The 143,018-nt window shown below is 47.4% G+C and overlaps 3 protein-coding genes and 1 pseudogene across 6 annotated transcripts; 1 reads left to right on the plus strand and 3 right to left on the minus strand.

Annotated features, from left to right (window-relative positions):
• Positions 1 to 1,009: 1,009 nt before the first annotated feature.
• On the minus strand, positions 1,010 to 4,772 carry LOC307063026 (UPF0764 protein C16orf89 homolog; the record flags this gene model as incomplete). Its single annotated transcript, XM_079718992.1, has 6 exons — positions 1,010 to 1,140; positions 1,893 to 1,979; positions 3,442 to 3,546; positions 4,219 to 4,354; positions 4,705 to 4,720; positions 4,768 to 4,772. The coding sequence occupies 6 exons, from the start codon at positions 4,770 to 4,772 to the stop codon at positions 1,010 to 1,012; spliced, it is 480 nt and encodes a 159-aa protein (XP_079575118.1).
• Positions 4,773 to 6,158: 1,386 nt separating this feature from the next.
• ALG1 (ALG1 chitobiosyldiphosphodolichol beta-mannosyltransferase) lies at positions 6,159 to 17,669 on the plus strand (the record flags this gene model as incomplete). The annotated part of the gene is made up of 13 exons (XM_079718513.1): positions 6,159 to 6,375; positions 7,311 to 7,388; positions 7,524 to 7,627; positions 9,258 to 9,406; positions 10,892 to 10,981; positions 11,318 to 11,428; positions 12,179 to 12,300; positions 12,480 to 12,518; positions 12,840 to 12,899; positions 13,650 to 13,760; positions 14,891 to 15,005; positions 16,348 to 16,423; positions 17,538 to 17,669. The coding sequence occupies 13 exons, from the start codon at positions 6,159 to 6,161 to the stop codon at positions 17,667 to 17,669; spliced, it is 1,404 nt and encodes a 467-aa protein (XP_079574639.1).
• Positions 17,670 to 18,326: 657 nt separating this feature from the next.
• EEF2KMT (eukaryotic elongation factor 2 lysine methyltransferase) lies at positions 18,327 to 31,509 on the minus strand (the record flags this gene model as incomplete). 3 transcript variants are annotated; one of them, XM_079719265.1, is made up of 8 exons in its annotated part: positions 18,327 to 18,614; positions 20,325 to 20,474; positions 21,665 to 21,960; positions 22,044 to 22,177; positions 26,816 to 26,917; positions 27,515 to 27,595; positions 29,490 to 29,552; positions 31,414 to 31,509. In XM_079719265.1, the coding sequence occupies 8 exons, from the start codon at positions 31,507 to 31,509 to the stop codon at positions 18,514 to 18,516; spliced, it is 1,023 nt and encodes a 340-aa protein (XP_079575391.1). In that variant the 3' UTR covers positions 18,327 to 18,513. The 3 variants fall into 3 exon arrangements, with proteins under 3 accessions (XP_079575391.1, XP_079575392.1, XP_079575393.1); XM_079719266.1 differs by lacking the exon at positions 26,816 to 26,917; XM_079719267.1 differs by lacking the exons at positions 26,816 to 26,917; positions 27,515 to 27,595.
• Positions 31,510 to 37,778: 6,269 nt separating this feature from the next.
• LOC307063027 (ectonucleotide pyrophosphatase/phosphodiesterase family member 7-like) lies at positions 37,779 to 67,389 on the minus strand (annotated as a pseudogene). The gene is made up of 4 exons: positions 67,143 to 67,389; positions 49,564 to 49,710; positions 40,727 to 41,357; positions 37,779 to 37,992 (listed from the first exon to the last, which is right to left on the minus strand). The product of its transcript is annotated as an ectonucleotide pyrophosphatase/phosphodiesterase family member 7-like (transcript).
• Positions 67,390 to 143,018: the final 75,629 nt, after the last annotated feature.

Below are 143,018 nucleotides of genomic sequence, written 5' to 3' on the forward strand. Positions count from 1 at the left end.
TGGAAGAAATCCCCGAAGAATACAAAGTGCCGAGTGGGTATTAAATTCTGGCTCCTGGTTTCCCAAGAAAACTCAAAAGCAAGTCACACTTGCCAACAAAATCCAGGAATGTTCCTGTGGGCCTGACAGTTTAAGAGCACTTTCGGGAAGGCATCCGGGGCAGCAGCAAAGAGGAATAGATAGAGGAGACCAACTCCCAAAGGACAGATTTAGAACTATTCCTCCCACTGGATTATTCAGTTGGGCACAGAAAGAGCAAAGGGTATTTTAATTCAGATTCTCAAATATGTTTAAATTGTCACATAAATATGATCATCAGCCACTAAGAGCCTTCCAGTCCGAAGACTGGGTTTTTAGCTTTTTTTTTTTTAACGCCCATGTGCACGTAGCCTGAAATCAGCACCACAGACACACCTGGACCTATAATGAATTTCCAGGTCTTTTCCCAGACATGAGATTAGTGGCAGGGCTCCACCTGACACATTTAAATAGGTTCACACTGAAGCAGAACAGGAGGGAAGAGAAGCAAGCTGGGAATGAGAGAAACGTTGATGAGCCAGCGCCACCCCCCACCCCCGGCCCCCGTCAACTGCCTCGGGACAAGCTCCCATGGAATGCGACATCATCACTGTGCGGGAACAGGTAACATTTACCTAGCAGCTACTACATTACAGGCACCGTTCTCAGTACTCTACAGACATAACTGTCACAGCTGTGGAGGTAATACTGGGATAGGTGCTATAATTACCCCAAGTGAAGTTGTCTGAAAGGCTGAGGAACAAGACCCAACTCCCCACTCAACTGCACTCTAAATTTATTCATCTGCTCCGAGCCTGGGTCCGTCCCAACCCCACCCCCCAAGCCCTGCTCCCCGAGGGGACGACACTGGATTGCTTTGCTTCGGCTGCCTCCTTCTCAGGGTGTGACCCAGGCCCCAGGACTAAGGAAGGAAGGACGAAAGGCGTGCGTTTCACCTTTCTGGAGGGTGGCAGGCGTGGAACCATCCTTGTCAGTGGCTGCTGGGTAGTGTCGGTGTGGGTGGCCGCAGCTCTCTGTCTGTTGGCGGGAGTTCTGCCAGGACGTAGATGAAGCCACCCAGGGCCGCGACAGCCATGGCCGTGTTGTGGGAAGAGCAGCCATCTGGGGAGGCAGAGGCCCTGCTGTGAGTGCTGGGGGGGTGGCCACCGTTCCATTGGGAGTACTTTTCAGATGTTCCCTCGGCCAGCCTGGGTATGTGCGGCCACCAGAACTGTGTTCATCACTTGTCCCCTGGCTCAAAGATCCCCTCTCTGCCCTTTGCTCCAAACCCCAGTGCACCAACCCCTCCAAACTACATTTCCCAGACTGCCTTGCCCACCACAGGTGGGATGAGGGGAGAAGCCAGGGTATTTCTCCCCTTGCCCCTCTCTGTCTCCTCTGCGTCCAGCCTCTGCAGGCTCCGCTCACCCCATCTCCTCTCACGGTCCCTCCTGCTCTGCCTCCAGGGAGGACGGGGGCGTCCTGCAGTGGTTAATGTCTGTGTTTTCTCACCTTTTCTGTTTTCAGCTCTTGCAGCACCTCTGAGTTCCCTATATTCAGTTCCCTCTGCTGAAGTTCCTGATGCAGGTTCTGTTTTCCTGACTAGACTTTGACTGAGAGGGGTTATCTCTGTGACTTTCAGTGTGTAATACACTGAAACTTCTCTTTTATGTTCCCTTCACTGGAGACAGCATCTCTGGACTCCCCACTTTCAAAGGGGAGGGCATCAGAGACTCCTACCCTTCCCTCTAGCTCCCAAACACAAAGGCCTCCCACCCTGGCTCCTGGGTGATGCTGGGAGCCTGTTTTCCTTGAGGGCAAGCCGTGTGTATCCTTTCTAGGTTTTGGTTTCATGTCTTGGGTATTTTCATTACCTGTAAATTGTTTTTCTCGCCTCTTCACTCTTCTCAAAATATGCCGTTGGTACTGAATGGTTTTGGGTAATTCTTCATCTTCAGCACCTGAGAGAAGAATGAAAGGTGAACTTCTCAAGATGGATTTTTAAATATTACTGGCTAAGCCCCCTACTCTTCACAACACCTCAAGCAACTCAAGTATTTTCTTGAATCTGGAGGCTCTTCCGGAAGTTTCCTTGTGCCTCTGGGTAGAGATACTTCCACACCACCTCAATCTGCATCTACTGATGTTTCCCACATTGTGGTCCCCCAATCACCCATATGAGAATGGCCAGAGGAGCTCATTGAAAATGGGGGTCTGCAGCCCCTTCACCTGCTGAATCTATAGGTCTGGAGGCCTGAGAATCTTCATTTTATAAACGCCTCTGTTTTAAAACAGACTATCTTATTTCAAAAGCTTTGGTCTTTGAGCATCCTAAGCTTCTCATTTGGGAAGCCAGCATTTACTGGGAGACTTGTCTGTACCTGGCAAAAGATAGGTGGTTTCGTATGTATTATGTCTACTCCTCACAGCTCAGGAAGGTGGAGATTATTTTGCTTATTTATTTATAGACAGGAAAATTGAGGCTCAGAGAGGTGAAGTGACTTACTCCAAAGAGGACCAGCTGTCTGGTGTCACATGGCTGGAAAGGGGCTGCATCCTCTGCCTTTCCACCCTCTGCTTCTTCTTCTTTCTCTATTTCTTCTTTTTATTCTTTATTTTTAAAAATTTTTGGCCATGACTTGCGGCATGTGGGAATCTTAGTTCCCCGACCTGGGATCAAACCCTGAACCTGCGACCCCTGAAGTGGAAGCATGGAGTCTTAACCACTGGACCGGTGGGGAAGTCCCAGCTTCTTTTAAAAAAAAATTTATTGAAGTACAGTTTACAATGTTGTATTTAATTTCTGCTGTACAGCAAAGTGACTCAGTTATACATATACATATTCTTTTTCATATTCTTTTCCATTATGGTCTATCATAGGATATTGAATATAGTTCCCTCCACCCCTGCTTCTATGTCATCACCTCTCAGACATCTCCCCTGACTACTCTGCCTAAAGAAGCTTCTCCAATGTTCTTTTCTCTCTCAGCCTGATGTATCCTTCACAACCATTATCAGAACTCTCATTTCACTTACTGGTTTGTGTAGGTGGTTTCTGTCCCTTTCCCTCTTTCCTCTTTCCTCTTTTCCCTGCCTAGTTTCTCCAGAGCCTAGAACTGTGTCTGGCATATAGTAGGTGCTCAGGGAATACTTGATGAAGAAATGAATTTGTTAACACAGGTGCAGGGGTCCGATATCTTCCAACAAGACCGCCCCTCATCCTGCAAAGTTTTGGCTTCCAAAACTCTGAGCCTATTTCCACGTGTGTGTGTGTGCATGCATGTGTGTGCATGGACATGCATGTTGCACATCTCTCTCTGAACCCCCCACCCCAACACCAGTGCATCCTTTCCCCAACTGGCATAGAAGCCCAGTGCCTCCACCCCCACCCCTGCTCCCAGCCAGGGAGGAAGTACAGCTCACCTGGCTTCCCAAAGCATCCGTCCTGCGGCTTCTGCCAGCTGAGAATGGCCTCCAGCCACCGGAGTTTGTAGAAGTCGGAGAAGCCACCGATTCCACAGAACATGACTGGAAGCAAAGACAGGGGACCCTCTGCAGGCCTACCCCCCAGGCCCAGCTCTTCCCCCTCCCCAAGGCCACCATGGTGCCACCTGCTAGAGAGAGGCGGCACCAGGACGTGGGCACTCAGCACAGTGGCTGCAAGGAGGCAGCCCTGAGGGTCTGCCTTAGTAAGCAGGGGCCCCCAAACCTGGGTCCTGCCTTGTTCGGTCTGTCCAGAGCTCCGTCACTGGGTCAGATTTTGGGGGCAGGAAGCAGTCAAAACAGTGGCAGATAAAATACAGGATGCCCACTTAAATTTATTTCCAATAAATGATGAATAAAAAATTGTTAAGTAGGATTTCCCTGGTGGTCCAGTGGTTAAGCCTAAGTGCTTCCGCTCTTCCACTGCAGGGGACGCAGGTTCGATCCCTGATTGGGGAACTAAGATCCAGTATGCCACAAGGTGTGGCAAAAAATTTTTAAAAAGGAAAAAAATTGTTAAGTATAGCCCATGCAGTGTTTGGGATACACTTATACTAAAAATGTATTCGCTATTTATCTGAAGTTCAAATTTGCCTGGGCCTCTTATATTTTCATTTGCTAAACCTGGCAGCCCTAGTGTGTGTGTGTGTTTGTGTGTGTGGCCGGAATCAGGGACACCCTGCTGCTTTGTTCCTAGAGCAGAATGCGGGGGCCCACTGTTTTCCATGAAGAGGTCCCGGGTTGGGTAGGCATATCCGATGGCCTCAGCTCTCCGGTTCAGGTCCATCATGCTGGCACAGAAGAGGTTCATGTAGCGCTGGCTCTGGCGGAACAGCCCCTTCGTGCATTCCGTCTGGGGGAACAAACACCCAGAGACAAGGAAGTTGGTGGTCTGAGCGATTCATGCGCGCTGTTACAGGAAAAGACCTGCTGTTCTGAAACGGTTTTTTAAGTGGCTGCCTTTGGGGCAGGTCCTTTCCCTTTTCCCAAAATTTCTTCCCTATCCACACTCCCAGCCTGGTGGGGCTTAGTCACTGGGGGACAGAGAGAGCTGAGTTCGAGCCCCGGCTCTGCAGCTTAGGAGCTGTGCGACTTCCACCCCCTAAGTTAACCTTTGTGAGCCTCAAGGGTTTTCACTGGGAAAGGGCGATGCCGATGGGAGCTGCACCCGAGGGACGCTTGTTGGGGGCGGGGGGGTGGTACCATAACCTGGAAGTGCCTGACACGACGCCCGACACTAGGGGGCGCTCTAAAGCGCTCTGTCACCGCATTCTGATTCCAGCCTAACCCCGCAAGCAGGCAGCTAGAGTGCAGCTCAAAGCCTGGGCCGCGGAGCGTTTGCACGGAGACAAGGACAGGGGATGAGAACAGGCTTTGGAAACTTCTATAGCAATATGTCAGAGCAACTTTCTATCTGATGAATCTAGTAATCACAATAACTTTCCTTGTAACTTGGCTTTTATTGTATTTACAAAAACACTGGGCTGTGACAGCTTACAAATAAATAATAATAAAAACATCTATTAAACAAAATCAGCAAGTCCTTTCTTGGCTAACAATTTCTGGACATTGAGTAACATTTTTGAATAGAGATAGCAAGCCCTACTTTGTATATAAATAAATATGTTTAAAATGAGTATTTAGCGGGAGTTCCCTGGTGGTCTAGTGGTTAGGATTCGGTGCTTTCACTGCCATGGCCCGGGTTCATTCCCTGGTTGGAGAACTGAGATCCCACAAGCCCCACGGTGAGGCCAAAATAAAATAAAATAAAATGTGTATCTAGCAAATCTTGTGCTTGGAAGAGTGTTTGGGCACAGAAGTGATGGTGGGGCTGTTTTGGACTTGGTTTGGTTTTCTGCAAGCAGCTAGGTATTGACTTTGTTCTAAGACTTTTTCCATCTGTTGTTTACGGAGTTCTTTCTGCTGCTTCCCTCTCTCTTTTTCTAATGCCCTATGATCCAGTTCAGCATGCAAAGTTCTCTGTGCAACAGAATCTCCCCCCCTCCCCATTGTGGTTGGATTTCATGGCCGAACAATGACAGGCTACTCACTTCCGCCTCCTGAGGTCTGAAGCAGGGGTTTAAAACCTGCTTATTGGGCTTCCCTGGTGGCGCCGTGGTTGAGAGTCCGCCTGCCGATGCAGGGGATGAGGGTTCGTGCCCTGGTCCGGGAAGATTCCACATGCCGCGGAGCGGCTGGGCCCGTGGGCCATGGCCGTTGAGCCTGCGCGTCCGGAGCCTGTGCTCCGCAACGGGAGAGGTCACAACAGTGAGAGGCCCGCGTCTCGCAAAAAAAAAAAAAAAAAAGGCGTAGTTTTGATTTTATATAATGGAACCAGCTAGTATGCACTCTGGCTGGTCTCTTTTCTCAAAATTATGCTTATGCGTTTCATCCAAATTGTTATCTCACTATATTTTAAATTATCTTAGAACTTTGAAGAAAAAAATGTTCCTAGACCCCTACATAGTAACAACTTTACCTTAATACCATTAAACCTCCGCTCCCAGGTTGGAGGTTCGCGGGCCCCGGCTTAGGGAACTGGGAACCACGTCCCCGCCTACCTTCTCTCCGCCCACCTAGGAGGCTCGGTCTGCGGCTGCGGACAGCTGGCCCAGCCGGCGGGAGCGCGGTCACGTGATGGTTGCCGGCCCGCCAAGATGGCGGCTTCCTGCGCGGCGCTGCTGGCGCTTTCCCTGCTGCTGCTGCTGCTGCTGCTGCTGCTGCTGGTGGCGTGGAAGCGCTGGCGGTGGGGGCGCGCGGCCCGCCACGTGATTGTCGTGGTGCTGGGCGACGTGGGCCGCAGTCCCCGCATGCAGTATCACGCACTGTCGTTGGCCAAACGCGGCTTCTCCGTGACCTTCTTGGGGTTCTGCAGTGAGTGCCCGGGGGCCTGGGAGGGAGGCTGCTCTCTCAGACTTTGACCCTCGGCTTTGACCGCCCCATGGGGGCCGAGGCGGGGACGCCCCTTTTCCCTCTCCTCCGTCGGGCAGCTCTCCGAGATTGGACGAGCCGGGTTGTGGCCTGGACAGCGGTTGCCAGGTTTCTGCCCAGCCTCTGCTGGGTGGGTCTCTAGGAACAGTCAGCATTAATCGAGCGCCTGCCATATGCCAGGACTGTGCTAAGCTAAATGAACTCAGTGCATAGTCTCACTTATTCCTAGTAAATGGAAAGATGGACTGGAACCCGGGTGGGTGTGACCCCAGGGCAAGTGCTGGTAAGCACATCTCTGAGGCTTCTTTTCTCAGGCAGTGTCTGAGCCGACAGGCAACTTGTCTCCTCTCCGTTCCTCACCCTCAGCGCAGAACTCTGCAGGCAGGAGATGTTTTATTTTCGCAGGATGTCCAGCGTTTTTCCCTCAGTGTGCGGGGTCAGGGGTGTCTGCTCCTCCATCTTCCCCCACTTTGACATCTTTAGAAGGTAGCTCTATCCCATATCAGGGGAAAAAAGGAATAGCACTGGTTGCCTCTGGTCCCTGTTTAGAGTCTGCTACCCCAGGGTGAGGGGCTGGAGTGAGACTTCCTAGGGGTCTCCCTATGGTGTGATAATTCCACCATCCAGGGAATCTAGGTCAGCTTGAGTGCCTACTATGTGCCAGGCATTGTGCTAAGTAAAAATGGGTAAGATTCCAGCGCTCCCTCTGTGGGTGGTCTAGTGGAATCTGGACAAGAACTGGCCTCATTCTCTGTTCTGGCTACTGAGGAACAGAGAGGTTCCAAAACACTCTCCCCTATTCAGCCTGTGGGGCGGGGATCATCTGACTTTAACTTAGATTATCTTCTCCAGCACATTAAAAGGGACGTTCTTTTCAGCCTCCAAACCCCACGATGAGCTCTTGCAGAGCGACAGAATTCGGATTGTGAGTCTGACAGAACTTCAGAGACTTGCAGGTAGGAAGCAGTCAACTCCCGATATCTCTGAATCTGTGTGTGTGTGTGGGGGGGAGGGCGGGGAGCGCGGGGTGGGGGGGATCTGCAAATTGCCAAGAACTCCTTTACTAGTGATGGCTGTTTTCTGACTTGCAGTTGGGCCCCACATTCTCCAGTATGGAGTCAAAGTTGTGTTTCAGGCAGTGCACTTGCTGTGGAAGTTGATGTGCGGGAAGCCAGCAGCTTACATCTTTCTCCAGGTACGTGTCCTGGAGGTTCTCCAGCTCCACCTCCCGCTGTGAGAACCACTGTTTTAACAGTTTTCTTTACTTTCCAGTTTAAAAAAATGTACAGATTGGTAAATGCATATTCACATGTGTGTGTTTAAACTTTTAAAAACATGAGTAGGAGCCTATGGTATGTGTCCATTCTATTTATGGTACTCATCCCTTCTGTTTTTCAGTGTTTTACAGATAGTCTTATTTTGTACTTGTTACATATCTAAGTGTTTTACATGCATTATCTTGTTTAATTCTTCACAACAATCCTGAGAAGTAGGTTCTTGTGTTACCTACACTTAGAGATGAGGGAACCTAGACCCAGAGAGGTTCTGTAAGTAACCCATTGTCACACAGCTAGGAAGAGCTGGAGTCAGGATTTGAACCAGGTTGTCACTCTAGTTCTGCAGTTCCACTCTTAGCCTCTTACCTTCACTGCTTTTTAACGTAGAGAGGCTCCTTTTTTTTTTCTTTTTTTTTTTTTTTTGTGGTACGCGGTCCTCTCACTTTTGCGGCCTCTCCTGTTGCGGAGCACAGGCTCCGGACGCGCAGGCTCAGCGGCCATGGCTCACGGGCCTAGCCGCTCCGCGGCATGTGGGATCTTCCCAGACCGGGGCACGAACCCGTGTCCCCTGCATCGGCAGGCGGACTCTCAACCACTGCGCCACCAGGGAAGCCCTCCTTCTTTTAATTGACTGTATTGTATCCTGATATGAGATGTATCCTAATGTAGTCATTCAGTCTCATCTTAATGAGCACTCAGATTCTTCCTGATATTTTTACTTAAAAATTAAAAAAAATTAATTTATTTATATTTATTTATTTATTTTTGGCTGCATTGGGTCTTCATTGCTGCTCGTAGGCTTTCCCTAGTTGCGGCGAGCGGGGGCTACTCTTCGTTGCAGTGTGTGGGCTTCTCTTCGCAGTGGCTTCTCTTGTTGTGGAGCATGGGCTCTATGGGCTCTAGAGCGCAGGCTCAGTAGTTGTGGCGCACGGGCTTAGTTGCTCCGTGGCATGTGGGATCTTCCCGGACCAGGGCTTGAAACCGTGTCCCCTCCATTGGCAGATGGATTCTCAACCACTGCACCACCAGGGAAGCCCTTTACTTTTAAAATTGTATGGTGAAGAGTATCAGTGAACATATGTCTTTTGCATGGGTTCAGTTTCTTCCTTGGGGTAAATTCCTAGGACGGGAAGTGCTTGGTCAGAGTCCATGCACTTTTAAAATGTTGTGATGTGTTACTGGATAGTCCTAGAGTAAGGTTGGGTCAATTTATCCCCCACTTAACAGGGAAGCCTCTTCCCCCCGTCCTCAGCACCACCAGATATCATTAGGTGTTTTAGAGTTTCCATTCTGATAGGTGAAAAATGGTACTTCCTTGTTCCATTTTTTGTTTCCTTGAGTATCAGTGATCTTGGACTTCTCAGGTTGGTCAATTTTCTTTTATGACTGTTTATACCTCTTGGTGAGGAAGAGGGTCTTTCTTCTGCTTATCGATTATCAAGAGCTCTGTAAAGATAATTGACTCTTTGCCACGTACGTTATTTTTACTTGGTTTATTCTCGACTGTGGTCTGGTTTCCTTCTCTTCCTTCAAGTCTCTCTTTCCCAGAACCCTCCGGGCCTGCCCGCCATTGCCGTGTGCTGGTTTGCAGGCTGCCTCTGTGGGAGCAAGCTCGTCATTGACTGGCACAACTACGGCTACTCCATTATGGGTCTGGTGCACGGCCCCGGCCACCCCCTTGTTCTGCTGGCCAAGTGGTGAGAGTCTGGGATGAGGGTGCCGACACCGTCCCCAAACTGTGGTGGGAAGAAGGGCCAGTGCGGAGACCCGGGGAAGCTGATTCCCGTGTGCCCTGTGGGGGTGAGGGCAAGGCTGGGGAGTTGGGCTGACGCTGGTGACAAGTGATAGAAACAGGCCTGAGCAAAGGAGGGCATTTGTTGGCCCATGAAACGGAAAAGTCCTGAGAAATGGCTGACTTTGAGCTCAAAAAAGGTGTCATCAGGACCCCTCTCACGTCTCTCCACACTTCCTCCTAGAGGTGTTTCTCAGGCTCCGGAAGCCCCGCGCTCTCATCCCCACCCCACCAGGCTCAGTGGAGAGAGCAGGCCTGTGGTTGGTTCCTGCTCACCTGGCGTCCTCTGACCCCCTCTGAGCCTGGGGGGCTTCAGTATCCCGTTGTCTCAGGCTTGGGACAAGTGCTCCACTGGAGAGCTGGGGTCCCAGGTGCACCCATACCAGATACCCAAATGGAAACTGGGGACTACTGCTGGCAGACGGGGACGTGGGTCACAGTCTGCTGCAGCTGATGAGACAGGGAGAGGGAAGAAGGGCCTTGGGAGCAGGCTGGACCTGGAGGAGGAAGCAATGTTGTTGTCTTCTAAGGCCGAGTTATACCATCTGCCTCGGTGTGGACTTGCAGCCTCAAGCCATTGCCGGCTGTGGCGTTTCCCCTGATGGGTCATTTGTGGGTGGTGGTCACAGCAGCAATCAGTGAGCGCTTGCTGCATGCCAGGCCTCAGGCCAAGCCTTTATCCCATTCAGACTCCAGTGCTGCCCAGCAAGGGTGTTCTGTGATCGCTGTCTTTTTACAAACCAGGAAACCGAGGCTGAGAGCCCTCATGTCACTTGCCACGCAGCTAATACATGTGAGCTCCAAAATTCCATCCCAGGCAGTCCAGCTCCAGAGCTTTCTCTGCATCCTGAGTGAGGAACAGGCCGTGGTACCTACACACGTGAAATAACCCTGTTCATTTCCAGTTCTTTTTCAGTCCTGCCCTGTCACCAGGGCTCAAGTCTCCGTTTGGAGCTAATCTGTTGATAACGCCTTTCTAGCATTTGCTAAACTCCCTTTGTAACACATTGGGAGCGAGCCTCAGCCCCACAGCCTTTGCAGGGAATAGTGCAGTGTGGCTGAGATTTAATAACAAGATTTTATTGTATTTCTCCTTCATTTTATGGCAAGAGAGACTGGATTTTCCATTCTGTAGTGGTACATGGTTTCTCTTGAAAGTAATTGTATTTAAGCTGAAAAGCAATCTGATTTAAAGAAAGGTGTGAGGGAAGTAATAGTACAGGTGGTAGAACTCAGTGCAAACACGGGGAAGGTGCCTTGCCAGTGACCTGATTTGGGAGATCCCAGCTCTGCAGCCTCTTCTGTATCAGAAGGTGTCAAGTCCCATGGGGTTGGGGTGGTGGTTCCTGGCCCAGAGAGCTCTGGGCTGACCACTGATACGTCTTTTCAGGTATGAGAAGCTCTGCGGACGCCTGTCCCACCTGAACCTGTGTGTGAGCAATGCGATGCGGGAAGACCTGGCAGAGAACTGGGGCATCAAGTAGGGGCCTCGGGAGGCGAGGGGTCCCTCCTAGCACCGCTGACTCCCAGCTGCTGTGTCATGTTGCAAGGCATTGGGAGCTCCCAGGGTTCCGGGAGGTGGTTACTGGTTTGGGGAGACTGAGGGAGGAGGAAGCTAGAGTTTCTTTCCCAGCCAGCCAGATGGTCCAGGAAGTGTTCATGTTAGAAATTCTCTCTGTGCTTCTCCAAGTAATTCTAAAGCTTATTGTTGAGACTTGGATACCTAAGCACCCTTCTTCTTCTGGATACTTCTGGGTCTCATGTTCCTTAGGCCTTTCTTTGCCCCTCCGTAGAGCCCCCAATGATCTCATTGCAGAGCTGTGACTGTCTACGACAAGCCAGCATCTTTCTTTAAAGAGACGCCTTTGGACCTGCAACACCAGCTCTTTATGAAGCTGAGCCTCGCCTACTCTGCATTCAGGGCCTGGTAAGTCTGCTGTCTTCAGCTTTCAGCTGCCTTGTTTTATGCTCGCTGCTGACCTGGAGACCTAATCCAGGGGATGGCAAACTATGGCTGTAGGCCTGCTGCCTGTTTCTATAAATAAAATTTTATTGGAACACAACATGTTCATTCATTTACATGTTGTCTGTGGCTGGTTCCACACTATAAGAGCAGAGCTGGGCTTTGCAATGGAGACCGTATGGCTCCCCAAAGCCTACAGTGTTTACTCTTTGGCCCTTTAAGGAAGTGTTTGCCCTGTACTAGGCTGTGGGTGTCCTTACCCTCCTGCCAGTGGTTCCTGACCGCATGGCGGGGTCTGTGCACCTGTGTGTTCTCTGGGCGTCTCCCTTCTGAGAGCCGCTCCCTTCTGAGCCGCTCTCCATACAGCTGGTCTTTGTTCCTCTCAGTAATGTGCGGGCAGTTGGAGGGGTCACAGCGTCCTCATCTTAAGTCTAGGGGATGATTAGAACAGTAAGCCCCGTGAAGGCAGGGGCTGAGTCGGCCTTGTCTGCCTTGCGACCTCAGCACCTAGCAACACATAAATACAGATAAGAGAGAAGCCAAGGCGCAGGTCTGTGCCCAAGGCCTTGGGTGGTAGGGCCACCTGGTGGCTCTGACGTGGCTGCACCCCAACAACTGGGAGCCTGCGGGCCTCACTCTGGTGGGAGAGTGGCCGTTCTCGGGCCCAAGGGCCTGCTCTGTGGCAGCTCACGGGCTCTCTCTCTGCTCCTTCAGTTCAGAACCCTCGGACCCGGGCATGGAGAGGTCGGCCTTTACAGAGCGGGACGCCCAGAGTGCAACAGTGACCTACCTTCCCGGGCGGCCGGCCCTTTTGGTCAGCAGCACGAGCTGGACAGGTCTCAGGACCCGCCTGGGCACTTGGGGCTCGTATGGTCACCTGGCTGAGCCTGTGTTCTCGCCGCTGCCAGGCGTGCACACCACACGTATTCGGGGCCTTGAGAAAGGGGAGCACACTGAGCTGGGTGGGGAGGCATCTAGAAACTGGCCTGTGACACTCGGTTCTCTTTTCCCGTAGAGGATGAAGACTTCTCCATCTTGTTGGCAGCATTAGAAAGTAGGTGTATGGCTGTGATCAGGAGCTGGGCTTGTTGGGGGCTGCTGAGCTGCAGGATGCTCACCTGGCCTTGTGTGATGTCCTCGGCAGAGTGTTCCTGACCCCAGGGCCAGGGCCACTGGGTGGAGGTGGCAGGCGTGAGTCCCCGTTTGGGTCAGTGAGTGACCAGCCTAGCTCTGAATTGCCACCTCCAGGAGAAGGGATCGCATGGTTGGGAGCAGTGCTCCCTCCTCCTCTCCCTTCCCCCACCCCCTCGCATCAGCCCCTCACTTTCCCGACTACATGATCTTGGTTATCATATATTTATTTTCCTAAACACAGAGTTCGAACAGCTGATCGACGATGGAGAAAGCCTCCCTCCTCTGGTCTGTGTTATAACAGGTACCCACCTGGGACCATCCCTGTTCTTGTATTAAACGGGGCAGTGGAGGCATGTCAGGCCTGTGATGTTTGTTGTCTCGTTAATTCTCACCCCAACTCTGTGATGTATGGTTTTCTACACCAGCTTGACAGGGGGAGGCTGAGGCTCAGAAGGGCCTCATGGCAGGGCATGGAGTCTAGATTTCAATCTCAGATAGCGTGACCTCAGAGATACTGAGCTTTCTACTTCACAGTGGTTTCCAAGTATCTTTTTTTTTTTAAATGAGAGCCTGCTGTCCAATGTCAAACTGTTTCCAAAGGAGCCCAGTGAAGAGAGAGAGGCGGAGGAGATTTGGTTGGAGGAGGAGGGTCCTCAGCCAGCTGCCCCACCTTGGACACTCCTCTCCTCCAGGCCCTTGGACGCCCAGGGGCGGCAGGAGCCCACTGCTCATGCTGTGCCACCTGGGGATCTGGGCAGGGCACAGGGGCAGTCTGTGTGAGAAGCTGTATTGGTGGGCACTCTGGTGCCCGGCCAGAGTTTGTCCTGGCTGTGTTCCCAGCCCAAGGCCTGCGGGGGGAACGGCCATGGCCTCAGCAGTCAAGGTGCACACCCCTTGGGGGTCGTTTCTGGAAGGGGCCTGGACGGGGGCCTGATTGGAGCTGCTGCCTGTGGGCCTTCTGCTCACGCCCTTGCAGGGGCGTCTCAGGCCTGGGGCTGGGGGACAGGGCCAGACATGGGCCCAGTGCAGTGACTCCGGTTTTCTCTGTAAGGCAAAGGGCCTCTGAAGGAGTATTACAGCCGCCTCATCTGCCAGAAGCATTTCCAGCACATCCAGGTCTGTACCCCATGGCTGGAGGCCGAGGACTACCCCTTGCTTCTAGGTAAGAGGCCTGCAGGGGGAGGGCTGGGGTTTATAAGGGAATACCTGAGGGCAGGGGACAGAGTTTTTCTGAAGAGGGCCAGATAGTGAGTGTTTTACCAGGTTCTTTTGTGTATTCTTTGTTTTTTTAACCCTTTAATGATTTCAAGCCATTGTCTGCTCAGGGGCCCTACACATGTAGGTCTCAGGCTGGGATGGGCCCTGGCTGGACTCCTGGAGAACTAGGCTGTTTCCTGGTGTGCCACCTCCTCCCTGCCTGTTTGCCAAGGTTACGTCCGAGTGCTCTTGGCCTCCACGCCCTCCACTCATCCTGCTCTTACAATGGGCAGAAGGGCTGGGCGGGGCTTGGGTTGGGGCCAATTCCCAAGTCTGGGAGGTACAGAGACCACGAGGTAAACAGTGTGGACTCTCCCAGTGAGAAGGGGCTGCCCTCCCTTCTCTTGGCGTTGTTGATCCCTCGGGGAGGGCTTATTGGCTCGGTGCCTATAGGTCTCAGCAGCCACTAAGCTGTCTCCGGAGTGGGAGGCGGGGAGCCTTTGTAGGCAGGAGCTCCAGCGGCACTGAGTGATGTGAGGTTGCTTCCTTGGCTTTATCTTCACAGCGACAGCTGGTTTTCTGTTGGGTCTGCTTTGGGTTCTTTTTCTAATTATTGTGATAAAATACACATAACAAAATTTGCCATTTTAACCATTTTTCCATTTTTAAGTGTATGCAATTCAGTGGCGTTAATTACACTCACAGTGTTTTGCAGTCACCGCCACTGCCTCTTGCCAAAACATTTTCATCACCCCAAGCAGAAACTCAGAACCCATTAAGCAATCATTGCTGCGGCTTCTTTTAAAATACAGCGTGGTTAAGGAGAAAAAGGGGGTCAGTTTAAAGAAAAACACTGGTGACGGGCAGGTCGTTTTCAGAAAGGGCCGAGAGGCCAGGAGCGGCAGGTGGGAAGCACCTCCGTGTCCCCGCCTCCTGCCAGGCTGCTTGGCCAACCCCAGGCAGTCGTGTGCGGGGTTGGGGCCTTTATCACCCCCTCTCCACTCCTCCCCGCAGGCCTCGGTCCGCAGCCCTGCAGGACGTGTGGTCACCGGGCGCACAGCCGGAGCTGATGGCCCCCTCCCCCTCGCCCTGCAGGGTCTGCGGACCTGGGCGTCTGCCTGCACCGGTCCTCCAGCGGCCTGGACCTGCCCATGAAGGTGGTAGACATGTTCGGGTGCTGCCTGCCTGTGTGCGCCGTGAACTTCCAGTGGTAGGAGCGGAAACCCAGTCCTCCCAGGGTTAGGTTCTCAAACCAGCAGCTGGGGGGGAACCAGCAGAATTGCGCGGGAAGGCTCCCTGGAGGGCTCCACCTACCCATCTGTGCGGCTCTGCCACCCAGAGGGAGCAGGAGCCCTCCGGTCCCTGTGGGCGGGCTGTGCCCCACCAGACAGGGTGGCTTCCAGTTAGAGCTTGTGTTGACTAAAAATTGGAGTCTTGGGCTTCCCTGGTGGCGCAGTGCTTGGGAGTCCGCCTGCCGATGCAGGGGAGGCGGGTTCGTGCCCCAGTCTGGGAAGATCCCCCATTGGGCCCGTGAGCCATGGCCGCTGAGCCTGCGCATCCGGAGCCTGTGCTCCGCAACGGGAGAGGCCACAACAGTGAGAGGCCCGTGTACCGCAAAAACAAAAAAACAAAAAAACAAAAAACGGGAATCTTAAGTACTCTACTTGGGGGCTTGTGCTCACAGGATGCAATGGTGGCTGGAATTGCCCACACAGCTCACATGGACTTATTTCTCTCTCTGTCCCTTTAGTCTGAGTTCATGTAGTTGGGTTCGAATCAGTTGAATGAGTGTATTTCTGTCTCCGCTCTTCCTGGCAAAGATGGGCAGGAGAGGACATTTGGAGACGGTAGTGTTAGAAAAGGTTGTAGAAACAGTGGCCTCACTATGAGCTGAGGAGCCAGCTTCTGAATGGGAAATCCAGGATGTTGGAGCCCGGGTTCAGATCGTGTTGGGATCAACCTCCTGATCACCTCTGAGCCTGCCTCCAGCAGGGTTGCCTTTTACCTGGTTTCTCTGCTGTGGAATTAAGAAAAAAAAGGCAGAACTTACTAAGAACGTTCTCACTGGAGACGGCATGTAGCACAAAAAGTCCACATACCCCTTTACGGTCCCTCCTTCCCCAAATTGGTTTGGATTTTTTTTTTTTTTTTTTTTTGCGGTACGCGGGCCTCTCACTGTCGTGGCCTCTCCCGTTGCGGAGCACAGGCTCCGGACGCGCGGGCTCAGCGGCCATGGCTCACGGGCCCAGCCGCTCCGCGGCATGTGGGATCTTCCCGGACCGGGGCACGAACCCACGTCCCCTGCATTGGCAGGTGGACTCTCAACCACTGCGCCACCAGGGAAGCCCAGTTTGGATTTTTAATGTGTATCCTGCCAGGTCTTTTTTCTATTCAGGCGCCAAATCTAAGAACAGGCTTCCTGAAACCACACTGACTGTTCCTGCCTCCAGCTTAGCCTGCGGGTGGGGTGGAGTTGGGGGGGAGCCGGTGGGCACCTTGGGTTCTGTATCTCCTCCAGGCAGCTCTCAGACCCCCCCCGATTCTCTCTGCAGCTTACACGAGCTTGTGAAACACGAGGAAAACGGCCTGGTCTTCGAGGACTCAGAGGAGCTGGCAGCTCAGCTGCAGGTAGCGTGTCTGCTCCACACTGCGGCTTGCAGGGTTTTGGAGATTCCTTGTTCCTGCAGCTGGGTGGGTGGCCCTGGGCTGTGTCTGGGTGAGCGAGCAGCGGTCTCAGAGGCTGGGCCCCATTGGGCCCCGGAGGGATCAGGGTTCGCCCCACCTGCTGTCAGGGTTTATGGAGCTCACACCACACAGTGATGCTAGAGCCAGGTGGACTGTGTGCCATTTAGGGGGTGATTGGATCTGAGAAGGGAGAGTGAGGAGCGAGGGAGCTTCCTGGACCAGCCTTATGAGATGGGTGGGCATCTTCAAAGGATACCTCTTTCTTACTACAAATTACAAAAAGTAACACGTCATCATTCTTGATCACTGAGACCAAGGGCAACAGACTTTGGAAAGGCCCAGAAAAAAACCATTTTAGACTTTGCCATAGTCTCTGTCAGAACTACTCAACTCTGTTGTAACATGAAAGCATCCACAGTCTGTGGATGAAGGGGTGTGGCTGTGTTCCAATAAAACTTTATTTACAAAGACAGGCGGAGGGCTGCATGTAGCCCACAGGCTGGCGTCTGCAGACACCTTAGTTTAGCAGAGCTGGAAAGAACGCAGGCATCACCTAGTTCTTAGCACGTGGGCAGGACAGTGCTGGGTAGAGGCCAGCTTTTGGTGGAAGGAACAGCAGACCATTGCAGAGGCAGAGGCGGGGGGCTGCCGGCAGAGCATGGGGTGTGGATGGTGAACACTGCAGCTTGGCTGTGCTGTCAGGTCGGAGCAGAGCAGGAGATAGAGCGTAGCTGGGCCATGAAGGCTCCCCTGCGCCTGGTGAGGGAGGGGGCTTGCTGGGTCAGGGACATTGGGGTCGGGGCTGTTGAGAAGGGTTAGTTAGCCAGGCCTGGTGTGGAAGCTGGGCCAGAGCGGGAGTCCCGCTGGAGACCCCAGGACACCGGTGGTGCTTCTGGAAGTGCGGTGAAGGAGGGAGGGTTTTGGCAGAATGACTGGCCTGGCAGCTGGGCTTGGGGTGCAGCGGGAGCCTGGGCTGCTGGGAAGGAGGAGGGGAAGCTTGGGGTGGAACCTGGGGTGGGGGCAGGAAGCAGTGATGAGGTAAGTTCTGGTCTTCTAGATGCTTTTCTCAAAGTTTCCTGATCCTGCTGGCAAACTGAACCAGTTCTGCAAGAACCTCCGGGAGTCAGAGCAGCTTCGATGGGATGAGAGCTGGAAGCGGACAGTGCTCCCTTTGATTACGGACACGTGACCCCTCGGGCCAACGACTGAAACTCCTGAGGTGTCCTGTGCTGGTCATCATGGAGAGACCCTCACGCTGACACCCCTCCTTACCTTTCATCTTCCTCCCCAGGAGCTGGCCCACACTCCCCTCCTCACAGCCGCCACTGCTGGCCAGTCCCTGGGCAAACTCTGTAGATCAGCGCCTCCTGGTGGATGGAAGCTGAAAGGCTGACAGTGGGCACTGCCTGGGGAATGAAGTTACTTTGAATAATCAGGAGTTTTTGTTGCCCAGGAAGCTGGCTCAGCCTGCTTTCATCTTTGGAGGCTCTGAATCCCTTCTCTCTTTTCTGTTCGTGTCTTATGAGTCTTTCTTTCCCCCAGTTTATGACTTTTCTGTTATTTGTGTCTTGAACATCTCTGCATCCTTGTCCTGTCTCCTGGTGTCTGCCTTTCCCAGCATTGCTTGGTTGTGTCCCTAATATTTTGATTCCTGCTTTGAAAACAGACTTTGCAGCCCACCGCCCTGCAAGGGCAGTCAGATGTGCCACGTGTGCAGCGGGCTTGGCTCCGCGAGGGATATGTGTTCAGGTTGGGGGGAACATATTTGGTATGTGTTTTTATTTGCGCAAATGAAATGCTTATCTCTGAGCCAAAAATTTCACTTCTGATTTATGGTGATTTTCTTAAGAACTAAGCCAGCTGGCAGAGAGGGGTCTACATGCTTGAACAGTTTATGTTTTATTCGAACAGTTTGTGGTTCCTGATTCAGAATTTAACATTCTTCAGACATTCAAGTCCAGTGGAAGTTTTATCAGATTCTTTCCAGGACAGTGATTTAATTTTCACATTGTTCTTTAAAACCATTTATAAATCTACAGCATTAGTTTCAGAATTGCCATCTCCGAGTGCTCTTCGTAGGGAAACAGTTTCTGGTCGTGAGAAGGCACTTCTTCCCACGGGATTCCAGCCCGGCCTGGAGACAGAACATATGCGTCTCAGCATGTGGGGTTTGGGGATGGGACACCACCCTATCAGTGTGGGGCTTTGGGACAGGCCTGGGGGTGTGGGGTACAGACTACAGATTTCCAGGCCCCATCCAAACACCTGGAATCAGCCTCCAGGGGTGGGACCAGGAATCCCATTTGTAAGCAGCTCACAGCAGCCAGGTTTGCTGCGTCTGCCCACTGGGCCGTGTGCATCCCTGGAAAGTCACGGTCCCATCTGGGTCCTCCATCCCGTTACCGGGCACAGCTCAGTAGGAGCTGAGGTTTGAACCCACGTCTGCCTGACAGCTCAGCCTGGTGCCTTCAGAGGCTGGACCTGCATCAGAGGGGCTCACGGCCTCTGTGTACGCACAGATGTCTGACGAGCCCCTGGCAAGAATTTTGTCATCAGTTTTTTAGGAATGAAAAATTAGTATTTATAAGAATGAAATACTAGACATACAGTGTATAAGTGTCATGATACTGCCGTCCGGGTATAACATGTTAATAATGTTAATTGGTGTGTGTGGAGTTTCCCCATATGTGTATTAACATGACAATTTTTTTTTTTAAATAAAAATGAGCTTAAAAATGAGTTTATACTGTATATGCTGTTTAGCACTCAGCTTTCTTAAAATACAGCGTGGATATTTTTTCACATAAGCATCTGAAGGACTTGGTTCTTTCTCGAGGCCAAACACCCCGTCAGTGGGACACGCTGTACAGGGGTGGGCGCTGGTCCTCTCTGTCAGCAGAGGCAGCTGTGGGAGAGCTTTGCTTGGGGGGTGGGGGATTGGGGCAAGCACAGGGCTCTGCACTGCTGCCCGGTCATGTGTGGGAAACCTTGATCAGGCCTGGCTTGTGGTGGGGACTGCAGGGTGGGGGTCATGGGGTGGTGGGGTGGAGAGTGGGAGCCGGCTGCCTGGCTTCAGTCCATGGGTGCCTGGGTGATTACTCAGCTGCCCTGCACCCCGGTGTCTTCATGGGTGGGACAGAGGATGGCAGCACCCCGCCCCCCCAACCCCAGGTGCTAGAGGGGCTGACGCGGGTCAGGTCTGAGAACAGTGCCCGCCTGCAGCAGTGCCAACTCAGGCAGACCCCACCCCCTTCTCTAAAGCATCCCTCATTCTTCCATTTCCTGTGCGCTTGATCTAGTAACAGCAGCTGCCGTTTTCCCGAGCACACCCTTCGTGCCAGCCCTGTTCCAACTCTGAGGTGGATGTTTCTGCTGTACAATGAATGAAGACCTGGAGAGGGGTGGCCCAGTTCCACCGGGGACCTACCTCCAGAGCCTGCACCTGACTGCTGTGTGGCCAGAACTCATCTACCCTGATACCAGCTGGCATCCACCATCCTTTCTGTTTTACAGGCAAGAAAACAGGCTGGAAGCCTCTCAAAACCTTCCCTAAACACACAGTAGGACTGCTGGTCTCAAACTTCCGAGATCACCGCGTCAGCCGTCTCCTCCCCAGAGCACCAACTCCCTGGCCCTGGCTCCTCTGCTGACCTCCTGGGCGGAGGGTCGGGGGTCGTTGGCCCAGCACATTGTGGTCTGGGGCTTCCTGGCTAGTCTCCAGGGCCCCATTCTTTTAATTTCCTGATTTCTGCCTCCCTGGAGTCCTGTGGCCAGTGCAGTGGCCCTGCAGGCCTGGGTGGCATCCCCTCAGAGTCAGCAGCCCGGCCAGGGGCCCGGGGCTCACCCAGCTCCGTGGTGAACAGCTGACACGTCTCTGGGTTGCGGATGGTGAAGGCAATGTAGGCATCAGGAGCCCGCTGGTCCTTCTGGCAGGCAGAGAGCTTCTGCAGGACCCCGACCAGGGAGAGGACAGTTTCTGGGCAATACAGCACATCTGTGATGAAAACCCCAGGTTACTGGAAGGGGCTCCTCCAGGACCCCAGGATGGGGGCCTCTGGGTTGTGCTGACATGGGCAGCAGGGTGAAGGCCTACAAAGCAGCAGTTCTATTAGGTTCGTGCTGTTGGATGGTAAGAAAATTACAGGGGTAAAAAGAAAAACCCTTAGCAGAGAAAAAACTGTTGAAAGACACTGCAACACGTGAAACATATCCAGGACTTACTGGTGTTCCTTTAAAAGAAAAAATCAATTCTCTGCCTATGGCCTGTTTAGAAGGTGCTTAATGAAGCAAACCCTGACTGCCTCAGACTTCTCGTTTCCTTCCTGTGGGGGACAAGCCCCCTCCCGCCCACCAGCCGGGCCTGCAGGGTGAGCTGCTTAGCCTCTGTGCTCCAGCCGCTCTGGGCCTGGGTCTTAGGGCCATGGCCAGGCCAGAGCACAGTAACATCAGCCAGATGGGGCTGGGTGAGCGCCGTGGAGGGCAACAGTCCCGTTGGTGCCCACACCATATGCCCCTTCCCTCAAGGGTCCCATCCTTGCACCAGAGTGGGTGGTCCCTCCTTGTGGGACTCGTTTTGAGGACCTAGGACAGAGATATACAGGCAGAGCCCTCGGCCTCAGGGACACACAAGTGTGCACGGAGAAGGAAGCAGGTGCTGACAGAGGTGGGGGCACCCAGAGCTCCTTCCCTGACCCTCGGCCTGGCCCAGGGCATGCAGAGGAATCAGGATCATGCCGTTCTTTGTGGTCCTGAAAGGACAAGGCTGCTGTGGCCACTTCTGCCCCCATCTGAAGACAGAGGGTGTAGGTGGGGCCAGCTCGGCTCCCTTGCTTTGTGGGGCTGCTCTGGCATATTCATTTAGGTTCTGGATGGCAACTGAGAGGCCTCCCTCAGGCTGCTGGAGAGGGACATGAAGTCTGTCCCAGCCTTGCTGGGAAGAACTGGTTCCTTTATAGGATGGACCATTAGTGTGGCAGTAGGCGTGGCCACTGTCTCAAATGGGAGGGCTGTGGCTTTAGGGCACCCAAGAAGCACGCTCTGTGCTTTGATGTCACCCTGGAGGCCCACACGACCCAAATCCCATCATTCTTCCCACCAGGCAGCGCTCACCGTCCCCTTCCCAGCACTGAAAGCCAGGTGGAGCTTCAGGGAGGCCACACTCCAGTGGCCTGAGCTGGGCGGTACCTGCGGCAATGACGATGTCCGGCTGGAAGGCAGCAAGCTGAGGGACCGTCACAACGTCCCAGTCCACCCGGGCCACCGTCACCCTGGGGCTCTCTGCATCGGCGGTGTCGTGTCCTAGGTGCTGGGCCACGGCGGCGACATTTGGCTCCAGTGAGAGGCCATTGAGAAGGATGTTCCCTTGGAGCTGCTCAAGGACATGGCTGTGACAGTCGCTGAAGACGTATGCTCTGGGCCGGCACATCTTGCAAATGGCCAGGCCCGTGAGGCCGGCTCCACTGCCAAGCTCTAAGACAGTCCTGCATGACGGGGAGAAGCGGCCGTGTCTGTGATCCCCCTGTGGCAAACCTCCCTGGTGCCCAGCCCTGCACCCCCAGGTCACCTGTGAGCAAAGCCCGCTGGGTTCTCCATGGCCCACTCCGCCAGGTAAAGTGCGGCGTTCCACGTGACCAGGCCCGTGGTGCCATGGGAAATGATGGCCGTGCTCTCGGAGAGTGTGACAGAGTCCCCGGAGGGCTAGGCAGAAACAGGGAGAGAGGATTAATCTGGCAACCAGGGCAGGTGTGGATCACATAAGGAATTAGAATTTGAGTCTAAATGTGATGGGGAGCCACTGGCGGGTTCTGAGCAGGTGACACAACCCTCGTGAGCTCAACGTGTCAGTGGAGACAGAAGAGGGAAGCAACAGGGCACATGGTAGACCCAAGGACAGTGACCCCAGAGCCCACCTAGGAGGGAACCGGCCTGCTCCGGTAGTGGGGTTGTGAGGGCCCCGAGGCAAGGCCTGAATGGCTACTAGAAACACTTAGAAATGTGTGACAATAACAGAAAACATCATTTCAGAAATAAAGGCTACTCAAAAAAGCATGAGCATAACAACAAACCAAAACATAAAAACAGATAAACCTTAAAGAGAAACAGGAAGTGAAAAGGAGCGAAATTTTAAAAATCAAAAAGAAATTAAGGGCTTCCCTGGTGGTGCAGTGGTTGAGAGTCCGCCTGCCGATGCAGGGGACACGGGTTCGTGCCCCGGTCCGGGAGGATCCCACATGCTGCGGAGTGGCTGGGCCCGTGAGCCATGGCCGCTGAGCCTGCACGTCCGGAGCCTGTGCTCCGCAACGGGAGGGGCCACAACAGTGAGAGGCCCGCGTATCGCAAAAAAAAAAAAAAAAAAAAAAAGAAATTAAGAGATTGTCATGGGTTCAATTGTTTCCCCCCAAAATTCATATGCTGAAGTCCTAAGCCCCAGCAACTCAAAATGTGACCTTTTTTGGAGATGAGGTCTTTTTTTCCTCCTTTTTTGGCTGCACCGTGCAGCTTGGGGGATCTTAGTTCCCCGATCAGAGATTGAACCCCTGCCTTTGGCAGTGAAAGAACGGAGTCCTAACCATTGGACCGCCAAGGAATTCCTGAGGATGGGATCTTTATAGAGAGAAACAAGTTAAAATAAGGACATAAGGGGACCCTAATCCAATCTGACCATGTCCTTATAAGAAGAGGACATTAGGACACACACACAGGGAGAAGATGGCCATCTGCAGGCTGAGGAGAGAGGCCCAGAGCACATCATTTCCTCACAGCCTCAGAAAGAAACAACTCTGTCGACATCTTGATTTTGCACTTATAGCTTCCAGAACTGTGAGATGATAAATTTCTGTTGTTTAAGCCACAAATTTTTAGGTACTTTTAATGAAACGAAAGCAAAGAACAAATACTAAAAATTATATTTCAAGAAAGCATTCCTGAGAAAACAGATTTGAAATGAATATTGAAAGAGTATACACTGCACCCGAGGTCACTGACTCAGAACGATCACAACCTCGAGACGTAGTCTAATAGAATTACTGGACTTTAAAGAAAAAAAATGCTTTGGCTATCTAAGAGAAAAGGGCATGTGACATAAAAGGGAAAGAAAATTAAATTATCATCAGGTTTTTGCACAATGATGCTTTATGCCAAAGAAAGTGGAGAAATATATTTAAGAGACTCAGGGAGAGAAGGTGTGAGTCAAGATTCAAGTAAAAATGGCTCAATCTGTTATCAACATGCAAGAAGTCCGGGAAGGTCCATCCAACAAGCCCTTCTTCAAGAACCTCCTAGAAAATGAACTTGAGACAACCAAAATGGCTACAGAGACATCAATATACGGACCAATACAGAGACTGAAAAGAGACTACGGTATGTGCCTGAGGTCGGTAATGTTTCTGCCCGTATCCCTGGACCCTGTGATTGTGCTGTGCTTCTTGGCAAATGGACTCTGAAGATGCATTTAAGGTTACAGAACATGACATGGGGAAATGATCCTGGATTATCCAGCTGGGCCCGATTTAATCATCAGGGCTGATGTTTGGGAGATGCAGAAGAAAAAGAGGCAGGGGGGATTTGAAGTGGTTGCTGGCTTTGGAATCAAGGGGCTATGAGTCAGGGGGACAGGGCAGCTCCTAGAAGCTGAGAACCACCCCAGGCCAAGAGCCAGGAAGGAAATGGAATCTCATTCCTGCAGCTGCAGAAATCGCAATTGTGCCAATGACCTGAAGGGCCTGGAATGGTCCTCCCCCCGGGCCCAGTCCTACAGACACCCTGATTTTAGCTCTGTGAGACTCAAAGAGGAGTAAGCAGCTGAGCCCAGCAGACTTCTGACCTACAGAACTGGAAGATAGCACATTTATGTTGCTTTGAGCTGCTAAGTTTGTGGTAATACTATGTAACGGCTCTATGATGACTATGTAGGGAGAATGAGGGTGGCACATATAAAAATTTACGCTGCTTTCAGTAACCACAGTTGGTGTGAGGGATTAGTGCTGTTGTTCTGAGATCGCTGCACGCACGAACAATACGGGATAAGCCAAAGGCAGCTGGGGGATATCCTGACCCCCATGCTCTTGAGAACCAAAATTTCCAGAGCAGAGCAGAAGAAAGGAGATAGGGATCCAATGCAGAAGAGGCTGAGTGAAAACCCTTCTGATCCTGAATCAGAAACATCAATATGGACTCATGAGGTATTTTCTCTTAAAAAGTATGGATATGTATCTCCACCCATATCCTAGCTCTGTCCACAGAAAGGCCTAGACAGCAACAATGATCATCCCTAATGCCCAGACTGTGGTCTATCTAAATATCATTTCCCACTAAAAGAAACTAGGGCTTCTTGAAGACATGGCTGATTCCAGGTCTGGGGCAGGAAACATACAAGATGAGTCTGGAAAAGCTTGACATAAACTAAAGTAAGAAAACTATGAGGTGATGTCAAAGGACTCAGAAGCCTATTTGAGGGGACTTCCCTGGTGGCGCAATGGTTAAGAATCTGCCTGCCAGTGCAGGGGATACTGGTTTGAGCCGTGGTCCGGGAAGATCCCACATGCCGTGGAGCAACTAAGCGCATGTGCCACAACTACTGAGCCTGTGCTCTAAAGCCCACAGGCCACAGCTACTGAGCCCGCGTGCCACAACTACTGAAGCCTGTGCACCTAGAGCCCGTGATCCACAAGAGAAGCCACTGCAATGAGAAGCCTGTGCACCGCAATGAAGAGTAGCCCCCGCTCGCCGCAACTACAGAAAGCCCATGCGCAGCAGTGAAGACCCAATGAAGCCAAAAATAAATAAAATAAAATTACTTAAAAAAAAAAAGAAGCCTACTTGAAGTGACTCAAAATAGCACATTTTGAGCTTCAGTAATGACACGATTTGCAATGGTTTGAACCCCTACTGGGAATGATAGGAAACCAATTCACTATCTTGAAAAGGAAAGAAGTCTGTATTCTGCCTTTCCTCTACTAGCTGTACCAGTAGGTAACCAAATACGGATGAAAGGAGGCATTTCCTTATAAAATTTCTCCAGCTAATGAATGAAAACAAAATGATAGAAAAATTACTGGGACTTCCCTGATTGAGCAGTGGTTAGGAATCTGCCTGCCAATGCAGGGGACATGGTTCAAGCCCTGGTCCGGGAAGATCCCACATGCCATGGATCAACTGAGACTGTGTGCCACAACTACTGAGCCCACGTGCCACAACTACTGAAGCCCATGTGCCTAGAGCCTGTGCTCCGTAACAAGAGAAGCCACCGCAATGAGAAGACCGCGCACTGCAACGAAGAGTAGCCCCTGCTCGCTGCGACTAGAGAAAAGCCCGTGAGCAGCAACAAAGACCCAACACAGCCATAAACAAACAAACAAACAAACAAATAAATAAGAAAAATCACCTTTTTGCATCCTTCAGTGAATTAATGAGTCTAAGCTTTAAGCACCCACAAGTGCTACCATGAAGAGGATAAAAAATAGATGCTGTGCCTTCTAGGACCCAGGTTGTTTTCTTGCCAAAGGGGTCAAACAGACAAGAGTCCGAGTGGGCCTGTGAATCCAGCCGCCGATTTTCGGGGAACAGAGGACAGAGGAACAAGCTGAACAGCACCACGTGTGTGCGACCAAAAGTCAGCCTGTGGAAAGCTGTCCAGGCCAAACTGCCAGGAAGAGAAGGAGCTGGGGGGACCTGCGGATGAAGGGAAATTTTGAGCCAGACCTAGTTAATGGGCAAGACTATGTCCAGAGGTGCACATGGCAGTGGTACGACCTCAGAGTGCTTACTCTGAAAGAGAGGGAGGGCTGGGATGGGTCAAATAAGGGCTTTGTGGGCTGGCTGCCAAAGTTCTTGGCTAGATTGGCAGTTACCATGGTGGCCGCCCTGTGACAATTCGATAATCTAATTCTTTTGCATGGTTTTCTGTATCTTTGTTTTAAAATAAAAGGTTAAAGGAGAAAGAAAACAAAAACTGTTGTGTGTAGAATGGACTTCTGTGGGGTAAGAAGCCAGGTGACCAGTGAGAAGGCCAAGCACCTGGTCAGCCTGGTGATGGTGGCAGTGGACAGCGGGGAGAGACTGCTGTCCTGTAACATCCATCCATCAAATATTTATTGAGGTCTGAGCGCCAGGTCGCTGCTGTGCAATTCATGTGTGTTACCTAATTTAACGCCAGTCACCCCGTAAGACAGGTGTTATTTGTTGAAGTGCTTGGTTTACAGGTGGGGAAACCGAGGCTCAGGAAGGTTAACTGACCTCGTCTAAGACTACAGAGCTGAGGAGTCAGGATTGAAGCCACGTGAGGCTGACTGGAGCCTGAATCAACTGTGTGTGTGGAGGAGGGCGCATGTCTCCTACCAGCAGGTAGCTCCGGTGGCACCGGGTGGGCTCCTCGGCTGTCAGGATCTCCGCCAACGCCTCGTACAGCTCGTCCAAAGGCTCCATGTGGGTAGCCTCGTGCTGGGGGCGGGCAGGGCGAGAGCTTCAGCAAGAGGATTAAGTTGACCCTCGTGAATCAAACCAAGGTTCCACCTGCTTGCTTTTACTATGATTTGTAAAAATGGCTGGAGGATTTTCACCAAATTTGGAGGGGAGACTTGGGATGTGATTGACTTAATACAGATCACTTGGTGGGGGGACCTGGAGGGCCTCAAAGAGAGGTGTAGAGAGGGTGAAGGTGAGGTATAGTGTAGGGCAGGAGAAATGGGATATGTGAGAGCTGGCAGGACAGAGGGAGAAGGTGGCATTTCCCACACTCAGGGGCTCCTGGTAGGAGTGGGAAGGTTCCATGGGGGACCAGGACAACAGAGGAGATGCAGCCACTCCTGGAGACCCCTCAAAGCACAGCCCCTCCTTTTCTCCCCCCCTCCATGGCTTCTCATTGGTGGAACCCAGCTGGGAGCAGTTGCCCAGGGAGCTCCCTGCTATATGGGGATCTGTAGAGCAGGCAAAGAGTATGGGATGGATCTGAGCTCCAACAGGCAAAGCCCACGTTTGGAGAGCCAGCCAAGTCCTAGATGCTGCCTGGTTACCAGATGGACAGTGCCCATCACTGACCTTTCTGATGAGCTCTGAGAGAAAGCTCCAGGCATACTTCACTGACGGTGGATGCTTCCTGCACAGAGGATGCTTCACGGTCTGTGACGAGGAACACAGTGTGGGTTGCTGGAGAGACTCCGCCTTAAGTCTCCCATGAGCTTCAAGTGAATACAGGGCAAACCCCAGTTATCAGATTCCTGGAATTCTGGCCCTGGGTGACCCTTATGCATCTGAAAGAGTTTAAGATATAAGCCCTTTCCTAAAAACATTTCTCAACTACAGTGGCACAGACCATGGCAGTGTTTCTAATGCCCTTTCTGGGCAGGAACATAGGGCATACGGACTCAAGCTAACACCCTGCTGTAGACTGAATATTTGTGTCCACCCCACATTCACATGTTGACTCTAACACCCACTGAGATGATATCAGGAGGTGGGGCCTTTGGGGTGTGATTAGGTTATGAGGGTAAAGCCCCCATAAATGGGATTAGTGTCCTTATGAAAGAGACCCCAGAGAGCTCCCTTGCCCCTTCTGTCATCTGAGGACACAGCCAAGAAGACAGCGTCTTTGGACCAGGAAGTGGGCCCACACAAGACACTGAATCTCCTGGCACCTTGATCTTGGACTTCACAGCCTCCAGAACTGTGAGAAATAAATTCCTGTTGTTCACAAGACACCCAGTCTGTGGGGTTCTGTTATAGCAGGACTAAGACATGCTCCTTCCCAGAGCAGCCAGCAGGAACTCGAGTTTGTAGTGAGGACAAATGTGGGACTGTCTGGCTCCATGGAAGGGGTGAGAGCTCCAAATGGTATATGACAAGGCAGATTCAGCACCTGCCCTCCTGGAGCTCACACCTCCGGGTGGAGTGCTGCGCTGGCCAGGACAGAGGAAGGTGGGGGCTCTGCCTGGGATGTAGTGGAGAGGGAAGGGGGCTCTGAGGGCAACACTTCGGCTGAAGCTGAGAGAAGCAGAGAGCAGGGGAACGAGTTCCAGGAAGCTGAGTAGCTTGTGCAGGCCCCCACCTGGCATTTTGGGAGGGAGGGCAGGGGACGGGAACAGTGAGAGTAGGGCCTGTGTCACATGGGACCTGCTGGCTGGAGGGACGTGATTTTACTCAAGGGCAACAAAATGCCCACACAACTCTTCAGGGGCTTGGCGGGTATTAGGTTTTAACCTTGGGGTGAAAAATCAGAGCAGACTGCATGACAACGGCCTCAGAGAGGTCTGAGCTCGCAGTCCTGAACTGCTGGATCTCCTGGGAATCTTCCCTAGCTTGGCTGCATCTTCTCGACACGGTGGTCAGATGGATACTCTTGGTTCACCCTCCAGACAGGAATTCTGACCTTGGGCTCTTTGGACAGGACCAGTGGTTGGAGGGGTGTGTATGATTCCCATGCATTTGTACACAAAATGTACTCTTCCGGAGCGTTGTTTCCTTGGGGTAGTGTCCACAACTTTGGGTTTTCAGGATTCATGATCCTTAAGAGGGTAGAGAGCCCGGATGCAGTGTGATATACACCTGACCCACATGGCCAGGGGCAGGCAGCGTGGGACAGGCCAGGCAGAGTGGTGGTCCCTCCTCTACCCGCACCCAGATGCACCCTGGAGTCCAAACCCCACCTACAAAAAGCAGGGGCCCATCCACAACTACAAAAGACACACGGGTGGGCAAGACTTGCCTGCTTCTTTTCCCCTTAAACGTAAAGAAAAAAAGTCTCTGAGCAGCTAGCAAATGCTAGAAGATGTTCCTACAGCTGTCATCTCCACTTTCTCTGCGGATGGTTTAGAAAAACATGCCCCAGGTTCCCTCCTCTCATGCAGCTTGTTGTATATTCTGATGTCTTTATCTAAGAAAACAAAAGAGCTGGAGCTGTCTGAGGTGCTCACACCCAGATGCAGCATCTTTCTTTTTAAAGGATACGTGTGCACCTGTTACGTCTTCGTGGGCAAATCAGGCCACTGATGCGTTCCAGTGATTCTGTGATTCTTACCTTCTGCAAAATATCCAGCAGCAGCTCGGAGCCTGACGAGTCCCTTAATTTCTCTTCTAGGCTCTATTCAAAGAGAGAGGGGGAAGAGAAAGAAATCTCAAGGGCATTATCACAGGAACATTAAACATGCAATGGGACATGCTGGCAAAGTGCTAAGTGATTTCTCCCCAGGGACCTGGGGCCAAATGATGTGGAAGGCACAGGCAGCTGAAAGCCTGACCTTGAGAAGTTCCGGGTTACACCTGGATGAGTCAGAGAAAGAACATCAGAAGACAGACTCTTGGTTTGCATTAGCTCTGGCAGCTTAGCCTTGCCTGGGTCACAGACCAGCTCTGTGGCTGAATTGGAATTACAGGGGGAGCCACAGCATTAATACCTGGTGGGCAACCTGAAACCTTTCCACGGCAGGTTGGCTGCTTCACTGTTCAGGTCCCGGCTCCTATGTCACCTCTTTGGAAGGCCTTCCCGACTCTCCTAAATTGATTACATTTCCCTGTTTTATTGACTTTCCAGCCACCATCATCTCCCCGTGTTTTCTTGCTTATTCATTTACTTTTATTATTTTATTCTCTGGCTCTTCCATCTATCAGGGCTTTGTCTGTATTCTGCTGATTCTGGTGCCTGGCTTGTGGAAGGCATTCTGTAAACATTTGTTGACAGAATAAAAAATACTAGCTGACACATATTCATGTAATCCTGACAACAGCCCTATGAGGTTAAGCATCATTATACTCCCATTTTACTAATAAGAATATGAAGGAACAGAGAGACGAAGTCACTTGCCCAAGGTCACACAGCTTGTGTGGGGTGGGGCAGGGCCAGAATTCAAAGCAGGTTGTCTGTCTCCCAGGTCTGAGTGCTCCAATGCTGCTCTCAACTTCTTTTCTAGTCAAACCAATGATAAGAATAGTTCTCACCACATGGGTGCTGTGGGTGAGCCTAAGTGAGCACTTAGCATGGGACTGGTGCAGAGTAAGCACTCACTCATGAACAATTATAGTCGATATGAATTGGGCCCACTGGATGCTGTCATGAAGGTTTAAATTTGGGGTTAAAAAATGTACACATTCCTTTCTGACGGGAAATGATCTCCCAGAATGCTAAATGGTTTATGTCAATGAAACACAAATGACTAACCTCCACTCTTAAGATGGGGCAGACCTGGGGAGGAATATATGTCCAAACTGAGTCATCCCAGTGAGTTCACCGCACTTGAATTATGGATTATAAAGGACGCAGTGTCATTAGAGCCCTGGCCTTGGCAGAAAGAAGCTGCTGCCTCGGCCATGCGCCTCTGTGTGAATGGCAGGTCCCCAGGGCAGGGAAGTGAGCTCTTTCGTCTCTTTCCTGGACAGTTTTGTACCTCCCTGTCTCTTCCATCAGCTGCCTCTGAGAGGGCTTTGTCCAATGCTGCTGACACAGATGAGAACACCCAGGCCCGAGGGGTCTGCGATCTGGTCGCTGAGTTCAACGCAGCGTGGTCTCCCGCTGCCCCGAGGACGTGGGCTGTTTAAATGAGCAGCAGCAGCTGTTACCCAATGGCCAGGATAATAACTGGCTAAAAAAAGGCACAAACTGTCCATGACCCTAAAAACCCAGCGGAAAAAGGAGTTGGGAGGAAACCCCGCATTCCTTCAATTCGTGGGACTCGGTCTGCAGAGACAGTGCAGGGCGGGAAGGGCCCAGGGGAGGAGGGAGCTGGGGGCTGAGCGCAGGGTGGGCCCAAGGGTGCTTAGGTGGACCTCCTGCTCCCCGCCGCCAGCCCGCGCGGGCCCCAGCGATGCCCGGGGAACCGGACGTGATGCCGGGGCCCGCGAGGGAGCAGAGACCGCCGCGTGGCGGGGCGAGCAGGGGTGAGGCCGGAGCCCCGCCCCACCGCGCCCCCACCGCCCCCCACCCGCCTTCCGCGCTCCCCACCGCCCACCTGCCAGGGGAAAGAGCTCAGGGCGCGCGCCGCCAAGAAGCGGCGCTCGAAACTTCGCAGCAGGGGCGCAGCCTCAGCGCTCTCCTCAGGCGCCATGGCGGGGCGGGGCCGGGCCGCCGCGTTGCCCGAGAGACGGGGGGAGCGGGGCTACGCCGGGAGGTGGCCCGAGGCAACGCGCGGAGCCGGGGTGGGGCTTGGGGCAGGGCCAGGCGCTGCTCGGATCCTGGGAGGCGGGGCTTAGGGAGGGAGCCAGGGTTCAGGAGGCGGTGCCAGCCGGAGGTGCGTGTGGAGGTGGGCGGGGGTGGGGTGGGTGGGGGTGGGTCGAGGCGTTGCAGGGGTCCTGGGAGGCGGGACTTGGGAAAATTGGAGGCGGGCCCTGAAGGCGGGCTCTGGGGCAGATTTGGGGCCTGGGAGGCGGGGCCAGGGTCGGAGGGGCGTGGCCAGGGTTTCGGTGGGGTGGAGTCAGGGTTTGGCGCCAGGTTCCGCTGGGCGAGGCAGCGAGAGCTTCCAGTCAGGCCAAGGGCCAGGTAACCATTCTCGCTGTTCCAGCGCCTTCTCGAGGGTCTTTTTTGGCAGGAGCCCTCTGGGCAGACACGTCGTCCCTTGGGCTTACTCCTAGCCCTCCCCCGACCCCTCTGGGACTGCGCCCTCAAGCTCAGCCTCGTGTGCGGGCGTCTCCTCAGGTCTGTGGGCCGGTGGGCTCAGGCTTTCGCAGACTTTTCTCGCCTTGGTAAAAGGCACTGAGGCAAAGGTGTTGGTTGGCAAACTGCCGCGTACACGGGGGCAAGGAGAGACCGAAGAAAGCAGCAGGCCCCTCCAGGTTGGTAGGTGGCAGTTTTAATAAGTGAGGGAACTTACGAGGCATGTCGTGGGCACCGCAAGGAGAATAGGTCGGTGGGTCGGTGGTCCTAACCAGTCTTAACCAGCTTGAACTAGAGACAGCTGATTCCAAGTTCCTGGAAAACAACTTGGGCAAACATCTTATTGTTTAGGCTACATCTTATTGTTTAGGCTTAGAGGACCTGCCAGTCTTTTATAGCAAAAACTAAAGCGAGCTTGAGCGGTGAAGGCAGGCTACAGGTGTGATGGATTTAACAATGATTACCCTCGATTTCATTGACCTCTCAATGACGTCCTGCCTCTCCACACCCTCCTGCCAGAATCTTAACAGTTTATAGCGAGGCCTTAACGGAGTCCAGTCAGTACACAGTCCAGTATCTCCACAGAACATTGCTCTCTCAAGGATGCATTTTTGTTTTCTTTCTTTCTTTTTGGCCGAGCTGTGCGGCATGCAGGATCTTAGTTCCCCCGCCAGGGATTGAACCCAGGGCCCAGCAGTGAAAGAGCCAAGCCCTAACCACTGGACTGCCAGGGAATTCCCCAGGCTGCATTCTTTTTTTTTTTTTTTTTTTTTTTTTTGCTGTACGCGGGCCTCTCACTGCTGTGGCCTCTCCCGTTGCGGAGCACGGGCTCTGGACGTGCAGGCTCAGCGGCCATGGCTCACGGGCCCAGCCGCTCCATGGTGTGTGGGATCCTCCCGGACCGGGGCACGAACCCGTGTCCTCTGCATCGGCAGGCGGACTCTCAACCACTGCGCCACCAGGGAAGCCCCAGGCTGCATTCTTGAAACAACTTCTGTTGTGGGAACAGGGGGCAGAATGTACTTCTGAGGGCGTGGTGGGGTGAGGAGACCTTGGTTGACCGGGACCAGCTCGGAGGGTCAACCGGTCACTTTGTTACCCAACAGGTTCGTTTGCCAGAGGCGCAGCAAGCCAAACGCTGAGGCGCCGACGTTTGCAGCAGAGAAAGGGTTTATTCACAAGGCAGCCAGGTGAGGAGACGAGAAAACAAATCTCAAACCTGCTTCCCTGTGGGTGAGGGGCTGGGGTATTTATGGGCTGAAGAAGCAGGGTCGTCTAGGACGTGGAGGGCGTGCGGTAAGGCGATTGGAAATAGGAAAAATGTGAGGTAACGGTCGTTTCACGCAGGTGCAAATGAGCTACAGGCATCTTCATGGGACGCTTGTCCAGAAAATGGTTAGCAGGTTCTGAGGGTGGGGTTTTTGGCCCTCTGACGTCAAAGGTCAACGAACGGACACTCCCGCATGCCCAGTTGGAGGGTCGGTGGTCCTAACCAATCTTAACCAGCTTGAACTAGAGACAGCTGATTCCAAGTTCCTGGAAAACAACTCTGGCAACATCTTATTGTTTAGGCTACATCTTATTGTTTAGGCTTAGAGGACCTGCCAGTCTTTTATAGCAAAAACTAAAGCGAGCTTGAGCGGTAAAGGCAGGCTACAGGTGTGATGGATTTAACAATGATTACCCTCGATTTCATTGACCTCTCAATGATGTCCTCCAGCACAAGGTAGGAGCCCCTGATCCCCCAACCCCAGACCCCAGTTAGGGTCTGTTTCTAACCCATAGAGTCTTTCGTTCACCAAATACTTATTAAGCGCCAACTATGTGCCTGGCACTATCAGGCATTGAGGATGCAACAGTGAGAAGAACCAGGAGTGGTTCCTGCTCTCCAGGGGCCCAGGGTCTCGTGCGGGAAGTAGCTATTGAACTAATTAGCACACAAACAAGTACAATGGCAATATGTACTGCGCCGGTGAGCACATGGAACTATGAGGGCTTAGAGTAGTAGCTTTGACTTTGCAGGGAAAGGAATCCGGAAGAAGAGTAAGAGTGGTACAGAGGTGGGGATGGGGAAGAAAAGAAAAAAATTTACTTTCATTTGACCTTATTATGTCTTGAGTGAAAAGCAGAACAGTGAAAGGCACTGGTGCTGCCTCTGGAGTTTGAACTGTGTTCAAAGTCTAATACATTTACCTTCACAAATCTCTCATAAAACTCCATTTGGAAGTGTCTTGGGAGCTAATTTGTTAAATGTGCTTGCACAAGGTAGATGAGGGGGACAGATGAAGTCTTATTACCCCTTTCAGATGAGAAACACTTGAGCCCTGCTCAGCTATGAGAACGAGAGAGGAGAATTAATTCTAATTGAATGCATTTATTCTCTTATATCTGTTCTTCCACCAGAACCACGTGAGCACAGCATCTGACACAAAAATTGTTTGCCTTATTCTGTCAACACTTGATTTATAAAGAGGGTGAACTGTGGTTATTGCTGTGTTTTTACACGGAATTAAAGGTTTCTGGGTCTGAGATGTTGCATAAATCCTTTGAGTCACAGCGTCTTGGGGTAGAAACACCTGACATATGATATGGTTGCATCTTGTCCTGAAGGAACGATGTCAGAGCTTGGTCAGGCGTACTGGTTCACCTGTGCTGTTTTGATCAGCTTTCTGCCTGCAGTAGACAGTGAACACCAAGAGGAGTGGGTCAGTTAAACTCATAAATACCACACTTTCTATTAACACACATAATAGCTATTAATTACCTTCCCTCTGAGGAGCAAAAGGGCATGTACAGTTAACAGCAGAGTAAGTGATACTGCATGATGTTATACTAAGATATTAATAAATCTAGCCTAGTCCAGCCTTCCTGATGCCATAGATGGCTAGCAGATTGGGGAAGAACCCTGAGTGGGCCACACCACTGACCTGCACACAGAAGATACCTTTATCTTTGTGTGCGGGCTCTTGGTGTGGGGACAAAGATCATAAGGTAATACATCTCAGATCTGAACTTGGAAGGATCAAGGCACTGAAGGGATTTGTAATGTCCCATGGACCTCACAGGTGTGGTGTGTTCAGGTGTAAGTGAAGGTTAGGACTGCTGTTTAACATAAAATGAAAATTGCAGGTGGTGTTGATGTTTCAAGAAGCATTAGGGTATATCCAATCAGTCCTGTCAGTGGCAGAGGATATGTGTATGTGCGCATGTTATAGTAAAGATTCAGCCTCTGGATTTGAGGCTTTCTTTAATGATGATGATAAAAAGCTAATGCATTTTAACTGTATGGAATGGTTGCCTTTTAGAAATTATGCTGTGGGACTGGCCATTCACTCAGTACCTTGAGGTTTTTCCTTTATCCCTCCTATGGCTAATGGTTTCTGTAGAAAAGGACCAACTGATTTCTTTCTAAAATGTTGCTTCAGGGTGTAGAGACCTTTATAGGTCATGTTTCAACTTATAGGAAAATTTTATAGTTCAAATATAAATTACGTTAAATGTGGGCTTTGTGATGGAGTTAAGGTTAAGTAAAGTTCTGACTTTCCTTAGGCTGTTTACAGTGTTCAGGACGCCCCCTTGCTGTTGAGTCAGGGGCTCTTTGAACGTAGAGGAATGGTCAGGATTGGGTGTGATAAGGGTTGCGGGAGGCTCAATCTCCTTATATAACTTTGGAAACGTAGAAAAAGGTGCAACAGGTCCATAGAATGCTTTGGTTGGTGGCAGGACCAGTGTTATGGGTTGAACTGTGTTCCCCCAAAAGGATATGTTGGAAGTCCTGACCCCGGGTACATAGGAGTGTGACCTTATTTGGAAATAAGGTCTCTGCAAGTATTATTAAGATGGGAGGAGGTCATACTGGAATACAGGGGGCCGTAAATCCCATGACTGGTGTCCTTATAAGAGGAGAGAACACCATGTGAAGACACAGACACAGGGAGAAGTTGGCCATGTGACGGTGGAGGCAGAGATTGTGTCTACAAGCCAAGGAATGCTGAGGATCGCTGGCAACCACCAGAAGCTAGGAGAAGCAAGGAAGGATTCTCTCCTACAGATTTCAGAGGGATCATGTGGATACATTGATCTCAGACTTCTAGCCGCCAGTTCTGTGAAACAACAAATTTCTGTTGTTATAAGCCACCCAGTGTGTGGTATTTTGTTACAGCAGCCCTGGGAAACGCATGCAACCGGAACATAATTTTTGGGGCCCAGTGCAAAATGAAAATGGGGCCTTTGTTAAAAAAATCAAGATTTTTGAGATCAGACCAAGCTGGGGGCTGTTCTGAGTCCTGGGCCCTGTACGACTGTCCAGGATGCAAGCCCACGAGGATATCCCTGGTTACTGGGTTGTCAAAGTGCTGGACCCCTAGGCACTCAGGAAGTGGTTGAAATGGATTATTACCATGTGCACTGATCAACCACAGAAAACCCGCAGAGACTCCTCACTTTCTTTCCAACCAAAGGCCGTGAATGTCACACCAGCAACAAACAGAACCATAAGAACTCCTGCGACAATCCCGAGACCGATAGCTGTGTTTTGGAGAGCAGATGCCCTCTTCATGTCTGCTCCTTTTAATAAAAAATCAGATGGTTTTAAATGATCTGATTAAGAGGCTGCTCCTGGGTCCCTGGGAAGTTTCCCATCGAGGTGCTAGTGAATATTAATTATGGAAACAAAATGTACATTTAACCCAAGAAAGTACTCACTGTAGAGAAATCTCTTAAGGCAAGTCGTTGAAAGCCTATTTACTAAACAACCTATTCGCCAAATGACCCATTTGCCTAGTGACCACTTTGCCAAAAGCCAATTCGCTGAAAATCAGCTGGTGGGATGTCCTGCTTATCATAACTGGAGGTCAAACACACCTTGCCTCAGGCTCCCAGGACTATGGGGCAGGCGGTAGGGGCCAAAGAGTTGTAGCAAAACTCTAAAACGTAAAAAAAAATTCTCAATAACTTAGAGAATTGCCATCCATTCACTTAGTTTTCTGCAAAACAACCTGCTTCCAGTAAATTCACAAGAAGATTGTGGGCAGTGGCTTGGAAGAAAAGGAAAAGGGTGCAGGAAGCTGTTCTTTGTACTCCATTTCAATTAAGTGTGGTTGCTCTAAGCATCTGATAAATCATCCGGCCGTGTTCTAAGTCTCTCCCCGCAAAAGAAAAGCTGGCCAGTGTTTGTAAACAAATGAATTCCCAGAGATGCTTCCTTTCTTCCTTTATATCACCCAGATTTAGGATTTTGAAGTCTTCAGAATTCGCAACCTCATTTACAGGAACGCCTGCCCCTCTTTTTAGCCATGAGTAGAGTGCTAAGGCTTCGTTCCTCCCCTGTGAGCAGCTTTCTTTCCTCCAGGCACCCGCATGCACAGAGTTGCTGAAGGAAGGCTGCTATTCAGAATCTACAAGGGGTATCTGGGGGGCAGACTACGCATGCTTGCTGAGGCTCAGAAGGATTATCACCTGACTTCCTCTATGGAGAGCCTTCCTTTTTGCCCCAAAGGCACTATATAAAATGTCACCAACACAGCGAAGGATTTCCTACTTCTTCTGCTACCTGTTCAGAGCTGCTGATGATAATCTTGTGCTGGGGGCACTGAAGCTGCCAGGAAACAGGATTATTCTGCTTGACTTTCCCCCCATTCAGGAAACCCCCTTTTGAATCTTTTCTGTCTCAGGACACACTACCAGTCTCTTAGTGGTGGCTTTTTTATCTAACCTGGCTACTGGTCATATAAGCATTTCCTGGGTGACTGCCAGGGAGCCGTTGTCGGGCACAGGGGTAACCCCCAGGAGCTTCCACATGAAGGGGTACATGTGGATGCTGTCAAAAGGCTCAGCCAGGTGATTCTTCTTGAGATCTGGCCCAAAAGCTCTGAATATGATCTTCCTGTCCATGTAGACATTATCAAAGCCATGATCTCCTTTGTTGAAATATAATTTGCTAAAAAATAATAATAACAAAAGAGCCATTTTAGATTCCAGTCCCCTGAAAGAAAACTGCCCTTTAGTTAATGTCATGCTTGTTGGATCCAGGAAATCTTTGAAAACTTAAATGACAAGGAAGGACACTGCTGTTTGCAGTGGCAGAGAGAGGAAGGAATGGAAGATCTTTAAGGAAGAGAATAAAGAAAAACATATCCATTAGAAACAGCATTAAGATAGTAATACTGACAGTTATAATAGGCTTAAACATAGAGGGCTTACTGTATACTGTGAATTGTTCTGAATGCTTTATAAAGTGAGGGCACTATCATTATCATCCCCATTTTACAGCTGAGGAAACTGCCCTGAGTCATGTAGTAGCCAGTGTTGGAGCAGGTACCTGAACCCAGACTGGTTCTAGAGCCAGGTATGTTTCTTAAGGCACAGAAGTGCATCTATCTATCTACATCATTTTGGGGTCAGGGAGAGGATTAGAGAGGAGGGAGTAAGGACTGTAGGTAATTGTTTAATGAATGCTGGGTAGGTTTTTGTCTGTCCTCCTTTGACTAGGTAACATCAGTCACAGCATAGCACTGTTTATATTTTCTTAGGACCAACATATATTCTGGCATGTAAGACATGTGATGCTCTGTATATTGAAAAGTTGGTCTCCTATTTGGTTTGTTCAGTATAGAAAGCGCTTGTCTATTCAGCTTAAGCTCCCTCACCTGTCTAAAGAAAGTGGTCCAATGGCCTTTGAGGCCATGGAGCAGCCTGTTAAGAACTGTTAAGTGCCCCCCAGTGATGGCCTCATGTTCTTTGCAAGTTCCTCAGTCCTGAAGTGAGAAGAGTCACGCCCATCAAGGCAGGCAGGTGGGTGGGAATCTGAGAAGTGGGTTCAACGAGAGCATTGAGGCCCAAAGGATTTTCTGTCTAATGGTCAGTTTTCTGGAAGATTAAACTGATCACAGCATCCTGTCCCTCAGACTGTCTGGTTGGTCACTCTGGGAATATGACTGTTTGATTAAATGTCTTAACATCCCTCTCAACCTGTTACATCATGAACCAGGTTTAAAAAGAGGCCAGTGACTATGGAATCTTTTCTTGGCAAGGCCTCATTAGCTCCAGGCCACTTGAAGGATTACACAATACCAATAAAGTGTTGCATTTTACTGTGAATGTTTCCTCTAACAATAAACAATAAGCTTATGAGTTTTCCCATACCTGTTATACTCTGGACTTGTAGCAAGCTGAGTATACAGATTGCAAACATAATGTTTGACTCCTGTTCATAGCCTTAGACAAGGATTCTTCAAGCTGTACCTGGGATGGTCTTCTGTCATGTGATGTTTAAACATCACCTGAACTTTGTTCTGCCATGAATTATTGGTTAGTAGTTAAAAAAAAAAAAAAGACCTCACTTATGTCTCACAATTAGCATTGATTTTGGTACTTTCTTCTTTAGGCTTCCTTATTTTTTTCATAATGGCTTTGTTGAGATATAATTCATAAATGATGCAATATACCCATTTAAAGTATACAATTCAATGATGTCTGGTGTATTCACAGAGTTGTGAAACTATCATCACAACCAATTTTAGAACACTTACATCCCCCCAAAAGAAAGCCTGTACCCTTCAGCTGTTACTCCCCATTCACTCCAACTTCCCCCGGCCCTAGACAAACACAAGTCTATGCCCTGTGTCTATAGATTTGTGTATTCTGGACATTTCATTTAAATGGAATCATACAATATGTGGTCTTTTGCATCTGACTTCTTTCACGGAGCATAATGTTCTCAAGGTTCATTCAAATTATAACATGTATTGTACTTCGTTACATAATATTCCACTGTATGGATAGACCCTAATTTGTTTACACATTCATCAGTTGATGGGCATTTGGGTTGTTTCCACCTTTTGTTTATTATGAATAATGCTGCTGTGGGCATCTGTGTATAAATTTTTAAGGATTGCCTTTTTCTGGATATATGCAAATGGGAACCAGAAGGTGTTTTTTTGGGTCAATCTCCTGGTGATCTGTGCATAATGGTCAAACACATAGGCTTGGGTTCAGACATCAGCCTTACACTTATAATCCCAAATCACTTCTCTATAGCTTTAGTTTCTTCCTCATTAAAATGGGGAGATAAGAGTACCTATCTTGGGCTTCCCTGGTGTCTCAGTGGTTAAGAATCCGCCTGCCAATGCAAGGGACATAGGTTCGAGCCCTGGTCCAGGAAGATCCTACATGCCGCGGAGCAACTAAGCCCGTGCGCCACAACTACTGAAGCCCGTGCGCCTAGAGCCCGTGCTCTCCAACAAGAGAAGCCACCGCAATGAGAAGCCTGCGCGCCACAACTAAGAGTCGCTCGACGCAACTAGAGAAAGTCCGCGGGCAGCAACAAAGACCTAACGCAGCCAAAATAAATAAAATAAAATAAATTAAAAAAAAAAAAGAGTACCTATCTTTAGGGTTGTTGGGAAGACAAAAATGAAATAACTCATGTTAAATTTTTAACATAGCCCTGGACACTTAACCTTGGTCAGGGATGTGTGTCATTATCATTGCATAATGGTAACGTGGGACAGGATGGGTTGTCTGGGATGTGGGGTGGGGGGTGGGGAACACTTGGAAAACAGTGGGTTGCAACTCATCATGCATGCACTTATGTGTTAAATTTTTTCAGAACGGTCCTTTCCTAGTGACTGCCTTCCAAATTCAAGATGGAATTTATTCATTTTAGAATCTACTCACCCCATTGATGTTATAACCAGAGTCAGCATACATCACGATTGGCAAGACCTGCTCGTGTTTGGCAAAATGGAAGCGTTCTGGAAATTCCTCCCTCTTGTAGACATTGAGGTGAAGGTGTGCATTTTTCAGTGCTTGGTAAACGGCTTCCTCTTGCCCTGGTTTGGGCAGGAGCATTCCAAAGCTGCCATAGTCTACAATATCAAACTTGACCAAGTCCCTGAAGCTGATGTAGTTTGTCAGGAGGATCTTGGTGACTTTGGGCTTCTTTTTCACAGTGGTCATGCCGTGGTCAGATGTGATGATGACATTGAGGTGCTCAGTCAAGCTGTGCCTCTCAGTGGCTTCCAACAGGTACCCGATGGTTCTGTCGATTTGCTGAGTCATCACCCTCCTGTTCTCTGTCTCGGGCCCAAAGCGGTGTCCCACATTATCTGGCTCTCCGTAGTACAGAGTCACGAAGTCAAAGTCTTCCTTACTGAACCAGTTCATGACGGTATCGATGTTCTCCCTCCACTCCGTCTCGTTGCTGTCTGGGTCGGTGTACGGCTCCACCAGGGACCGCTGGACGGCCTCCCCTTTGTACTTGGCGCCTCCCTCGGGATAGTGGAATGACGCTGTTTTCCTCCCCTGCAAGTGCAAGAAGAAAAGTCTATCAGGGCCATTTCTCCTATCTTTCTCATAATGTGCAAAGTCCAACGTGTCAGCATCCCTGCCCCAGTCCAAAGGTATGGAAAACATGTGGCTTCAGAGTCAGACAGGATTGGGCTTCGTTCCTGGCATCACCAGGATCTCATGGAATCTAAAACACCGTTAACTGTGAGAACTGCCGTTATGTTATGTGCTCCTACGAAGAAAAATGCTGCCTATGAAACCATGACACTCCAGTGACTGGCATATGCGTTCCAATTTGGGACTGCAAAATGAAAAAAACAGTTCCTTAGAATGGAAGAAAAATGGCACTTTCTAAGCTGGTGATGGTGAGTAAGTTTAATCTCTTAGTGCTTCAATGTTCCTACCTGTAAAATGCCAAAAAATTGATGGGATTTTTGTGAGGGTTAATCCAGGTAACTTTAAGATAAAGTATTGGGCATTGTGTTTTGGCCATAGTAGGCACTCTTTTCTTTGTCTCTAGACCTAAGAAGCCACCATAAGCCTTCCCCGGTGTGTGCAGTGGACAGCTATTATGATTGCCTGCCCAGCACCCCCTCCCCTGTCTGCTGGTTTGGAGCATCTGACATCCCCTGGTGGCTCTCCTCCTTACTCTTGCTCCGTGCAAGTTGTGTTGGGTCCACATCAGGCTCCAGAGGTGGGATGTGGCTCTGGCCTGGCCAGTCAGAGGACGCTGCATCCCCTGGCCACAGCAATTGGTTCAGCCTTGGGCCCAGGTCTCAGTCAGAGCCCATGAGATAAGATCTGTGGATTTCCTCTGGGGCTGTTGGAAAGGGGAGAATCTGCCTAATTGGTTCCCATGTATAATGTTTATAAAATTTGAGGGTGTTTGTGTGAAGGGGAGACTGTCATCTTGTTCCCTGTGCAGATGTCTGCTCAGCCACTGGGCTTGACGCCCAACCCAGAGGCAGACAATAAGGCAGTTAAAGGTGTGCTTGATGCTGGATTGCCTGGGTTTATCTTTTCTCTCCCACTTGGATGCATGTCACTCAGATGCTCTCCACCTCTGTTTCCTCATCTGTAAAACAGGGATGTTAATGCCACCTCGTGGGGTGGTTGTGAGGACTAAATGCATGTGGAGCATGTTAGTTAGTGTTCAATGAGCTCAGCTTTTAGTTTCCTGGAGAGGAACAAAGAGCAATGGGCCAGACTGCATGGTCAGATGAAGAGGGGGCAATGATTATCTCCTCCAGTTTCTGTCTCCTGAGGGGTCCTGAAGGTGGATCTGAAATGTGCCTGTAGACCCCAAGGTTGGGGTCTGCAGAAGGAAGATGAGATTGGAGCCTCCAGTCATGGCAGAAATGGCTGCAGCATGGGGCATGGGATTCCTTACGTCAGAGGAATGGGGTGGGTCAGCCATGAAATGCAGCTGAGTCTTATAAGGCCTGGGCAGGGCCTGGGGTTGCTGCTTGACCCTGAAGCCCTTGTCATTGGGACCCAGTGACCTTTACCTCCTATGTCAGGCCATGGGCAACTACACAGGGCAGTAGATAACAGCCAACAGGAAAAGGGCCCTGGCCTACCACCAAGCCATCACGGAGGAGCTGCCATCTCTTCCCTCTCCTTGTCACCAGTGGGTAAGCCAGGGAAAGGTATGGGGGGCCTGAGAGGAGTAGACCATACTCCTTCTACCCCAGGCTGCTGGGGCCACCAGAGGGTTTACGGTGAGGGTAGGGAGCATGCGGGGGAGCAGAGCTTTGTCTTGGTTACAAGATGAAGGATTTATTCTGAGCCAAACTGAGTCTTCAGACCGAAAATGAGGCTGTGTTAACAACACAAGTGATTTCAAAGTCATGAAAATATTAAGTGATTTGCTCCCCAGCAGAAAGCTAGATTTTGACATAGCTTGGTAAAATTGTTAGGAAAATAAAATAATTTTATATACACTCACCAACAAGTTAACAATGAGATGGACCCATCTCACTAAATAGTTTCTGTTTTAAAGCAGCTCCTCAACCAGGACTGGCACATAGTATGAGCTTGATAGATTTCTGGTTCCATGAAAGACTGACCTGCTTATTTGGGGAGCAAGTATTTTCCTTCATCTTGGCTATTAACTTGAGGGCTGTTCTGGGACACTTCTGGATCACCCAAGATTTGGATGTTCTGAAAAACACTGTAAAGTTCATTGGCTTTAAAAAACCAAGAGAAGGCGCTGGTGCAACGGTGTCAATTTGGTATGGAGAACAAATTACAGGGAAGAATTGTGGGATAGTGGCACCTGGGTTGTGGCTATCTGGTCTACAAATGGGCAGAAAATTATAACTAAGCATAATGCCAAAACTTCCCATGTACCATTTGAGAGAGAGAAGCAGGAAACGAATTTGGAAGTTGTAGGGGATGCTGTTGGTACCCCACCCAGATCCCCCTACTGGGCCTGCACCCACACCCATTTCCGTGAGGGTGGCTGCTAATGTCTCTCAGTTCCCCCATGTTCTGGAAAATTCCCTTGCCAAGTGGCCAAGTCCTGCCTCACCTGGGCAGGTAGGTATCCTGTACTGCTCCTCTATCCCCAGCAGCTCATGGCCAGTGACTGACATCAGGACATAAAGCCAGCTCCCTGGCTTCAGGGTGGGATGACTTGGGGGTGCAATTCATGTTCCAGTGCTCCCTGTGAGATCAGGCTGAAGCTGGTCTCCAGCTGAGGCCACATCTCACTTAGGTCCTCCTCCTGCCCTGTCAGTTTTCCTCACTCCCATCTCCTGAGAACTCTCCCTCAATACATTATGAGCACCACATCCCTGCCTCAGGCTCTGCTTTTAGGAAGCTTGACTTAAGACAGAAGTCTTAATACTAAGTACTTTGCAAGGTTCCAGAAGCTCTGCTATCCATAGCTGTAGGTGAAATATTGTCCCCTCTGCCCTCCAGATTCATTACTTATTTTGAGATCCAGTTTTATTTTCTCTAAAGCACTTTCCCCAACCTGAAATTACCTTAATTTGCTTACTTTTTTACTATCTAGTTCCCTCCTCTAGAATGTGAGCTCTGGGAAATCAGGGGCTGTGCTGATCTTGTTGAACATACTTTTCCTGGGACCTAGAACAGGCCTGGCTTGGAGTAAGTGCTGACTGCTGATTAAATGTGTGTTGAATGAATGCATGAATCATGTCTCCTTTTAGGGGTGGAAAACCCATCCTGTTCTCACTCTTGATTAACTTATGGAAATAGTTACAGAAATGTTTTCGCTTTTGGGTTCTAGCATCTTATTTGTAACCTCTACAGGTAACACATTTTCCTTTCTGATAATAGAATTTTTATGGTTGCTTTAACTTGCAAATCCTCTAATATTTATGGCATTTCTGATTGGCATTAGACATAATTCTCAGTTTTTAGCGGCGGTACTTTAACATCCATGTAAATTGACTTTGCTGTCAAGTATGGAATTGACTGGAAGGATGAAGCTTCTAACGTTTTGTAGAACATAGTTTGACTGGCTGTTTTATTATTTAGAGTAAGCTGACATTGACATTGTGAGGGTCTTAGGCAGCCCTGCATATCCAGTTAAGTATTTGCATGTTAAATCTCAGATGTTCCCAACTTGAAATTGTTTTCTTGTGCTGTGTTCTCAACACATATTGTTTCTTTCTTTCTTTTATTTTTATTTTATTTATTTATTTATTTATTTATTTATTTTGTGGTACACGGGCCTCTCACTGTTGTGGCTTCTCCCGTTGCGGAGCACAGGCCCCAGACGCGCAGGCTCAGCGGCCATGGCTCACGGGCCCAGCCGCTCCGCGGCATGTGGGATCTTCCTGGACTCGGGCACGAACCCGCATCCCCTGCATCAGCAGGTGGACTCTCCACCACTGCGCCACCAGGGAAGCCCTCTTTTTTTTTTTTTAATTTATTTATTTGGCTGAGTTGGGTCTCCGCTGCTGCATGTGGGCTTTCTCTAGTTGCAGCGAGCGGGGCCTGCTCTTCGCTGAGGTGTGCGGGCTTCTCATTGCGGTGGCTTCTCATTTCGGGGCATGGGCTCTAGGCACATGGGCTTCAGTAGTTGTGGCACGTGCGCTCAGTAGTTGTGGCTTGCGGGCTCTAGAGCACAGGCTCAGTAGTTGTGGCGCATGGACCCAGTTGTTCCGTGGCATGTGGGATCTTCCCGGACCAGGGGTTGAACCAGTGTCCCCTGCATTGGCAGGTGGATTCTTAACCACTGCGCCACCAGGGAAGTCCTTCAACACGTACTCTTTCTGTAAAGATATCCCAAGCTGTAGTCTTAGGAAACTATGATTTTTCTCACTTGGTCCCATAGGAATTTGAGGATGTATGCTGCTTTGTGAAATGAGCTTCAGAGAGAAATGTGTGTGTGAGCATGTGTACACACAGACACAGACAGACACACACACACACACTTGACTCTGTTTATTTGGGACCTGTGATAAGCAAAAGTGCTATTTTCTACAGATGCTTCTGAGAAACAATCTCAGCACTTAATTGGATGCAAAAGAGTGGGTATTTACTATTCTACCCTTTAATTAGCATAATCAGTGTTTCCAGTAGCAATAGCAGTTGGAAAATCGCTAGTTTTACTGGGTGCATTATCCTTCCTTAGTGTAATGTTGCACCAGTGTGGCTATTACTCTTAAGTTGCTTGTTTAAAACAAGAGTTGGGGGCTTCCCTGGTGGCGCAGTGGTTGAGAGTCCACCTGTGGATGCAGGGGACACGGGTTCGTGCCCATGTCTGGGAAGACCCCACATGCCGCGGAGCGGCTGGGCCCGTGAGCCATGGCCGCTGAGCCTGCGCGTCCAGAGCCTGTGCTCCACAACGGGAGAGGCCACAACAGTGAGAGGCCCGCGTACTGCAAAAAAAAAATCAAAAAAACCCCCCAAAAGTTGGTACTTCTTATGGCAAAGCCTGACTGTTGGGTTTTGTACAGAATCTACCAAAACTCTTCAGAACCAATCATTAAGGAAGGAGTTTTAGTTTGGTTTTTTCTGTCTTGTCTCCTAGTTTGGGTTTTTCTGTCTTGTCTCCTTTTTTAGGGGACTGAATTAATGTCAAAAAGCGCACGGGTTTTAGGAAGGCCTGTGAAGTGTTCATCACAGTTGTGCTTTGGTGGAGAGTATGTTTAGTGGTTTAGGGAAAGGAGTTGGTTACTTGTTCTAGGGAATGGCTGAGAGGAAAGAGATGGACTCCATGTTTTTGAAATTCAGAAGTTGAGGTTGGTTCTGAGTGTTTTCATTGCTTTTCTGTATTCTGGAGGCGTCACTGAACAGAAGGAAGCTAGATGGCCAAGATTCTGTGTTTTCTCCCCCTCCCACACGTTTTTGGAGGTCGGATTATTATTCTCAGAATCTTTATGATGTGTGATAGACACGGCTTGAGCCAATACTGGGATGCATTATGTTTCTATTAATACTTTTCTAAGCAGAAGCTGACAGCACCCTCTTTCTCACACCTCTTCCAAGTTTGGAAGCTATTGTCTGGAGACCTGGCTGACACCGAGAACCGTAGCTGCCCTCCCCACCCTCTCTCCAAATCCCCTCCTGGTGGTAGCCTACCATGGTCCTGTCTTGGAAGACATGAGAATCTCACCCACATCATCCCCTCTGCCATTTCACATCTTAATATGCTCTGTGGCTCTTCCATAGAGAGGAGAAACATGCCCCTACGTTTTTATGGTTTTCCTGGGTCTCACAGTCATGGCTGTCCGCCTTTCTCTGAGAATTAGGGCTTACTGAACTTGGTGAAACATCTCAGCCACTGATCAGGTTCAGTTATCCCAGGAGCTCATTTAAAATCCCAGCCTGCTCTCATTGGAGCCTCTCTGTTCATAGCCTGACCATTAGGGAAGTCCTGATGGAGTGGATACACTCGTGGACCGTGGATGGTGGAGACAAAGGTGGTTGGGAATCCCGTCTCTTAGGCATCGTCTGCCAAGGGACGCCGATTCTCATGAATCATGATGGACTCTGGCAGTATTAATGTCACTGATGGAAAACATTTTAGTCCTATTAAAGGTTAACGCATCAGTCTCCACAAAGCCTGCCTGGAAGAGACTCAGAAGAAGGAAGGAATTTTCCAATGATGGGTACAGGGCAGGCCGCCCTCCTGCAGCCCTGCCCGACAATGCAGATGTGCCCCCGAATGGCATTTGGCATTTGTCCCCCTGTTTCCGGGACGGGAAGGGTTGACCTGGGGCCGCAGGTTTGCTCTGATTACAGGAGCTTTTGCACCACCTCCTCAGGGAGCTGGCTGATGGCCCTGTCCCAGGCAGGAGCTGCTAATGGCAGAACGTGATGCACCAACTTGACATTTGCTTGCCAAACAAGTGATGTGTTGTCAGTCGCCTGGCCCTGCACCAGACCCTCTTTTTGCACAACTGCTTATGAATTCAGCAAAGAAGAAAAGCACTGATTATGAATTGAGCAGGAGGAAACAAAGTCCTGCAAATAAATGACAAGGAGACGAGAACCATGTATAAGAAAACACCAGGAAGGGAGAATGCCACCAGAAGCCTCATGCCAGTGAACAAATTCCTTAGCAAGAGAGGCCCTGGGTTTTGAATAGTGAATTAAGGAAGACTATCCAGACCTTCTTAGCAGCTAGGCAGATACAAGATTCACTCTGAAATCAATGACTAAATGCTTTGGCCACTGAAGTAATATTATGTCATGGTTAAAAGTTAAGAGCTGAACTCAGAGTGAGTTCAAATCCCGGCTCTGCCTCTCACTAACTCTGTGACTGTGAGAAGTTATGGTATCACCTGGTGCCTCAGTTTACTCATCTGTTAAAGGGGCATAACCTTACACCCACCTCAGGGTTGTGATAAATTAATATACGTAAAGCACTTAAATCAGGGTCTGGTGCATAGTGAGTGTTATGGTTGTTATTTTTCTTGTATGGACAGAGTTTATTTGCATGGTCTATGCCTCAAAGTTTAAAAATGTGACAGAAGAGGAAGCACTCTAGAGCCCAACACTTAGGGGGAGAAAATGAACCTGAGGTAGAGTAGGGTCATTGACAGCCCCCTGTGATTCTTCTAGAGCTGTGTTGTCCAATATGGTAGCCCCTCGCCTGTGTAGTATTTAGATTTAAATTGAAATTAATTAAAATGACATACAATTAAACATTCACTTCCTCAGTCTTACCAGTCACATTTCAAGGGCTCAGTTACCACCTGTGGCTTGTGTCTTCCACATTGGATCATGCAGAATAGAACATGTCCATTATCACAGAATGTTCCATTGGATAGTTCTGGCCTAGAGCTATAGTGACCTGTAGCTGAAGTCCTGCTAAAATGGTTTAGCCTCCATTCATAGGAATGACTGATCATTTCGAGCATTTAGTGCCAAACAACTTACATGCGTTATCACAGTTAATCCTCCCAACAAGCCTATGAAGCAGGGATTCTGGCCATCCTCATTCTACAGGTGGGGCAAATCAAGCACAGAGTGGAGGTCATTGCTGAAGGTCACATAGCTGGAGAAGGGTGGAGCTGGTTGGACCCTGCTCTGGGAGTATAAGTCCACAGACTGTTGTGAGCTGCTGCAATTACACCCCCTTTCAATGTAATGTGCACGGCATGGGCTGGGAGCACAGAGATGAAGTGTCAGGGCCCGAGGAAGCTTTGGAGCCAAGGCTGGTGTCTTGGAGGAAGAGGAGGAGGATCTGTTCTGAAGTGATGACTCTGGAAGCTCATTGAGAAAATGCAAAAGCTGGCAACAGGTTTGGGGCTGGAAGTTCAACGCACAAATCTGATTTCTGCCTTTTCAAAGCAATAATGAATGGCTGCTGGGATACTTTCAAGCAAATGTTCTCATCAGAGCTTTTGAGTGGTCAACTTTGTTCCTAAGGGCCTTTATGCCTAAGTCAGAGGCAAGTGTATGAAGAGATATTTATTAAAGAGCTGCTGGGTCCAGACCCTATGATGAGCCCTGGAGGTACAATCATGATTAAGCCAACTCTGCCCTCATGGAGCCTCATCCATCCATAACAGCTAAAACTTACTGAGATATGCATTAAGTGCACATCTTATTTAATCCTTACATGAACTCTATTAAATAAGAGCATCATCATGATCCCTATACCACATTTAGGGAAACAGATGCTTAGAGAGGTTAAGTCATTTGCCCAAGGCCACACAACGTCTAACCCCCCACCCACATGCCTAGGAATAAGAGATGATGTCCCAGGAAGTCAGCCCAGGGTTTCTGGTGGTACCTGTCTCTGGGCTGTGATCCAGAGGGGGAGAATGCCATTGTCCCACCACTCAGTCTTGTTCTGTGTGGTCTTGAAGGAATACTTCCAGAGTGTCTCTTTGTTAAACATCATGTTGTGAATGACTCCGTGATCTTCGATCCAGCGACCTTGGGAATAAAGGAGAGAAGGTACTGGTAAGTTCTGTGAACGGATGCTGCCAGGGGTGTCCATGTGTTCTTAAGACCACCTCCCCCAGCATCCTTCCGGTTGGCCTACTTAATCCTGGGGCTGTCCCTCTGGGCTTCAGACTTGTTTCTCTGGGATGCAAACATTGGCAGCCACAAAGGAAGGGTCATCACATCTCACAGCTGTCAGATTGGATCTGCTCCCTGGAACAGACCTGTCAGCCCTGGGAGAAGTTGGTGTTGGCTGTGGAAGCTGATGAGGGAGGGGGGAAGGCAGGGGGTGGGGAGGCCAAGTTCCTCGGGTTATTCTGTGTCCAGAAGCTGAGGACCTGGGATTTGGACACTTCCTGTGGGATGAGTTTCCTCATTTGCTCGTGACGATATAATTCTATATGGAACATCCAGTGGGCCTGATTCTCAGCAAACATCCCAGGGTTTCTCCTAGGACTCCCACGGGCTGCGCTGTTTGAGGGAATGAGGAAGGATTTCCTTCTTTGTTTCTTTTTTTTTTTGCCACGTGGCATGTGGGATCCTCATTCCCTGACAAGGGATCAAACCTGCCCCCCCTGCCCCCGCCTCACGTTGGAAGTGTGGAGTCTTAACCACTGCACCACCAGGGAAGTCCCAGGAAGGATTTCTAGACATAGATGGGTGCAGACTTATTTCTTTCTGCTTAGGGAAAGAAGACAGATACTGGGGGAATGTAAGCTAGATTGTTCTTGAGAACATAGCAATTGAACCAGATATGGAAAAAACCCCTGTGATCTTACATTGCACCAGGGAAAGGGGACTGCACGTGGAGGCCAGTCTAAAGAGGGAGCTGAAAGATCCAAGGAGAGAGCTGAGTGTCCACTCCCTAGCCTCCTGGGAGATGAAGTCTCTGGGTGACCCTACTGACTGTAATAAGATAGTGATGATGTCTCCAATGTCCATGGTAAGAGGGACATTCTGTGACTAGAACTTGATGGTCATGGGCACAGAGAAGGGAAAAGCTCTCCATTGGGTCAGAGTTGCTGCCAGACTGCTGGTGGGTAAAGTCCCCCCTAGGGTGGCCAAAGCTTTCAATGGGGAAGAAGCAAGCACAGTTGTGGTTTTATTGTTTCTGCCTTGCCGGCAGGCCTGACAGCCAACCACGAGTGGGGTCACCAGAAAGAAGTTGTGCTGCTGCCAGGGATTGGGACCTCGAGGTGTCAAGATTTGGTCAGGGATCAAGTCAGACGGTTGACAGGGGAAGAGCATGGACTTCGAGTCCATGAGAGCTGGGTGCCAACCCTGACTTGGCTTCTGAACTTGCTGTGTGAACTTGAACAAGCCTTGGTTTGCATGTGTAATGGGGGGTAGGGTCTGTGTGATGGAGTCATGGTACACATTTACCATCATGCCATACGCCAGCACCTTTTTCCGAGTTACTTTGGGAACATTAACTCATCTAAAGCTCCCAACAGCCCTGTAAGGTGGGAACTATTATAGCCCCCTTAGAGCTTTCCCTCTATGCAGGAAACGGAGGCACAGAGTTTACTCAAAGGTCATGAGGCAGAGTTGGGTGTGGAACCTGGGAAATTTGATTACAGCCCTTGCTCCTCCCCACCCCAGGTAAAATTAACATAAAATTAACCATTACCTTTGTTTTTTTTGGGCCGCATGGCGCGGCATGTGGGATCTTAGTCCCCGACCAGGGATCGAACCTGCACCCCCTACAGTGGAATTAAGGAGTCTTAACCACTGGACCTCCAGGGAAGTCCCAACCATTAACATTTTATTTTTAAAAAATTTTATTTATTTAGTTTTTGGGCTGCGTTGGGTCTTTGTTGCTGCGCGTGGGCTTTTCTCTGGTTGCGGCGAGTGGGAGCTACTCTTCGTTGTGCTGCGCGGGCTTCTCATTGCGGTGGCTTCTCTTGTTGCAGAGCATGGACTCTAGGTGTGTGGTCTTCAGTAGTTGTGGCACGTGGTCTCAGTAGTTGTGGCTCGTGGGCTCTTGAGCGCAGACTCAGTAGTTGTGGTGCACAAACTTAGTTGCTTTGCAGCACGTGGGATCTTCCCAGACCAGGGCTCGAACCCATGTCCCCTGCATTGGCAGGTGGATTCTTAACCACTGTGCCACCAGGGAAGCCCCATTAACATTTTAAAGTGAACAATTCTGTGACATTTAGTACATTCACAATGTTGTGCAACCTCTTTCTCGTTCTAGTACATTTTCATCACCCCCAAAAGAGACTCTACCTGCTAGCAGTCACTCCATAGCCTTCCGTTCCCATGGCCGCTGGCAGCCACTAATCTGCTTTCTGTCTCTATGGATTTACTTATTCTGGACATTTCATAGAAATGGACTCATACAATATGTGGCCTTTTGTGTCTGGCTTCTTTCACTGAGAATCATGTTTCCTAGCTTCATCCCCATCATAGCATGAATCTATACTTCATTCCTTTTTATGGCTGCATAATATTCCATTGTCTGGATAGACCAGAATTTGTTTATCCATCCATCAATTGATAGACATTTGGGTTGTTTCCATTTCTTGGCTGCTATGGATAATGCTGCTATGAACATTCATGTGCAAGTAACTGTTTGAGTCCCTGCTTTCAATTCTCTTGGGTCTAAACCTAGGAGTAGAATTGCTGGGTCATATGGTAACTCTTTAACTTTTTGAGGAACTACCAAACTACTTTCCACGGTGGCTGCGTCATTTTACATTCCCACTACCAATGTTCAAGGGTTCCAGTTTCCCCACATCCTTGCCAGCACTTGCTATTTTCCTTTTTTTGATTATGGGCAACTTAGCAGGTGTCAGTATCTCATTGTGGTTTTTAGTTGCATTTCCCGAATGCCTGATGATGTTGAGCATTGCACCCTGTGAATACCATGAGTGAGAGTACTCTGTTAGGGGTAGGTAGGAGCCAAATGGGCAAGAATATTTGGAGCCTCACAAATGAATAATGGAAGGCTCTTGAAATCTACAAGAAACCCTCTTGTTGTTACAGCTTCCTGATGGCTGAGCCATGCCATCGCAGCAGACAACATGGAAGCACAGAGATAATTCACCCAGGGAGCGCTCCTTTGCCTTTTTATTTATTTATTTATTTATTTTTTAAACCTGTAGTATCCTGAATCCAGGTCTGTGTGACTCTCCACCCAGTAAAGAGAAAAATCCCTCCAGAATTATGAACACCTGCCATTTCACCTGTTCTAGTGTTTCTCCATGGTATTTTCTACCACCAACATTACAATCAATTGCGTAGCTTGTTAAAAACACAGATTCCCGGGTCCCCACTGTAGCCCTTGCTGAATTTACAGTCATGGGGTGGGGTCCAGGAGTCTGCATTTTAACAACCTCTCCAGGTGGTTTTAGTGCCCACTGACATGTCAGAACCACTGGTTCAGGGGCTGTTTGTCATTCACACTTGCATGTGGATTAGTTCCAGCAGACTGCCCCTTGCTCCAAAATCTGGGTTGACAGTAGCCCACTGCCCCCCTCCTTAAGGGACCAGGGGGAGGGCAGGCAGCCATCAGAACCTGGGTCACTCTGGTATCTGGCGAAATATGGGGGTCCAGAGCCACTGGGAGGACGTGGCAGGAGGGATTGGAGGAAGCCACGGGCAAAGAAACTTCCTCTTCCTGCAACCTATGGATTCTGGCTTCCATGCCCTGGGACCCAGAGGTCAATTATAACATCAGTTAAGTAGGCTACCCTGGGAACCAATCATAGAATCCATTTTCCCCTCAAAGCGATATTACACAAGTTTCAAACAACTAACCTAAAATGAGCTCAGGGAGCATGACCCTTCCATTCTGTGGCATGGCTCGTCCCAGAAATTGTACAAAGGGAATTGTCTCCATGGTGTTTGGGTTATTTCCACCCTGACACTTAAAGGCATGTTCTAAATCCAACTGGTGGCTGGGGACCACTCATGAGACCCAGCAGAGCTTCCACTGCCCTGTCGGTTTCTCCTTCCCGCCTCTCAGGCCTCTTTATCCTGGTCAAGGGCCAGTTATGGAACGTGGGCAAAACAAGACAGAGGAGAGGGGAAGCTAAGAAACAAGCAGCTGCAGGGAGCAGCTATCATGGTTTTACTTGAATTGCATTTTCTATTCTGGAGACCATGGGGGGACCTGGCTGGAAAAACTACGTGAAGGCGATAGTGTTGGCTGTGCCTGGAGTTCCAGAGACTGCAGAGGAGCTGGTTTCACTTGGGTCACGTGATGCTGCACAAGTGGGGCTGGGCTTGGAGGCAGGACACCTGGCCTTGGCTCTTGTAAGCCCTTGCTCTCTCTCTGGGCCTCAGTTTCCCCGTATGTAGAATGAGTGTGGTTAATGGTTTCCAAGGGCCTTTCTGGCTGTATCATTCTGAGAGTCTGTCATTACTGTCATTTCAGTGTCTGGCGACATGGGTAATTGTGCAAGTGAAACAGGAAGTAGGATGAGCTCTCCTAGTGAATGGGATTCCTGCTGCTTGCTAATTATGCTTTAATCAGGGTACAATGCATACTCCCACACTGTATCAGTTATGGCAAGGTACAGGTATTTCACCCAGCCGAGCATTTCAGGTCTGGGAAAGAACCCAGCTAGATTCAGCTCCTGATATTTATTTATTTCCAAATACTTGCACAGTGAATTTAGGAAACCAGCAAGTCTAGAGTTTGATCCAACCCCTTCCATTCTCCCTCCCTTTCTCAAATACTTTGAGCCAAGTACTGTCGTAAACTGTCTCATGGTATTTACACTCTAGGGGGCGGGAGAGAGTTAAAAAATAGAGTGTGTTGGTGCCTGCAGTACTCACAGGTATTTTCTTTTCTCTTGGAATTCCCCTACTCATAGGCCCTGCTGAAAGGCAGGTTTAGGCACCGTATTTGTACCAAGTCTCTTCCCTATGTTCAGTTGGTTGGCCGGAAACCCAATTCTGTCTTTCTCAACACTTGAACCAAGAGACACAGTAACTAACCAGCTGGTGGTGGGCTCTGCTGTCTCCCATGAGGAACCAGTAGCGAAAGGAGAAAGGTGGTCACAAACGAGGGAAGCAGAGACAAGAAAGCCCATGGGGCTGATAAGAAAGACCACAGGGCTTCTGAGAGACAAAGGAGGAAGTTTGGTTTCTATAATTGCAGTTTCTATTCCCTGATTCCCTCTAATTTGGTTCCCATGCTCATGAGTTTGCCTGTTAGAGCCTTGCCTTCTGTTTCTTACAACTGTTGCTCCCTGATGTGGCTGAGAGTAGGGCTGTGCCTTATTTATTTTGGTGTCTCCCTGGCACAAAGCAGAGATCTTTGCCCTTAGTAGGTATTCAACAAATGTTTGTTGGATTTAATTGAACAAATTCCATCCCATCCTCTGCCCCATATGTAGGCGGCCAGGTACAAACTGAACAAGTAGGAAGCAGACCTTGATTTAGTCCAAAGTCAACTTGGGAAAAAAATACTGTAGTGGGATGAAAATAAACCTATACATAATAGTTAAATCATTAAATAAACCTATAAAATAAAACTTTAGTGGAATTAAAATAAAATGCATAACCTAATATACTCAATAAGAGCATCTCCCTTCCCCCCCCAAACATTTGCTCAATTCCTACCTACTAATTTTCAGGTGGAACAGTAACTGTTTGCCAATAGACCATTTGGGCATAGACACACTTTATCATGCATTCAGTTGTTTAACAATATTTTAAGGACCTACTTGTTTCATTCAGTATTTCCTTTGAACCAACCTACCATATTAAACTGTAAACACGTCTTCATTTTCCTCCCAATTTGTGGGGTCCAGTGCTTCATTAAGTTCACATTCCCCAAACCAAAGAAGAAAGGTCTTATTAACCAGCTAGTATGAAATCAGTGAGGAAGAACAGCTGCTAAATCAAGTCAACCAACCATCTTAAATCAACCCAGTGCTCCAATCTCAAGCAGACAAGCTCATTCAGACCTACAACCAAGACACTGGTGGAAAAACAGCACCCACTGGGGCTCAAAACCACACTTACCCAAGTCTACACATCCAGAGTCCTACCCACTGATGATCCCCTAGACCTGTAATAAAAGTGCTGAGGATGAGAACAGGTGGCTCAGTGCACCAGTTGAAATTTAAAACCTTATCAACTTCTGCTGCAGACATGAGGCTTGACCCCAACACGACACCCCACGATGGGAGCCCTTTTCTGGACGGGGAAATAAGACCCTAGTGCCCATTTTACCAAACCGCTCTTGCTCATGTGTAAGTGCAGATGTAAAGTACTGACTGCTTCTTTTTTGGCATTGCTTTTTAATTATGGCCATCAATAAATCATTCTATCCTTGAACAAGACTTGAGAATGGCCCGAAGGCAGAGGCACGATTCCTCAGGAACTAGGCCAACAGAGAATGGCTTCCTCACTCCTCACCTCTTCCTTTAATCCGCTGTCAGAAACAGAAACGTTCTCTCTTCAAGAAGCCTTGGAAGCAGACGGAAGGAGACAGCTGCACTTGCGTTCCATCTGGGAAGTCTGTTAACACACAGTTCTACCCTTGGCCTGCCTTACTGGCCACTGTCACAGAAACGGGATCTCCCCTCTCTTCTGCATTTTTTCTCACTTCATTTCCCCCTCTTACTGGTGTAGTGGGCTGAATGGTGCCCCCCACCCCTCCCCAAGGATATGTCCATATTCTTATTCTCAGAACCTGAGAGTGTTGCCTTATTTGGAAACCAGGTCTTTGCAGTTGTAATTCAGTTAAGGATTTTGAGGTGAGGAGATTATCCTAGATTATCTGTGTGGGCTCTAAGTGCAAAGATAAGTGTCCTTACAAGGGGCAGAAGAGGAGAAGGCACAGACAGAGAAGGCAACGTGACCACAGAAGCAGAGATTGGAGTGATGTGGCCACAAGCCCAGGAATGCTGGCAGCCATCAGAATTGGACGAGGCAAGGAAGGCTTCTTCCCTGGAGCCTCCGGAGGGAACACAGCCCACTGACACCTTGATTTTGAACTACTGGCCTCCAGACTTTTTGTTGCTTTAAGCCACCCAGTTTATGGTACTTTGTTACAGCAGCCACAAGAAACGAATACACCTGAGCCCTCAGTCTCCAGTGGTTCGAGTTTCTCCTCTCATTCAAGGCCTTGGAATCCTGAGCAGTCATGATTTTTTGCTCCACTGCTCTGGTGTTTTGGGCCAACCCTTCCTCTGTGTGACGCATGGACCTGCAGCACTGGTATCACCTGGGAGCTTGTTGGAAATGCAGACTCTCAGGCCCCACCCCAGACCCACTGAACCAGAGTCTGCATTTTACCCAGATACCCGGGTGATTCATATACACGTTCAAATTTGAAAAGCACTAGTAGGAGAAACTCTAAGGTGTCAATCAGATCTTTTCTCCAAGTATCCTAGTTTCTTCATGTCAAATCTGTTAAATACGACATGGAGGTTTTGTAAAAACAGACCAAACTCTTAGGTTAGAACTGCATGCTGATGTGTTATGCATAATATGACATGATGTCTGAAATTTGCTGTAAAAGATTCAAGGGAGGAAGGAAGGAAAGGAAGGAGGAAAGACAGGGCCTTGGGTGAGGACAGTGGAACAAGACTGGCAAAATGTGGACACATTTTTGCAGCTCAGTGCTAGGTACATGCGGCTTCATTGTGCAATTTTCTCTGCTTTTTTTCTGCAAGGTGGAAATTTCCGTAGTGAAAAGTTAGGGAATATCCTGGTTTCCCAGCCTTCCTTATTTTCAGTTTTTTTCCATGAATCCATTTTTATCCCTTCGTGGAAATGGCTGGTGTTGGAGGGACATCTTTTCTATCTCAGTCTGTGGTTTTCTTTGCTCTGTTTGTTCATGTTTATGGTTTTGCTGGCTTTCAGGACTTGTTCAGCAGAAAGTTGTTTCTGGGGGAGCAGGTTGGGAGCTGATTAAGGTTTATGGCATCTTCTAACTGGGTTTCCAACAACATCTGCTGGGCTTGTGTTGTTACCGGCAGCAGGAATTTAATTTCCTTTCTCTTTCCCTACCTCTCTTACCTCTTTCAGATTTTTTGTTCACTGGCTAGAGTATTATGTATGTGACCTTTGGCTCTCTGATTTACATGTGATTTGCATATTACACATCTAGTCCAGAGGTTCTCAATTAGGGGGTGATTTTTACCTCCCAAGGAACATGGGGCAGCGTCTGCAGACATTTTTTTTTTTTTTTTTTTTTTTTGCACGGTACGCGGGCCTCTCACTGTTGTGGCCTCTCCCGTTGCGGAGCACAGCCTCCAGACGCGCAGGCTCAGCGGCCATGGCTCACGGGCCTAGCCGCTCCGCGGCATGTGGGATCTTCCTGGACCGGGGCACGAACCCGTGTCCCCTGCATCGGCAGGCGGACTCTCAACCACTGCACCACCAGGGAAGCCCTGGAGACATTTTTTTTTTTTTGCGGTATGCGGGCCTCTCCCGTTGCGGAGCACAGGCTCCGGACGCGCAGGCTCAGCGGCCATGGCTCACGGGCCCAGCCGCTCCGCGGCATGTGGGATCCTCCCGGACCGGGGCACGAACCTGCGTCCCCTGCATCGGCAGGCGGACTCTCAACCACTGCACCACCAGGGAAGCCCTGGAGACATTTTTGATAGGCACAGCTAGGAGAGGGATGCTGCTGGAACCTAGTGAGTAGAGGCCAGGGATGCTGCTAAACACTCCACAACACACAGGGCAGCCCCCCCAGGCAAAGAAGGATCTGGCCCCAAATATCAATAGCGGGATGTTGAGAAATCGTGATCTAGTCTTTAAGATCATCCAGGCGTATTTCGCCACACTTCCTTTGCTCTGTCCCCTGAAGGAGAGGTGGACTCATGACTGATTACAACATCTTTGAGGAATTTTTACTTCTTGTAAGTTGATTTTGGGATAGAATATAAGTGACTGCTCATTTGTGCAAGTTGTGCCCTGCACACCTTCAGGGGACACCATCCACATAGTATTCATGAAAACAACCCTTTCAGAATTGCGCAGCACATGGTCTACACAGCTATAAGTGGTTGCTCCAATTTTGGGGTTGCCCTGGGGGTTCTGGAACTGGGAGAGACTTTATTTCTGGCCACCATGAGCCCTGAGCACGTCAGCGAGTGTCCTTTCAAGAAAAGAGGAAATGTGGAACTGTGAGGACGTCACTTGCATTATTCTAGGCCATCACCTCGTCATGGAACGCCTCCTCTTCACCCCGGGCCATATCCATTTGACTAGGTCTAAAATTGTCAGATTATAATATCATGGCTTTTGTTTGAAACGTGGTGGTGATGGCTTCTTATTTTCAATCAGTTCCTTGGGGGAGGAAATACAAGCTGCTGCCATAAGACTTCCTATCCACCCACTATTGGCTTGGCGGGATTTCCATAGTTTCAGCAGCATAACTTATTCTTGCTGGTCTTCAATCACTTTGCAATAAAAACTGTGATTGCAAAAATGTTCATTGTCATTACCAGTGATGGAGCAGTAAGTACAGGCTTCTGGAGAGGGAGAGGGAACTGCGTGACTTAAACTAGCAGAATGAGCTGCTCACCCCCAGAGAATGGCTTTTCGTTTCTGCAAGGTCTGAGGGAAATTATGACAGAGTTCAGGGACACAGAGGGACAGTGCTGGGAGGTGTGGTCGCTGAATCCACTGGGAGCCCGTGCCCTGTGGGCAGCCTCATGGATGGAGTTGGGGTTTCCTGGGACTCAGTAGTACTCTGGGTCGTCGACTGCAACTCACCCCATCCCCACGCTGTTGGGCTCAGGCTGGGTGGTAGACCACTGTGCTTTCTGCCAGTCCTTCTCCCATTGTTCCTCCCTCTGATAACAGTCCCTGACTTTCCACTTGGGACCCACTACCATCCCCCCACAATGGGTGACGTGGTTTGTGTGGGACTTGCCATTCCCCACCCTGACCTGTGGGTGGGCATGTGGTCCCAGCTTGGGTGGTCAGCATCATTCCACCCCCCACAGAGATTTGTTCTGAGAAGCAAATTGGTCCAATGAGAGTCAATCTTGGGAATTTTGTGGTCATTCTTAGGAAAGAGAAATAGAGAGAAGGAGAGGGAGAAGTAAAGAGAGAGCTCGATCGTTCTGATGATATAATTTGAGGATCTGGATGGAGCCATGCCTGTAACTATCAATTAATTACATGTTATGGTTCGAACTGTGCTCCTCAAAAAAGATATGTTGGAGTCCTAAACCCCAGAGCCTCAGAATGTGACCTTATTTGGAAACAGGGTCACTGTAGAGGTGAGGTCCTACTAGAGTAGGGTGGGCCCCTAATCTGAGTGACTGGTGTTCTTATAATAAGATGGTCATGTGAAGACAGAGACACAGGAAGAACCCCATGGTTTGGATGGAGGGTTGGAGGGATGCATCTACAAGCCAAGGAATGCCAAAGATCACCAGCGAACCACAAGAAGCTAGGAAGAGACAAAAGATTCCCTACAGCTTTCAGAGGGAGTATTGCTCTATCAACACCTTGATTTCAAACTTCTGGCCTCTAGACTGTGAGACAATAAATTTCTGTTGTTTTAAGCCACATAGTTTGTGGCACTTTGTTATGGCAGCCCTAGGAGATTAGTATAAGTACTTTCAAATTAATAATCTTCCTCTTCCTCCTCCTTCTTCAAAATCATCATCATTATCATTGCCTTTGTCTAAGCAATAGAGAGGGTCTCCTATGGATGTGGAGACTGTGATGTGGGGTGTCCAGCCTCCATGGTCAGTCAGTGCCCCTCTTGCATCGGCCCCTAGGCCTCCAGGGTTAGACCATAATTCTGGGGCTTTCTGGAGCTCCATGCTGGGGCATCATCCTGTTACCTGTTGCCTTTACACAAAGACTGATGCTCACCCCCTGGTTGTCTGAGCCCCATCCAAGACCTATTCATGGTAGGCAGAATTAAGATGGCCCCAAGATTCCTGCCTCGGATATATACGCCTTGTATAATTCCCTCCCCTTGCACATGGGTGGACCTGTGGCTGGCTTCTAACCAGTAGACATGGAAAAGTTGAAGGGATTTTGCAGATGTAACTAAGGGCCCTAAACAGTTCACTTTGAGTTAATCCAAAGGGAGATTATCCCAGGTGGGCCTGACCTCCTCAGGTGTGCTCTTAGCAGAGGGTCTGGACCCAAGCTGCCATGGGTTCTACAGCTGCAAGGAAATGAAGTCTTCCAACAATTGCGTGAGCTTGGGAGAGGACCCCGAGCCTCAGATGAGACACCACCTCAGCCGGCACCTTGACTGCAGCCTTGTGAGACCCTGAGCAGAGGACTAAATTCAGCTATGCTCGGACTCCTGATGACAGAGAGATAATAAATGGGTGTTGTTCTAAGTTGTGAAGTTTGTGGTTAATTTTTATGCAGCCGTAGAAAATGAATACGGCATTCCATTTTAAGGAACTACCAGGTGCTGTGGCCAAGACCCCTGTGTGTGTGTGTTTCTGTGTGTGTGTGTGTGTGTGTGTGTACATGGAGGTGGGGGATGATGAAGGGTGGGGGATGGAGCCAGGTGGGAAGAAGAAAACTACCTTGGAGGAAGTAATTGCCCTTCTTATGAGAGAGAAGAGCAGTTTGAGCAACATGCAGACCTGCCCAGTGCCCAGCCCTGGAAGCTAGAGGGAGAACATCGCCCCCAGTGTCAGGTCTTGGGAGCCTCCACCCTAGACAGAGGCCCCACTTCCACTGTCTTGCAGGTGGTGCTGGGGACCAAATACTTGGAGGAAAACACACCCTTTATAAAGATGCAAAGATTTTCTCACGTGAAGAGATGATGAGGTGGGATATTTTGAATTAATAGTCAGCTTTATTTTTAAAATTCTCTCTCCTGTATTCTTTCCTTCATTCAAACAGTCAGGATTTTTGTTTTTCATGCTCCGAGGAAAGGATGCCATGGGAGAAAGTGGAGAAAGCAGAGACTCCTTCTGGCTTTGGGGTGTCACATGCTCAGCACATTGTGGGAGCCATGGAGGAGTTCGGGTGTAGAGGAAGGTTTGGGGGGGACCCAGGGGAGTAAGAGCAAATCTCCCCTGTCTGATTCCCTGAGAGAGGAAGCAAAGAGGTGGAAGGATCCCCAAGAAAGGGGCTGTTTGTCCTTTACTCTGGTGGAACTCCAGAGAGAAGGAAACAACCCCCCCAAAAGATCTGTGGGATTTGGGAGCAGAAAGGGCGGGAGCCCGAGCTGTGTGTCAAGCCCTAGAAAGATGACCAGACCCTGGAGACATGTAAGTGTGTAGCTGGCCACGGTCTACACTGCTTGGCCCAACAGAGATGCTCAAACAGTATTCGTCAACTGAAAGGATGAATACACTGTAAGCCCTCTACAAATTCTCCGGGAAGACTTTCTTCACCAGCATCAGGAAAGCCGATGAGGGTCCATGTGATTCTAGCTCTGGGGTGAGGGCTCAGCTATTCACACACCTGACAGCCCCCAGACATGGAGAGGCCCTGCTGCCCAGATGTGGACCCAGGGGGCCCAGAGTTCTGACCCAACGAGCCAAGTCAGCTAAGTCTTATGCCCAGGGCATGGCCTCTCCCTGCCGTGCTCCCTGCCTGGGACCACCTGGTCCCTGGCCCCTTGGACTCTGTCTAGGAAGCTTGGAGGGGTGGTTACGTGGCTTCTCAGACCTGAGCCCTTATGGGAGCTGCCTCCTTGTGCAGCTGAGCTGAGAATCAGGGAAGCAGCATCATTTCCTCACCTCTCTTCTGAGTTAACTTGCCCTGAGGTGTTCGTAAGAACTCCATTTAATTAGTCGTTGGGCCCAGAGAGCCCCTTTTATCATACTTTGTGTCAGGCCTACCCCTGGAATCTGAAGAGGCCTTTGGGTGCTGGCAGCACCAATTTTTATCCATTATTTTTTCTATTACGGATGATGCTTTTCCACACTGGAGTCAGACAGAGGTCAGCTTGAGCCCAGCTCATGAAGACAAGTGCTGGTGCTTTTGCTGGTTCTAGGGTGGCATCTGTGTCATTAATACAACATATTCAGTGTGTCTACCCGCTGCCTGAGAGCTCTGAGGATGTGCAACATTTAAAGGTATTTGGAATATCTTTGGACTACTTAATTAGAAGGGAGGACACTGGAGGGCTGTAGGCATGCTAGAGGCAAGGATTGAGGACCACTGTCTGGAACCGTCCAGGGCTGAGTTCAAATCCTGCTTCTGACCCTCAGCTGCTGTGGGACCTCGGGAGAGATTTGTACATTCATGGACCTTGGATATCTCAACTGTTCTGACTTCTTATCACTATTACGAGAATCGAAGGATATGATGATCATGGTACTTGCTGAGCATTTTTGTAAGCCAGGTAGTGGTTCAACCACTCAAGACAGGGGTTTTCAGGACTTCCCTGATGGTGCAGTGGTTAAGAATCTGCCTGCCAATGCAGGAGACACAGGTTCAAGCCCTGGTCTGGAAAGATCCCACATGCTGCAGAGCAACTAAGCTTGTGCACCACAACTACTGAGTCTGTGCTCAAGAGCCCGCGAGCCACGACTACTGAGCCCTCATGCCACAACTACTGAAGCCCACGCTCCTAGAGCCCGTGCTCTGCAACAAGAGAAGCCACCGCAATGAGAAGCACGCTCATCGCAATGAAGAGTAGCCCCCGCTTTCCTCAACTAGAGAAAGCCTGAGTGCAGCAACGAAGACCCAATGCAGCCAATAAAAAATATATATATATATATTAACAAAAGACGGGTTTTCATCTGGGGGCCAATTTGTCTCCCAGGCGGCTTTGGGCAATATCTGGGGACATTCTTGGTTGTCACCGTGGGAGGAGGGTGCACTCCTGGCACCTAGAGGATAGAGACCAGGGATGCTGTCCAACATCCCACAGTGCACAGGATGGCCCCCACCACAGAGAACCACCTGGTCCCAAATGTCAGTAGTGCTGAGGCTGCAAAACCCGTTTTAAAGCAGTGACTCTTCACCAAATCAATAAATGGCAGGTCGGTTATAAATAAGAGGGACAGAGGAACATGTTTTTTCTATAAGGGGTGAATTAAAAAGAGTACCTTATGTATATAAATTTTGTTATTTATAGGCAATACATCCACATGGTCCAAGATCTAAAAGGTACACAGGATGTACAATCCAAAGTTTCCCTTCTACCTTGTCCTCTTCCTGGAGGAATCAGTGTTACCAATTTCTTCTTTATTTCTTTAGAGGTCCTCTGTGCATCTATAAGCAATTGTATGCACATATATACACACATGTTATACACACACACATATGCATGCTACACATATTCTTTGCATCTTGCTTTTGTCACTTAATCCATCTTGGAGATAACTTCCTACTGGACACAAAGAGCTTCCTCAGTTTTTCTTTTAAAGGTGACAGAGTATGCCATTCTATGCATGTCCAGTATTTTACTTAACCACTCCCCTCTGGATGGATAGTCATGTTTCTATTTTCTTTTGCTCTTACAAACACTAATGTAATGAGTATCTTTGTATGTACATCATTTTCCACCAAGCAAGTATGTAATGGTAGGATAGAGTCCTACAAGTGGAATTGCCAAATAAGAAAGTTTGTGCCTTTGTAATTGTATGGGATGTTGCCAAATTACGCTCCACTGAAGCTGTACCTGTTTCCATTCCCTGCTGGCAGTGAATGTAGGAGAGGTGTTGGGGGGATTTTGTAATTAAAAAAATTTGCTCTCCCTGTTTGTATCTTCTCATCAGAAGCCTTCTGGGAATAAATAAAAGGTGAGTGCGCCTTACCTTACAATATTTTGTGCCCATTGTATTTTCAGCATTCAGGGACCCAGAGTCTGCCCATGGGAGATCCTTTAAGTGTTATGAAGTTAATGCCGCTGGGAAGTGGCGTTCGCTTTCTCCAGAAAAGGGCTCTTTAGTTCCTGCTTCCTGGTGCTAATAGTTCCCGAATGACTTGCCTCTCGAAGAGTTTACATGTAGGAAAATCTCTCTCAGCAAATCTCTCTCTGAGCGGTTGCTCAGCTTTATTTTTTGAGTTTCTGATTCAAATGCACCTTTGAGAGTCAGGTGGAAGTGATGAAAACCTCTTCCAGCAAAAAGGCACCAGCAGTTTGCCCATGATGTCAGAGGTTCCCAGAGCTGCCCTCGGACCCCAGTTAGTGGCTCTCTGGGTGGGGGTGAGGTTCATGCTACCAGCACCCCTCCTTGCCCTGCGAGAGGGGTCTGCAGATTCCCAGCTCAGAACTGGGCAGAGCCAGTTCTGTGTGGCCAGGGGCACCCTTGTTCCTAGCCTGGGTTCTCCTTTCCCACTTTCTGACTGAGTGACTGGTCAGTTACTCATCCTTGCTGAGTCATCGTTTTCTCACCCGTGGACCGGGGACAATGCTTGCTTTGCAGTATCGTACTGGTAATAATGGAGGCAAAGCACCTGGCACAGAGCCCTGCATCAGGCTCACATTTGAGAAATGGAAGCTAACGTTAGTCTTATTATAGTAGAATCCTTTGCATCCTGACTGCCTCCTTTTCTTATTTCTTTTTCCTTTTCTTCCCCCATCCTCAAAGATTTTTATTTAATTGTTATGTGGTAGGGCCAAGTATTTTTTTTTTTTTTTTTTTTTTTTGCGGTACGCGGGCCTCTCACTGCTGTGGCCTCTCCCGCTGCGGAGCACAGGCTCTGGACGCGCAGGCTCAGCGGCCATGGCTCACGGGCCCAGCTGCTCCGTGGCATGTGGGATCTTCCCAGACCGGGGCACGAACCCGTGTCCCCTGCATCGGCAGGCGGACTCTCAACCACTGCGCCACCAGGGAAGCCCAGGCCAAGTATTTTTATTTAAGAAAAATTAATTTGTTTTTTGGCTGCGTTGGGTCTTTTTTGCTGTGCACAGGTTTTCTCTAGTTGCAACGAGCCGCGGCTACTCTTCCTTGAAGTGCGTGGGCTTCTCATTGTGGTGGCTTCTTTTGTTGCAGAACACGGGGTCCAGGTGCGCGGGCTCAGCAGTTGTGGCTCGAGGGCTCTAGAGCGCGGGCTCAGTAGTTGTGACGCACGGGCTTAGTTGCTCTGAGGTATGTTGGATCTTCCCGGGCCAGGGCTTGAACCCATGTCCCCTGCATTGGCAGGCGGATTCTTAACCACTGCACCACCAGGGAAGTCCCTATTCTCAAATTTTTATTGGAGTGTAGTTGATTTGCAATGTTGTGTTAGTTTCAGGTGTAGAGCAAAGTGAATCAATTATACATATACATGTATCCACTCTTTTTTTTTTTTTTTGCGGTACGCGGGCCTCTCCCTTTGCGGAGCACAGGCTCCGGACGTGCAGGCTCAGCGGCCATGGCTCACGGGCCCAGCCACTCCACGGCATGTGGGATCTTCCCAGGCCGGGGCACGAACCCGTGTCCCCTGCATCGACAGGCAGACTCCCAACCACTGCGCCACCAGGGAAGCCCTTTTTTTTTTTTTTTAAAGATTCTTTTCCCATATAGGCCATTATAGAGTACTGAGTAGAGTTCCCTGTGCTATACAGCAGGTTCTTATTAGTTATCTGTTTTATGTATAATAACGTGTAAATGTCTTTCTGCCTCTCTTTTAGATTGGAATATCTTTATTTGCTTAGTGGCAACTGAGATTCTGGAACAATCACGTTCCTTCCTGTCACAAAGACCTCGTACATGCTGTTCCCTCTGCCTGGAATGCTTTTCCTTCCTCTGGACTCCTGAGGTCTCTTTCACTCGCAGCTCAACTGCCCCTTCCTCAGAGAACCCTTCCCTGCCCCTCCGAGTTCAAGTGAATTTGCCCTTGCTGTCTTCTCCTGGAGGAGCTCTTCTCTTCCTTCTTGGTGCCTCTCTGACTTGTAATGACATCTGTTGGTGTGTTTACGTGTCTAATGTCTGTCTCCCCTGTTGGACCACATGCTCTAGGTGAGCCGGAGGGACCAGCTTAGGCAAAGGCCCTGAGGCCGGTGGGAGCTGGTTGGAGACCCAGGCAGGGAACCTTTGTGATCTGGAGGGAAGCTTGTGAGGGGAAGAGAGATGAGAGAGGTCAGGAGAGAGAAGGTCGGGGGCTGGGCCATGGGGACCTTCTGGATCACTGAAAGACAAAATTTGAATTCTCTTCAAAGATCATACATGTCCCTCCAATGCACCAGTATTAAGCAGGGGAGTAACCTGATCTAACTGATTACTTTAAACTTTAACGTTTTATTTTTTTAATAAAATTCTTTTAATGATTTACTTTTTAAAAAGATCACTGGCCACGATGTGAAAGGCGGGGTGGAGGGTAGGGTGGGCCCGGGCATTGAGGAGATCCCTTAGGAGGCTGCAGCCGTGGTCCCCATTCTGCCTGCAGGCCATGGGTTCTAGAAACGGCCCTGTGCATCCCGTAGTATTCTAAGCTAGTGCTTCTTCCAGGGGGTGACCCCAAGTGGCATTGGTTGCCTCAGTCTCCCCAGAGATGACTGAGAATCAGCTCTGTTTCAGGAACTATGGATGCGGGGTTTCCGCCCACATCATGGCCTGGCTGCAGGGCGGAGCTTACCTGGGTGGTGGTGAAGTGAGACGGGGAAGTCATTGTCACGAAGGGAGGTGTGAGGTACTTGGCCTTCACGCCCTCCCGGCCAGGTGGTCCATGTTGGGGGTGTCCACGTCCTGGTCGTAGTCCTAGTGGAACCCATCAAAGGAGATCAGCAGCAGCTTGTGGAAGCTCTTCCTCCTGGGACGGGGTGGCTGCTGGCCCAGCCCAACAGGATGGGCAGCAGCAGCGCGAGGGCCCTGGGCCCCGTCATGTCCCCAGTGCCTCACACACTTACATCGCTGAGTTCATGGCCCGCTTCCATTTTCTCCCTTTTTTAAAATCTGCAGTTGATCAAAGTCCACATTGATAATTCTGCCCCAGCTCTGCTGTGGATCAGAGCACCTGGAGCCTAACAAGTTGGCGCGTTCGACGTGATGGAAAAGTTCTGGAGGTGGATGGTGGTGGCGGCTGCACAGCACTGTGAAAGCACTTAATGCTGCTGCACTGTGCACTTTAAAACGGTAAAAAATGCTAAATATTATGTGTATTTTACCACGATAAAAGAAGACAAACATTATGAAATATTTTGGACTCTTACATGAATTCCACTGTTGTGAACATTTGGAGAACAAATTAGATTGGAGCTTTCCTTTACTCAATACAGCTTGTTTTTATAGGGAGAACAAATTACTGTTCATTATGACTATGGAAACAGCCACTGTGGATTGAGTGCCCAGAGGGCTGGGAACTGTATATACATCATCTATTCTATCCCATTTAATTTTTTTGAAATCCTAGAAAGGTTATTAGTTGAAAATTCCCTATAAGAATTACAAAAAATCATTGTGGTCCAATAACAATAAAATTTACCATTTTTTATAGGTCAGAAACTTGATTCTGTATAAAGAAAGGAAGAACATCAAAGAAGGAATAAGTAAAGGTAAATGTAAAATTAAAATGTTTGTTTTCCTTCTTTTTAGTTGATCTAACAGGTAATAGTTTGTTCACACTAGTAATAACAACAATGTATTTAATTATGTATATATCATATATATGTGTGTATATGTAAGTAGAGAAATACTTAACCTAAATCTAACAAAATATGTATGAGATCTATATGAGGAAAACTAGAAAACTCTGTTGAATGCAATCAAAGCACTAAGTAAATGGAGAGATGTTTCATGTTCAAGGATGGGTAGGCTTAGTATCATCAGAATGTCAGTTCTTCCCAACTTAATCTATAGATTCAATGCAGTCCCAATCAAAATTCCAACAAGTTATTTCATGGCTATTAACAAACTGATTCTAAAGTTTATATGGGGAGGCAAAAGACCATTCTACTCTTGTTTGTATGAGTTCAACTTGCCATTTCTTTTTTCAGGTTCCACATATAACTGATATCATGCAGTATTTGTCTTTCTCTGGTTTATTTCATTTAGCATAATGCCCTCCATGTTCATTTATGTTGTTGCAAGTGACAAGATTTCCTTCTTTTTTAAGGCTGAATCATATTTCAGTGGTGTGTGTGTGTGTGTGTGAGAGAGAGAGAGAGAGAAAGAGAGAGTATCACATTTTCTTTATCTGTTCATCCATTGACAGGCCCTTAGGTTGTTTCCATACCTTAGCTATTGTGAATAATGCTGCAATAAACATGGGAGTTCAGATCTCTCTTTGAGATTAAAAAAAAATTACCATTTTAATCATTTGCAAGTGGACAAATTTAGTGACATTTAGTACATTCACAGTGCTGTGCAACCATTACCAGTATCTAGTTTCAGACTGTTTTCATCACCCAAAAGGAAACTTCATACCCATTAGCAGTCACTTCTCATTCCTCCCTCCCCCAGCCCCTAGCAACCACTAATCTGCTTTCTGTCTGTTTGGATTTACCTATTCTGGACATTTCATATAAATGGAATCATATAATATTTGGCCTTTTGTGTCTGGCTTCTTATACTGAGCACCATGTTTTCAGGGTTCATTCATGTTGTAGCCTGTGTCAGCACTTCATTCCATTTCATGGCCGAATAATATTTTTATATATCCATTCACCGGCTGATGGACATTTGGGTTGTTTCCACCTTTTGGCTATTGTGAATAATCTGGCTGTGAACATTTGTGTATGAGCTTTTGTTTCAATACCCTCTGCTTTCCACTTAAGTTTTTCAACATATTTATGAGGTGGTTTTTACTTTGTAGCTGAATAAACAGCTCAGAGAGGCTATAGAACCTCTCCAAGGCCACACAGAAGAATTGAGGCTGGGACTGTAAGTTTAATACTTGGCTACACATTTGCTGCACACAGGGGTTTAAATTCCCCAAGGGAACAGGCTTAAGCATCCACCCATCCACCCCACATTTATTGAGCACATACTATGTGTCAGGTGCCAGAGGCACAGAAGTATAGATGCCGATGTTGCCTGTGGGTGGCTCAGAGTCCAGGGGACTGGCAGACAAATAAGGGGGGTCCTGCCAGAGGTGTGAATGGGAGGTGACACGGGAGAACAGGAAGAGGGTCCTAACTCGGAGAAGCCAGGAAGAGGAGGGCTCCCTGGAGGAGGTAGTGCTAGAATTGAGTTTTGCAGGCTGGGAAGAATTAGCCTGTTGGAAGCATCTTCACTCAGCCGCTCATCCAGATATGACAACAGTCTCCTAACAGATTTGCCTGTGGCTGCTTTCTACAGGTACATGGATGACATTTACCTTTGCAGCTTTGGAAAGATCTGTGAATTGTATAAAGATGTCACCAGTGGGTTTTCTAGTGACAGGAGGTGACAGTCTGCCTAGGTTTTCAGGTGAAGTTTTCAGAAGGTTTTTATCTTGATGTGGGTGGACTGTGGGCTGGATATCAGACCCAGATGAGATGACCCATTTCCCTCTTCCTGAAATTGCCTGAGAATTCTGTTCCAAGTATTTGCTTAGGTTGAATTTTTGGGGTGAGGAGGTGGTGTGTCAGGGGTGCTCCATTTTGTATTTGCATAACTTGGCCTCTCTTATTAATTAGCATGGTGTTTTGCTATACAAGGGAATTTTGTAGAATTTTGTGATGAGTATGCAGCAAAGCAGTTGAGGGTATTTTGCAGCTTGCAGGCCTGGGCTCACATCTCTGCTCTGGGCTTACATTTTACACTTGGGGCAAATCTCATAACCTCTCTGTGCCTCTGTTTCTTTCTCTGTAAAAAGGAATAATGGTATATTTCCTGAGGTTGTGAGGCTCCAATGATATGATGCCTGTTAACAGGAATGCTTACTGCTCATGGGATATCCACATGCACCCCCTAACTTCCCAGTCCCCTTGTAATCGTGGGCCATGTGTTTTGAGTGGAAGCCACATCTATGACTTCCAGCCTGAAGCTTTCAAGGGCTGGTGCATAACCATCTCACCCTCTCATCCCCTGCCACAGTAAGTGTGGAAGCCTTGCATTGAGATAGTAGAGTCTCCATCATTCTGGGTCTCTGAGTGACCAAATAGAGCATAGTCCCCAGCTAACCTGTGGTGGACGTGGAATGTGAGAAGTCCGCCTCTGTTGCCAAGCCACTAAGATTTTGGGGTTAATTTGTTATTGTGGCATAACCTAGTCTATCCTGGCTAATGCAGCAGGTAAGCACTTACATGGGTCCTTAGTACTGGTAAGTGCTCAACAAATGTTAGTTACTTTCAGTACAATAATAAATTGCTACCGATAGTTTCTTTATCTGATCTAATGATGCCAATACGCTATTTTGTGCTTGGATGAATTGGACTTGGCACTCCTTTGGACACGTGGAAAGGATAGATGATTGAGGGCCAGTAAAGCATCATTATCTTTAGTTTGCGTCCCTGGATACCCTTGGTGGCAAAGAACAACGTATGCTACTCTGGGGAAACCAGGCCTGGAAGGGAGCTGTTGTTACCAGGATCAGGACTGTCTGAGGCCAGGCGTTCTTTGGTCAGGAGAGAACTCTGAGTCCCTGGTATGTAGATTCTCCAAGGGAATGTGAATACTGGTACTAAGTAGTTTGGCTCTTTGCGAATTGTATATTAATCACTTAGGCCCTTTTAGGGACAACACATATATATCTCAATGTTCTGGAAAAACATAAAAACACATGAAACATAAAAAACAGCCAGCAGTCATGCAGCAATCCACCATGTCCACTGAAACTTCCCCAAAGTGCAACATTTTGTGTAATCAGCAGAGCTTAGTGGAGGTGGCTGGCTAGAGAGAATTCTAATTGTAGTCACTATGATGCTTATGGTTACAGCATTGCAGTGTATCTTGGTTTCTCTTTGGTGAGCTCTGGTTTGGAAGGTATAAATCCACATCTGTTTTAGCAAATATTTATTGAGCACTTTGGATGTGGTGGAAGATGAAATATGGAGGAGAGAGTAAATCTCTTCCTGGCCACTATGTTTTCAAGCTGTCCTAGTACTCAGCTGTGGGTCATGCAAGCTTGAGGGTCCCACAGTTCCAGAAGCATCTCCCACCCATGCCATTCTGGACTAGATTCTTCTTTGCCAGCCCAGTAGAGCCATCTCTGACTCTTACTTTCTTTTGCATGGCAGTTATATCAGTCACTGGGAATTGTTACAGAAGTGCAGTGCATTTTGTGAAACTTACGGTTGATCAAGAATCCCATTAAACTTTGTTAAGAACTCTACATATTTATGACATAGTTACTGGAGTGGAGATGGAGAAATTTCCAAACACATTATAGGAATCATCCCAACAGAAGGTAATAGTCAGAACTCTTGGTTGCAAGTGACAGAAACCCACATCTTACTAGTGTAGGTAACAAAGGGACTATGCTTTAGTCTGGTTTTCCCTCAAAGCAGACCTGAGGGACTTCCCTGGTGGCACAGTGGTTAAGAATCCGCCTGCCAATGCAGGGGACACAGGTTCGATGCCTGGTCTGGGAAGATCCCACATGCCATGGAGCAACTAAGCCCGTGCGCCACAACTACTCAGCCTGCACTCTAGAGCCTGCGAGCCACAACTACTGAAGCCCACATGCCTAGAGCCCGTGCTCCGCAACAAGAGAAGCCACCGCAATGAGAAGCCCGCGCACTGCAACGAAGAGTAGCCCCCGCTCACCACAGCTAGAGAAAGCCCGCGTGCAGCAATGACGATCCAACACAGCCAAAAATAAATGAATAAAACATAAATTTATATATATTAAAAAAGCAGACCCTGAAACAAGGATGGGAGTGCAAGTGGTTTATTTGAGAGGTGACTCCAGGGAGCACCCATAAGGGAGCGGGGAAGTGATTCAAGGAAGGGAAGAAGGCCAACATGGCGAGTTTTAGTCTGGGGTGCATGCAGTACTAGAATGGTGAGTACCAATGGGCTATGGGCATGGCATCTGCAAGAGGCCTTTTGAGGCATGATTTCCCATGTCACTGAAGTCATTCTGCAGAAAGGCAGGGGTGCAGCTGGGCTGTAGGAACCAGGGACTCACACATTACCAGATCTCTCTCTCCATCTCTGTGTCTGCCTTTGTCTGCATATCACCTCAGTTTTCTCTCACTGGGGACTGGCTTCCTCCATAAGGTGAGGAGTGTGGCCACAAACGCTCCTCTTTGTCTCACTCCAAAGTTCCTGTCATCACAGAGCATGTCTATATTTTCCCAGTTCCAGTAGGGAAAACAAACCTGAGGGAAGAACTCTGATTGGCCTGTTTGGGTTAGATGCCCATCCCTGAACCAATCAACTGTGGACAGGGGGGCAGAGTCATGTAAGAACATGGCAGCCCCCACCAGAGCCATGTGACTGGGGTAGGAAAAGGAGCAAGTTTCAACAGAAGGGAGGGGCCCATAGGCTTAAAAAAAAAGAAGAGATGTCTGTGATGAAAGGAAAGGATTAGGAGATGCATCCTGTTAAACCTGTTACTGATTGGGGCTTTGAACATTTTTTTGAATATAAAGTTTCACTGTGGTTCCTTCAGCATGATTTAGCAGAAAGGGAAAATCCTAGCATGAGCTGAACATTTCCTATGGGCAGGCTGTTGCTGTGGATTCAAATACTTATTGATTGATCCACAGATCAATTACAATGCCTCTCAAGGGATGTAAACTCTGATAGGGTCTGCTTATGATGGGGCTGAAGTCAAGCAAGAGGGGAACTGGCATGTAGGACAGTCTAATTTCTTTCTTCCATTGAGTACTGTTAAGTTTAGGTTCTTGCTGGCAGTGGATACACCTGGAGGGATGGTTGCATATAAAGGGTTGTGTGTGTGTTTATGTGTATGTATGTTAGGTATTTTCCAAAGATGAGAGCAGCATCCCACAAATGCCCTTTTGCAGTGTGATTGCAAACTCTTCGTTAAGAGGTGGAGTTTATTTCCCTCCTCTTGAACCTGGGCTGGCCTACGACTTGCTTGGACCAATAGAATGTGGCTGAAGTGAGGGTGTCTGATGTTTGGTCCTAGGCCTTGAGAGCCCTTGTAGCTTCTCTTATTTTTGCTTTCTTGGAAGCCAGCACCAAGTAAGCCCTGGATCTTCTGCTCAAGGGGCCATGTGGAGAAGGGCTCTGGAGGACGAGAGGGCACATGAAGAAAAACCAAGCTCCCAGCCACCAGCAGCACCATCTGCCAAGCATGTGCGTGAGGCCATGTTGACCTTCCAGCCCAGCTGAGCCTCCAGCTGCATGTAGACACACAAGTGAGACCAGCAGAGGAAATGCCCAGCCATCGCACAGAATCATGAGAAATAACAAATTATTGTGGTTCAAAGCTACTAAGTTTTGAGTGTAATAGAAATAGCCCACGAGGGTGTGAGCATGTGGGGTACACAATTCCCATCTGCTGAAGATCCATGAGTTCCTAGGATCCAACCCAGAGCCAACTTATGTCCTCAATGTCCTTCTTGTTTGAAACTTTTATGAAAATTTTCTTTAAAGACAATATTTTTAGAGCAGTTTTAGGTTCACAGCAAAATCAAAAGAAGGTACAGAGATTTCCCATATATCCTCTGCCCTGCACATGCACAGCCTCCCCCATTATCAACATCCCCACCAGAGTGGGACATTTGTTACAACTGATGGACCTAACACTGGCACATCATAGTCACCCAAAGTCCATAGTTTTACAGTTCACTCTTAGGGTTGTACATTTTATGGGTTTGGAGAATTCCTATGAAATTTTCACAGATTTGGACCATCCTCAGGGAAATCCCAAAGCTCAGAAATTATTTTGCCTCCTGGAATCTTCCACATGTGGTTGAGCCTTAGCAATTCTTAAGAAGGATCTGAAATGAAAGAAAAATTTTAAAAATGTATTCCTGTGGCTTCACTTTGGCAGGATTCGTGTTGAGTGTTCAGCTAAGTGCTCATGTTAATAAGCCATATAATGTTTTCAAAGACTGCTATGGCCTCAGGGTTGGCAGGATTCGAATGGCCTCCCAGCATCTCTGACATACCTATAAGGGTTGGATTCAGCTGGAATGGACCCAGGTCTCTCTCTTTGGGCTAATATGCTATTTCCTTAAGGCAATGCCACATCACATCCCCTCTTAGAAATCTCCACAAATACAACCCCAGAAGCATTGACAGAGTATTGCTTTAACTGAAGATTTCAGGAGAACATAGAAGAGGTAATGTCACACATCACATGGTTAAACCTCCGTCTTTTGTAAAGTTCCTCACTATATGGCCACGTCACTCTGTCCTTCCTCCCCATAATTTCTCCTCTCTGCTCTCTTTAGCCACAGCCCTTTCTCCAACCACACCGTGCCTTTCAAAACCTCTTCAACTTGCATGCTTCCTTTAGCAAAATCTTTAGCAAACCTGCATGTCTCTGGGGGACCTCAGTCCACTTGACACATGTGGACATCCAGCGTCATCATCTTCACGGCTCCAGGCAGCCCTTCTGGTGCGGATTCCATGCCTGCTGGAGAGCTCATCCTATCTTCAGCTGAGCTCTTGTCTTGTAACTTCACATCTGTTGCTCCTTGTTTGATATCTTGGGCCATGCTAAACAAATCGAATTCCTCTTTCTTACAATAGATATTTGGAATACAGCCATATTTCCTCTCTTCTCCTCTTTCCCTCCCTTCCTCCCTCCCTCATTCCCTTTTCTTTCCAGAGCAGGGGTTGGCAGACCTTTTCTATCATGAGCCAGATAGACCTTGTGTCCCTGACTGTCTCTGTCACAACTACTCAGCTCTGCCACTATAGCATGATAAGCAGCCATAGACAATATGTAAACAAATGGACATGGCTGAGTTCCAATAAAACTTTATTTGCAAAAACACACTGCAGGTCTCGTTTTTCCTGACCCCTTGCGCTGGCATATTCTCTCTAGACTGACTATCTCTAACTCTTTTGACCATTGCTTATTTGTTGTGGCTTTCATTTTCTTCTCCATTGTGGCAACCATTTTCTGAATGCCTGTTAGTTTGTCTATCTCTTTTTTTTTTTTTTTTTTTTGTGGTACAACGGGCTTCTCACTGTTGTGGCCTCTCCCGTTGCGGAGCACAGGCTCCGGACGCGCAGGCCCAGCGGCCATGGCTCACGGGCCCAGCCGCTCCGCGGCATGTGGGATCCTCCCGGACCGGGGCACGAACCCGTGTCCCCTGCATCGGCAGGCGGACTCCCAACCACTGCGCCACCAGGGAAGCCCTATCTCTCTTAAAGTGTGGCCCTGAGAACAAGATGCATACTCTGCAAATGTGATAATGTAACACTCTCTCCTGCTGCATTTTGAGCAGGAGAAAGAGAGCAGGAGTGACTGTCACACTTGGAAACTCCAGCTTCGTGAAAATTTGGTGGGACATCTCTGTGAAGGATGTAAACCTATTCATCCACAGGCTGGCAGGAATGAAACCAGAAGCGTGATCTGTCGAGCATGAATTTAATATTTGATGTACAGAGATCTCTGGCTTGTCTGATTGAGATTAGAAGGGGAGGTCTTGTCCCCAGAAAATAATTTCTATCCCCAGGTGAGGAACCAGCAGATAATTGTGTGAGCAGAGCTTCCTGAGAACAAAGATGAGGGGAAACAGTGGTGTTAGAAGAGTGAAAAGGTCAATAATTAAGGCTACGACTGTGCTGGGAGAGGAGAAAGAAGAAAATTAGACTGCCAGGTGTGAATAACGAGAAATCTGATGGAATTAGCAGTACAGGACAGACACTGAAGGCTTCTTTATTCCTCTCATAGTCAAAAGTTTTTGCTTAGACTGGGTGGGGGAGGAAAAGGCACGTATGTTGAGAATCCTGTTTCACTAAGTATGGAAGGAGGATTTTGGAAAAGGTCTCAGAAGAAAGAGAGACACATGGGAGTTCATTGGAAGTCCCCAGAGGCTGAGCCCCCTCTTGGCATGATGCAGGGTTGGGAGGGAGGGGGATGGCATTCAATCAGGTCTTTGCTTGTCCAACACAATCACCTCTTAAACGTTGGCTGTTTTCACAGCCTAGTCCAGACACTGTCCTCTGCTGTCTCTGGACTTGCTCCTAGGTTGGCCCTTCCATTTCCATAGCTTTAGCTGCCGCTCCTTGGCTGATGACCCTCAAAGGTCCATCTCTGTCTGCTTTGAACACCAGCTTACACATCCAATGTTTTTCTTTCTTTTTTCCGCTTGTCAGCAACGTCAACATCTCACGCTTAACACGTCCAAAGCCAGCAAAGGCAAACTCTTTCTTTTTGTCCTCCTCCCTCTCTGTGCCCCAGCCATGCCTTCCCCATTCCTTAAGTAGCACACTGGCTACCCAGCTGTTCAAGGCAGTAAACCAGACATTGTCCTCTTTTCCGCTCTCCCATCAGCAAGTCCTATGGTTCCGAACTTTATCTCAACTTGTCTGTTTTCTCCATCTTTGCTGCCAGGACGGGACATCATATCTCAGCCGGGCTACGGCAGTGGTCTCCTAACCAGTTTTCCTGCGTCTGCTCTCAACCCTTAGCAACCTGTTTCCCGCCTGGAAGCTAAAGGGATCTTAGGATCCCTGCTTTGGCTTCCCACTGCACGGAGAAAAAAATCCAGACCTTGGGTCTCCTTCAGGCTCCTGCCCACCTCTCCACCTCCTTCCTGCTTCCTCTTCTTTGCCTACTCTGCTTCAGTCACCCTGGCCTCCTTTTGGGTCCTTGGACTCAGCAATCTTTTTCCCACCCCAGAACCTGTTATTCTAGCCTGGAATGATTTTCCTCTGCTCCTCCCCAAACTAGCCTCTGATCATCCTTTAAGTGTTAGCTTAAATGTCCACTCCACAGAGAGGTCTTTCCTGACCCCTTTTATAAAGAGGACTCTTTGTTATTCTCCACTTCAGCCTCTTGCTACTTTCTTCATGGACTTTATTATTTTTTCTTTGTCTCCCCCAATAGCAATAAGCTCCTTAAGGGCCAAGGCACACCTACCTTGTTCATTGTTGTGTCACCAGCACCCAGCCCAGTGCCTGACACATTTCTGGATAAGTAAGTCCAGAGTGAAGGGGTAAAAAAATGGAGAGTTACTTCTCTGAACTATAGATGATGACATTAAACACCTTGTGTTTTCCTTAGTCAGAAATTACGTGCAATTAGGCATACAATAAATGATGATGATGACAACATCTGTGTCTTGCCTGATGTTCATCGCCAATCACTACATTAGTCAGTTGTGCCTCTTTTGACAGTTCTGCTTTAATATAATGATTTGTTTCTTTTAACTTATGTCTGTTGGCTTTGTTTGGGCTCGTTAGCCTAACAAAGTGGCAGATTGTGTTGATATTTGCTCTATTATTTACAATGTCATTAACTTTAAAAATGCCTTTGCTTTGGGGAAGAAGCCCTAGTTAGGACAGTGTATTAGTCAGGATGGTTTGGGTTAGCTGTTGTAACAACAATCCCCAAATCATAGTGGCTCAATACAGCAAGGTTTATTCTTGGTCATGTTATGTGTCTAGTGTATGTCTGGGCATTTTGGGGGTAGTGTGTCCATTCTTAGTCACTCAGGAGTCCAGGCTTTTGAAAGTTCCATCTGCATGTGTCTCCTTGATAACCAGCACAGGGGAATCTCACAGTCTCTTAAATGTTCTACCTGGAAATGACATGAGTTACCTCTGCTCATGTTTCATTGGACAAAATAGATCACATGGTCACGCCTAACTTCCATGTGCCTGGAAGGAGAGCCAAAATATTTGTGAGCAGCCTCATTGGCTGCTCCCATCAGTTACACAGAAGAACTCACTTAAATACAGTTACTTATTTGTGATTCCTCCCAAGTTCTGAAGCGAATTCTAATCCATTAGCCTTCAGAAGATATGTTCATTTCCAAGCTCTTATTGGGCACTGTTTTGTTTCAGAATGTCAGACTTAAGACTGTTCTTGGAGGACAGTATGGTGTAATGGTTAAAAGCAGGGATCTGATGTTAGTTTGCTTGGGTTCAAGTGCTATTTCTACTGCTTGTTGGTTGTGTGATCTTTGGAAAGTTTCTTTACCTTTTTATGCTTCATCAGTAAAATGGAGACAACAACAACAATAATATGATCATCTATCCCTATGTGGATAGCCCAGTGATTGAAACATATGGGTTCAAAGTACTATTTATTATTATTATTGGTTTGGGGGGTTAGTTACTAAATTTTGCCAAAATTAAGAGTTCAACAACTTTGAACACTTGGTTGGGATTTATCAAAGGAACAGGTTTCTGAAGAGTAAGGATTAGGGAGAGGGGCAAAACTTAGTTGGTGTTTTAAAGATTGTGGATTTTATTTGTACAGACTTGGGGCTGAGTTCTATCTCAAGTGCCAGATAGTGAGGCAGCCTTTGCTAAATTCCATTGCTTTCCTGGGCTTCATCCTCATCTATAACAAATGGAGTTAAGAGCATCCATTTTTCAGAGTGGAGATAAAGATGATTAAGTCAGAGGGAATGGAAGTAACTTCCATCGATGATCAAAAGTGTTAGTTTACTTCCATATTAAACTTCTATTACTGGGTAACAAATTACCACAAACTTAACTGCTTAAAATAGCACCCGTTTATTATCTCACTGTTTCCATGGGTCAAGAGTCTGGGCAGAGCTTAGCTGGGTCTCATAGACTGTAATCAAGGTGTCAGTCAGGGCTGGGGTCTCATATGAGGCTTGGGGTATTCCTCCAAGCTTATTCAGTTTGTTGGCCAAATTCAGTTTCTTGTGGTTGTGGGGCTGAGGCTCTCAACTCCTAGAGGCTGCCCCTCTCCACAGGCGGCTCACGGCATCACCCTCTGTTTCTCCTTGGAGGCCAAGGGGTGAATCTCTCTGAAACTTCACTTTCTTTAAAGGACTCCCCTGATTAGGTCAGGCCCACCCTGGATGATCTGTCTTTTAACTCCTGGTAGACTGATTAGGGACCTTAATTGCATCAGAAAATCCCTTCCCCTTTGCCACATAACCTAATCACAGATTCTGACCACACTCAAGGAGAGATTATAGAGGACATGGACAACAGAGGGTGGGAATCTTGGGGGTCATCTTAGAATTCTGCCTACTGAAACTTCCTTCCTCCCAGATGAGCAGATATTGGTGGGGGAGGAGGGGTTATCACAGATGAGCACGTCCCAGAGGTTGAGAGAGCCTGGTGTTGGCCTAGGATGGAGGAGGCTGAGAGGTAAGTGTGAAAAACTTTGTCCAATTTGTGCTTTGTTGGGGCCATGCTTTCCTAACCAGCCACATCCAAGGTAAGACCCGGTTGTTTAGATTCCTTTTCTCTCTTCCTCTCGAGGCAGTGTCTGCAGTCCCCTAGCCCTCCCCCTCCCAACCTAAGACCCACGAGCCATGAGCTGGAATCACGAGGTGCCGTGATCAGAGATGCAGGTGAGCAACAGGTGGGACCACAGGAACAGAGCAACACCCTTGATACTTCTTCCCAATGGCTCCGGAGACTACCAGCCAAGGAAAACAAGTCTCGGATGAAATAAAATCCAGAGAGAAGACGAATTTTAAGTGGTGATTTTTTTTGGAATCTACCAGATGTCAGAGGCTCTTTGAAACAACACAAATGCTGTCTCAGTTCCGCAGAAGGAGGCCCAGAGAAGCTGGTGTGAGGTTCCGAGAACCAAATTACCAACCACCTGTGCAGAAAAACAGTCTCTTCGTGCTCACGGGGCCATGGGGTACACTTGATAACAAGTGATATAGAAGTCAAGGTCGGCTAGACGTAAAAAGCCACTAACCCTGAGGTCTCTAGGTTCTTCTCAGCCAAAGCTTGAGTGTAACGAGGTCATTGCCAGGGAGCAAGCTGAGAGGGTCACTTCGAGACCGCTTTGGGCTGGCCTGTGACAGATGCCCACAGCTCCCCTAATGGAACTGCAGGGAAGGAAACACCTGGTGACATCTTGATCAGCCCCAGAGCCCCCTTCCCTCACTCTGCAAATGCAGCTCCTTCTGGGCTTTGAAACACACTCAGTACTTGTCAATAGCTGCCCCACAGAAGGGATGGAAATTACTTGCTTGTACATCACTGCCAGGCAGGATGGGGAAGGACCCTCCTCTCTCAACAAAAAGGGTGGCATGATAGAGTAAGGTGGAAGGTCAGTTTGGATTATGAAGTATTCTTAGAATTGATGCAGCTCCAAAGGAGGAGGCAGGGCTCCAGCCGGCCTGGGTTGGGAATGACATTGATAAAGCCGCTGTCACCCATGGGATACAGATTAGAAGAAGCCTTTGTCCTCACCCGATGCTAAATGGGCTGCCTGTGTGATGAACTAGTATTCAGAGTGGGGAAACAATTGCAAAAGCCCACGTATCATCAAGCTTGTTGATAAATGTTAACGAGACAGGAGCAAGCACTGAGATGGGGCAGTATTGATTAAGAAAGGAAATAAAAAGTGCCGAGCAGTTCCTGACATTTTGTTTAAAGTGTCTTTTGCCACAGCATACAATCCTTGTAAACCTTTGCTGCGATACATGTTATTGTCTCCCCCTCTTCTTCCCCGTTCTCTGCCTTCCATTCATTCTGTTGCTCATTCATTCATTCATTTAACAAATATCTGAGTTCCTACATACATATCCACATATCCACATAGTGCTACATACTAGAGTTAAAATAGTGGACAAACTCCCTCTGGGAGTTTATGGACAGTGATAGGAGAGATACTCTAAAAGGCAACTTCAAGGCATGGCATATAGCTTGGGAAAAGACAAGGGCCCCTTAATGGGGGACTTGGAGTGAGAAGGCTTCCCAGGGGAAGTGATGGCTGGGCTGAGACTGAGAAGGGGGCCTGGAGGAAGAATGCTGAAAAGCATCCCTGCAAAGGGTCAGGGGACAGAGCTTCCCAAGGTTATGGTGGGCAGCTGGGATGGGCAGGGAGAAGGGCAAGAAATGAGGCAGAGGGAAGCGTGGTTAATGGTGTGCATAGTGGGTTAAATTGTGTCCTCTGAAAAGATATGTCCGAGTCCTAACATCCGGCACCCCTGAACTTGGCCTTATTTGGAAATGGGGTCTTTGCAGATGCAATGAAGTTAAGGTGAGATCATACTGGATTGGGAGCAGGGAGTTCTAATTCAATGACTAGAGTCTTCACAAGACAAAGAAGAGGGAGATGTAGATCTAGAGACACAAAGATACAGGGAGAAGGGAATGTGTGATAAAGGCAGAGACTGGAGTGATGCAGCTACAAGCCAAGGATGTCAAGGCTCGCCAGGAGCCACCAGCAGCTGGAAGAGGGAGGAAGGAGTCTTTCCTAGCGTCTTCAGAGGGAGCACAGCCCTGTTGGCACCTTGATTTTGGACTTCTGCATCCAGAACTGTGATAAAATTAATTTCTGTTGTCTTAAGCCAACTTGTTTTCTATAGCAGCCACGGGAAACCAACACAGAGGGGTGGAACGTGTGTGGGGAACATAACTGTTACTCCAGTTTCTACGAGGAGAAAAGCCGTGTAAACACCAGAAATATGATATCGGGAGTTGCCGACTCCATTGCCCACAGGGCTGGATGGGGCTGGGGGCAAACAGAGGCCCCACCAGGAGGTACAGCCACCCCTCTACTCCGGTTGACTGTGCCGTGTGGTATGATTTTTTAGTAGAAGTTAGAAATCAGATTTTTAAAAATATGTGGAAATCCTCGTTTAAAAATATTGGCAGCTAGTTAACAAAATAAAAACAGTGTGCAGGCAAAACCAAACAGGTGTGCAGCTCTGATTTGGACTGTGGTCTAACCATCTGAGACCTCATGAGAGAAGTTTAAAAGTAAGTGAAATTATCTATGTAAATTGCCAAACACAATTCTGTTTGTTTCGGGACAGTATAAAATTGACCAATTTCCCATTAATATGGAAAAAAACATATACTGGAGAAGAGCTGGGTGCTATCTCCAGGGAGACCTGAAATGAGCCTCACAGAGACAGCAGAGGTCTATTATCCCCCCACCCCCAAACTTTCTGAGGCAGGGTCCCTCCATATGAAGAGAATTCCAGGCCCTATTCTGAGGACAGTGGGACCTCAGACTTTAATGTGTACATACAAATCACATAAGGATCTTACTAAAATGCAGATTCCGATTCAGTGGGTCTGTGGGGGCGGGGGAGGGGGGGCTGAGGTTCTGCATTTCTGACGAGATCCTGAGTAGGTGCTGATGACTGTGCTGCTGGCCAGAGGACCTCGCTTTGAGCAATAAAGTTTTCAAGGCACCGTGCACATCAGAGGAGAAATTCCTCAGCTCTGGCATGCATTGAATGTAGCCTGTCTGCCCACTGTCTGGAGACAGATGGGGGGATAAGCAGATAAGGTGGGAACTACCTTCACTTTCAGATGCAGCGGGTAGGGAGAGTCGCTCAAGGTGACAGAAAGGTTTGGGAGAGGTTCTTCTTGCTGCCTTTGGCTCAGGAGATGGAGCAGGAAAAGAGTGAGTCTGATAGAGAGGAAGCAAAGGCATCTGGGGAACCAGCTGCCCTCCCCGGACCAAATTCTGAGTTCGTCCTGGTGGAACACTGCCCTCTCTCTTTCTCACCCAGGCCTGTGGCGTCTGGCCTCTCTTCTCGTGCAAACATTTTTCTTTGCATTCCTGGAAAAATTGGACCCACACACTGAATCCACCTTCGGGCAGTTTAACTTGCATGACCAGCACTTACTCAGCAGATAATCACCAGCCTCATTAACCTTGGCTCATTCTCAAGAGGTTTTTTTTTTTTTTTTATCGGGTCGGGGGAGAGTTGGTGGTAGTTGTGGTGGTGGTGGAACTTATGAATTATTCTTTGATAATTTCTGGAGTATGTCGGGAGCAGGGTCATTAATTTTGTTGAGTCAACACAGCTGGTGTTCCAAGACCTGTTTGTTGGTGGTGTTGATGTGTGCATGTATGTGTCTCATGTGAGGTCACATGTACACATTTGTTTTAAAAGCTGACTAGTGACCTCTCCCTGGAGGCATCTCTTACCCACCTGGTGTTGCCAGGAGATAAGAAAACTAATGCCTTGGGTTTTATTAGCATTGTGTTTCTCAAAACAGGGTCCTTTGTCCACCTGCATCAAATCACCTGGAGAGTGTGCTAAGGTGAAGATTCCTGGGCACCACGAGGGACCTGCTATATTAGAATCTCTGGTGCTGGAGCCCAGGAATCTGCATTTTCCCCAACCCTCCCTGGTGACTCTGATGTACAGAATCTGGAGAATCACTGCTGTAGGTGAGACTCACAGGGTTCTTTCTGCATGTCTGCTGGGCCATCCCACCTACCTTTGGGTGGTTGTCTTGATTATACTTGTACTTTATATTACAAAGCACTTGTGTTTCTCCCGGATCACTGGGTTGATGTTCTAAATGAACACTGTGGCCCAGTGGAGTGACCTTTGCTGCTCACATTCATATCCTCATGTTCTGTCGACAGCCCTGGTTATCAGCTGGGTGGGTACTCCCTCAAGGCGCCACAGCTTGTAGGTGGTGGAGTCAGGATTCCACCCCTGGCAGCCTGGCTTCGAAGTCTGCTCTCTTGTCCACTATAGCATGTGGCTGTTGCAGATACTCCTGTGTACACAGAGCTGCTTCTTGCACCCATGACCACCTGCTTGCATAGCTGTATGGGGGGTAGACCAGATGTACCAGGAAGTTACAACACCGGGAACATCCTCAGCCAACCACAACACGGGGAACATCCTCAGCCAACCATAAGCAGCTTCCTTCCAGAACCCATCTTCCTTCCACTTCAGGAGACAAGGTTCTGAGACTCGCTCCAGGTTGTTTCCCTGAGTTTCCCCGTGTGACTGAACCCCAGTTGCCCATAGTAGGGACCTTCTCATCACACCTCCTGTATTGGCTTCCTCACTGTCTCACGTCCCTACTCCCCAGTCGTGCTTCTTAGGGTCACCTCCCAGATCAACTACTTGTACCCAAACCCTTATCTCAAGGGGTTTGCTTCTGGGACATTGTCTGCTTAAACTGCCTTAAACATATCATCTCATTTAATCTTCACATCAGCCTTGCCCATTAGGAACCATCATGCCCCACTTTATAGATGAAGAAATGGGGGCTTAGTGAATTGAAGCCACTTGGCCAAGCCAGGACTGGAACCCAGGTCTGTTGGCACCAATGCCCAAACTCTCAGCCTGTACTTTGTACGGTGTTTTTAGGTAAGTGGTGGGTGGTATGTGGCGTGTGTTGGGTTGGGCGAGTTCTGATCTTCTCTTGCCACACCTGCCCCCCTCCGAGCCAAGAGGGCATTCATGGTGCACCTCTTTAAACTTACAGTATGGATAGAGGAGGCAAGAATCCTGACATCAGGCACCACACCCCGTGTTGAGCCAGTGTGCCTACCTTGGGCCCAGCTTACTTGTGTCCAAGCCTTTTGATAACTATGTGGGCTGAACTTGGCAGAGCGAACCCCAGGCAAGATAGACTCTTTCTGGTGGAGCCCCCCGCTCCCCACTGCCCTTGGCCTAACCACTGCCGCCAACCCCCAACCCCTGTGAGCAGACCTCTGGGTCCCAGCAAAATCCTTCTGTCAAAACCGACTTTTCCTGGTTGGAAGGCTTGCAGGGTTTTTGTGTTGATCGATTTCAAGTCTGTGATCTTGTTTGTGGCTGCCTAGGTGCTTCCCAAGGTCTGCCTTCATGTTATAATTTTGCTCTCGAGCCCACAGGCTATTCTGCCAAGAGCAGAATTTCTATTTTAAAAGAAGTAAATAGTAAACTGCTCTGGACTGGTAATAAACTTCCAGAGTCTCCTGGGGTCCAGTCTCTCACTTGCTCATTTGTTGAATTCAGCAAGTTCTCGGGCACCAGAGGTATGAGGCAGTGAAGTCACACAATCACTGGGCAAATATCTATGGAGTACTAATATTTGTGGGCTTGTGAATGTGTAATCACATTGGCGAGAAGTGCTATTGTGGAAAAGAATTGGTGATTAGAGAGAGAATAAGAGTGGGCCAAATTTTATCACTGTTACTGGGTTTGTTGTATAGATTATTACAGAATTTATAGATTTCATAAATCATTATAGATCTTATAATTATTATGCATAATAATAAGTATAGATGGTTCTCCATGCTTAGTAATATAAAGCACACATACACATACAAATAAGTGGGATTATACTGTATATATTATTCTTCAATTTGCTGCTTCTTTTAATATAGAATATATCATGAACATCTTTCCAAGACAGTGCAGAAAGACTGCCTCATTAAAAAAAACTCCTTGTAACAGAAACTTTCAAACATAACCAAAGGAGAATAGTAAGATGAATCCCCCTTTACCCAGCTCAACAGTGATCAACTCTTGACCAAACATGTTTCATCTAGATGCCCCCTCCATCCGCTTCCCCCCTTCCCACATTATTTTAAAGAAAATCCCAAATGTTGTATCACTGAATTTATAAATATCTCAGTATACCTTATTCCTCTTTAACTATTATTTAATATTCACTGATAAACATACCATAACTTATTTATCCTGTCTCCTCTCGATGGGCATTTCAGCTGTGTTTAATCTAGGTAAAGACACATTTTCTAGTTGCAAAGTGAATTAAATGGAAGTATTTTTTTCCTCCTCTGAAGGGGACTTTACACTGAGGACGCAGACTGCCTAGACTTGTAAAACGACAGCTCACTTCGTTGTTGCCTCTTGCCATCCCAGACCCAGTGGAGAGGAAGGAACAGATCTCTGAGCCAGGAAGGAAGGGAGGAGGTGTGCTGGCCATGGTGTGGGGGTGAGGTGGTCATCCCCACAGCCTGGTCAGGGAGGCACAGCAGTTTCACCAGTGGGTCCCAGCAAGTGTTAGGGCCATGGAATAGACTTGAGTGTTGTAGATTCCTGGGGCTGCTGCAACAAATCACCATAACTGGGTGGCTTAAAACAACAGAAATCTATTCTATCACAGTTCTGAAGTCCAGAAGTACGGAATTAAGGTATTGGCATGGTCATGCTCCCTTGGAAGGCTCTGGGGAGAATCCCTTCTTGCCTCTTCCAGATTCTGATGGCTCCTGGCAATCCATGGCTTGTGGCTGCATCACCTCAATTCCTGCCTCTGTCTTCATATGGCCTTCCTCCCTACATATCTCTATGTCCTTTTCTTATAAGGACACTGTCATTGGACTTAGGGCCCACCCTAATAATCTCATCTCAATTCTTAATTATATCTGCAAAGACCCTATTTCCAAATAAGGCCATATTCTGAGGTTGGGGGTAAATGTGATTATTTTGGGAGGATACTCTTCAACCTACTACAGGAATTGTTCTGGTATTTCCAAGTGCCCAGGCAAAAGGCCAAGACTTTTCTGAGGCTGAATGGGTGCTACAGGCCAGGCCACAGAGCAGTTAGGGCGCATTCACCTGCACGCAACCAAGAACCCACCTCTTGGCACATGATTGGGAAGATCCACAAGAAGCCTAGAGGTTGGTGTTTCTGGGGATGGTTCAGAAGCTTCATGATGTCAGGGCTCTGGGATGGGGATTTGGCCATTCTCTTGGCTTTTCCCCCATGTTTATAAGATGGCTGCTGTGGCTCAAGCAGGAAATCTTTATAGAGCTCCATGCAAAGGTCTGGAGAGAGAGGGAGGGAGGAAGGGAGGGAAGAAGGAGGAGGAGGGGGAAGAGGAGGAGGAGGGGGAGGAGGAGAGAAGAAGAAGAAATGAGATTAGTCTTTCTATGAAGGAGTAGACATCTTCCCAGGAGACATCCCTTTGCATCCCATTGGTCAAGACTGGGTCACGTGGCTGTCCCTAGCTGCAAGGGAGGCTGGGAAAGCAAGCATCTCTTGTTCAACCTCTATAGATGGAGCTAAGAGAGAAAGAAAGAGCGGAGGAGGGACCTCTACCCATGGATGGACAACTCCCCCCCAACTCTTCCAAATAAATTTCCAACTAATGCATTGTGCTCTTCTATTTCACTACATTCAGTCTCCCCACTGCAAAAAGTCCTATCATCTTGTTATCTCTCAAGATCTACGTGCATGAAATCATTCGATGTGATACACCATATTAACAAATTGAAGGATAAAAAACATATGATAATCTCAATAGATGCAGAAAAAGCTTTTGACAAAATTCAACACCCATTTATGATAAAAACTCTCCAGAAAGTGGGCATAGAGGGAACCTATCTCAACATAATAAAAACCATATATGACAAACCCACAGCCAGCGTCATTCCCAATGGTGAAAAACTGAAAGCATTTCCTCTAAGATCAGGAACAAGACAAGGGTGTCCACTCTCACCACTATTATTCAACATAGTTTTGGAAGTTTTAGCCACAGCAATCAGAGAAGAAAAAGGAATAAAAGGAATCCAAATTGGAAAAGAAGAAGTAAAATTGTCACTGTTTGCAAAGACATGATACTATACATAGAAAATCCTAAAGATGTCACCAGAAAACTACTAGAGCTAATCAATGAATTTGGTAGAGTAGCAGGATACAAAATTAATGCACAGGAATCTCTTGCATTCCTATACACTAATGATGAAAAATCTGAAAGAGAAATTGAGGAAACATTCCCATTTACCATTGCAACAAAGAGAATAAAATACCTAGGAATAAACCTACCTAAGGAGACAAAAGACCTGTACTCAGAAAACTATAAGACACTGATGAAGGAAATCAAAGATGATACAAACAGATGGAAAGATATACTATGTTCTTGGATTGAAAGAATCAACATTGTGAAAATGACTATACTACCCAAAGCAATCTACAGATTCAATGCAATCCCTATCAAATTACCAGTGGCATTTTTTCACAGAACTAGAACAGAAAATTTCACAGTTTGTGTGGAAACACAAAAGACCCTGAATAGCCAAAGCAATCTTGAGAAAAAAAAAAAAGGAGCTGGAGGAATCAGGTTCCCTGACTTCAGATTACACTACAAAGCTACAGTGATCAAGACAGTACGGTACTGGCACAAAAACAGAAATATAGATCAATGGAACAGGATAGAAAGCCCAGAGATAAACCCACACACACATGGTCACCTTATCTTTGACAAAGGAGGCAGGAATATACAATGGAGAAAAGACAGCCTCTTCAATAAGCTGTGCTGGGAAAACTGGACAGCTACACGTAAAAGAATGAAATTAGAATACTTCCTAACACCATACACAAAAATAAACTCAAAATGGATTAAAGACATAAATGTAAAGCGAGACACTATCAAACTCAGAGGAAAACATAGGCAGAACACTCTATGACATAAATCACAGCAAGATATTTTTTGACCCACCTCCTACAGTAATGGAAATAAAAACAAAAATAAACAAATGAAACAACGAAAACTAATGAAACTTAAAAGTTTTGCACAGCAAAAGAAACCATAAACAGAATGAAAAGACAATGCTCAGAATGGGAGAAAATATTTGCAAATGAAGCAACTGACAAAGGATTAATCTCCAAAATATACAAGTAGCTCATGCAGCTCAATATCAAAAAAACAACCCAATCCAAAAATGGGAAGAAGACCTAAATAGACATTTCTCCAAAGTAGACATACAGATTGCCAGCAAACACATGAAAAGTTGCTCAACATCACTAATCATTAGAGAAATGCAAATCAAAACCACAATGAGGTATCACCTCACACCAGTCAGAATGGCCATCATCAAAAAATCTACAAACAGTAAATGCTGGAGAGGCTGTGGAGAAAAGGGAACCCTCCTGCACTGTTGGTGGGAGTGTAAATTGATACAGCCACTATGGGGAACAGTATGGCAGTTCCTTAAAAATCTAAAAATAGAACTACCATACGACCCAGCAATCCCACTACTGGGCATATACCCTGAGAAAACCATAATTCAAAGAGTCATGTACCACAATGTTCATTGCTGCACTATTTACAATAGCCAGGAGATGGAAGCAACCTAAAATGTCCATCGACAGATGAATGGATAAAGAAGATGTGGCATATATACACAATGGAATATTACTCAGCCATAAAAAGAAACGAAATTGAGTTATTTGTAGTGAGGTGGATGGACCTAGAGTCTGTCATACCGAGTGATTAAGTCAGAAAGAGAAAAACAAATACTGTTTGCTAATGCACATATATGGAATCTAATAAAAAGGTTCTGATGAACCTAGTGGCAGGGCAGGAATAAAGATGCAGATGTAGAGAACAGACTTGAGGACACAGAGTGGGAAGGGGAAGCTGGGATGAAGTGAGAGAGTTGCCTTGACATATATACACTACCAAATGTAAAATGGATGGCTAGTGGGAAGCTGCAGCATAGCACAGGGAGATCAGCTCCATGCTTTGTGATGACCTAGAGGGGTGGGATACGGAGAGTGGAGGGAGGCTCAAGAGGGAGGGGATATGGCGATATATGTATACATATAGCTGATTCACTTTGTTGTACAGCAGAAACTAATTGAACATTGTAAAGCAATTATACTCCAATAAAGATATTAAAAAAAAAAGATCTACATGCATCAACACATGTCAGGGATTGTCTCATTACGAGGCAGCTTCTGTTTGGAGGGCTCCTGCCCCAAAAGGGGGACTTTCTGGAGAAACCCTATTATATCAGTAGCTTTAGTTTCTTTCCCCCCACAATTCAGACTGTGCTGAAATGAACATCTTTGTCCATAAATATTTGTACATCCATGATTGTATTTTGGTGGGTTGCATTTCTGGATGTGGGATTGCTGTGTTGGAATACATACCTTGTGCATTCTTTTTTAAAAAAATAATAAATTTATTTATTTATTTTTGGCTGTGTTGGGTCTTCATTGCTGTGTATGGGCTGTCTCTAGTTGCGGTGAGCGGGGGCTACTCTTTGTTGCGGTGTACGGGCTTCTCATTGTGGTGGCTTCTCTTTGTTGTGGAGCACAGGCTCTAGGCACACGGGCTGCAGTAGTTGTGGCACGCGGGCTTAGTAGTTGTGGCTCTTGGGCTCTAGAGCGCAGGCTCAGTAGTTGTGGCACACGGGCTTAGTTGTTCCGCGGCATGTGGGATCTTCCTGGACCAGGGCTCGAACCCCTGTCCCCTGCATTGGCAGACAGATTCTTAACCACTGCGCCATCAGGGAAGTCTCATACCCTGTGCATTTTTTTTTTTTTTTCCAGTACTCGGGCCTCTCACTGTTGTGGCCTCTCCCGTTGCGGAGCACAGGCTCCAGACGCGCAGGCCCAGCGGCCATGGCTCACGGGCCCAGCTGCTCCGCAGCACGTGGGATCCTCCCAGACCTGGGCACGAACCCACGCCCCCTGCATCGGCAGGCGGACTCCGAACCACTGCGTCACCAGAGAAGCCCCCCCTGTGCATTCTTGATGGGAGCTTTCTCTAGGGCCGGATGCAGATCCCCCTTGCTCATCTTCAAGCTGACAGTAGCCCACGGTTTTCAGGGAAAGCTGAGCAGGAATATGCATGTCCCTTGCTTCCCTCTCAAATCCATTATCTCTGCCCACCGTGCCTTCCCTGTTTTGGCAGCTAGGTTCTCTGATGACTCTGGAGCTGTTGTATACATTATTCATACATCTTTTTATATCACCTACTGTGGCACCAGCTGGGGACAGAAAATACTACAAACATGGCACCAATAAAAAAGAATGTGTAATCAGTCTTTAAAAATTCCTTCTTGTCTGCCAAGGGCAGCATGTAGGGTGGAAAGTGAACAGCTGGCTGGTCCTTGCTAATTTTGAGGCGGCTTCACTCCGAAAATGATTTCTGCTTCACCATCATTCTCTCCCTGACCTCTGGAAGAGGCAGATCCCAGGAACCCAGCAGATTTTATGGGGAGAGTGTACATGTCTGATCCCATGAGGGGAAAAAGAATTTTTTTTTTTTGCGGTACTCGGTCCTCTCACTGCTGTGGCCTCTCCCGTTGCGGAGCACGGGCTCCGGACGCACAGGCCCAGCGGCCGTGGCTCACGGGACCAGCCGCTCCGCGGCACGTGGGATCCTCCCGGACCGGGGCACGAACCCATGTGCCCCGCATCGGCAGGCGGACTCTCAACCACTGCGCCACCAGGGAAGCCCCCGGAAAAATAATTTTTAAAAACACATTATACCTTCACCATAAGTGGGGGGTATTATTACTGGCTTTGTCTCTCAGATGCTGACAGAGAAGTGGGGCTTTTTGGTTATTGCTTATTTATTTTTTTCCTTCCATTTTGTTTTATCGAGACATAATATTTACACAGTAAAGTGCACTCATCTTAAATGTGCAATTTGATGATTTTTTTTTACACATGTGTACACCGTTGTTGTGGGTTGAATTGTGTCCCCACAAAAGCTATGTTGAAATCCTAACTCACAGGACCTCAGCATGTGACTTGATTTGGTAGCAGGGTTGTTGCAGATATAATTAGTTAGGGTGAGGTCATAGTGGATTGGGGTGGGCCCTTAGTCCAATATGACTGGTGTTCCTGTAAGAAGAGAGAAAATTGGGCACACACACAAACACACACACACACACACACACACACACACACACAGGGAGAAGGCTATGTGAAGATGAAAGCACAGATTGAGATGATGCCTCTGTGAACTAAGAAGTCAAGATTGCTGGCAACCACCAGAAGCTTGAAGGGAGGCATAGAAAGATTTCTCCCCTAGGGCCACTGGAGAGAGAGCACGGCCCTGCTGACATCTTTATCTCAGACTTCTGGCCTCCAAAACTCTGAGACCACAAATTTCTGTTGTCTTAAGCTGCCCGCTTTGCGGTACTTTGTTGTGGTAGCTTAGCAAACTGATATCCCTTGTAACCACCAGGGAGATGCAGATACAGTATCTTTTCAGCACTCAGACATTTCTCTTGGGCTCCTGCCCAGATCGTCACCTCCTACTCCACTGAGGTAACCATCTATTCTGATTTCTATGGTCATTGATCTGTTTTGCCTATTCTTAAACTTTGTATAACTGAAATCATCCAGTAGTAACTCTTCTGTGTCTGGCTTCTTTCACTCAACGTCATGTCTGCGAGATTCCTCGTCCTGCTATATGTGGAGATTACTGCTGATTCTTTCCATAAACATTTACTAATCACCTACAATGTGCTGGGTGCTGTGTTGGGCCCTGAGGATAGGTGGACCATAGGGCTTCCTTGTCCAGTTTGGAAGAGAGAATTAGAATTGTAAACCACTCACCATGAGATGGTATGGATGCTCGCCGATTGGGGGTATGGGCTAGAAGAGCCTGCAGAGCACAGGGAAGCCAGGCAAGTAGCCACAAAAGAGGTAGGATGCTCATGCTGGACATTCTGGGATTGTGGAATGGCTGGAGTGGAGGCATGGAGTAGGGGTGCAGCGTTGTGGGCAGGGAGCTGTGAGGAGTCTGGTGTGGCTCAGGAATAAAGTGTTGTAGGAGAACAAGAGAGATTTATCGACTGGCAAACTACAGTCCAAACAGGCTGACAACTTGCTTTTGTAAATATAGTTTTATTGGAACACAGTCACGTCCATTCCTTTACATATGGTGTTTGGTTGCTTTTGTGCTATAAGTGCAGCCTTGAGTAATTGTGATAGGCTGTGTGGCCCACAAAACGTAAAATATTTACCATTTGGTCCTTTACAAAAAAAAAATACATGAGCTCTGGCCTAGTGTATGTCAGGAGCCATACAGTTTTGCTTCAATTATATCCCTGTTTAATAACCACAGCAGCTCTGCAAGGGAGCCACTGTTGCTCCCTTATCTTAAAGACGAGGATCCTTTGGCTCAGAGAGGTAAAGTGATTTAAAAAAAAAAGTTTTCATTGAAGTATAGTTGATTTACAATGTTGTGTTAGTTTCTGCTGTACAGCAAAGTGATTCAGTTATACATATATATATATCCACTATTTTTAAGATTCTTTTCCCATATAGGTCATTAGAGAGTATTGAGTAGAGTTCCCTATGCTATACAGTAGGTCCTTATTGGTTATCTATTTTATATATACTAGTGTGTATATGTCAGTCCTAATCTCCCAATTTATCCCTCCCCTCCCTTTTCCCCCCTGGTAACCATAAGTTTGTTTTCTTCATAACATCTGTGACTCTATTTCTGTTTTGTAAGTAAGTTCTTTTGTATAATTTTTTTTAGATTCCACATATAAGTGATATCGTATGGTATTTGTCTTTCTCTGTCTGACTTCACTTAGTATGATAATCTCTAGGTCCATCCATGTTGCTGCAAATGGCATTATTTCATTCCTTTTTATGGCTGAGTAATATTTCATTGTATATAAGCACCACATCTTCTTTAGGTAAAGTGATTTTTTTAAGGTCACAAATGAGCAATAGGAGGAACCTGAGTTCAAAGGAGCTTTTCCAGAGTAACTGGAATCTCTCCAACATTCAGCGATCATTGGAGGAAGTAGGTGGAGGCCAGATCATGGAGAGTCAGGCATGCATTTTTTATCTTTGGAGAATGGGGAGACACTGAAGGTTCTTAAGGAAGGGAATGGTGTGATCAGACAGTCTGAGACTGTCACATCCAAACCCTTTGCTGGGTGTGGGGTCCAGGACTCATCAGGCAGGGTTTGCACTCATCCATAAAAGTTTTCTCAGGAGGGTCATTCATTTGGGAAAGGAGAGAACGTGCTGACCAATATCCCACATTTCTGAGTTAGGCCTTGGAGCTGGGGGTCTCTCTTGACACAGCCTTGATGATGGCAGGTAGAGAGGAGAGGCGTTTATCAGTCTAGTGCCTGGATTTAGATTTCAGCATATGTTGTATGCCATTCACTGCACAGTGTGTTACTACACACCACCTCATCTCATCCTTATCACAGACCAATAGGCAGGTGCTGTTACCAGCCCTTCTGTGCAGATGGAGAGGAAGAGAGTCTGGTCCCTCAGAACCTAGATTAGTGGCTTCAGGGCCTGCAGGGAGAGGGGCATGGGGAGTGACTGCTAATAGGTATGGGGTTTCTTTTGAGGTGAAGAAAATGTTCTGATAGGGGCGATGGGTGCATAACTTTGTGAATATACTAAGAACTACTGAAGTGTACACTTTAAGAGGGTGAATTTTCACTACTATAGTTAAAATAGATAACTAACAAGGACCTACTGTATAGCACAGGGAACTCAGCTCAATATTCTGTAATTGCCTAAATGGGAAAAGAATTTGAAAAAGAATGGATACTTGCATGGGTATAACTGAATCACTTTGCTGTAACTAACACATCATTGTTAATCAACTACACTCCAGTGTCAACTATACTCCAATGTAAAATAAAATTTAAAAAAAAAGAAAACTACTTATAAAACAAGAGGGTGATTATTACAGTAAGAGTCATATCTTAATATTAATAATAATAATAAGAACAACAACACTAATAAAAGACTCTCAACCATGATGACACAAGGAGTATTGTCAGGGCCAAGGTTGAACTCAGGCTGTTTTCAGGGTCCAATACCGTCCTTTCCAGATCCTTGTCCACTCATGTCATACTTAAGAAACCCCAAATTACTAGTTTTATATGCTTCAGAGGGGAAACATACATGGAACCAGGAGATGGTGGGGCAGAGTGGGTTGAATCGCTGGATGGAAGCCCAGCTCTGCCATGCATCAGCGGTGCCTCGGTTTCCCCATTTAGCAAAGGGCTTGGTAGTAACAATACCGATCTCATAGGGTTGCTGAGAGGAGTAAATGAGTTAATACAAGTAATATATTCTGAAGTGTGTCTGGCTGGTAGCAAGTGCTGAGTAAATGTTCTCCTGTCTCTTTCTGGGTTGTCAGGAATCTCAGTCTGGACCTGGCTCATAGTCTTTGAGCTTGGGCGTGCCTGCAGCTGCCTCCTCTCGGTTGTCCAAGAGATCAGGCTGATGCTGTGGTCCAGGTACAAAGGTGAGGGGAGAGACGAGACACCCCCCCACCCCCGTCCCAGGACTGATAACACTAGACCAACCTTTGTTCTTGGGTCAGTTCTCCATGATTTTGAGCACGATAGAAGTAAGGCTTAAAAAATCTGATGGTACGGGTGTGTGTGTGGGGGGTCACATAATAATTGTAGTGAGTTTTAATATTCAAATTAGAATTTGAGTGAACTTGGATAATCAAAAACTTTTGAATTCATCTCGACTCCCCATTCTCTTCTAGGTCTTTGCAAGGCTGAATAGCTTTGAAATGGCCATACATTTGCATAATAGCTCCCATAAAGCTAATATTTTAGGTCTGGAAGCATTTTTGCCTGGGGCTATTACAGTCTGCCACTGGTTCCCTAGCTGATATATAAAATCAGGGGAATTGAGGATTTTTTTAGGTGGAGCAAGGGGTGTGAAGGGCCTAGCTGTGGCCCATGTGGAGCATGGAAGGACAGACCAGGCTCCAGGAAAGGTGGCATTGGCTGTGTTCCTTTTGCCATTTTGGGGTGTGTTCAGGGAGGGAGAAGAACCCAGCGGAGACTGGAGAAGGTCTATAGTATCAGCTTATTTATTATTTGGGAGAAACTTCCCAAGTCAGTCCTGAGAGGGGCTGCTGCCCAACTCCCTTTGAGTTGATGAATGCCATGTAGGCAATGAAATCTGGTAAGATTTTCCTCCCATTTTTGTCTCTGCTTCCCAGATACCCAGGAGCCCCAGCCACTGGGTAGTGATCACTCTGTTTCCGTGCTTCTTGAGTTTACACGTTTAAAATAATCTGAACCTTGAAAATCTGTACATCATGGTAATGGAGGGAGGTTTATTTTAATTGAAATTTTATTGTTTTTTCTAGACAAACCATTCAAATGGTACAAAACTCAAAAGGTACAAAGGCCTCCTACAGACTGAATGTCTGTGTCCCCTGCCCCCCAACCCCGACCCCATCAAATTCATAAGTTGAAATTCTACCCCACAATGTGATGGTATTAGGAGGTGGGGCCTTTGAGAGGTGATTAGGTCATGAGGGTGGAGCTCTCATGAATGGGATTAGTTAGTGCTGTTATGAAAGAGACCCCAGAGAGCTCCCTCACCCTTTCTGCCATGTGAGGACACAGCAAGAAGACACCGTCTGTGAACCAGGAGACACCAGATCTGCTGACACCTTGATCATGGACTTTCTAGCCTCCAGAATTGTGAGGAAGAAATTTCTGTTGTTTGTAAGCCACCCAGTCTATGATATTCTGTTATAGCAGCCCGAATGGACTAAGACAGGGATACACATGGAAAAGTCACCCCTCCATCCCTTTCCTCTGCCTCCAGTTCTCCCCACAGGCAATCAGTGTTATCAGTTTCTTGTCTCCTTCTAGAAAGTATACTTATATCTATACCTATACCTACCCATCTCCTATAAATGATAGCTTACTATAAACACTGTTTTTCATCTTATTTTTTCCATTTAAATGATATATTGGTTCCTTATTTGCTGCTATAACAAATTACCACAAACTTAGTACTTAAAACAGCACTAATTAATTTTTGTACAATCTGGAGGTCAGAAATCCCAAATGGGTCTCTCTGGGCTAAAACCAAGTTTGCTACCTTGCCTTGTCTAGCGTCTAAAGGCTGCCTGTAGTCCTTGGCTCATGGCCCCTTCCTCCCTCCATCTTCAAAGCCAGCAGTGTAACATCTTCAAATCCCTCTCTGACTCTGACCCTCCTTCCTCCCTATTATAATTATTGTGATTGCACTGGACTCACCTGGATAATCCAGAATAATCTCCTGGTTGCAAAATCCTTAACTTAATCCTACCTGTAAAGTCCCTTTTGCCATGTGAGGGGACATATTCTCAGGTTTCAGGGATAAAACATAGACCCTTTTGGGGTCATTATTCTGCCCATTATATTTTATCTTAGAGTTTGTCCCATGTTAGGGCATAGAGTGTTCTTTTCCTTTTATCGGCTGCACAGATCTATTCCATTGTTTGATGTGCCATAATTTATTTAACCAATCCCCTCTGGATGAACATTTAGCTTGTTTCCAGCCTCTTGCTCTTAGAACCGGTACTGCAAGGAATAACACTTTATTTGGCACTTTTGCTACTATATCTGATGAATTTCAAGAGGTGGAATTGCTGTGTGAAAGGGAATGTAATTTTATTAGATATTGCCAAATTGCTCTAAGGTGGTTAAAAATTTATTACAGAAAATTTCAAATATATTAAAAGTAGAGAGAGTAGTTTAATGCATGCTGTGTACCCATGACGCCATTCAACAATTCCCAGCTCATGGCCAATCTTGTTTCATCTACACCCCTCATACACTCTCCACCCCCGCCCCTAACGCCTCTGTACTAAAGAAGCAAAATCCAGACATTGCATATTCCAAAGGAGAGACTTTAACGTTTTAAACACAGTAGCATCTGTTAATAAGATTCTTGTAGTGGGACTGAACAGAGAAGAGAATCCTTCACAGATGTTACATTTGGAACACCTGTGTTCCTAGGACAGTGACCACCCCACCCCCAACCTGGGAAAGCCTGGGCATCTGCCATCTGCTATCATTGCTGCTTGTTCTGGAGACAGTGGCCTGTCCCACCGAACCTCCCCAGAGGATGATCTCAGAATTCAGCATTGCACTGCAGATTTGCAGAGATGATGTTCTGGAAGGTTGAGTGGCTGAGAACGAGCTGACTCAGCCCGCTGCTTTGGAACTCTGATACTGAGCGGCCCCAGAACAATAAAAAAGTATTTCTGACCTGCCGTGTCTGCACGTCATCAGCAAGTGAGAGCCCTCTCTGTCACACACCAGAACTTTGGTATTTTGCCTAATCAAATTTTTGCACCATTTTTCTGAGAGTGATAAAAGAGGATCTCAGTGGTGATGGGCTTTTGGGGAGACTGGCTCTCTGTGTGTGGGGTGTGGTTTTCTCCACCACTCCTATCTTGACAGAGGATGGACTCTAGCTTGGCGAGTTTGAGGGTGTTACATTTATGACAGCATAACTGGGAAGGTAAGTTATCCTCCCGTCAGTGTCATGAGTGTTGGTTCCTTTCTGAGTCACCGAATCTAACGAAACATCCCAGGGAAGCAGGCAAGGTGATGTTATGCCCAATTTCAAGATGGAGAAAAATAAGGCACAGAAATGTGAAAGGACATAGAAATAAAATCACTCCCGAGATTTGCATCCCCCTCCCATTCCAGCAGTGATTCCCAGCAGCGATTCCCAAGGGCTTCTCCCTGCCTCTGCCTCCATAGCTGCCTCCCTGCTCCAGGCCCACTGCATCTCTCCTCTTGGTCATTAAAGTGCCTCTGACTGGCTCTTCGGCTCCTGTCCTTCCTCCTGCAGCAGCCAGAATATGTCACCCCCATGCTCACATCACCTCCTGCAGCTCCATCTCACTGGGCAAAGCCAAGCCCCCCACCTCCTGCTGCTCTATGCATGCCCTCCTCACCTGCTCTGGGTGATTCCTGCAACCAACCAAGTTGCAGGTCACTCATTCTTGCTGTGCTCTCCACCTGGAATGCTCTTCTCGTAAGAGAGTTGCAGGACTTGACCCTGGCCTTCAGGGTCATTTTCCCTGGCCACTCAGCTGAGGCTGCAACCCACGCCCCGCACTTATTCCCTTTCTTGCTTTACTTTACCCTTTAGCACTTAGAACTCAGTTACTTGCTTTCTAACTGTACCTGTATATGTATATGTAATGTGCATGTATTACACATGTAATGTCTTAATATATAGTTATATATACATATATTATTGCATTACTATATATTAATTAGCTATAACTCTATATTAATACATTCCATACATGATATATTAATAACACATTTAAAAATTTATTTATTTTATTTATTTATTTTTGGCTCTGTTGGGTCTTCATTGCTGCGCACGGGCTTTCTCTGGTTGCAGTGAGCGGCGACTACTCTTCGTTGCAGTGCGCAGGTTTCTCATTGAGGTGGCTTCTCTCGTTGTGGAGCACAGGCTCTAGGCGCGTGGGCTTCAGCAGTTGTGGCACGCGGGCTCGGTAGTTGTGGCTCACGGGCTCTAGAGCACGGGCTCAGTAGTTGTGGTGCATGGGCTTAGTTGCTCCACGGCATGTGGGATCTTCCTGGACCAGGGCTCGAACCCCTGTCCCCTGCATTGGCAGGCGGATTCTTAACCACTGCGCCACCAGGGAAGCCCCAATAACACATGTTAATATATTAATTTTTTTACTGGCTGTCTCCCTCACCTAGATTGTCAGCCCCATGAGATCCATGATTTTTGTCCATCTTGGTCACTGCTATACCCTCAGTGTCTGAAGCAGTGCCTGGCACACAGTAGGTGCTCAATAACCATTTTTTGAGTGATGACTGGATCCAAGGCTGATCAGGGAGCTCTGATTACAGCAACTCTGTCTTGGAGTGGACAAGCTGTCCATTATCTAGAGAGCAGTGGTTTAATTTTTTTTTTTAGGTGTGCAGTAGTACAGTAGTATTGTAGAGTTTAGAAGAATTTTTGTTTCCTTGATTGACAAGATTTTCTTGGTTGTTGCATCTGGGGCCTCAGCCTTAAACTTTTTGTTTCTTCTCCCACCCCCTGAGCCCTGGGCAGTATAGGGAGTGTTTGGCTGCCCCGCTGCTGGGCCCTGAACCAGGCACCACCATTGTAAGGAAACTTCATCAGAAATTCAACTGGTACCTAAAAGACAAAAACAAACAAACAAATAAACAAAGTGTAAGTGAATGACTGTTTTTAGGCTAGAATTTAATTATAAAACCTGCAGAGAAACTTTCCAATTTAGGCTGAAATTTGTGATGAACTTTGGTGTTTCAGATGTGGGAGGGGAAAGCGCTTAACCATTTGGGGTCTGCTGGTGCCCCAGATGGATCTGAAAATGTTCCAGGATCATTCCTAGAGCCTTGAAGGGTTCATGCAAGATGGGGCTAAAGGCACCCTTCCCCCAAATCAGGGCAGAGAATGAGTGGGTGTAGGGGGTGCCAGGAGGCCTCCATTCAAGGGCACGTGGGTGTGCTGCTGCGGCATCCCTCAGTGAGGGAAGTGGGGCTGCTGTCCTGCTCCTTCCAGGACCACATTTCATATCCCATCTGCTGTTACATCTGTGGTTATAACATCAACCTTGGAGTTCACAAAGGCACATCAAGCCAGACACTCAGGAATCAAACTCCATTCTAGTATTTAGCTCTTGGGCAGATGTGGGACTCTTAGGCGCTGGGTGAACCTGCAGTGGGACAGGCGGGGTTGCATAAGACGTCTCCTTGGGAGACCCTCCTTTGAGGCTTTCTCAGACCAATTCTCAGTCACTTTTCCAGCTAGGTCTGCTTGTAGCTTTTCAGCAACTTCAAGTCAGCTGGGATGTTGCCTCAAAGGAGGTTTAGGTGTTCTCTAAGTTCTTTTTTCTTGTAATTTATTATTTTCTTTTAAACTGTGCAACGTTTCCAACATGCAGAAAAAAATAGACAACAAGGAAATAATACCCCCATTAACAACATAACTTTGCAATATAGGCTTCGGACCTTTTTGGTCTTAAGAAACAACATCACAGATACAGCCAAGCCACCCCACCCAATCCCATATCCCTCCTTCCCAGAGGGAAGCACCGTCTGAAGCTCCTTCCTACACATGATTCCCCGAGTGCACACTTGCCCCACATGCTAATCTGCACTGTGGCTCCTGGAAAGGGCCTCATGTGTCTGGGACACTACCCCAGGAAAAAGTTTGTAGGTGGCCTCCTAGTATATGATGAGACAAATGGCCTGAAGAGGTAAAGAGAGATAAATATACAATTGGTTTCATCATTTTCTTTTACACATGTGTGTACATTATTTTACACTCTTGTCACTTTTCTTTCTCTCAATTGCAACCTGCTGCCAAAAGTTAAAATGAGTGTTGAGATGGCTCAGTGATTGGCTTTTAGTTTCTGCCTAGATGCTCAACATGGCAGAAGAGGATGCCCAGGGGATTACTTGTGTCTGTCACTGCACAGGTTTGCAAGTGTGTGCATGCTCACCGTCCCTTGCGCCCACTGTCTGCCCCACCAGTAACACATAGTTGCTCCTACCATGGTTATGTTGCTGCACAATTCAGCTCAGTGTTTAGCTCTCAGGAAGAAAGAAGTATGTTCTTATCAAGTACAGGTTGCCATAAAAGTAGGTAGGGGGTGGAATAAGCAACCACTGCTTTCTAGAATAACACGTTGAAAGTGAAAGCCAAGTAGCTGAATGAGTCCATGTGAAAAAAAGGCATAAAATATACAGTTTTAGGGCTTCCCTGGTGGCGCAGTGATGAGAGTCCGCCTGCCGATGCAGGGGACACGGGTTCGTGCCCCGGTCCGGGAAGATCCCACATGCCGCGGAGCAGCTGGGCCCGTGAGCCATGGCCGCTGAGCCTGCGTGTCCGGAGCCTGTGCTCCGCAATGAGAGAGGCCACAACAGTGAGAGGCCCGCGTACCGCAAAAACAAAAACAAAAACAAAAAAATACAGTTTTGTTGTCGTTCAGTTGTAAATATTTAGTAATTTCTATTGTGATTTCTCCTTTAACTCATGGATTGTTCAGAAGGATATTTTTAATTTTCCAAATGTATGCTTGTGTTTAGCTGTCTTTTTACTGTCAATTTCTAATTTTGCTGCATTATAGTGAGAAAATGTCATCTGTATAATGACAATTATGTGGATTTTGTTGAGATTTTCCTTATGGCCTATATATGTGGTCAATATTTTGCATTCGTGCCATGTATGCTTAAAAGGAATGTGGATGATCTGCTTTGTAGGATGATCTGTTTAATTTTTAAATATATAATCAAAATTAGCAGTGTAATTGAAGTCTAACTTCTTTCTCTGTCTGCTAGATGTCTCAGAACCTTATATGTTAATCAGGGTAACACTAGACAGTGCTGTTGTGACAAAGAAACCCTGGAATCTCAGAGGTTTCACACAATAACCATTTACTTATCACCCACATAACAGTCCAGTGCAAGTCAGGAGCTCTCTTGGTGGCCCTCCTCCATCAGTGTTTCAGAGGTCTTGGAGGTTTCCATCTTGTAATTCTGCCATCTCCTGTAGCCATGTGGATGGGAAAGAGAGGAAGCATGGAGAACCCACACTTGCTTTTAATTACCTTGGACCAGAAGTGACATGTGATTTCTTATATTCCTATTGGTGGAAATGTAGTCACATGGTAACCACAAGAGAGGCTGGAAAATTTAGTCTTTCTACATGTTCAGGATGTGCTCATGGAATGGTAGTACTTTGAGGGGGCCTTGAAGACCCTTTTACTCCTCCATTTCACAGACAAGAACAGCTGAGTTCTAGAGCGGGAAGTCATTGGTCCCACCGATTAGTGGCAAGATTGAGATCAACACTGCAATATCTTTGCCTCTCCACCATCATGTTCTTCCTCTGTCTCCACTCTACTGATTTCTTCACTTTCTCTCTACAAACCTCTCAGTGCTGAGTACGTAAAAGATAGTGATTAATCTGAGCTTCTCAAGAACGTGCTTTCCTGGTTGGCATTGGGAACAAGAAATCTCAGTGGATAAAAAACATCAAGTAGTAGCACTTCTGTGAATGGCTCCCAAATTAGTCCCTTTACTGTTTTTCCCCCACGAAGTGCAGTTGCAGGAAACACATGTAACCTGAGATGAAGCACATATTAGAGCAAGGTTCTCTCCATAGCATTATCTATTACTCTAATGAGCACAAAAAAGGGGAGAGAGGATGCTCTCTCTCTAGCTATTATTACCTCCACTATAGAGTTGACATACACAAGCTCATAATTGCATTATGTTTTATTCAACAAAATAACTTTAATGTTGTAGTTTAAATTGAATTCGCTAAAACATCTTCATCTCCAGCATAATGTGCCTCAAGTGTCTTCTTGGTGCCTGCGTCTTCTTCAGAATTATAGTGCTGAAGCTATGGAAATGGAGAGATTATATGCAATCTGCAAAACAATGTGGCTATAACATGGTAATTGGCCTTCCACATAATTAAAGGAACATTTCCTCATCAGAGCTGTACCATCAGAGATCCAAAGGCTATCGTTGTAAAAATCATCCACTTAGGAAACCTTTATTCCCAGTAGCCTATAAAAATCTGGTTATGCAAACAGATTTGCTTACTCCATAACATTAATGGCTACTCACAGTTAAAAAATAAGCAAGGTGATTGACCTATAATCTGCCTCCTTCGTGACCGACTGTCATTTTTATTTTGATGGTCCAGAGCTTTTTGACTCTGTGAAAATTATTCACAGGTGGCATCAAGACCCAGGGAAGGAATCTCAAAAACCAACAATCTGTATTCCCAGCCTGTTAATCAATAGAAAATCACTTCAACTGGATTAGGGTCTTGTACCTGGCAGAAGACTCTTATAGACAATGGAATTGGATTCTTACACTTGATGTGACACCCTCTTGAGTCAGATCAGATTTTTGTTTGATAGATACTTGCTGGAAAATTGCTTTAGGGTCTGTGTAATAACGGAAGTCTTGTTTTTTAGATTTAATCTTAAAAAAGCAATATTAAATGTTTTGAGTTATTTTGAATATGATCTTTAAATATGGTCCTGAATAACGCATACTGAAGAAACCACCAATCAGTGTTTTTTGGGAAGATGTCTGAGGGTTGGAAGATCTCTTCCTTTTATCTGTCCCCCGGGTTCTATTCTTATTCCTCTGAACCTTCTTTTGGGGGATCACCTACTCCCAGGATCCTTCTGTTGCAGGAAGGGGGACCCCTTCCAAGTCCTGAGAGTGGGCTCTTGTCTAACACTCGGAAATGAATTGTCTGAGGAGACACATGCACTGACAAAGCAAAAGACTTTATCGGGAAGGGGTACCCGGGCGGAGAGCAGCAGGGTAAGGAAACCCAGGAGAACTGCTCTGTGACGTAGTTTGCAGTCTCAGGTTTTATGGTAATGGGGTTAGTTTCTGGGTTGTCTCTGGCCAGTTATCTTGCTTGGCCCATATTTGGTCTGACTCAGGGTCCTTCCTGGTGGCACGTATATCTCTCAGCCAATATGGATTCCAGTGAGGAGGATTCTGGGAAGTTGGTAGGACATATGGACTGGCGTCTCCTCCCTCCTTTTGTCCCTTTCTGAATTCTCCTGGTTAGTTTTCACGGCAGCACCATGTTCCTTATCTGGATCTCTCACAAGACAACTCATGTAAGTGGTTATCATCGTGCCTGGCCAAGGTGGGTGGTTTCAGTCAATGGTTCCCTAACACTTCAATCTTCATTTACATTCCAGAACTCTCTGCATGACTCCACTCTGACGTATCAAACTGTACATGGGTCACTTCCACTTGTATGTCTGTCTTGCACTGACCTCAGCTTACCCTTCCTTTCCTGACTTCTTCTTCTGCTTGGGTTCATCAGGTCCAACTCACCCCACCATCCATCATGCTTCCAAAAAACTTAGATGCCATCCTGCATTCTCCCCCTGCCCCCACCTCAATCAAGTTAGTCCACCTTCTCCCCTCCATCCACATGGCCACAACCTTGGTTCAGACAACTATCTTGTCTCACTTGGCTTATAGCAGCCTCCCACCTGGTATCCTGCCCTCCCATCCATCCTCCAGAGCCGGATTTCTCTTTTTATAGCACAAAGAGGATTGTTACTCCTCTGCTTAAAGACACCTACTGGTTCCCTTTGTCCACACGATAAACATGGCTGATGAAAAACTTTATGGTTTGGCTCCAACTTACTTCTACATTCCTCACCCCTTACTCTAATGATTAAATTAACTTCTTTCAGCTCCTTGAACACACTTTCTTTTTCTTTTTTTTTTTAAAGGATGAGAGGACTTTCTAAATCCACTCATTTTATTTTATTTTAATTATTTTTTAAATTAAATTTTTATTTTTGGCTGTGTTGGGTCTTCGTTGCTGGGTGTGGGCTTTCTCTAGTTGCAGCAAGCAGGGGCTACTCTTCGTTATGGTGAGCAGGCTTCTCATTGCGGTGGCTTCTCTTGTTGCAGAGCACAGGCTCTAGGTGTGTGGGCTTCAGTAGTTGTGGTGCGTGGGCTCAGTAGTTGTGGCTTGCGGGCTCTAGAGTACAGGCTCAGTAGTTGTGGTGCACTGGCTTAGTTGCTCCGTGGCATGTGGGATCTTCCTGGTCCAGGGATCGAACCCGTGTCCCCTGCATTGGCAGGCGGATTCTTAACCACTGAGCCACCAGGGAAGTCCCATCCTATGGATTCTTTTAGAAACCCGTCACATCCCCACGGAGAGCCAGACTATGATTCCGCTCCCTTTGAATCTGACTGTTTCCACAAATAGGATGCAGCGGCAGTAGCTCTCTGTGACTTTGGAGGCTAAGTTCTCTTTGCAGACTTATTCTTTGAATCCGCCACCATGCTGTGAGGAAGCCCAAGCAGCCCGTGGCAAGGCCCACGTGGAGGAATTGAGGCCTCTGGCTCACAGCCCTGGCTGGGATCTCAGCTGACACTGACATCAACCCTCTAGCCACGGAATAGGCTGTCTTGAGGGATGGTCCCTCCAGCTCCTACTGAAGTCACCCCAGCTGATACTGCGAAGAGCAGAAATAAGCCTTTCCTGTGGAGCTCTGAATAAATTATGTACTTTTTCAGCCACTAACTTTTGGAGCAGTTTGTTATACGGCAAAAGATAATCAGAACATCTACTTTGCATAAAGCTCTGTGGGGATAATTAAGAGGACATTGGAGTCAGAATGCCTGGGTTCAAATCCCCTCACCACCCTACATCATCTAGGTGACTTATAGCAAATTCCTTAACCTCCTTGTTTCTCAGATTCCTCACCTGTAACATAGGGATGATAATAACATCTACCTCATGGATGTCATGAAGGTTTAATAATAACAACAATAATAATAATAATAATAATTTGGATGGGTGATTCTATCCCATGAATGTGAATTCCTTCACACACATTTTTGGAATGCCTAGTAGATGCCACACTTTGCTACGCACTGGGAAGAGAGTGATGAGAAAAACAGCCTTGGTCTCTCCCTCCTGGAGCTTACAGTCTAGTGGGGCACATGGACCCTAAACAGATAAACAACAAGGCAACATATTATGGCCAATTATGATAGCTTTTCTGAGGAAGTGACATTTAGACTGAGGCTTTGATGAGGTGTGGGTGTTAGAAGATAGGAATCCCAGGGAAGAGCATGTACAAAGGCCCTGAGGCTCTAAAGGAAGGACCTCCCCCAATTTGGGCCTCATTCAGTACATCACTATCATGCACATTTCCTCAAGCATCTGTAGGTGCTTCTTCCTGACAAGTATCTAAGTAGTTTCTGGCTCCTTTTTATAGAATTGCACCAATGCCCATGATTTGAAATATCCTCAAGGCTGCTGGCTCCAAAACCCAAACCCAATGAACACAATGAAGTGTGCATCAGTCAGGATTCTTGGCTGCAAACACCAGCAACTAACCTCGTCTATGAAGCAAGAGGAGAGTTTACTGTAAGGTTCTTGGGCGCTCACAGAATCCACAGGTAGCTGCAGGACCAGGCTTGGGGAATGGGCAAGAATGCTGTGTGTGTGTGTGTGGGGGGGGGGTTGGGGGTGGCCGTTGGAGCCAGCCAGCTGGAGCTACCTATTGGGATAGAACTGACCCCTGTCTTTGCAGTCCTTTATCAAGAGTCAAAGTCCTGGTAGGAAGCATCATGGGTGTTTGGGAAGGGGTTGGCAGTGGGAAATGGGCTTTGGGATTTACCTCCTGCCAAGGCTGTACACAATGAGGACTTCTCCCCAAAGACAGATCAGGATGGTAATGGGGGTGTCGGCACAGACTGACAAAAGTCCACTCTCACATCTTTCTTGGAATGCTTTTCATGGAGAAGGAGACGGTGGCTGTGTTCCCTGGCCACCCTGGCTTCCTTGAGAAAAGTAGTGACTCCAGAATTCATTTTGGATTCGTTTCTGCCTTTTCCTCACCTTCTCCTGATGGGAGGCACCATCGGGGTCTGAGAACTTGTCTGACCAGGAGGTGAGCGCCAGCCTCGTTTCAAGGCAGCAGCGCTACATAAAGATGTTCTCACATGACATCACTGCTTTGGACTCCTTCCTAATTCACTTGTGGCTTTTATAGCCTTGGCTTCCTGACATGAGTGTACAGCGTTTGTCATTATGGGACTCGGTGCAGCTTCAGGGCTGGTCTTCCTCATTTCTCCTCTTCTCTGTACTTTCATTTCATTGGAAATTATCCAAAGCATTCTCTCCTTTGTGCCCAGTGCACAGACCTTGGCTCTGAAATTGAGATGGAAAATTGTGACCCTTTGTCAATACGTGGGTGGATTTGACCATGAGGCATTCTGGGCCTCCCTGGGTTGGGTTGATGGGGAAGGGCAGGGAGACTGAGCAGAGTGGGGCTGGAGGAACCGAGTCAGCTTTATTTTTGTTTTTTTTTTTGTTTTTTGTTTTGCGGTACGCGGGCCTCTCACCGCTGTGGCCTCTCCCATTGCGGAGCACAAGCTCCGGACGTGCAGGCTCAGCGGCCATGGCTCACGGGCCCAGCCGCTCCGCGGCATGTGGGATCCTCCCGGACCGGGGCACGAACCCGTGTCCCCTGCATCGGCAGGCGGACTCTCAACCACTGCGCCACCAGGGAAGCCCCGAGTCAGCTTTAATGAGGGGATGGTGAACCCCAGCATTCTCATTACTATGTAAAGAAGGGGTGGAGAATGTAGGCAGGCTTTGGTGGGGGTTGATGCTATCCAAGGTGGTCCAGCCATGGGCATAGAGCCAGAAACTGCAATTCTGAACCAGTGCTGATCCTTGATCCAATTTTGGTGGCCTGAGAATTGGAGAAAAGGTGCTACCCAGTGCCTGAAGGTGTGGATGTCAGTGATAGAGTCCAGTATCCTGGAGGAGAACCGGGAGGGTCTAGGCGGAAGTGCACCCTGGCATTGTGGCTTTGGAGTCAGAAAGAGCTCATTTGGAAGCCTGGCTGTGCCATTGACTTGGTGAAACTGATTTAATTTCTCTGAATTATAAGACTATAAATTCTCCTCATCTGTAATATGGAGAAAAAAATGGAATCCATGCCTCATAGGGTTATTTCAAGAAATAATTGATATGATGCCTGGTAAACTCTTACCGTAATTCCTGGCACCTAGAAAGTGCTCAAAACATGTTAACTATTGTTAATAAAGACTAGGGAGGCTGTGGCTTGCTGGGTATATCCCCGACTTATCCCAGGACTACTACAAATAACTCCATAGCTGCAAGGTGGCTTCCAGGAACCACTGCTGGTGACCTGAGCCAGGTTGTCCAAACTGGGTTGACATCTTTAATGCCCATTTCTGAGGCTGCAGGCTTCCTCTAAAATGGCTACAGCCACCATCTCACCTCCATAGACAGTCCCCTCTGACCCTCCCATTTCTCTTTGATACTCCCCTCCCCTGGGATCCCCAGATCCCATCCTTCTGCCTAGACTCTTTGGATACCCAATTTGCTTCCTTGTCTCCCAGGATTCCACTTCTCTTTAGGTAGCCCAGTGGCTAATGGTGCCCACCAAGTGCCAAGATCATGTTCTTGAAAATCCAACCCCAGGCAGTCCAAGAGGAGGGTCAGGTGCCCCTGATTGCTGGGTTCCTGGGTAGGGGTTGGTTTATAAAAAGGAGGAATTGCGTCTTCCCCAGTTCCTGCAACTGAGGAGGATGGAGGGGCAGGAACCAACAGCCTTTACTCTTGGCTGGTGAGATTCTTGGTCTTTTGTGTTCTGTCAGCTAAGTTGGGTATTGAGGATCAGTTAAAATATGTGAACATTGACTTCAGTAAAGGTCAGAGGATGGGTGTCTTGTCTTTATCTCTTCATGGGGTATCTTTCCAGGCTTCAGCATCTATCCCACTGAAGCAGAAAAGGGAATGTGTTGGTTGACATAACCAGATCACGGAACAGCTTTCTCTTGCCCATTTCCTCTCCATCTCTCACTTCTATATCTTAGTTTCTTTCCTCCTACAGTAGATGGAATTTTTGTATATGGTGGAGATCTTGGCAAATGTGTCTTGACCATTCATCTTTATGGCTTTGCCACCAGGAAAAAAATTGATTTCCCTTTCCTAGCTCCAGTATGAAAACTCCCAGAAAAGTGTTGTGATGGGCCCTCCTGGGCCACTTGTCCACCTGTAGACCAGGGGTTTGAGATACTATGATTGGCTCAACCTGAGTCCAGGGCCAGGGTTGGATGCATCTGTTACCAGAAGAAGGCTGCTGGTGATGGGGACACAGACAAGACCATCAGGAGAAATCACTTGTTAAATCAATGTGTGACTTGAGTCTACTGCAATGCGTGATTCTGGCAAAGCTATTTCCGCTGCACTGTTTTCTTAGCCACTTCAATCCCCCTTTGGAATAAGGCAGGGCACCAGTACATTCATCAAAAAAATATATGATTCTGGGACTTCCCTGGTGGTCTAGTGGTTAAGACTCTGCACTTCCACTACAGGGGATGCAGTTTCGATCCCTGGTCAGGGAACTAAGATCCTGCATGCCGTGAGGTGTGGCCAAAAAATATATATATAACTTAAAAAATATGTATGATTTTGTTATGGAAGAAAGGAGTGTGAAGTTAAAAACAAAGAAACCCACAAAGAATTACCAGTAACCAGGAAATGACAAATAAATCAGTTCTGCCTTATTGTTCTTGATTATTTGTAGCTTTGAAGGTGTGGGTGAATATGAGATCAGGGTGAGGGTGAGTTCTTAGGCTCTCAGCCTGGAGACAATTTGAAAATGGAAAGCCAGTGCTTTAAATCACCATGGGAGCATCTTTACAAACCTTGACTATGCAGAGGATACAGGCTGCATGGCCATATAAGAAAATGACTCCAAGACTTAGGAAGCTCTGCAGACCACCCGAGGCAGCTTCTATGGGATGCCTCAAATTATAAGTACAGCCAAAAGATTACATTTGAGGCCCCTGTGTAGAAATATTTTGGAAATATGTTTATTTTCTTGTATGTACAATTCTACATTGCCCTAGAGGGTGGCCTGCATGGCTTTTAGCTTCATAATATACAAGGTGGGTAGTGTTTGCTGAGGGATGAGGTAACTTAACTACAGAAGCAGTGCCACATTTTTAATTAACTATTGATTTGTAGGATTTGTGTATTGAGGTTAATCAGGTACAACAAGAACAGATAACTTTACTTGGCTTCCTTTAAACTCAAGTATATAAATCTGATGTGGGGTGACTGTATATTAGAAACAGAACTCTTTTTTTTTCTAGAAGTAATCAATGCAGCCTCGAAGCTGAGAATAACAAACACAATTCAACCTTCTCCTATTTGTGAGAACCTGTGTTTTATTTTCTTCTCGGGTTATGGAGCAAAGGGGACATATTTCTTTCTTGGGTTTGGAAAAACCTCAGTACATATGGTGAGCAACAGCCCTTCCTATGGAAGGGACAAATGCAGTACTTTCCCAACGAAGAGTCACCTTGCCTTCCCGGAGATCGCTGGAGCTGAAGGGCAAAGATTTGTCAGGAAAGAAATAATGCTGAGCTTCCTACTAACTCAGGAGTATCTTCGAGTTAACTTTGAAGTTCTAGTGACAAGGCTGAGAAAAATACACCAAGTAAGATTTCAAATTTGCTGAAAGAGTACTGTCTCTTGATGCCAGCCATATAGAACCATGATTGCATTTGTCGTGAGTGTGGGCTCCAAGAGTGAATTTTAACCACATGGTTCTTAAACTGGAAGCCTCCCAAGAGATCCTGGAGCTCACGTCTTTCTTTATTGAATCAAAACCAACCAACAAACAAGCAGCTCACCCAGTTGTCCTTTTGGAATGGGAACAGCTGTAGTTTTGGGGTCCTAGAGCATTACTTGATACTGTAGAGCCCTTTGTGATTTCCTCACTTCTTCAGATCATGCTTGTTGACCACTGGGTATAAAGGACAGGTCAGCACCTCTACCTTAGGTGGACCACTCTCTCCCACTTTCAGAATAATCTTGTTCAGTTCCTGTGGTTCAGGGTAGTCATGTGACTCAAGCTCATCCAACTGGAAGGCTTGATCCCAGTGGCTATTGACTGGTTCAGGAATGGCATATTATAAGAATGGGACCCATCATGGTTTTCCACAAATCTTTTCTTAGAGGTTTCGGGAAAGATGGTTCTTCATAAATTGGCATTGAGAGCTGTGTCTAGGACGTAGTCTTGAGGCTCTGAATTACCATCTTGTGTCCACCTGGGTCAAGCTTGTCTGATAATAAAGCAGAGCTGAGATGAGGGATAAAAAGAGAGAGAGAGATACAGAGAGCCCTGATGACACTATTTGAACCTGGATCCAGCTGAGCTTGAAGCTAGGACCATTCCCTCAAGCTTCCTGGGTATATAAGTCAACAGCATTTTAATACAAACTAGTTTGAATTGTTTTTCTGCTGTTTGCAAGTCAAAGAGTCTTAATGAATGTATTGGTTGAGTCTGGAATGTTGCAAACATATTACTCCATCCAGAGAGAGGTGGTGTCAACAAATAAGGCAAAAATATGGGACTTCCCTGGTGGCGCAGTGGTTAAGACCCTGTGCTCCCAATGTGGGGCCTGGGTTTGATCCCTGGTCAGGGAACTAAATCCCACATGCATGCCACAACTAAGAGTTCACATGCCACAACTAAGGAGCCCGCCTGCCACAACTAAGACCCAGCACAACCAAATTAAAAAAAATGTATAGTGCTGAGCTGTTTTTATTAAAACAAGAATATCCAATGGCTCCAGTTAGAATGGTTCTGACCAACCCCCCTCCCACTGAGAAGTGGGACCTCTGTTCCCTCCCCTTGAATCTGGGCACATGACTATGGTGGGAATGGCAGTTTGTGACTTCTGAGGCTATGTTATAAAAGGCAGTACAGCTTCCTCTTCCTCCTGTCTACTGGGACACTTGATCACGGAACCTAGCCACCATGTCATGAGGAAGCCCAAGCAGCCCACTGAGAGGACCGCATGGAGAGGAACTGAGGCCCAAAGCTCACAGCTTTCACTGAGCTCCCAGCCAACAGCAAGCACCTGTTTGCCGTCTTGAAAGTAAACGGTTCCATTAACCAGGGTGAGGCTGCATGGAATGGAGGTGAGCTGCCCGGCTGAGCCCTGCCAAGACTGCAGATTTGTGAGCAGAATAAATAGTTGTTGTTGTTTTAAGCCACTGAGTTTTGGGGTCGTTTGTTATGCAATGATAGACAACTGATACAGGCCCTAAAGGAAAAGTGGGGGTGACCTCACTAAGAGAAAGGGGAATGTATGCTTGGTGGGTGGTAACATCAGATGTCCATCACAATGCTGCCACTTGGCTGCTGGCTTGGCTATTTACTCCAGACCTCATGTGCATTCTGTTATATCAGTTTGCTCACAAACACTAAATCCTGGATTGAAAGAACTTAATGAGGGACTTCCCTGGTGGTCCAGTGGTAAAGAATCCGCCTTGCAATGCAGGGGATGTGGGTTCGATCCCTGGTCAGGGAACTAAGATCCCACATGCTGCGGGGCAATGAAGCCTGTGTGCCACAACTACTGAGCTTGCACGCCTCAATGAGAGAGCCCGGGTGCCACAAACTACAGAGCCCACATGCTCTGGAGCCTGCATGCTACGACTAAAGAGAGAAAAAAACCCTGCATGCCACAACTAGAGAGAAGCCCGTGCGCCACAAGGAAGAGCCCATGCTGCAAGGAAAGATCCCACACGCCTCAACAAAGACCACTTGTGCCGCAACTAAGACCCCATGCAGCCAACAAATAAATAAATAAATAAAAGAACTTAATGACAATCCTTGTGGTTTAAAAGGAAAGAGACAAGAGCATACAAAAGTTAGTACTATTTTACCCAGTGGGTGATAAACTAAAATAAAACCTTGTTGGTCCAAGAGGTAATGTTGACTGAAGCTAATAAACAGGGGTGTGGTGGGCATTGGAGTTGACTGCCCAATGGCCTTTATATTTCATCTGGCCAGTTAATCCAGGGGCCAGTAAACTCTTTCCGTAAAGGGCCAGATAGTAACGATTTTAGGCTTTGTAGGTTATGTGGTCTGTTGCAACTATTCAACTGTGCCACTGTAGAGAGAAAGTAGTTATGGGCAGTATATGAATGAATGGGCATAGCTGTGTTCCAATAAAACTTCATTTACAAAACCAAATGGTGGGCCAGGTTTGACCTGCAGATTGTAGTTTGCTGACCCCCTGAGTTAGCCTAATTAATGTGTGTCATTACCCTGGTGACTATTTTTTATTTTCTTCATTATAGTCAGGCTATAGTTTATTACAGCAAAGTGATAAAAAGCAGGATCAATAAAGGAGAAAGGTACATCAGGCAGAAGCTGGAGGATACCAGGTATAAGCTTCCAAGAGCCCTCTCCCAGGGGAGTCACACCGAACATACTAAATCCCCCAGCAATGAACTGCAGAAACACATGCAAAATGTTTTCTGCCAGGGAAGTTTGCTTGCACCTAAAAATCCAGGGTTTTTATTGGGGTAACTGCAGTGCTGATTGCAGTTACTGAAACTTCAGACCCCCAAGAAGGAAAGCAGGTGCTCACCATAAATCACATTTTTTACACAAACTATCCACACAAGCTGGTATAGTGTGGTTCAAGACCTCAATGCACAGTGCCCTAATCAGTTTGTAGCATAGGGAACATTCTAAGACCTCAGTTCCTAGGAGCCAGCCAAAGGCTAGTCATACAAGTAGGCCCTTCTGAGAATGTACAAGATTTGAGTAACTCAAGGCTTCTGGGTTAATTCTTTACTTCACAGATAGGTATCAAATTATCGTGAATTTAATGTACTGTATATACATATATGATAAAGCAGTACATTATAAAATACATAAAATTATTAAATTATAATTAAATGTAAATAAATATATCATAAATGTTATATGACATATCATATATATGATAAGCAGTACATTAAATGCAAGGTATTATTATTATTACAAATGAGTAATGAGGGCTAGAGCTGTCCTGGGGTGTGACTGAGCAGAGTAATAATGGACATTTGCAAGGCAACTCCTCAGAGCAGTGAATGGGAGGCTGTGAAAAAATCCCACTGAAGAATTTTTCTCTCTGATAGAGATAATTTTGTCACTAGAACCATTTTGTCCCTCTCCAGTTTGACACCGTATATTCTTATCATTAGCTACATATTTCTTGTACCTTGGTGACTATTATCTGTCTGGTCAATGTGTCCTCAAGTTGACCTAGTTTTGCTGAAGGGAAGTTGCATTTCCTGAGTGACAGAGAGAGTTTCCCTGCATCCTCCTGGACATGAAAGTAGAGCATGAAGCCCCAAATACCATCCCACCCATCCTGTGACCAGGAGGGGAACCAGCCTCAGGATGGAGTGCAGGTTGAGGTTGGCAGAGGAGAGAAATGGAAAGAGCCAAGGTCTTGATGGAATTATCCAGATGCATAAGGCACCTGGACCCTGCCCTCCCTCTGGCCTGCCACTTGTATGAGAAAATACATTTCTTTACTGGGTGAGCCAGCTTGAGTCCAGATTTTTTGTTACTTGACTCCTCCAAAAGCATCCTAACCAATACAAGCTTCAAGTAGATTTGGATGAGTCTGTGCATCACCAGTCATTGAGTGAACCTGAGTGGTTTGAGGACATGGCCTTAAACTTTTGAGAACGATGTCATGAGGGGAAGCCACACATCCTTCAAACCACACAAAACCAGGACCAATTACCAGGGTGGAAATTCCTGTTAGGTGGAAAATGTGCTCACAGCAGGAGAGTGTGAATTTGGGACCCCTGAATGTTGTCATGGAGCCACCATCTGGTCTTCTGACTAAATTTGAAAGTAATTTATAATTGTCATGGATCTATTGATTTAGGATGAGATATTTTCTCAAAGAAAATCAAAACAAAAGGTTTCAACCAACTGCTTTAGGTTGAAGGCAGGAGGTAGGGCAGAGGCACCTGGGGTGAGGGGTGGGTGGTACTCACAGCTGAGCCACTGTCGCCAACCCTGATCCCATTCATCTCCCTCAGGTTTTTTCTACATGGATTTCCATGGATTTTCTATGTGGTTTAGGAGAATAGCGTATTTTTTAAAACTTTTTTTTTTTTGGAAGTAAAATAGATGTAACATAAAATTTACCATTTTAACCAATTTTAAGCGTACAGTTGAGTGGCATTAAGTACATTCACATTGTTGTATAGCCCCCACCACCAACCATCTCCAGAACTTTTTCATTTTCCCAAACTGAAGCTCCTTACCCATTAAACACTCATTCCCACTCTCCCCTCCCCCCACCATCATTCTACTTTCTGTCTCTACAAATTTGACTGCTCTAAGAACCTCGTATAAGTGTATTCATGCAACATTTGTCCTCTTGTGTCTGACTTATGTCACTGCAAAATGTCCTCAAGTTTCATCCATGTTGTAGCATGTGTCAATTCTATTTTCTTTTTAAGACTGAATAATATTCCATGTGTGCATATACTACATTTTGTTTATTTTTTATTTTTACCTTTTTATTTTATTGATTTATTTTTTGGAGGATGGCACGTTTTTAGAAAGTGTTATCCTAAATGCTGAAGTCCGAAAGAGAGAGACAAAACAAGACATTGGAACTAGCAGAGAAAAAAGAGCCAGTTCATACTCCCAGGCTCTGCTCAATGTCAGCACTTTTGGCTGTTTTAGCTTCTCTTTATCTGTTACCAGGATGGCTCCTTGTAGCTGTGCTCTGATCTCCACTGTGTCTCCCTGTGCTGAGATCCTGTCACAAGGCAGAGTGGGTAAGAGTGTAGGTTGTCATTTTCTAGCTGTGGGATCTTAGGGTTCTGAGCCTCAGTTTCTTCATCTTTAAAATGTGCATAATGACTGGTGTGTGTGTGTGTGTGCGTGCCTGTGTATTTAGAGGCACAAATGAAGTCATGCTCTCTACAACATTCTGCAACTTTTTTTTCATAAACCATATATCTTAGAGATCTTTCCATGTCAATGCATAAAACTTTGCTCCATTTTTAGTAGCAGCATACATCCTGCTTTAGGCTACACCATAAATTCATTTAGCCAATCTTCCATGCATGGACATGTAGATTGTTTCCGGCTGTTTGCTTTCTCAAATGATGCTGCAGTGAATTTCCTTTTACGCCACCTTGGTTCGCTCATGTGAGCGTATCTCTAAAATCAATCCCTAGAAGTGAGATTTCTGGGGCAGAGAGTATGAGCATTTAACATTTCGAAAGATATTACCAAATTAGACAGTTTAATTTGCAAGTGTGTCTTATTAGTAGAAAATCTGTTAGATTAAGTCCAGCCTGTAAATGTTACATTTGAGTAGTTCATTTATTAAATTGATTTGTGTTCTGCCTCTTCCCCAAAAGGGCTCAAGGAAGCTTATAGCAAGAGGCAAATCAAATAAAGGCTGAAAATAATAAACATACAGAGAAAAGCCAGTACGGTAACGGTGACAGCTAACACTTATTTTCAGCGCTTGCTGTGTGCCAGACACTGTTCCAAGTGCTTTGCATGTATGAATTCATCTAAACCTCGCAGTCTCACTAGGAAGGGACTATTAACACCCTCATTTCATAGATGGGGAAGCTGAAGCACAGAGGGGCTAGATTACTTGTTAAGTGTCACAGGGTTAGTAAGTGCTAGAGCTGGGATTTGAACCCTAGCAGTTTCACAGTATGCCCTCTTAGCCATTATGAGTCTCTACCTCCCCAAATCAGGAGTTAGAGAGAGGAGGGAGGAAGCTGGACAAATAAGGGCTATCGTTGATGCTGCGATTCACTGATTTATTCAATCATCAGTTTATTTACTCACTCATTCAACAAATATTTATCAACGGCAGCTCTTTGCCAAGAGTGCTGGGGATTTCAGTGAACAAAAGAATATGTGGTCCGTACCTCTGCTTGATTTTGAAGATCAATCCGCTTTGTGAGTGTGCTCCCCTCTTCGACGTGTTCATTTGAGATTGAGGACCCTCTGAGCCCTGGGTCCTCAGTCCCTGTATCGTGGCCTCTGCCCACCTCTTGTACCATCAGGCAGAGCCCTGGGCCTGATCATTGCAGCTCATCAGGATCCCCTGGGAGGGGCAGGTGGGGCAAGATTGTGGCAGCCCTGTAAGCCTATTCCCTGGGCCTGGAACTGAGCTATGACTTCCTTTTTGCTGAAGGTGTGGTGGTCTCAGGTCCCAGAGGGAGAGGGGCAGCCCCAGGTTTCTGCTTCCTGCCCTCTGGTGGGAAATGTGCTGGCCACACAGCTTTTGCCTTGCTTGGACAGGCTTGGATAAATCGAGGTTTTCAGCCTTAGTTTTGCATTTGTAAAATAGTAAAAATCAGTGCCATTTCTCTTTGTCTCTCTAAGCCTGTGTGAGGTGAACATAAAACAAACAAACAAAATTTCCATTCATTTGACAAGTATTTAGTATCCAGGTGTGCCGGGCCCTGAACTTGGCGGTGGGGCTCTTATGAGAAACAGGATGACCAAGCTCTGTGCTCTTGGAGCACACAGGCAGGTGGGGGGACAGACATGCATCAAACAGTCACAACACAAGTAGCAGCAAACATTGATGGAGTGGTTACCTCCTGCCAGGCGCATTTCTAAGCACCTTACAGATGTCAGCTCGGTTAATCTTTACAGCCGCTCCAAGAAGGGGGCACTTTTATAACCCCTACTTTACAGGTGAGGAAACTGAGGCTGAGAGTGATTAAGTCACTTTCTCCAAGTCAGCATCTAATAAGAGGAGAAGTGAGGAATCATTCTCAGGTCCCTGGCTCCCAAACCTGCATTCTTAGACAAGATGGTGTTTTGCTTCTATGCTATAAAGTGATGTGGGGAAAAAGAGTAGGATGGTCCATGAGAGAATATCATTTGTACCAGTGTGTTTTGGGAACACCCCTAGGATGAGGTGGCATTGGGGAAAAGAGATGAAGGAAGAGAAAGGGCCAGCCTTGCAGGGCTGGGTGTGTGTGGGAATTGGAGAGAGGCAGAGGGACAGCACATGCAAAGGTCCTGAGGTAGGCAAGACCTTGGGGGCATTTGCAGAACAGAAAGAAAGCCCTCGTCACTGTCGTTGAACTAGAGGTGCCTTTGAGACTTGATAAGTGCCTGGCCTGTTGGCAGGACTCAGTGGAGGTTAGCTCTTGCTGTGTTCTTTATGAGAGAAATCAGAAGAACCAGGAAAACAGGAGATTTCAGGGAAGGCTTTCTTTCTCAAGCCTCTGACTGAGCACAGCAGGTATCATATATCAAGGTATTAGCATCAGGAGCAGATAAACCCCATTTAGTTACCTCTGACCTCCTTCTCCAGGTGTGAATCCTGCAGGGGACCCCCCTTGCTAGGGAATCCTGGGAGGGTTTTGGGTCCCCACTTTTTGAGGAATCCTCCTTTGTCAAATTTAATGCGTGTGCTTCCTTTTTTTCCATCAGCCCTGGAATGGGAAGAAGAAAGCTCCAACAGGCTTTCAAAGCTGAGCAAATAAAGCTTTTTTACAATTGGTTCCATTGTAGAGAGAGCATTAGACTGATTTATTCAAATCAGTTCTGGGTAAAAGCCATAAAAGAGAGCTTAAGAATGAGTTCTGTTTCCCCAGGAAACCTAGCTGATGGATTAGCACCTGAAGGGGGGTGTGTGTGTGACTGGTTTCAGAGGGGACTGGGAGGCAGCTGGCACTCCAGGCAGACTCAGCAAACATTTTTCTGGGGGACTGAGGTCAGATGTGGCCCCCACTGGTGGCCGGGGATGTCCTGCTCCTTAATCCTTAATCTCCTCGGTGGGGAGAGAGTGTCCAGTGCTGCTATTTTTTTGTTTTTTTTTGTTTTTTGTTTTTTTCTGCTCTTGAAAAGAAGGAGGCCTTGTCATGAAGCATCTTTTGGGAACATAAGCACTACCGTAGCGGGGTGGATCAGATAACCTGGTTGGAGCCCCTCCTTTTTGGTAGCTGGAGGGTGGGTGGAGTGGAGGGAGGCTAAGACCCAGAGGACTGAGCAAACTATCAGAATAGCCAGAATTCAAATTCAAGCCTTCCAGTTCCCTTACCCAGTGCTGTTTGCATCACAGCATTAACGTCCTGGCTTAAAAAAAAAAAACACCCTGACAGTAAGGTCTATCATTTATCCAGCTAAAAACAATTATGCTTTGATTTGTCACTTTTCTTTTCTTTGGTATCCCACACACGTGGAGAAGAACTCATCAGCATTGTCTTTATAAAATAAATTCTTTGTTGAGATTGGAAGACAGGGGAAAAGATAATCTCCAAGCTTGTGAAACCCTAATTCACTGAACTTCTCTGCGTAGGACTAGTTTCTGCCCTTTAAACCAGATTGCTCTTGCCTTTTTTATGCTCACGCTTATGTCTGTCTGTCACTTACTAGCTGTGTGACTCTGATCAAGTTACTCAGCCTCTCCGAGCCTTAGTGTTCTCATCTGTATAACGGGAATAGTGCCTACCTCATAGAGTTGTCATGATTGGATGGCATGATTCATATCAAGCAGTTATCAGTGCCTAGCTGTGTCAATTGCTCAAAAATGTTAGCTATTTTAAGATTATTTGCACAGGGTAATGAACCTCTCCCCAGGTAGTTAACATCTTTTTTTTTTTTTTTTTTTTTTCTGTTCTCAGATTGATCTGGACTGCATCCCATCCTATTACTAGGGTTGTTCATGGACACCTCCCTCTCTCCCTAATCCTCCCTGCCTACCCCACAGCATATATGTACATACAGAGCCAATTACACACACACTTGGGTATACATAGCACACACTGTCCTTTCTTAGCTGCAGGTAGGAGAGGGTAGCAAGTGTGGGCAGTGAGGAAGAACCTGAGTGCTCACTTCTTAGCCCATTTATTCCTCAATATTTTCCGTGCTCTGGACTGGGATGGAAATGTCATGTTTGGAGTGAGTGCATCGTAGGACTGGTAAATGCAGTGTGGTTCTCAGTATTTACCCTTTTGACCCCTAGTCCCTTCTACAGGGGCTCAGTGCCCAAATGATTCAGACGTCAGAGCCAAGTCATGGTATCTCTAGGTGGTGCTCGTGCCTGGGAAACTGTTTTCTTGGCCAGCTGGATTGTGTCTCTGTATCTGTCATAGCAACTTCTCTCCTTGGGCAAAACTTTGACATCACCGCAACAGCATTAGGTAGAGGGGAAGAGCAGTAGAGCATAGGAGGGAGGATGAGAAGGGGAGGGAGGGGGTAGAGAGAAGGAGAGCAAGAGAGAGTGAGAGGGATGGATGGGGACAGAGTGAGTCAGAAATTTAGTCATCCACTGCCCTGAAGGAAAGGGAGAGATTTGCTCTGGCCTTGGTGCTGAAGCACAGGTCCAGCTTCGAGGGATTGGAAAGCAGGGAGCCAGCCAGCAAGAAAAGGGGTATGTGACTAGGGTTATCAGGGTTTATGTACTGATAAAGCCTAGGAGGAAGAGAGATAATAGGAGAGAGAGAGAGAGAGAGAGGGAGAGGGAGAGGGAGAGATTAATCCTACCTAGGTGTAGATGAGGGGTAAGATGCCACAGGTCCATGGTAGGGAGATAACACATATCTTTTTTGCAAGTGTTCACTCCCTCAGGATCATTAAATTTTGTCTGTGTATGTATGAATATGTGTGCTTGTGCGTGCGTGTGTGTAAGAACAGTGGTAATTATTAATGTATGAATTCTACTCAGCATTGGAGGCATTGCTTGGAAACTGATTTTACTCATGCTCATGACATAGTACAGTGGCATAGCTGGGATTCAAACACAGGTAGCCTTACCCACTGGGACTCTTGCTGAGTGTTGTCAGCAGTGTGGGAGGAAAGATGAAAGCCGCTTCTGATATGTCTTAGGAGACTCTTTTCTCTGCCCAAGGGATGGGGAATTTCCTCCTCTATCTGGTTAATCAAGGGTGTCTTCCAACTTACATAGTTGGTATTTGGTCTTCTCAGGTATAATCTTCTGGAGGTGACCAGGGGTTTGCCGTCTACCTTCTGTGCCTCACAGGGACCTTCCAGGGACCTCACTGCCTTCCATCAAGCCAGGGCTTTCTGTGCAGGAAGGTAAGATGTTGGGCAGGTGGCTGCATTGTGGCTAAGAGCTCAGGCTCACAAGACAGACATACCTGCCTTCAAACCTTATTTCCATCACTCACTGTGGTCTTGGGTGAGCTCTCTTCACCTCTTGTTTTTTTACTAGCATGGATGTGCAGGCTTCTGGGTGTCAAGTGGTGTTTGAACTAAGGATGAGACTTGCTCATGTTAAACCTGGAATGATTACAGAACACATTGTGGTCTTTGCTGGTTCTAAACAGTCAAGTCAGCCTGATCTTACAGTGATCACCAGAAAGTTCTGGGAGGTGGTGTCATTGAGAGGTTAAGAGCATGGGCTCAAGGCAGATAATGGAGATGCACATTTCAGGTCTCTCCTTCAGCTTCCTCATCTATGAAATGGTGATAGTAATAATAATAATAATAATCACCTCAATGGGCTGTAGTGAGGATTTAATTAGTTAACATACATAAAGTGTTTAGAACAGTGCCTGAGACATAGTAAGGTCTCAGGAACATCAGCAATTATTATCTTGCTGATATTATTACCACAGCTCTTATCAACTGGATGGCATGTGGAAGTAACTTGTACTCTCTGTCCTCCGTCTCCTTATCTAAAAAATGGGGCTGTTGATAATAAGTACTTCATAGAGTTAATGTAAAAAAGAAATGAGATGGTTCACATTAGTGCCTCATGTAGTGGAGGCATCCAGACAATGACATTTCCCCTTTTCTCCTTTCCTTGGTCATATTCAAGATCAAGGTATATTAAATATTGAAGTGAATGCACAGTTTGGTTGTTCTTGCCTTGGGTGTCACGGAACCCTTTGTGATTTTGAATTCAGAATCTTTCTCTGGGAAAAAGGGAAACACACACATATAATCTCAGTGGGTTCAGTAGTTCATGAACTATTATGGGTTTTTATCCCATGGCCCATAGAAACTCATTTTAATCTCCCCTTCACGCAATGCATTACATAGAGTTTTCTGGAAAAAAAAAGTGACACACAGAAATGAGCCCTTAAACATCAAGATGGTGATGGTGAGATGCTGAGAGTCCTAGAGCCACAGAGGGCTTGGCTTTGGTTCTGTCCAGAAGCTCTGAGCTCAGGGCCTCTGCCTGCCCCAGGACTCACTGTGCTCACTCCCTCTGCTGTCCCATGACCCTGTCTGGGCCGCTCATGGCTCAAGATGAGGGTGCTGGGGATGGGGCTGCTTCCCTCCTCTCCCAGGGCTGTCTCTCACGAGCACAGGCCGTGTGGGCGATGCCTTTGATGCTCTCTTCTCTAAACTCTGCAATTTATGGTACAGTCGTGCCAGAGAAAAGGCAGGAATTCGTCTTTGTTCTAAGTGTTGTATGTGTATTAAAAGGCTCTTGCAACAATCAGTACCTCATGGCAGAAAACAGTGGGACACAGTGCGTACCCACTTAGTAAGAACAAGAGGAGGGGAGATTTGGATAATCAAGACAAATATCCACGTGCCCAGGACGCCTGTAGGAAGGGCTGGCAGGAATGGTTTATATAAACGCTGATGTCTGGTGTTTGCGTTCTCATCCTGGCAGATGCCTGCTCACCAGTTTGGTTCAGAGCTGAGGAGGGAAAAATTTGGGTGCTGGGGGCTTAGACGAGACCCTCAGAAATGCTGTGTGTGAACTGCTCAAGTAGATGAAGAGTTGGATTGTGATGATCCTTGGGAGGAGGGGAAGAAAAACACGGGATTCCAGTCACATCCCAGAATTAAAGGTGAGATGTGACAAAGGCAAAAAGTGACATTTTTGAACCTGGAATCTGGTGACTTGTTGGACTGTCATTTGCACCTTGATAATATAAAACATTTAACAGAAACATTAAAGTTAAGAATAAACCACCAGCAAGATTATGCCCTCATAGTTGGGCTGATGGAAAGCTCATTGATGACCCTGGTAGGAACTGTGAGTCCTTGTGTAATTATAGGTGCAGGACACACAGGTACATGTGCATTCCAAATGAAGTAGAAGCCGAGAGACTCTGAGCAAAGATGCACAGTGACCTGGGGTACAGTGTGGAGGAGAAAATTACCTAACCCCAGTGACTGCTGATGGCAGTTAGATGGGATTTATGGGATTCTCAGGAACGGTGCAGAACAGCGCAAATCCTGACTTTCAGTTCAGTACATTGTGGGTCCTGGCTGACATTGGGGGTCCTGGCTAGCATTGGGGGGTCCATTGGGGGTCTGTACAGGGAATGGACATGCTGTGGGTGATGTGTAGGTGGCACCAGGAGATACATGGCTTGTGGGTCAGTTGCCTGAAGAAGTTATGGGTTTAGAGGGGTCAATACCCCTGTTGGGATTTCTCACTGGAGAGGAAACAGCAATTCCTTGGGATCAGGGGTCTGTCCTTATGGGAGGATCAGTGCCCAGACAACCTGGATGGATGGGAGCTTGGGGAGAGTGTTTGTCTCATCTTGATGGAGCCCTGTCCCTCAGCTAACAACCTAAGGCAGGTGTTAGTGGGAAGAGGGTGGTCCCAACCACTGGATTCCTCCCTACACCTCCCCGATAGCTAGATATTTGCAAGAAGGATTTCAGCAGGGAAGCAATGGGGTTTACGTTCCTCATGCCCCAATTTATGACCAGCTTAAGATGTCAGATGCACAGCTTCTCGTGGCTGACCTGGCTCCAGTGTGGGGTGCTGCTGTCCCCCTGGCCCTTGCTCTGACTTCCTGACTTTGGCTGTCAGTCTCATCCTTATTCAGTCTCTCTCCTTCTCTCCACCACTGCATCTGGAAGCCTCAGGGCCTGCCAACTTCAGGGCCAGACTTGCCTTCCTTGTAAGAAAAGCACGAGTTAACGATTTTATTAAATACACTTAAAAATTTTTTTTCTCCCCTCTACTTATTTATTTTCTTTTTTTGGCCATACTGTGCAGCTTGTGGGGTCTTAGTTCCCCGACCAGGGATTGAACCCCGGCCCCAGCAGTGAAAGCGCCGAGCTCTAACCACTGGACCGCCAGGGAATTCCCAATAAATACACTTTCTTTTTGAGCCCTTATTATATGTTAGGCTAAGAGCTTTATATGCAGAATTATATTCACTTCTTACAATAATCCACAAGGTACTATTACACTCATTTTACAGGTGAGAAAACGGAAGCTCCTAAAGGTCCGTTTCCTGCCTGAGGTTGTGTGGTTAAGAGTAAAACCAGAACCCCACTGAGCTCTGCCCCCACAGCCCCAGCTGAGCTAACCTGCTCTCTAAGCCCCACCGTGGACGGGTGAGAATTCAGGTACCTTTGGGACCTGCCAAAGGATGGGGTTCGGCTTTGCAGCAGATGTTGTTGGTGCCCTTACCCCCATCCCTTGCCCTCACCACTTCTGCACATGCTGACTTGCCTTTGCCTGAGGCACGCTATGGCCACCAACACCCACTTTGCCAGAATCATACGGGAATTAGGACCCTCCAGGGCGTAGCTGTCAGTCAAGACTGAGTGAATACCCAGCTCCCGCACCCCTAGTTGGGATAACTCTGAGGTGCACCATCTATACTTTCTCCCAGTTGGATAAGCTCTAGGTCCACAGTGGTAACTTGGCTGCCAATAAACCCCTTATAAGCTGCCTTCCCTGCTCCATCCCATGTCCTCAATCTATCATGAGTTTCCTGGAATCACCTCCAAAATAAACTACTTTTATTTAAATCCTTGTGTTGGAATCTGCTTTTCCAGGCTCTCTTTGGGATCAGGTGCATCTTTTTTGTGGGTGTGTGGGTTAGGATGGCAATCCAAAGACCCCACCAATGCAGAGGGCGTGTATCTTCTTTCAAACGGTCCATAAGGTCTTTCACAGTTTCTGTTACTGTAGCTTGTTGTTTTATTACTTGTTTATTCTATATCTGAGAGGCCTCCCAAACAATTTACAGACCTTTTCCCAGGTGAGAGTAAAAGGGCTTACCTTTGTTCTGGGCTTTCCCCCACCTTGACCATCAGATCTAGTCAAACTCCCGGGAAGGTGAGGAATGGTCCCGGGGGATCTAGCCCCGTTGGCATAGTAAACTCATGTCCTTTCTTTTGATGTCAGGCACTATGACTTTTTTTTTTTTTTTTTTTTTTTTTTTTTTGCGGTACGCAGGCCTCTCACTGTTGTGGCCTCTCCCGTTGCGGAGCACAGGCTCAGTGGCCATGGCTCACGGGCCCAGCTGCTCCACGGCATGTGGGATCTTCCCGGACTGGGGCACGAACCCGTGTCCCCTGCATCAGCAGGCAGACTCTCAACCACTGCGCCACCAGGGAAGCCCCCCCTATGACCTTTTGATTGTCTCTAATTTTCTTGCCTAGTTTCAAGAAAATAGGGTTGACACCATGACCTTGGGCTGGGCTTGGGGCATGGGGACCGAAACCCTGAATGATACTTTCTTCCTAGAGATGTCAGACTGTTTTGTGGTTAAGAGCACAGCCTGGACATCCTGGGTTTGAATCCCAGCTCTGCCACTGTGTTAATAACCACTGGATGGGTTTGGGGACCCACTGGGCCCACTGTGAGATGGTGGAGCTAAAACTCCACTGATCATCTGACCCACATAAGCCCTACTCTGACTGCTGGACCCCAATGATGTTTTGGGTCTCCTGGAATTAGTGTCAGTTCAGAGCCTGTGTTCAGTGATCCTGGAAATGTCTGATTTTTCCCCTTTTTCCCAATGCAGTCACTCTGATAAAAGGCGTAGGTCCCTTTAGGGAAAGCTGGGAAAAGGTTAAGAGCATATGTTTTTGGCAGTATATCAAGGTCCTTCCTCAAGGGGACCCAGCCTCCTCCCTGGGTCTGTAAACTGGTCAAGTCTGGGAATTGATTGAGGGGTCCTGACCATCTGTTTTTTTTTTTTTTAACATCTTTGTCAGCGTATAATTGCTTTACAATGGTGAGTTAGTTTCTGCTGTATAACAAAGTGAATCAGCTATACCTATACATATATCCCCATATCCTCTCCCTCTTGTGCCTCCCTCCCACCCTCCCTATCCCACCCCTCTAGATGGTCACAAAGCACGGAGCTAACCTCCCTGTGCTATGTGGCTGCTTCCCACTAGCTATCTGTATTACATTTGGTAACGTATATATGTCCATGCCACTCTCTCACTTCATCCCAGCTTACCCTTCCCCCCACCCTGTGTCCTCAAGTCCATTCTCTACGTCTGCGCCTTTATTCCTGTACTGCCCCAAGTTCTTCAGATCCATTTTTTTCTAGATTCCATATATATGTGTTAGCATACGGTATTTGTTTATCTCTTTCTGACTTACTTCACTCTGTATGACAGACTCTAGGTCCATCCACCTCACTACAAATAACTCAATTTCGTTTCTTTCTATGGCTGAGTAATATTCCATTGTATATATGTGCCACATCATCATCTTCCATTCATATGTCGATGGACACTTAGGTTGCTTCCATATCCTGGCTATTGTAAATAGTGCTGCAATGAACATTGTGGTACATGTCTCTTTTTGAATTATGGTTTTCTCAGGGTATATGCCCAGTAGTGGGATTGCTGGGTCATATGATAGTTCTATTTTTAGTTTTTTAAGGAACCTCCATACTGTTCTCTATAGTGGCTGTGTCAGTTTACATTCCCACCAACAGTTCAGGAGGGTTCCCTTTTCTCCACACCCTCTCCAGCATTTATTGTTTGTAGATTTTTTGATGATGGCCATTCTGACCGGTGTGAGGTGATACCTCATTGTGGTTTTGATTTGCATTTCTCTAATGATTAGTGATGTTGAGCAACTTTTCATGTGTTTGCTGGCAATCTGTATGTCTACTTTGGAGAAATGTCTATTTAGGTCTTCTGCCCATTTTTGGATTGGGTTGTTTGTTTTTTTGATATTGAGCTGCATGAGCTACTTGTATATTTTGGAGATTAATCCTTTGTCAGTTGCTTCATTTGCAAATATTTTCTCCCATTCTGGGGGTTGTCTTTCTTCTTGTTTATGGTTTCCTTTGCTGTGCAAAAGCTTTTAAGCCTCATTAGGTCCCATTTGTTTATTTTTGTTTTATTTCCATTTCTCTAGGAGGTGGGTCAAAAAGGATCTTGCTGTTATTTATATCATAGAGTGTTCTGCCTATGTTTTCCTCTAAGAGTTTGATAGTGTCTGGCCTTACATTTAGGTCTTTAATCCATTTTGACTTTATTTTTGTGTATGGTGTTAGGGAGTGTTCTAATTCCATTCTTTTACATGTAGCTGTCCAGTTTTCCCAGCACCACTTATTGAAGAGGCTGTCTTTTCTCCATTGTATATTCTTGCCTCCTTTATCAAATATAAGGTGACCGTATGTGTGTGGGCTTATCTCTGGGCTTTCTCTCCTGTTCCATTGATCTATATTTCTGTTTTTGTGCCAGTACCATACTGTCTTGATTACTGTAGCTTTGTAGTGTAGTCTGAAATCAGGGAGCCTGATTCCTCCAGCTTTTTTTTTTTTTTCTCCAGATTGCTTTGGCTATTTGGGGTCTTTTGTGTTTCCATACAAATTGTGAAATCTTTTGTTCTAGTTCTCTGAAAAATGCCATTGGTAGTTTGATAGGGATTGCATTGAATCTGTAGATTGCTTTGGGTAGTATAGTCATTTTCACAATGTTGATTCTTCCAATCCAAGATCATGGTATATCTCTCCATCTGTTTGTATCATCTTTAATTTCTTTCATCAGTGTCTTGCAGTTTTCTGCATACAGGTCTTTTGTCTCCTTAGGTAGGTTTATTCCTAGGTATTTTGTTTGTTTGTTTGTTTTTGCAGTAGGTGGGCCTGTCACTGTTGTGGCCTCTCCCGTTGTGGAGCACAGGCTCCAGACGCGCAGGCTCAGCGGCCATGGCTCACGGGCCCAGCCGCTCCACGGAATGTGGGATCTTCCCAGACCAGGGCACGAACCCGTGTCCCCTGCATCAGCAGGTGGACTCTCAACCACTGCGCCACCAGGGAAGCCCTATTCCTAGGTATTTTATTCTTTTTGTTGCAATGGAAAATGGGAGTGTTTTCTTAATTTCTTTTTTAGATTTTTTATCATTAGTGTATAGGAATGCAAGAGATTTCTGTGCATTAATTTTGTATCCTGCTACTTCACCAAATTCATTGATTAGCTCTAGTAGTTTTCTGGTGGTGTCTTTAGGATTCTCTATGTATAGTAACATGTTATCTGCAAACAGTGACAGCTTTACTTCTTCTTTTCGGATTTGGATTGCTTTTTTTTCTTTTTCTTCTCTGACTGCTGTGTCTAAAACTTCCAAAACTGTGTTGAATAATAGTGGTGAGAGTGGACAACCTTGTTCCTGATCTTAGAGGAAATGGTTTCAGTTTTTCACCATTGAGAACGATATTGGCTGTGGGTTTGTCATATATGGCCTTTATTATGTTGAGGTAAGTTCCCTGTGTGCCTACTTTCTGGAGGGTTTTTATCCTAAATGGGTGTTGAAAATTTTTGAAAGTTTTTTTTTCTGCATCTATTGAGATTATCATATGGTTTTTCTCCTTCAATTTGTTAATATGGTTTATCACATTGATTGATTTGCATACATTGGAGAATCCTTGCATTCCTGTGATAAACCCCACTTGATCATGCTGTATGATCCTTTTAATGTGCTGTTGGATTCTGTTTGCTAGTATTTTGTTGAGGATTTTTGCATCTATGTTCATCAGTGATATTGGCCTGTAATTTTCTTTTTTTGTAACATCTTTTTCTGGTTTTGGTATCAGGGTTGGTGGCCTCGTAGAATGAGTTTGGGAGTGTTCCTCCCTCTGCTATATTTTGGAAGAGTTTGAGAAGGATAGGTGTTAGCTCGTCTCTAAATGTTTGTTAGAATTCGCCTGTGAAGCCATCTGGTCCTGGACTTTTGTTTGCTAGAAGATTTTTAATCAGAGTTTCAATTTCAGTGCTTGTGATTGGTCTGTTTATATTTTCTATTTCTTCCTGGTACAGTCTCAGAAGTTTGTGCTTTTCTAAGAATTTGTCCATTTTTTCCAGATTGTCCATTTTATTGGCATATAATTGCTTGTAGTAACCTCTCATGATCCTTTGTATTTCTGCAGTGTCAGTTGTACTTCTCCTTTTTCTTTTCTAATTCTGTTGATTTGTGTCTTCTCCCTATTTTTCTTGATGAGCCTGGCTAATGGTTTATCAATTTTGTTTATCTTTTCAAAGAACCAGCTTTTAGTTTTATTGATCTTTGCTATTGTTTCCTTCATTTCTTTTTCATTTATTTCTGATCTGATCTTTATGATTTCTTTCCTTCTGCTAACTTTGGAGTTTTTTTGTTCTTCTTTCTCTAATTGCTTTAGGTGTAGCATTACGTTGTTTATTTGAGATGTTTCTTGTTTCTTGATGTAGGATTGTATTGCTGTAAACTTCCCTCTTAGAACTGCTTTTGCTGCATCCCATAGGTTTTGGGTCATCGTGTTTTCATTGTCATATCTTTGTAGGTATTTTTTGATTTCATCTTTGATTTCTTTAGCGATCTCTTGGTTATTTAGTAGTGTATTGTTTAGCCTCCATGTGTTTGTATTTTTTACAGATTTTTTTCCTGTAATTGATATCTAGTCTCATAGCGTTGTGGTTGGAAAAGGTACTTGATTCGATTTCAGTTTTCTTAAATTTACGAAGGCTTGATGTGTGACCCAAGATATGATCTATCCTGGAGAATGTTCCATGAGCACTTGAGAAGAAAGTGTATTCTGTTGTTTTGGGATGGTTGTCCTATAAATATAAATTAAGTCCATCTCGTTTAATGTATCATTTAAAGCTTGTGTTTTGTTATTTGTATTCATTTTCGATGATTTGTCCATAGGTGAAATTGGGGTGTTAAAGTCCCCTACTATGATTGTGTTACTGTCAGTTTCCCCTTTTATGGCTGTTAGCATTTGCCTTATGTATTGAGGTGCTCCTACGTTGGGTGCATAAACATTTACAATTGTTATACCTTCTTCTTGGATTGATCCCTTGATCATTATGTAGTGTCCTTCTTTGTCTCTTGTCATAGTCTTTATTTTAAAGTCTATTTTGTCTGATATGAGAGTTGTTACTCCAGCTTTCTTTTGATTTCCATTTGCCTGGAATATCTTTTTCCATCCCCTCACTTTCAATCTGTATGTGTCCCTAAGTCTGAAGGTGGTCTCCTGTAGACAGCATATATATATATGGGTCTTGTTCTTGTATCCATTCAGCCAGTCTATGTCTTTTGGTTGGAGCATTTAATCCATTTACATTTAAGGTAGTTATCGATATGTATGTTCCTATTACCCTTTTCGTAATTGTTTTGGGTTTGTTATTGTAGGTCTTTTCCTTCTCTTGTGTTTTCTGCCTAGAGAAGTTCCTTTAGCATTTGTTGTAAAGCTGGTTTGGTGGTGCTGAATTCTCTTAGCTTTTGCTGGTCTGTAAAGTTTTTAATTTCTCCGTCGAATCTGAATGAGACCCTTGCTGGGTAGAGCAATCTTGGTTGTAGGTTTTTCCCTTTCATCACTTTAAATATGCCCTGCCACTCCCTTCTGGCTTGCAGAATTTCTTCTGAAAGATCAGCTGTTAACATTATGGAGATTCCATTGTATATTATTTGTTGTTTTTTGCTGCTTTTAATATTTTTTCTTTGTATTTAACTTTTGAAGTTTGATTAATATATGTCTTGGTGTGTTTCTCCTTGGATTATCCTGTGGATTTATTTTTGGGACTCTCTGCACTTCCTGGACTTGATTGACTATTTCCTTTCCCATGTTAGTGAAGTTTTCAACTCTAATCTCTTCAAATATTTTCTCAGACCCTTTCTTTTTCTCTTCATCTTCTGGGACCCCTATAATTCGAATAGTGATGTGTTTAATGTTGTCCCAGAGGTCTCTGAGACTGTCCTCAATTCTTTTCATTCTTTTTTCTTTATTCTGCTCTGCAGTAGTTATTTCCACTATTTTATCTTACAGGTCACTTATCCGTTCTTCTGCCTCAGTTTTTCTGCTATTGATTCCTTCTAGAGAATTTTAAATTTCACTTATTGTGTTGCTCATCATTGTTTGTTTGCTCTTTAGTTCTTCTAGGTCCATTTAAACGTTTCTTGTATTTCCTCTATTCTATTTCCAAGATTTTGGATCATCTTTCCTATCATTACTCTGAATTCTTTTTCAGGTAGACTGCCTATTTCCTCTTCATTTGTTTGGTCTGGTGGGTTTTTACCTTGCTCATTCATCTGCTCTGTGTTTCTCTGTCTTCTTATTTTGCTTAACTTACGGTGTTTGGGGTCTCCTTTTCCTAGGTTTCAGGTTCCCGTATTTTTTAGTGTCTGCCCCCAATGGCTAAGGTTGGTTCAGTGGGTTGTGTAGACTTCCTGATGGAGGGGACTGGTGCCTGTGTTGTGGTGGATGAGGCTGGATCTTGTCTTTCTGGTGGGCAGGTCCATGTCTGGTGGTGTGTTTTGGGGTGTCTGTGGACTTATTATGATTTTAGGCAGCCTCTCTGCTAATGGGTGGGGTTGTGTTCCTGTCTTGCTAGTTGTTTGGCATGGGGTGTCCAGCACTGGAGTTTGCTGGTCATTGAGTGGAGCTGGGTCTTAGCCTTGGATGGAGATCTCTGGGAGAGCTCTCGCGAATTGACATTACATAGGGCCGGGAGGTCTCTGGTGGACCAATGTCCTGAACTCGGCTCTCCCACCTCAGAGGCTCAGGCCTGACACCCAGCCGGAGCTCCAGGACCCTGTCAGCCACACGGCTCGTCTGGTGGTGCCTGGCAACATGCTCCCGGTGTTGAAAGTGGTGCCATCTGTGAGGTTGCTCGCAGGCTGCGTGAGATGCCTGCCATTGTTTCCGCCGAGAGCCCCTGACCATCTGTTTTTATAATTCAAGTTAGAGTTTCTTTCACGTGATCTAGAACTCTTTTGCTTATACAGATCAAGTAAGAATTCAGTATGCTTGCCATCTACTTCATTTCTAGGAACACTGTGCTCAACTGGCCACTGCTACAGTTCTCTGTGAGTCGGACTTTGCTGACTTCTGCTTTGACTCTGCCCATGACCTTGGTGGTTGAGAGCCACCACTTGACCCCTGCCACCCTGGGATCCAGTGCCCCCTCCCCCCCCACTGCATTTAGGTTTCCCAATTTAGTGGCAGCAGTTCTCACCATAGGGTGCCTTGGGCACATTGCTTGCCTTCTTTACGCCGCTGTCTCCTCCTCTGTATAGTGGGGATAATAACAGGGTTTTATTTGTGCTGGAGCAGAGGGAAGAGATGGAGAAGAGAGGAAGGGGCTGAAGCAAGAAGGGGAACATGTAGGATGCAGAGAGCCCTGGGCAGGAGCAGATCCGTTTACTCATCCAACAAATGTTTCTTGAGCACCTACTGTGTGCCACCCACCATGATAGCTTTTAAGGATAAAATCACAAACAAGGCAGAGGCAGCGAGTGCCTGCTGGGGCTTAGCGGCAGAAAAAATTTAACAAGCAATTGCAGCATGGTCTCAGCTCTTGGTTGGGGAAGCTAAGGACATATAGGAGCCTGGCGCTCATTGAGGCTGCCCTGGACACTAGGTTTAACCCTTAAATGTCCAGAATATACCTCCTGGCTCAACTCATTACACAGCCGAGGAGGGAGCCCCATCTTGGTGCTAAGGGCACGTGTGGGGCACACTCAGAGTTATCAACCCATCACTGCAAAGTAGTTCTCAATGTCTCTTCCCTTTGACCATTTGCACTGCTGCTGTGCTGAGTCCCTGCAGTGGTCCTCTATCTGGTCCTGCCCTGCATGCCTGGTCGCCGACAACCTCTCCACCCACCACACCACTCTCCACTCACCCACCCTGCTGCAGCCACACAGGCTTCTTGCTGCCTCCCTCTCAGCCTCTGGGCTTTTGCGTGTGCTGTTCCCTCTGCCTGAAAACCCTTCACCTGGCTGAGAACTACTCATCTTGTACACCTCCATTCAGTGTTCACTTCCTCTGCCTTTCTCCCAGCCCCAGACCTTCTGAGACTCTTCTGTTTTAGGTTCCTGCGTCCCCAGCACATTCCTCTGCAGCCCTTTGCCCCGTTGGCAATGTCAATCAATCATCACCTTCCCCCCCAGGCGCTGGGCTCCACCGGGCAGAGACAATGCCTGCCATGGTCACCATTGTAACCCCCTCCCGCATTGCCATGCCTGGTTCATAGCGATGCTCAATAAACATCCTTGATAGCTAAGCACAGCTTCGAAAGATGGTGCCTTTGTATTAAGCACATCATTCCCCAGGCCAAATTCTCCTTGTGTTTTGAGCAGCTTCTGTTTTCCAGCCACATCCAAACCATTCAAGATGCAGAACAGTACTGAGGGACCAGGGTGTCCATCCTCGCAGGACGTTGGAGAAGTGGACGTCTGCTTGTCCCTACTCCCCTCCCTTCCTTGGTCAGGGAGGCCGTCTGTGTGCGAGCTGCGGGCCAGGATTTGCCTGAGCGGGCCTCTTCCACGCGTGCCCGCGGTGCACGCGAGCAGCCAGCAGGTGGCGGCAGAGAGACAGGAGTGGTCCACAGAAGAGCCCAGCTCAGAGCCGAGCCGCGCGAACCCACCGAGCCCGCGCTCAGAAGCCAGATCTCCCACCGACAGGCCGCTGGCTTCGTAAGGCTGCTGGGTCCTTCCTCTCTCCCAAGTGCAGGCAGAGCCCCCCTGGAGCTATGGCCAGCCCTTCCGGCAGCCCCGAGGACACGGGCAAGCTCAGAGGCAGGGATGGCCGGCAGAGGCGGGAGGAGGAGGATGCCCCTCCGGAGGAGAAGAGGTTGAGGCTGGGGCTGGAAGGAGGAAGCGTAGCGAAGGAGGAAGGGGAAGACGCGCCACGACTGGGCAGGGAGGAGACCGGCATCCAGACAGGTGTTGAAGACAGAGGTGTAAGTGAGCGGGGGGCGCAGGAGGGACGGGGGCTGGGGGGTGGGCAGGGATGCTCCCCGTCGGCGATCAGGTCTAAGTTGATAATTGGGCAGCAACTCCTGCGGGTGGGCGGGCGCGGTGTGACAGCTTGTGGGGACCTCCTGAGAAACTAGATGCTCCGACGTTGGTGGCAACTCCCTTCTTGTTTATGTAGGATCGACTTGCTGATTCTCCCACGACGTCGTCGCTGGCTGGGAGACCCGTGGGCTCTGCGGTTGTCCAAAAAGGGAGGGGGAGCTCTGTGTCCTGGGGGCGTCCAGAAGGGAAAGGAGGCGGGGGTTTACCCCGAGCAGCCCTCACTCTGCACACCCCATCCTGGGCAGAGCTGTTTTAGGCGGCTCTCTGGGACCTTGCTTGTTGACTTCCATCTGGTAAGGGGCTTGGGTAGGAAGTGCCGGGCACAGGCTCTGCAAACCCTGCCCTGTCAGCGTGTGTGCCGGCGGCAGCTCACCAAGCCCCTCACCTGCCCCTCATCTTCCTGTCACTGCTCCCCAGGCTGGCTGGGCAGGGAGAGTTGAGAGAGAAGGCAGGTGGCTTCCAACCCTGAAGTCACTCTTCTCTCCCCATCCCTCCAGCGAAGGACAGTGAAGCAAAGTTCTGTGCATCCCCTTGGGTGCCGCCTAGCTCTGGTCCCCGCTAGCTGAGGGTATGTGTGCGGGTGATTTGTAGCATATGTGCGTGGGTATGTGAGTCACCAGGTGTGTGTGGGATGGAGCTCCATGGCCAGCTTGACCTCCCCGGCCACTGCTTTCTGCTTCTTCTTCTGAATCTTCCAGTTTTGACCTGGCTGACCTTACATTTGGGGGTCACAAGTGTCTGGAGAACAGATGAGGGCTGGCTGGACAGCTGTCCCCATGGTGAGGGCTGCCACCTTGAGAGTTTTAAATTGATAATGGGTTTGACCTTTTTGTTTCTTCCAAACGTTTTTATTCTTGACCATTTGCTTGGCTGAGCTCGTCTTAAAAATTTGATTTGTGACTAGTGAGCCCCACAAGGGAGAGGTCCCCTTGTTTCTCCTGAATCCATGCAGGCAGCAGCAGCCTGCCTCCTATTCACTAGGCTGCATCAAAGCCCGGCTGACTCCCAGGCGCTGCTTCAGAGCCCTCACCTACCCGTGGCTGTGATTGTTCAGATCATGGGCCACCTGGACACCAGAACCAGGAGAATTTCTCTCTGAGATGCCAGGGGAAGGATAACATTTATGGAAGGTTTATTGGGACACATCGTGGAAAGGGTGGGAAGGGATGTGTCTCAGTGTGGTGAGAGGAGAGGTCCCAGGTCTGAGACACAATTATGTGGGCCGTGCAATGCTGTGAAACTTCCATTGTCAGAAGCCCTCCCCTCCTCCTATCACCTCCCTCTTTTACGTGGAACTTTGCCAAAGACCAGGACCCCAGAATGGAATGAAGTGCCTAAGTGCAGTGGGATGCTTAGGAATGTGGGTTTGGAGCTAGTCTACTCGGGTGTGAATCCTGGTTGTGGCCTTCCTTAACTGGGTGACTGGGGGCAAGTGACTTAACCTCTCTGAGCCTTAGTGGTCTCAGTGGTGCAAAGGACATGTCAGTAGGCCCTGTTTCATGGGGTTATTGTTCCTGAGGTTAAGTGAAGGTTATCCATAGAAAGCACTTAGCATTGCACCTGGTGTGTAGTATGTGCTCAGTGAATGTGATTTAGTGCTGAGATTCTCTCTATGCACCTTGCTTGCAGCCATTTTTGGTTCTGGGGGTTCATTACAAGAGATAAGGATCTTAGGCAAGACTCTCCATGGTAAATGCCTTTTGGAGGTTAAAGGATTTATGTCCAGAGGATGACATTTTTTTTTTTTTTTTTTTTTGCGGTACGCGGGCCTCTCACTGTTGTGGCCACTCCCGTTGCAGAGCACAGGCTCCGGACGCGCAGGCTCAGCGGCCATGGCTCACGGGCCCAGCCGCTCCGCGGCATGTGGGATCTTCCCAGACCGGGGCACGAACCCGTATCCCCTGCATCGGCAGGCGGACTCTCAACCACTGCGCCACCAGGGAAGCCCCAGAGGATGACATTTTTAAAAGGCAGAAACCCCACTGAACTTTTTGGTTCATGAAGGGAAGTGGGGATACCATGGTTTGAAGGGTTATGTCATAACTGGACAGAAATCGTCCTTGTTTTCTGAAACTGAATACGATTCTCTCCTTTTGGGACACCTGGATCTTCTGGGGACAGTGGTTCCTCACGGAGCTGGTGTCTTGGTTTTCAAATTTAAAGGCTGGCCAAAGCACAGGCTGCCCAGAATGCCCACCAGACAGATTTCTTTTTTTTTAGTTTCTATAGGAATATTCTCTTTAAAGAACCTAGAAGCAGTTTCAGGCTGGTGCCAGGAGCAGCAGCTATTTCTTTAAGGAGGAGAGCCATTTCTTCATTCACAGACCACATTCAGATGCATCAAGAAAAACAGAATGCTTCTTCATGGGACTTTGTATGTTTAGACCATTAGCTTGGCTGAAATGTCAAAATCATCTTTATTCTTTAATAGCAGATTATTTTTGGATGTAGATCATTTTGGGCTTTTCTCTGCAGAAGCTGCATGGGCAACACCTCCCTGTCCATGTTGTATCTAGATGTTTTTAAGGATAAAATACCCTTTCCCATTACTGTATCCGGTGCTCTGGATGGTTGAGGTTTACATGTGACTGGTTGTCCCTCAGAGTGGCTCCTGGGCTCAGCTCTTGTCTTTAAGCAGGGTGTTGCTTCCTCTTCTGGCTGCTAGGGGATGCTTTTAGGAGCTAAACTGGAGCCCCAGGATACCTCTCAGCACCCGAGTCCTGCTGGATGTGCGGTGGAAGGAGGGTGTGTGACTAGTGAGGGCTGACCCTCCACCAGGGATCAGAAGTTTTACAGAGTCTTTTTTGCCCCCTCCAGGACCAGTGATGCTGAGAGGGTATTGAAGAACTGGTCCTCCCAGAGCCTTTATTGATTCCTTTAGAGAGACCCCAGGGTGAATCTGACCCACAGCTCTTCCTAGAAGGAGAGAAAAGTCTTTCCTGTAGGTAATTGGTTATCAACCTCAGGTGTTTGTTCAGCTTTTCCCAAGATCAGGCAGCTTGGCATAGATTTCTGAGTTGTTGCTGAGCAGAGTTGAGCTTTCAAGGATAATAACTCATCGGAATCCCCGAAATCCCCTGATGGACTCTCCACTCAAGAGTCCCTGAGGTTGAGACTAGAGCAGAAGGTTGTTGTCAGCATGGGGCTCCCTGTAGGGGTGAATCCAGACTGTAGGTCTTTCCCCTTCTTGCTGGTGATGGTCTGCACCTGGGCATCTCAACTTTGGCACTGTTGATATCTGGGACCAGATCATTCTCTGTTATGGGCAGCTGTCCTGTGTATCGTAGGGATGCTTAGCATCATCCCTGGCCCCTACCCACTAGATACCCTACCCCCAGTTGCGACAACCCAAAGGGTCCTCAGACGTTGCCTGTGGTAGCAGGAGCAGGCAGTCAAAATCACCTTGGCTTAGAGCCACCAGTCTACACTTGCAAAAAATATTTCAGAGTATGGGTGTTGAGTTTGGGTCCCTGCTGTACCACTTATGAGCTATGTGGCCTTGGGAAGTTTATACAACCTCCAAGGGCCTCAATTTCCTCATCTATAAAATGGAGATAATCTCAGTGACAGGTTATGTATGCGTTCAACAAGACAACAAGATAATAAATAGAAAATGCTTGGAATAGCATTTAGACACAGAAAAAGCACAAAACAAATGGTCATCTCCGTTGTTTTTTTTTTTTTTTTTTTTTTTTTTTTGCGGTACGCGGGCCTCTCACTGCTGTGGCCTCTCCCGTTGCGGAGCACAGGCTCCGGACGCGCAGGCCCAGCGGCCATGGCTCACGGGTCCAGCCACTCCGTGGCATGTGGGATCCTCCCGGACCGGGGCACGAACCCGTGTCTCCTGCATCAGCAGGCGGACTCTCAACCACTGCGCCACCAGGGAAGCCCTCCGTTTTTAATTATTTGGGTGAACCAGACTCCATCCTCCATCCCCTTATCCATTGGTGACATGTAACACGGGATACCATCCACCTAAAGCTCAGATTGGATTCGGGTAGCACCTCAGCTTTCCGCATGGAACTCATTGGCATCCCCCACTTTCCTCCTTGGTTCTGGGGGTGCAGGATTCTAGGGAGCAGGGGTGTGGGTAGGCAGGCCAGATGGCAGGAGGGGTTCACTCCCACAGTGGAGAGTTCCAAAGCTGGCTGCCGAGACAGGGCGTTTGGACCAACATCTGGGTTTCAGGATTCCCATTTGAGCACAGCTGGACTCCACAGGGTGGAAGCTCTCTCTGCTGAGATATAGATATTTCCCTGGTAACGATCTCTCAAGCTGACATGAAGACATGGCCACCCACCGGAGTGCGGTGTGTCTGCCACAGCTCTTCTGTAATTTATGAGGCAAGCATCTGTGGAATGCTGTGCTGGAGAGGGAAATGGCAGGAGGTTTCCTCGTCCTCCAAGGGCCAAGAGTGGGGTGCAGGATGGTGGAGGGTCCTTGGAGGAGGAAGAAGGCATGGAGGGTATTCCTTTCAGCAGGAACAGAGAGGCACAGGCTGCATACTGGACAGTTCAGACCCCTCAGCCCCTGGGTAGGTGGATGCCTTTATGTCTGGAGTAGTTTTAGCTGTGTTGCCCTTGGCTTTAATCATTTTAGAAATATTTAACCCCAGTGCTGGCAAACTGGAGCTTGATTTGGGCTTCTCAGCTGGAAAGAGTTGGACTGCAAGCCAGTGTCTTCCTAATTTAAAAAATTTCAGCAGGATGGTCGCTGTCCCTTTGGGTCCTCTAGAACATGACTTGGAGCTCAGGGAACACGAGGGAGACCATTTTGGGGGCTGGGACAGGAGTCTTTGCCAAGGATGCTTGTGGCCTGGATGATGGTGGTGGTGGAGTTGTGTACCTGAATTGAGGACCTTGAGTTGTGTACCTTATGAGATACATTTCAAAGGATTTAGGATCTATTGGGTATTGGGAATGAGCAAGATGCAGAGTCAAGTCGACCTCCAGAAAGGCAGGGAAGACCATAAATTTGATTCTGGACTCTGGCTGCCATTGCTCTGAGACCTAGGTGGCAACATCTAATGGATAAATGGGTCGGGGTTGGAGATTCAGACTTGAGGGTCATCAGTGTTGATGGTAGTTGAGGCCAAGAGGACACCCGAGATTGACTGGGGAAAGAGAGGAGTGGCAAGAGAAGGGGCTTTACTATAAGCCTGGAAAGTCTTTTTTTTTTTTGCAGTACGCGGGCCTCTCACTGCTGTGGCCTCTCCCGTTGCTGAGCACAGGCTCCGGACGCGCAGGCTCAGCGGCCATGGCTCACAGGCCCAGCCGCTCCGCGGCATGTGGGATCTTCCCGGACCGGGGCGCGAACCCATGTCCCCTGCATCGACAGGCGGACTCTCAACCACTGCGCCACCAGGGAAGCCCAAGCCTGGAAAGTCTTAATGATGAGAGGAGAAGAATCCATGAGAAAGGTCGGAGGACCAGCAGGCAGAGATTGTGTGGCTCCACAGACAGGAGAGGGAGAAAGACAGGGGTCATTTGTGTTGAAGAGAGAGAGCCCATTGGATATAATATGTTCATTGGCTCTAATATGTTCATTGGCTCTTGCTGGAATTTTAATAGAGGCCAACTGGGGGGTGGAGTACAAAGATTCACCCTAAATCTAAGTCACTCTAGCACCCAACCATGGTGTGTGCAATGAAACAAAGGACACTCCATGGTCTTGACACTCTTGCAAAACTATAGTTTGTGTGTGTGACCCCAAAGCCTCTGTCCTCTTAAAACAGTCAGCTGTCACTTTCCCATGCTACCTTGGAAAAGGACCCAGCCTTGGTGGAGAGCCCTGCCCTGGCTGTGTTCCTTGGCACAAGACGGTGTCATGGGGGAGACCTCACCTCTCTACATTGGGGGCCACTTGCCTTTTTCATTCCTTCTCCAAGTATTTGAGCAGCTCCTATGGTGCCAGGTGCCGGGCTAGGTGCTCTTCTACAGGATGGATCAGTCCCTGTTCTCCTGGAGACCCTACTCTAGTGGAGGAGACAGATTCTGGTCCATGGGCCTAATCCATCCCCCACCTGTGTTTGTAAATAAAGTTTTATTGACACACAGCCGCACCCATTTACGTGCATATTGTCTGTGGCCACTTTCCTGCTACAGTGGGAGAGTTGAATAGTTGGAGCAGAGACTGTATTGCCCACAAAGCTGAAAACATTTACACTGAGAATCTCGGTTGCAGGGTTTTGCACCCCCATGGTATCCCATGGGGGCATGAGTACAGCAGCCCTTGAAATGCACACAGTTCTGAGCTGGGTTTGCTACAAGTATCCACCTTGTAGGACCCCAGAGGAGATGGAGTCAGCTCCCCTACTCTCAACTTTTTGGGTCTTTGGTGTCAGGGGAAGAACTGAGATTCTGAGTGGGCCTTCCTTATCCCTGTGGCCGGGCACCAGGTTAGTGCTGTCTGACTTTTGGATGGGGGCGAGAAAGGAGGGAGGGAATGGTGACTTGGTGGCCCCCTCCTAAGCATCTCTCTAAGATTGGTCCACAGTGAGTGTTCAGGGTCCCACTTTGCACAGTGGCCAAAATCTGGTGAGGTCAACCTTCTTGGCGCTGCGACTCTGGGGTACAGAGCCTCCAAATCACTAAGAAGAGAGAGAAAAGAATGGTGTTTTTTTTGCAAGCACAAGAACTTGGATTATTGAAATTAACATTTACCCCAAAGTTTTATAATGTCTGGGCATGCATATTTAAGCATCTGCCTCAAAATCTCTCGCTAATAAGCAGATGGTGCATTTAATTCCCCCCCTTTTTTTTTGTTCTCTGAGCAATACATGGCTTCCTGCACTGCATTCCTTGCAGGCAAACTGCACATGGAGGTGACAGTACTTCTGACCATCAGCACAGATCCCCGGAGAGGCCACTGAGAGCCCTGTATTTGTGGGCTGCTGTGAGGGGGAGCTGGTCTTTTCCCTTATCAGCTCCAGCGGGAAGTTGTCAGGTTACTCACAAGTCCACAAGGTTCCTGCCTTTGCTTCTCCAGAGAGTCTCAGCTGCATCTGAACCCTAGACCTCACCGGCCAGAGAGCCAATGTCCCAGGCAGGGTGCAGTCTGAAGGGGGAGGGGCCCTGGGAAAAGCTGCAGGGGAGGAACTCCAAAGAGTGGGTAGAGGCGAACAGGCAGAGAGAAGAGCCGGCACGCAGAAGCAGGGACCTTGAAGGCACAAAGGAGAAAGGTGGATTTCCAGAAACAGAGAGAAGAGTAGACACTATTAGCATGCTCCAAGTGTGGCTGGGTCTTGTGAATTTTGCTTGTTTCCTTCCCCCTGGCTCGTCTCACTGTGTTCCAGGGTGTCATAGAAACAGGCTCTCAGGGGCTCTGTGCAGCTCCCGGTTCCGAGGGTCTTTGGGGAACGAAGGGGCTGCCCAGTGGGCTCCCTTGGCTCTGTGGCCCCTCCTGCCTGGTCCCTCCACCCTTGACTGTGTCCGGACCTTCCTTGCCTCGCCTGTCAGACCTCCTTCTGGGAGAAACCTGGGCAGGGCTTGTGTCTTTGCTGTGGGGCTCTGTCTTGCATCTCTGCATAAGGAAGACTTTGTGACTTGGAAATGTGTTGGCTTAAATTGGAAGGCGTGTGATGCCTGGGAGAGAAAATCTACTGCCCTTTTCATTTTTCGTTTTGATTCCGTGTTCTGTGTTGTCCTGATGGAGTGGTAAGCCCTGGCCTCTAGGAATCGGGCTGGATGAAAGCACCTACATGGTCTGAGTATAATTCCTTGGCTTTTGTTCTGCTTATTAAGAATATACATTACTATTTGCTCATTGTAAAGAATTTTAGTAATACAAGTATATATAAAACAAAAAGCAAACAACTCTTTTATCTGCCTCTCTTCAACCTTGCTTCTCAGAGGTGACACCAGGAGGGGAGGGGTTGACATATACCCTTCCACACCTTTCTCTTTGTGTTCAAGCATATATAGTTGCACATAAATAGTTTAATCTTTTTTTTTTTTTTTTTTTTTTTTTTTGCGGTATGTGGGCCTCTCACTGTTGTGGCCTCTCCCGTTGCGGAGCACAGGCTCCGGACGCACAGGCTCAACGGCCATGTCTCAAGGGCCCAGCCGCTCTGCGGCATGTGGGCTCTTCCCGGACTGGGACACAAACCCGTGTCCCCTGCGTCAGCAGGCGGACTCTCAACCACTGCGCCACCAGGGAAGCCCATAGTTTAATCTTTTTAAAATAAAAATGGGATAATGCTCCATTTACTGTCTGGAAAAGCTTCCTTTTCACTCAATGATGTGTCTTTGGCATCATCTCGTGGTGAAACCTGGGCTCCGTCTTGCTAGTAAGGCAGTTATTCTGCTGTGTGGATGCACTGTAATTTATTTGGCCGACCCTAGATTGATGGGTCTTTGAATGGTTCCTGCTTCCTCCCTGTTGCAGATGGCGTTGTGGTGAATATCCTGGCACACATGGCTTGGGGTTCTGTGCCTGTGCTTCTCTAGGAAGTTTCTAGGGCCAGGATATCCAGGGGCAGAGCGGGATCTGTGCTGAATTTGCATCCTGGTTAAATATCTCCCTGCCTCCCCAGCCCCACAAGACTCACACGTACCATCCTCTATAGGGGTCATCCTCTGAAGCCTGAAAGGCACTGGTCAGATGGCATTGCCCACCTCACTTCCACCGGGGTCAGTCTACACCCTGCTGCCCCTGGGGGCCCAGCTATCTCACCAGCTCCTCCTGGCAGGACCCGGCTTCTAACTGTGGCAGGTGGCCTCACCCGAGGGAAAGTTCACTTTCCCAAACATTCTTGGTTATGTTACTGCAAGTTCCAAGGTTGGCATGTGCCTCCTCCAGACCTTGCTGCTTCCCACCTGTGTGCCCTTGAGCAAGCCATTTCAGCTCTCTGATCTCAG

Source organism: Hyperoodon ampullatus, assembly GCF_949752795.1.
Source record: "Hyperoodon ampullatus genome assembly, chromosome: 14".
NCBI classification, from domain to species: Eukaryota; Metazoa; Chordata; class Mammalia; order Artiodactyla; family Ziphiidae; genus Hyperoodon; species Hyperoodon ampullatus.